This window comes from Bos taurus, chromosome 2 (assembly GCF_002263795.3).
Source record: "Bos taurus isolate L1 Dominette 01449 registration number 42190680 breed Hereford chromosome 2, ARS-UCD2.0, whole genome shotgun sequence".
NCBI classification, from domain to species: Eukaryota; Metazoa; Chordata; class Mammalia; order Artiodactyla; family Bovidae; genus Bos; species Bos taurus.
Window position 1 is genome coordinate 134,816,568 of NC_037329.1, and position 143,807 is coordinate 134,960,374.

Below are 143,807 nucleotides of genomic sequence, written 5' to 3' on the forward strand. Positions count from 1 at the left end.
ATGAGCGATAACTAGCAGCTGTTATCTTTCCTCACTCCATCCTCTCTGATGCAGCTGGAGTGATCGTCCTCATCTGCAAATCTGCCTTCATCTCCCGTGGAAAGTGCTTCCCACTAGACCCTTCACAGCCAGGACCCCACTAAGCACTCGCGTTAGCTGTCAACTGCTGTGTGACAAGTTATCCCAGAGGGTAGTGGCTTAAACCAATGAGAAACATCGATGATCTCACCCAGGTTCTGAGGGTTCATCTCAGCTGGGTGTTTCCAACTCTAGGTCTCTCTTGAAGCTGCAGTCACGGTGTCGGCTGGGGCGGTGGCCACTGGCAGGCTTGCATGGGGCTGAAGGATCCACGTCTCTGATGGCTCACGCACACGGCTGTTGGCCGGAGGCCTCAGCTGCTCACCACAGGGTCCTCCCCGAAGGGCTGCCTGAGATGACGGCAGGCTTCCCCGCAGGCAAGTGACCCCAGAGCAAAAGAGAAGCCACATGCCTTTCAGGAGCTAGCGTCAGGAGTGACCTGCCACCACTTCCGCCCTTTCCTTCAGGAATACACACCAACCCCAGTACAGTGTGGGAGAGAACTACACAGGGCAGGATACCGTTCTGTAGGTTGGCTCCCAAGCCACATCCTTCCCCAGCCCGCAACTCTCAGGCAAAGCTGCTGGAACGGGAACCGCTGCATTTCCTGGCACTGCCCTTGCCAAGCCTCTGCGTTTTCATACATGCTGTTCCCGCTGCCTGGAAATCTTTTCCTTCACATCTCAGCGTGGCCAAGACTCATGTTTCAAGACTCAGATAAGGACTTTCTTTCTAGAAAATTTCTCTTAATTCTCTTAAAAGATTCTTCTTAAAGAATCTGCCTGCAATGTGGGAGACCCAGTTTCAATCCCTGGGTCAGGAAGATCCCCTGGAGAAGGGAATGGCTACACATTCCAGTATTCTTGCCTGGAGAATTCCAAGGACAGAGGAGCCTGGCGGGTTATAGTCCATGGGGTCGCAAAGAGTCAGATAGGACTGAGCCACTAACGCTTCACTCCGCTTCACTTCGCTTCACTGTGTTCTAAGCCCTGGTACTAAATGCTTCCCATGTAGTAACCCATTTGGTCTCCTAACAGCTCCATGGTGTAGGTATTAACTTACAGATGGTGGAACTGAGGCTCAGAGAAAGTAACTTGTCCAAGGTCACCCAGCTGGTAAGAGGCAGAGTCCAAAGCTGACCCCAGCTGTCTGACTCTTAGCCATTATTAACGCAGTGCCGGCTCTCTCTGCTCGACGATAGACTCCAGGAGGGGTGGAATTTTGCCTGATTCGTCTCTGTGCTTCCAGGGCCTAGGACATCTCCTGGACCATAACTGAGAAGAAAGCGCTTAAGAAAGAGGAACAAAGGAAAGAAACGAAGGGAGGGAGGCGTCAGGCTCTGAGCTGCGTCTGATGGGTGAGGACTCAAGTCAGGAGGCTGAGCAGGCGGCCTGGGTCCACCTGGGTCCAGCTCACCCTCCTCCCAGGAGCCTGTGGGATTTCCAAGGCCCCGGGCTGTTCTCTGATCCCCTCCCCTGGTGGGAGAGGGAAAGCGCCCTGCCTCATCACACACGGCCCTGCAGACTTGCACAGGACTGGCTCTTCATTGTCATGTCTGCTCAGGCGCTTGTTCTATTAAAGAAATAATTTAATTAACTCCAAGAAACGCAATTAATTTTAATTGTTCATGATAATTCATTGTTTAATACCCTATTAATAATTATAAAAAAAATCCTAATGCCCAGTTGCTGTCCTATAAAAGGATAATTAAACACTCGTACGGGAGACACTTCATTTTCAAGGGCTTCAACAACATCATTTCAGCCTCTGGAGCACAGCTTCCTTGACTCAACCAGAACTGTACTCATGTGGAGGCTCCCAAAGGTGGTGACTTCTTCTTTCTTTAGATTTGTTTTACCTTGGAGAAGGACGGGGTGGCCCAGAAGCTGGCAAAGAGCTTTCCAGCAGGTGGAGAGCTGCTGCCTTGTGGTGGGGGCAGGGGAAACCTGAGGAGGTTTCTGAGTCTTCCTCTAAGCCAGGCAGGCCTGTCCTCATCTGCTCACACAGCACCTGTGTGACCTTGGATGGAAAGTTCGGTTAGGCAATTAGCACACGTTCGTGAGCAGGCAAAGTGATGCCCAGGTAAAGCTTACATTCTGGAAGCGAGGGTTAGACTATGGGTGGATGGGTGGATGGGTGGATGGATGGTCAGGTAAATGGATGAATGGACAGATGGATGATGGACGGATAGGCAGATGAATGGACTGATGGCTGGATGATGGATACATGGATGGGTGGATTAAGAAATAAATGATTAAGCAAATTCTGTGCTCTGAAGATGCGTAACTTGAGACTTGCAACGTAAGTTGTATTTGGGTCAAAATGAGGAGTGCAATCCAGGAGGCAGCATCTCAGATGCTCTGAGAGACGCTCCGAGAGACGCTCCGAGAGGCACTCTGATAAAGTATAACCAGGCAGACAGAGCAAGAATTAGCAGGGAGGAACGCTTATTAGCCAGACGGGCCACGAAAGGCTTTCTGAGGAGGTGGCTTTTGTCCTGAGATCTGTATTTTGACAGAGTCCGTCTTACAAGGATCTGTGGGAAATTATTCTAGGCAGAGGGAAGAGCAAATGCAAAGACCCTGAAATGGGGGTAAGCCTGCAGTTTTTGAGGGATATCAGGGTGGATGAAGTGGCGTGGACAGAGACAGGAGGAGGATGGTGGGTGACGAGGCGGGAGAGGGAGCTGGGGACGCGACTGCGCAAGACCTCGTAGGTCAGGGGTCAGCAAACCCCAGCCGGGGCCAAACCCAGCCCACTGGCTTTCTTGTAAATAAAGTTTTATTGGAACACCGCCACGTCTATCTATTCACCTGTGAACTGTGGCTGCTTTTGTGCTTTTTTTTCTTTTTGGCATGGTTTCAACAGAGACCATATGGTCCACAAAACCAGAAATATTTACTATCTGGTTCTTACAGAAAAGGTTGTCAACTCCTGTTGAAGGGATTTTATTCTAACTGCAGGGGAACCCTTGGAGGGTTCTAAGCAGGGAGTGTCATGGTCTAATTTCTATTTTTAAACCTTCGCTCTGGCAGCTGGGTGGAGAGAAGGCTGGAGGGGCGGCGGGCAGGCAGCCGCTAGAAGGGGCTTTGCGGCCTGGGCTCTGTTGATGGAGGGTCGCTCCATCAGAGGCCAGGCGGGGAGAGCAGGCCACCAGGAGCCCCGCCACCTTCCGGGGAGAGGAGACGGGAACTGCTGCAAGGGCTGGAGCTGGAGAAAGGGACTGAGCCAGGAGGTCTTCAGACGCTTCAGCTAAGCATCTTGATGGACTGAAATCCATCAGTCCCTACCCTGAAGCTGCCTCATGAGGCACTGATATGTGACATTTCCCCAGCTGGGGCTTGGCGTCCCCTTACTGACAGTGGGGAGGTTGGCCCAGATCTCCAGGGGCCCATTCAACTTGACTTTCCTGAGTGCCTTGGTCCACCTGGGAAGCTGAGTCTGGAGCAGTCATTCCAACCCTTGGTCCAATCATGCCTCCCACCGCCTCCCGCCTGCCATGGGAGCCGGAGGGCAGGGAGGAGCAGGCTGAGCAGGTGGGGCGGCCGGGCCAGAGCTGACCTCAGGGGACCAGGCTGACCTGGCCCAGCCGGGGTGGGGAGGGCGTGGCGGGAACAGGAGAGCTGTGGACTCGGGCCAGGGGCTCAGTGCAGTTTCCTGGAGTAAGGAGAGGAGGTGAGTGTTAGAGCTCCACCCGGACCTTTCAGCTCCAAAGACATCCCGGGAGCCATCCTTCATTCATTCTAGAACACCTGTTGAGACTCCTCCGTGGATACAGCAGCGAATAAAACATACAAAAATCCCTGCCCTCGCAGAACATTAAACTCCACAAAAAGACTTGGAACACCTATTATGTGCTAGGAGCTGGGTGCTACAGCAGTGCACAAAATAAAGCCCACTCACGGAGCTCCCACGCTCACGGAAAACCACTGCCCTCCATCAAGGTCCCCCGGGTAATGCCTGAGAGGGGGAACATGGCCCAGGGAGGCTCCTGGTCCCTCTTACCTGCGCTGAAGACCCTTGGGAGACACTTGGCCCCAGTATACAGGCTGAGAAACCAAGGCCAGTCCCCATCAGGGGCTTTATCAGGCTCACAGGGGCAAAGAGCAGAACTTGAGCCTGGGCCTCCGGGTGTCATTAATGTCCCCACTCCCTCTGTGTGGGGCGGCCAGCATCCGAGAGTCCAGGAGCCCCTGGTAGAGGGAAGTCTGTGAGTTTGGAACATTCCAAAAGGAGGTGAAGTCGCACCCCACCCCAAGCCTGCCCACCCAGCCAGGACGGCTGCCTCAGTGGTCAAAGGCGGCCCACCATTCATCCACAGGCGTCTGTCTCATGCTCCAGGGCCCTGGCTGGGGTGGAAATCGCGCCACATTTTCCAGGCCCTTGGGGAGACTGCTTGGGACTGGAGCCCACAGTGGCCTAAAGAGCCCCCAGAAAAGCTGGTGTTCAGGCTTCCTGTGTCCCCCACCCCCAAATGGAACCCTCTACCCCACCGCCCCAACAGAGCCTGCCCAGGGTGTCTGGAGAGCAGGCGAGAACTGAGGAAGGGGTTCGGGGAAGGGACAGTAGGGTGGCCTGGGCACACTCAGCTCAGGGCTGCCTGCTCTGGGGAGGCCAGCAGAGCCCTGCCTCCAGGGGTCTGGGCTGGCGGGAGCTTGCAGAGAGACGAAGCTGGGGGCTGGCCCAGGGCCTGTGTCTCGGACAGTCAGTCGTCGCGTGTGCACACCTGTGACGTCAGGTGAGGGAGCTGGGGCACACAGGCGGGGAGGGGCAGTGCCCTTAGTCAGCCAGAGAGGCGAGGCGGCAGAGAGACAGAGACACAGAGACGGGCACTGCGTCACGCACGTGCACACACACGCGCGTGCACACACACACACACGCGCGCACACACACACGCGCGCGTGCACACACACAGAGGCGGGGCGTCAGACAAAGAGACAGAGACACAGAGACGGGCTCTGCGTCACGCACGTGCAGATACACACATGTGCGTGCACACACACACAGACACACACACGCACACACACGTGGACACACACACACGTGCACACACACAGAGGCGGGGCGTCAGACAGAGAGACAGAGACACAGAGACGGGCGCTGCATCATGCACGTGCACACACACACGCGTGTGCACACACATAGAGGCGGGGCATCAGAGAGACAGAGACGGGTGCTGCGTCACGCGCACACACGCACACGCGTGTGCGTGCACACACAAACACACACAGAGACACACACACGCACACACCCACACACGCATGCAGACACACACACGGAGGTGGGGCGTCAGACACAGACACAGAGCAGGGTGCTGCATCACGTGCACACACGCACACCACACACGTGCACGCACACACAGGAACTCAAGCTCCCTGGAATCCTACCCGCATCCGTCCATCCCAGGCTCCAAGGGGAACGGCAGATTTGCCCTCTTGAGAAGGACCAGGGTGGAGGGTCCCCGGGGCTCTTCACCACGTCCCTGCCCTTAAAGTAAACGCAGATCCCGCTCCTCTCAACGCAGAGAGCCCGCCCCCTCCTGCCTCCTGCCTCCTCCACCTGCTGGTGGTGTCTGGACCGCGGGGAGGGAGCTGAGGGTGTGCGGGGCAGGGGCTGGCTCAGGGGGAGAAGGAATGACGCCCCATAGCCCCCAGGGCCTGAGTGTAGCCCACCCCCACCCTGCCCCAGAGGTCACGGGGTGGAAGCAGGGCTGAGCGAGTTGGGGGACACCGGGCCTGGCACCTCCTAAATGCCTACTGTGTGCCTGGCTCTGCTCCAAGGCACCATTTCCGAAGAAGTGAGTGAAGTCGCTCAGTCATGTCTGACTCTTTGCGACCCCATGGACTGTAGCCTACCAGGCTCCTCTGTCCATGGGATTTTCCAGGCAAGAGTACTGGAGTGGGTTGCCATTGCCTTCTCCATCGTCGAGAATCTCCTTAAAATCCCCCGGGTAGGCCTTCTTCCGTCGACGGGGGCCCCCTTCCGTCCTGGTGATCCTGCAGTTTTGTGCAGGACACAGGGGCAGTGGGGCGTCTGAGCCCTGAGGAGTCCCGGGGAGAGTGTCCTCTGCCGGGGGAGGGGGTGGGGGTGGGGGTGGGGGTGGGGTCAGGCACAGCCATCTCAGCAGGGGGCACCGGGCGACCCGCTGCCTTGGGAGACAATACAAGGGCAGCCATCTGCTCCTGCCGCCCCCAGTGGGAGCGCCAAGACAGGGCCCAGCATCTTTCTAATTTCCACAGAGAAGCCAGTACGGCGGCTGCATCTCCACCCTGAGCACTTAAATATACAATTTACTTGAAGGAATTACACACTGCCGGCTGCTTTTAAAATAGAGAAAAGACCCCCCGCAGAACTGTTTCCTTTCCCCCAGCGGCGTCTTCAGCAGAGAATCTGTCCAACCTTCTAATTGCGCCATCTGTGCGGGGGAGGGCCGGGCCTTCTCCCCTCACTCTCCCCGCCTTGTCGCTTTTAACTCCACATCCCCACCTGCAGGGCTCTTGCTGCGCGGCCCTCCCTCTCTGACCCCACAGCTGCCGGGGCCACGGCCGCGGACTTGGCTGGACGCCTGGGCCCTTGACTCTCCTCGTTTAACACACAGAGTGCTGGCCTCTCAGCCCCTGACTCTGGGGTCCGCAGGGTCTCTTTTGGTGGCTCAGATGGTAAAGAATCTGCCTGCAATGCAGGAGACCCGGTTCAATCCCTGGGTTGGGAAGATCCCCCAGAGAAGGCAATGGCAACCCACCCCAGTACTCTGGCCTGGGAAATCCATGGACAGAGGAGCCTGGTGGGCTACAGTCCATGGGATCCCAAAGAGTCGGGCACGAGTGAGCGACTAACACTTTCACTTTCAGTATCTCTTTTAAATTCTGCCCCTTGCAGAATGTTCTGGAAGCCAAGCCCAGGGACCTTTTGCTGCCCCATAAGCAAGAGGCTAGCGAGGCTCCAGAGACCCAGCTGCACTTTCTGCTCTCCAGGCTACCATCTGGACCTTGAGGACCAAAACAGGCCTGGGCTCTGAGCCAGGCCCCTCCCTTGCTGGCTGCGTGACACAGGGGGAGCTGCTCAACCTCTCTGAACTCGCGATTCCTCCATAAGAAAAACGAAATGCTCCATCTTCTTCTATTCGCCCAACCACCTTTCTTTCTTGGGGTTCCCTCCAAAGCAGACAAGGATTTGGGTGCAGGTCAGTTATGAAGGAGGTGATCCCAGGACACCACGTGCCCAGCACAGGAGTCAGAAGGGAGAGGAAGGGGGAAGGGAGGCCACGAAGGTGAGCACTGAGCACCTTCCCGGGAGAAACGGGCCCCATCCCCCTGGGGCCCTCTGAGAGACTGCACGGCACGGCTCAGGACTGCCGCCCCGTGCGGAACACTGACTCCCGGGTGAGGGCTGGCAGCGTACCTGGGGGTGTCTGCCCGCACCGTGGGGAGGCACAGCCCCACTCACCTCCCTGCGTGGCTAGCACAGCAGCGACCACACATCAGATGCTTCGCGAACAGGTGCTCAGCTGCCCCATTGCCCACCAAGCAAACAGCCTTGTTTAAAATTCTGATCTCATTAAAGTTAGGACAAACAGCAATGCCTGTGGCCTGTGAGCTTTAGGCCGGGCACTGCGCCCCAAGCCACTAGGCCACTCTCCCCACATGGGTCAGAGCCAAGGAAAGCTGAGACCAGGGTCATAGCCTCTGAGGAAGTGAATCTCCAACTTCTCCTCCCTTGGCTAGACTGGCTTTCTCTGCCCGACTGCCACCTGCCCTGGGGATTCTGCCCTCCCATCCCTAGTCTGATCAGCCTCTCCCATCGGGCCGCCTGCTGTGATGGCTGGTTCTCCCCGGGGGAAGCTCCACTTTTCCCACCTCCAGGCAAGCTGGCTCACAGCTGGGCCCCATCCCACTCCTGGTGACATGGGGACCTTGCATGACCTCCATCTGGGCAGGGAGGTGGTCAGCATCGCACTGACTCCTCACTCCCCTGCGTCTTCCTGTTTTCAATATTCACAGCCACCTCCCCTGGCCCGAGAGTTCCTGCCTGGAGTCTGAGCGTCTGTGGGCCAGCTCCTGACTCATGCAGTGTGGAAGAGGACCCAGCGAGAGCTGGACAGGCTGGCTCGAGCTGCTCTGAGCAGTGACTCACCCTTGCCATCTGCATCTAACAGATGGCCAGAGCTCTGCAGCCCCTGTTACCTGGACCCTCTGAGATGTCCGCACGCCTTGATCAAACCCTACAGGCCAGAGTGCAGACCCCCTGCGCTGACTGACAGAGGAAGGGGAAAGGTCACCCAAACATATCCTTACCGTTAGCTTCATGCCAGGCCCCACTGTGACCTCTGGGATTAGAGTGAACAAAACCGACCAAGTCTCAGGGAGCGAATGTGCTAAGGTCCGTGGAGGAAGAGGGTGTGGCATGAAGACAGGCGATAAACAAGCCGATGGATGGCTTCAGGGCTTGATGCACATTCTCTAGAGGGAAAGGGCCGGGCGATCTGACAGCGTGACCAGCTGGGGAGGGGACGTGAATGGCGAGGGGAGACATCTGAGGTTGTCATGCGAGGCCTCAGCCATGCAGGGGTTTGGGGACAGGCTGCTTGGGCAGAGGAAGAGGAAACAGCACAGCACGCGCAAAGGCCCTGGGTCCAGGGGCTCAGGGTGCGTGTGAGGGGAACTGGATGCTAACATGCAACTGCGGGGTCTCCATCTGGGATTAGGTTCAAAAACAATAGACAGCAGATGCCAAGCACGTCCACATCCTCAGACAAGGCATGAGCCACCCAAGCAGGGTTTACAAAGAAGGTGAGGAGAGCTGGCCCTGCAACCCTGTGCTCCCACCTCCAGCTCAGAAGGGGGTGGAAAGACCGAGAGGAGCTGGAGATGAGGAGGGCAGGGGGAACTGTTGGGATTCTGAGAGCTCCCCCCTACCAAGAGAAGGTGGGGTGCCCACCCTTCCCTCAAGCTCAGGGAGAGGGTCTTCAGCAAGAGGGTTTGATATGAGACCCCTGGGGGCTTGGATGGTAGGAGCACAACAGGGATGACTGATTTGGAAAACGCCAAGGCGACAGTGCCAGGGAGGGGGGAGGGCACCTAAAGCCTGGCGCTGGCCCAGCACCGAGCCCCTTGGGGGCTGAGTGGGCATCACGGCGGGCTGGGGGAGGGCCACCTAAAGCCTGGCGCTGGCCCAGCACGGAGCCCCTTGGGGGCCGACGTGGGCATCACGGTGGGCGGTGGGGGGCAGATCAGGAAGGTCCCTGGAGGAGCAAGGAGGTCCCTGCACAAAGCAGCTGGGACTACAGAGTAGGTGGACGACGGCGGGAATCCCAAGGACCAGCTGCAGGCGCAGGTGACCCAGTTAAGTGGGGCCATTTAGTCCTCGGTCCAGTCTGACTGGGTGTCCTTATTATAAGAGGAGACCGGGACACAGAGAGACGCCAGGCACGTGCAGAGCAGAGACCGGTGAGACACGAGGAGGTGCCCCTGCCAGGCAGGGAGGGCCTCGGACCCCAGCCCTGCCTGCACCTGGTCTGGGGCACCCAGCCTCCAGAACTGCCGAGCGAAGAAACTCCTGTTGTTTAAGCCCCCAGGCTGGATACTTTGTCAAGCAGCCCAAAAAAGCGAGTGTGTGTGTGCGTGTGTGTGTGCTCAGTCGTGTCTGATTCTGCAACCCCATGGACTGTAGCCCACAGGCTCCTCTGTCCATGGGACTCTCCAGGCAAGAATACTGGAGTGGGTTGCATGCCCTCCTCCAGAAAAAGTGGTTGCTGCTGCTGCTGCTAAGTCACTTCAGTCGTGTCCGACTCTGTGCGACCCCATAGATGGCAGCCCACCACGCTCCCCCATCCCTGGGATTCTCCAGGCAAGAACACTGGAGTGGGTTGCCATTTCCTTCTCCAATGCATGAAAGTGAAAAGTGAAAGTGAAGTCGCTCAGTCGGGTCCGACTCCTAGCGACCTCATGGACTGCAGCCCACCAGGCTCCTCCGTCCATGGGACTTTCCAGGCAAGAGTACTGGAGTGGGGCAAGTCCAAGGAAGGAGTAAGTGGGGGGGATGGGCAGGGGGCAAAGGTACCTAACCCTAACTGCTTTGCCAAGGTGGAGGCACAGGCCTGTGGAAGCTCCGCTGCCTTTGCAATAAAGCACATTCCTCAGCCTGACATTCAAGACCACCAGATCAGCTCCTACCACCCACCAACGCTCCTGAGCCACCTTCGCCCTTGACAGAACTGGCCGCCAGCCTTCTAACTCTTAGGTCCTCCTCTGCACCCTTGCGCGGGATGATCTCTTCCTCAAAAACCCTCCTTTGTCTAACTCCAACCCATCGTCTCAGGGCAAGTCCAACAGCAGCTCCTCCAGGAAGCCCTCCTGGGCTCTCCCCACCTCGGGCTTCTGCTAGTGTTGTGATCAGTTTCCTGAATGTCCTTCTCTACTGAACCGTGAGCTGAGACTGCGCGCTCCATGCCCACTTGCTCTCCGGGGTCTGACAGCGCGCCTGGAACTTGGATTAAAGGAAGGATGCATAGAGCCGCCCTCCCCAAAAGGCGTGCTTGGTGAGACAGAGCGTCTCTGGCGTCAGAGCCGGCAGGGGCTCCAGAGGCCGCCTGCTCCGACCTGCGTGTCAGCACCTGGGGAGCCGGGCCAAAGGAGGAGCCTGCTGCTCAAGGTCACAGGGCACAGACAGCCCCACGGGTCCCAGACCTCCCGCCTCCCGGCCCTCCTCCCTGCAGAGTCACCGTTTCTGCAGCCCCCTCCCAGCCCCCTTGACGAGCGGAGTTTAATTATTTACGACAGCGCTTTAGAGCTGCGGGTGAACCCACTGGAACGTATTTTGTAAAAGTAATGAAGGCTCCGTAATGTGAGACCTCGCTACAGTTCCCGTCACTAAATCTTGGCCCAGGAGTCGGGCAGACTACGTCGGCATTTTTTTTTCCCCTCCTTTCTCTCGGAGAATTACAGGGTTTGCAGATGAGGGGTGGTTGTGACACAAAGCGTATCCAAGGCATTTTTTCTCATTTGGGGGGAACGAAGCCGTGGAGCCAGAGGCTGACTCCCGACGGCGTGTCAGCTCCGGCCCCGCCCCAGGACGCGCCCCTCAGAGGTGTCGCAGGGTCCCCGGGGGGCAGCAGACACAGCGACACGGGACTGAGAGAGGGCAGGGTCTCTGTTCTGCCTCCCTGGGCCTCAGTTTCCCCATTTGAAAATCAGAGAGCTGCTATTTTTTTCCTAGAAGATTCCAGTCTTTTCCCTAAGCCACTAATGGGTTTATTACAAGATACCCACAGACTCTCAGGGACTCAAATGAGGCAAAGAAAGGCCGAGTGACTTCTCCAAAGTCAAAGCGCTGGAGAGCCACAAAGGCAGGATTTGAACCCAGGCCTTCGGGCTCCAGGAAACACGCCTTTAGCCACCACCCCACGAGCTTTGCGCTAACCGTTTCCAACAGGCCAGGGGCCGTGATGGGCTCCTCACACGTGGCGATGCCTCCTACCTCCCCAGTAATGACGAAGTGTTTTCGCATCCTCATTTATAGGCGAGAACCCTGAGGCTCACAGCAAGCCCAGACTTAGAAGCTGGGCTTCCCACACAATGGCAAGGCCTCGGGTCTCTCCACTGAGCTCTTCTGTTGCCCCTGGACTGTAAGACACATTTCCTGGGCTCCAGTAGCCACGGTCAACAACACTCAGCCTCCCACGGATACCCAAGAAAGAGAGGCATTGCCCCCAACCATCGCCTGCAAGGGCCGGGCGCAGACTGAGCAGGACCGGGCACGGGGTTTTGTTTATTTCTGGCTGTGCTGGGTCTTCACTGTAGCACGCAGACGCCTTGCTGAGGCATGCAGGGGTCCTTCTTTGTGGCCCGAGGGCTTCTCTCTAGTTGTGGTGCCCGGGTTCCAGAGCACGTAAGCACCTGGGCTTAGTGGCCCCAAAGAATGTGGGGTCTTAGTTCCCTGACCAGAGATCAAGTCCTACATTGAAAGGAGAATCCTTAACTGCTGGACCACCAGGGAAGTCCAGGGATGGCATTTGAGCCAGACTGAATTGGAAGCGAAATGGAAAACCAGGAGGAGTCACTGGGCAGTGAGGTGGGGAAGGTGGTGGAAACATTTAGATGGAGGGTGAGCTTGAAATATGCCAGCATTGGGGAGGAAGGTTGACAGAGCTTTAAGTGCTGTGATTTGGGATGGGAGGCTTAGGTGGTAAGACTGAGGGTCTGGACAGTGAGCCCTTCGTGGACAGGAGCCACCCATCTGTGAATCTTCAGAGCTTAAGACTTAGCAGGTGCTCAGGAAATGGATATGCGTGCACGCTAAGTGCTTCAGTCGCGTCTGACTCTTTGTGACCCCAGGGACTGTAGTCCGCCAGGCTCCTCTGTCTGTGGGATTCTCCAGGTAAGTGCAGTGGGTTTCCATGCCCCCCTCCAGGCATCACCCCTACCCAGGGATCGAACCCACGTCTCTTACGCCTCCTGCACTGGCAGGTGGGCTCTTTACCACTAGAGCCACCTGGGAAGCCTGAACGGATATGAGGGCAGTGAAGTGAGGTGACCTGGTCAGACCTTGTTCCGGCAGGATACAGTCCACAGTCACCAAGCGTCAGACATGCCTGAAGCGGCTCAGCGTGCACGCGTGCTACTACTGACACGCAGGCCATCTTGAGGGTGTCCCGTCACTTCTTTGGATTTCTTCTTTATCTCTATAATCAGACCCGTATCTCCCACAGAAAGGTCTATCAGGCAGCTACCTAAATACGTAATCCTGCTGCTGAGAGGCTTTCAAACCGCTTCAAAAGTCAATCCAATAAATGTACCCACAAGACATTTACCATGCCAGTGTTTAACTGAAAATGCCAGAAAATTCTGTGATCAGCTCATCTGAGCATCCTGCTGGTGTTTGGAGTCACACTCTGTTGCTTGGTTCAGGAGAGAAGAAGGTACTGGCTGCCCATTCTCTACAGAGAACTAACGAATCTGATCACACGGACCACAGCCTTGTCTAACTATGAAACCATGAGCCATGCCGTGTGGGGCTACCCAAGACGGACAGGTCATGGTGGAGAGATCTGACAAAACGTGGTCCGCTGGAGACGGGAATGGCAAACCACTTCAGTATTCTTGCCTTGAGAACCCATGAACAGTATGAAAAGGCAAAAAGATAGGACACTGAAAGATGAACTCCCCCGGTGGGTGGGTGCCCAATATGCTACTGGAGAAGACAGGATGAGATGGTGGGATGGCATCACCGACTCAATGGACATGAGCTTGAGCAAGCTCCGGAGCTGGTGATGGACAGGGAGGCCTGGCATCCATGGGGTCGCAGAGGTGGACACGACTGAGTGACTGAGCTCAACTAACTGAACTGCCCATTCTCTGCAGACTGCACAACTGCTCTCAAGGAAGGATGATGTGATCATTCATTCATTCAAAAAACATTTCTGAGGGTGTGCTGGCACCGTTCTGGGCCCTGGGGCTTCAGCTGTGAGCACAATTCGAAGTCCTGCATTTATGAAGCTTACATTCTAGCGGGGAGACAAACTCAAGTGTTGAACACAAAGAAGCGAGAGGAGGGTGGGGTGCGGGGTGAGAGGAGAGAGGGGTGCGGGGCTGCTGGGCGAGAGGAGAGAGGGGTATGGGGCTGCTGGGCGAGAGGAGAGAGGGGTGCGGGCGAGAGGAGAGAGGGGTGTGGGGCTGCTGGTTTCTCAGGTGGGCGGCGGGGGTCAGGGAAGCCTCTCTAGTGAGGTGGCACTTAGTTGAAGAAGCAAGGGGACGAGCTAGCAGATGTCTGGGGAAGATGCTCCAGGCAGAGGGAACAGCGGGGGTCAAAGGCCTGGGCCAGAGCACACCCGCAAAGTCGAGGGCCACCAGGGAGGCTACACCGGAGGCCAGGGCGGGAGGGGGCGAGGGGTCCACACACCCTCCAGCAGGGCTCAGAGAGACAGCGGGGCAGGGTGGGAGGGGGCGAGGGGTCCACGCGCCCTCCAGCAGGGCTCAGAGAGACAGCGGGGCAGGGCGGGAGGGGGCGAGGGGTCCACGCGCCCTCCAGCAGGGCTGAGAGAGACAGCGGGTACTGAGGCTTTTACTCTGAGTGAGAAGTGAGCCGACGGCCAGCTTTCAGCAGGGAGGCCTTTCCAAGCAGAGCACGTGACATTGTGTTTAACATGCCTTGGCCGCCGCGTGCATAGAGAACTACCTGTGTCCGGAGCAAAGCTGGAAATGCTCAGGCAGGCGGGGGTCCCACACCGGAACCCAGGGGAGAGAGGAAGGCCCGCCGTGGTAGCTACAGAGCGGGTGAGACGTGACTGTTTCTGGATGTGTTTTGAAAACAAAGACAAGAGGAAGATTATTTATTGCTACTCGGGCTCATCCAAGGTGAATCTGGGTTTCAAGGTCTTGGCCACCAGGCCAACAGTTTTGCTTCGAACTGCCCGTGGTTGACACTGACATTCTCCTTCTTCACCCTAATCCCCCAGAAGCCAGAAGAAAAGAGGCTTTTCACATTAAAACTATTAACCACCTCAGGGCGGGTGCAAGACCAGCTCTGCTGAGGCTGGTCTAAGATGCGCTGGGCAAAGCTTGGGGGAGTGAGCCTTTGCAGGGGGTCCAACCATTCCTGGAAAGTGAACTCACTGCCCCTGGCATGGCCAATAACCCCAGAACCACAACAGTGGCTATTCATGCCAGTGACTCCCCCCCTTAGACCAGCTGCAAAGACGTGTAATCATTCACCACCACCACAATCACAGCGACAACAGCAGCCAACATTCGCTGCACGCTTCCTGTGCGCCAGGCGCTGTGCCGAGCACTCGGCTTGCAGCAGCTCACACAACTCTGTCCGCCATAAGGCAGGTAATATTACAATCCCCATTTCACAGATAAGGGGGGTGAAGCTCAGAGATCCTGAGAATCAGCCTCAGGTCACACTGAGAGGGATAGAATGGGATAATTAAATAGTTCAGGAGTCCCACTAGGGGATTAAAGACAGAGTGGGAATTGTAAGGGGGTTTGGGAGCCTGCTCTAAGCTAGGAACTGCTGAAGAAAAGAAGCCGGTCACCTAGCGACAATCTGTACCACCTGAAGGAAGACCAGCTGCACCCAAGGTCCAGGCACACTCAAGCCACAAGACGGTGAACGCGGGGCCTGGATCTTGTTACGAGGTCAGGGAGTTAATGGTCCTTGAAAGTAGCCTTTCTGTATGTAGTCGAGACAGAAATACAGGTGAGAGGGGAAAAATCCAGGTAAAGGGGGACTTGATGCTGAAACCTGAGATTAGTCACCGTATTTTACTAAATGTTACTGCCCTTTCGCTAATACACATGACTTAAATAGCACTATGACAGTTCCAGTTTGACCCTTTAGGGTCAAAGGAGGAACTAATCTAAGACTTGACGTCTGCCTCAGGCTGAGGAAGAAGGTGGTCTTCTCCCCGCCTCACTTTTTCTTTGATTATGAAAATGTAGCCCTCCTTGTTCTCGGGGCTGCGCTCCCTTGCCTGCCCACTTGAATCTCTCACAAACTTCCTATGCTGAAAAACTCACTCTTCACCTCTTGGCCCCATGCTGAATTCTTTCTGCCGTGAGACAAAAGAACCTGAGCTTCGGTAAATTCTGGCACCAGGTGAGCAGCCTAAGGCAGGAGCTGGGGCTCAAGTCCTAGTCTGAGTTTTGGCTGGGTTTGAGTTCCAAACAAGCTGGGGTGCGGTTTCAGTACAGCTAGAAGATGACAGCAGCAGAGCCTGAACACAGGTCTCTCTAACTGCTCTCTCGGCCCTTACAGTTCCTCGCCCACTGGCTCTCAGTCCCCGAAGGCCCCTCCCAGAGCTCACCACCCAGACCCACTTCTCATCGTCACGTCATCATTAGCCCCTGGCACCTGGAGAAGACTCTTGAGAGTCCCTTGGACTGCAAGGAGATCCAACCAGTCCATCCTAAAGGAAATCAGTCCTGAATATTCATTGGAAGGCCTGATGCTGAAGCTGAAACTCCAATACTTTGGCCACCTGATGCAAAGAGCTGACTCATTGGAAAAGACCCTAATACTGGGAAAGATTGAAGGTGGGAGGAGAAGGGGACGACAGAGGATGAGATGGTTGGATGGCATCACCAACTCGATGGACATGGGTTTGAGCAAACTCCAGGACTTGGTGATGGACAGGGAGGCCTGGTGTGCTGCGGTCCATGGGGCCGCAGAGTCGGACACGACTGAGCGACTGAACCACCACCACCATCTCACCCTTCTCCTCTGAGGCGGGGCCAGCTCTCAACACTCCATCCATGTGCCCCCCTGACTCCCCCCAGCAAACTCCACCCATCAACCATTTCCTACCTACAGTGAGACCACCTTAACTCCAGGTAGGGGGGCGAGCAGGTTGGAAACAGGCTCTGTATTTGGAGATGAAAGCCAAGTTGGTTGCTTATTGCAAAGACAACAAACTAATACCTTACTAAGGCCGTCGGGGAACGTTTTTAATGAATATATAATTACTAAGGTGTTAGATAAAATGGCACGACCGTGGGGGATCTTTTTTCCTCCAACCTTGCTTAGCTGGCTTTCTTCCGATGGGCCAGGCACTTGACTAAGTCCATACTCACATAAGCCTTAGAGGACAGCCAGGGTTGATGGCTTGTCTGCAGCATTTTACAGATAAGGAGCTTGAAGCTCAGGAAGGTGAAGCCGCCTGCCCAGGGCAGCACAGTCAGGGGGCACGAGGCAGCACTGCCTGCACAGCCCATTCTCACAGGGGCGTTAAGCTGGTTGGGTGAGGGGGTGCGCCAGCAGGGAAAACATCACACCTGCAATTCTGTTCTGTTTACTTCCAACAAACCCATTCTTTTCTCCTAAATCACACAGTGAACTGCCCTTGTCAGAATCATCAAAGACCCAATTAACCCTGAGCACTGTGGCCCCTTCTTTGTAAACTTCCCCTAGACCCACAGATTTTCAGGCTGAGAATATTACAAAGCTGGTAGAAAACCAGCCCAGAAAGCAAGCAAGCATTTATTCTAGAGCGATACTGTGGGGAGGGGAGGCGGAGGAACTCACATGCATAAGAAAACCACCCACAGCCGCTAAATTCTGGCTGCCAAGCCTTTATTAGTGGTGATAAAAGGCGGCAAAACAGCACAGGGCTTTCCACTCCCCGGTGGAGGCTGCAGTCCCAGGAATTAGTCATGTTGTGACTGGTGGAGTTATGGAATTTATAATGGAGGCCCCAGAGAAATTAAACACGGATTACAGCCAACTCCCTCCCCCAGCCGACTGTCTCCAGCAGCGAGGGCACTGCTGGGCTATCCACTCCCTCCAGGAGCCTGGCTGCCGGCCAAGTGGCGACTCCGAGTTAGGGTTGGAGGAGATGGTCCTGGCTGCCCTGCCCACCCTTTATTGAATCCCGGGCGGCAAGGGCCAGGTCTGTCCTCTGTGTCCTGGGCAGCACCAAGCACCCAGCGGGGCTTCAGTGAAGGAACTGAGTGAATCTGTATCTTCACCCCACCAGTGTTCTTGTGTTAAGCATCGTTTTCTTCCCAGAGGGAGCTGAAAGTCAAGGGGTTGGCCACAGAACTGAGGGTCAGAAGAAGTGGCCTGAATTTAGGCAAAGGATTCCAATGAATTCTACCTTATTTAAGAAGAGTTTGGACCCACCTCTCACACTCTGACTTTAGGGCCACTTTAAAACTCCAAAGAGTCCCGAGAGTGGTTGTATATCAAGATCATAACACCTTACTGGAAAAGTTCATCAAAAGGACAGGATGAAAAAAGAAGTTTGCCTGCAGCACGGGAACTTTGGGGGTACGCTTTGTGACGCCTGTAACTGGTTGGTTGCTCTTAGAGTCATTGATCCCGGCTTTTTGTTACAGATGAATAACTCAGGCAGGAAATTAACCCTTAATGAGCACCTACTATGTGCCAAGCACGGTGTTAAGCCACTTCAGAAACATTCTTCAATCTAACAGAGTGTAGAAAAGGGCTCAGTACAAAGTGTGTGGCTAATAAATAGTCACTGAGTGAATAAGTAACTTAAAGCCCACATCAGCCCGGGGAGGTGGGGGCCATCATCCCCTCCCTACAGTGGAGGCCGCAGAACCTAAGAGGGGCTGTCCTTTGTCCCAGGGGACACAGCAGCCAAGTGGGGAACAGAGACGCAAGCTCAGGTCTGCCTGACTCTGACCAGAGCTCTAAGGAAAAGACAGCCATGGTTCCTCCTTTCTCAGCAGGGATTGGCTCTCTGAAGAGGAGACCATGAGGAGGTGGGAAGTGAGAGGCCAGGGAGCTGTCTGGCATTCGTGGTGCTGAAAAAGTCCCTGGAGCCAAGCCCGGGCATCTCAGTTGGTTCAGGGCACATCTTGTTCTCAACCTGAATTCACCTCCTTCACTCGCCTTGGAGATGACTCTCCCCAGGCCCCACACCGGGGGCTGCCTCTCCAGTCATCATCCAGGATCAGATCAGATCAGATCAGTTCAGTCGCTCAGTCATGTCCGACTCTTTGCGACCCCATGAATTGCAGCATGCCAGGCCTCCCTGTCCATCACCAACTCCCGGAGTTCACTCAGACTCACGTCCATCGAGTCAGTGATGCCATCCAGCCAACTCATCCTCTGTCGTCCCCTTCTCCTTCTGCCCCCAATTCCTTCCAGCATCAGGGTCTTTTCCAATGAATCAACTCTTTGCATGAGGTGGCCAAAGTACTGGAGTTTCAGCTTTAGCATCAGTCCTTCTAAAGAAATCCCAGGGCTGATCTCCTTCAGAATGGACTGGTTGGATCTCCTTGCAGTCCAAGAGACTCTCAAGAGTCTTCTCCAACACCACAGTTCAAAAGCATCAATTCTTCGGCACTCAGCCTTCTTCACAGTCCAACTCTCACATCCATACATGACCACAGGAAAAACCATAGCCTTGACTAGACGAACCTTTGTTGGCAAAGTAATGTCTCTGCTTTTCAATATGCTATCTAGGTTGGTCATAACTTTCCTTCCAAGGAGTAAGCGTCTTTTAATTTCATGGCTGAAGTCACCATCTGTGGTGATTTTGGAGCCCAGAAAAATAAAGTCTGACACTGTTTTCACTGTTTCCCCATCTATTTCCCATGAAGTGGTGGGACCAGGTGCCATGATCTTCGTTTTCTGAATGTTGAGCTTTAAGCCAACCTTTTCACTCTCCTCTTTCACTTTCATCAAGAGGCTTTTGAGTTCCTCTTCACTTTCTGCAATAAGGGTGGTGTCATCTGAGGTTATTGATATTTCTCCCGGCAATCTTGATTCCAGGTTGTGTTTCTTCCAGTCCAGCGTTTCTCATGATGTACTCTGCATAGAAGTTAAATAAACAGGGTGACAATATACAGCCTTGATGAACTCCTTTTCCTATTTGGAACCAGTCTGTTGTTCCATGGCCAGTTCTAACTGTTGCTTCCTGACCTGCATACAAATTTCTCAAGAGGCAGATCAGGTGGTCTGGTATTCCCATCTCTTTCAGAATTTTCCAGAGTTTATTGTGATCCACACAGTCGAAGGCTTTGGCATAGTCAATAAAGCAGAAATAGATGTTTTTCTGGAACTCTGTTGCTTTTTCCATGATCCAGCGGATGTTGACAATTTGATTTCTGGTTCCTCTGCCTTTTCTAAAACCAGCTTGAACATCAGGAAGTTCATGGTTCACATATCAGGATGCCACAGTTCATCCAGGATAAGCTTCTCTATAACTGACAACAACTAGACCTCAGACAGACAACAGGAAGATGGGTTTTGGCCCCCTAAACCTACAAGCCCAGATATTGTCAATACCAAATTCACACTCTAAAGCGTCCTGGACAGACAAAAACAGCTTATCCTAGAGTCTAATGGAATGCATGTTTCCATCATCTATAGTATTGCTCTGCTCAGGTCCCTGTCTGGGCCATTGTCTAGGCTCTTCCCAGAGCTCCAGCTCTTCAAGAGATGTCATGACCCTGCTTCCAATTCGGACAGGCCTCCCCATCACCCTCAGGATGAAGTCTTCACTCCTTGGTGTGACACTCAACGTCCTTCTAGAGCCGGCCCTACCCACCTCCACCTTCATTCCGCCCCACTCCCTACTGCTCTCGTTCTCCAGCCATTCCAAGTATTCCATCTGTTTAATCCCACACTGTATTGGTGCTGTTCATTGTTCAGTTGCTAAGTCATGTCCGACTCTTTGAGACCCCATAATCTGCAGCACACCAGGCTTCCCTGTCCTTCACCATCTCCTAGAGCTTGCTCAAACTCATGTCCGTTGAGTTGGTGATGCTATCCAATCATCTCATCCTCTGTCATCCCCTTCTCCTCCTGCCCTCAATCTTTCCCAGCATCAGGGTCTTTTCCAAGGAGTCAGTTCTTCACATCAGGTGGCCAAAGTATTGGAGTTTCAGCTTCAGCATCAGTCCTTTCAGTGAATATTCAGGGTGGATTTCCTTTAGGATGGACTGGTTTGATCTCCTTGGAGTCCAAGGGATTCTCAAGAGTCTTCTCCAACACCACAGTTCGAAGGTATCAATCCTTCGGTGCTCAGCCTTCTTTATGGTCCAACTCTCACATCCATACATGACCACAGGAGAAACCACAGCCTTGACTAGATGCACCTTGTCAGCAAAGCAATGTCGCTGCTTTTTAATACACTGTCTAGGTCTGTCATAGCTTTCCTTCCAAGGAGCAAGCGTCTTTTAATTTCATGGCTGCAGTCACCATCCACATGGATTGTGGAGCTCAAGAAATCTGACTGTTTCCACATTTTCCCCATCTATTGTCATGAAGTGATGGGACCGGATGCCACGATCTTCATTTTTTCAAAGTTGGGTTTTAAGCCAGCTTTTCCCTAGGTCAAAAGCAGCTGTGCTACTGGTAGCAGGGACAGGCATTCCACACAGAAGAGACAGCGTGTGCTAACTCCTACTCCTCTGGCGAAAGTCATCTCAAGCACCACTTCCTGTCACTCCCCATCACCAGCTTCTCTCCACCCCTGTGACACCTTTGTGTATAGAATGTGAATCTGGTCCAGCACTCAATTACCCTTTAATGCCTTCCCCTGGAAAGTAAAGGAGCATTTTTTTTGATGTTTTGTTATCTCCTACCTGCATGTGACCAAGTAAAAATGAACAGGAAAGCCAGGGTCTTTTTGCCTAAGGACTTGTTCAATATGGGTTGGTAAATACAGATATAATAATAGCTAACTTCTTTGGTCTGGCACTTTCTAAGTGTTTTACATGTGTCAACTCATCAAGACCATCTGGTAATCAGCAAAACCATGCTGAGGTACATGTCTTTATTGGGTCCATTTTTCAGATGGGAAAACTGAGGCACAGAAGGTTAAGTAACTTCCTTCAAGGCAACAGAGCTAGAAAGCAACGCAGCAACCACATCAATCCCGACAGCCCAGCTTCAGAGTCTGACGCCTTGTCCGCTTCATCACCTGCCTCTCTAGGGAAAGGGGGCCTAGAGGTGGGAGAGACACTGGACATCTCTTCTCAGGCCAGGAGGGTGTGTGCACATACGTGCTAAGGCACTGCAGTCCTGTCTGACCCTCTGCAACCCTATGGACTGTAGCCCGCCAGGCTCCTCTGTGCATGGGATCCTCCAGGCAAGAATGCTGGAGTGGGTTGCCATTTCCTTTCTCCAGGGGATCTACCCCACCCAAGGATTGAACTCGGGTCTCCTGCATCGTAGGCAGATTCTTCACCATCTGAGCCACCAGGAAGGTACTCAGTATTAACACTGTTTTCTGCATCAACAGAACCTGAAGGTTCTATCGGGGTTATCTCAGGGAACTCGGGCATCCGAAATCCCACCCAAACCCAAGTACATGGTGCCAAGCCCCATCAGACACTGGCAACACAAACTGGCACAACTGAACCCTCACAGCTGCGAATGGCCCCCCAGGGGCTCTTCCCTTTGTCCCCTCTGCCAGTCCCACCCAGCCCCTTCCCCAGTTGCCAAGACCCTGCCTCCCACTCCCCTGCACCTGGCTGCCCTGGCAGGCAGCCCCAGACCCCTCGTGAAGGATAAGCTTCCCCCAGCTCTGAGCAGCTGCCAGACCACGCCCGAGCCCGCAGGCATCTCCTGGGCACCACTCACTGCCCTACCAGGCCTGGTGTGGCCCTGCACAGCCCCACAGAGGTGCTATTTTTAATTTAATTGGAGAGTCGGAGGAGAGAGATGGTACCCAGCAAGGGAGTTTTAAAAGCTTTTGGGGTGGGGGGAGGGGAGAGAAAGCAAAGCAAAGTTCGTAATTATACACCAGGCAGCCAGATTTGATGCTTGAACAGAAAGGTTAAATGTTACATTCAGAATAAAATGAGAAAGAGAGTTCTGATGACAGTTGCCCAGAGCTACACAAGGAATAAAAAATACCCCTTGCCCAGCTCTTCTCCAGCAACCTCTTTTCTCTCGTACTCATTTCCGTGTTTTCCCCCTTCTGCCAAGAGTACACAAATAAACCGGTTTGGAGCACAAAGATTATTGCTTGATACGTCAACACCTTGATTTCAGTTCAAAAGCAGCTTTCACTCAAGCCTGGAAAAACCACACATCTTCATCTCTCAGGTCAAGGGATCCAACAAAGCCCAGAAAATTGGGAAGGTAGTCTGAAACTGTGGGTAACAACGCGGGCCCTGGTACGGATTGACATAGATGCAAATCCCTCTTCTGCCGAGGGACACATGCTGAAGTTGGTGAAACTGGCTGGATGACTCTTTCCTGTAGAGACAAATGGAACACTCTTTTCAACCTACCTTTTCCTGTAGGAACTGTGGGTGTGATACCAGGAACTGCTGCAGCTATTTTGTGATCACAAGGCAACAAACTCTAAGTGGAAAAGTCCTTGACTGTATAGATACACCACTGTTCCACTGGACAGCCTACTTGCTACCTGAGACCCGCCCCCCCCAAAAAAAAACCCCAATATGTTTTAGCCACTTATAGTCTAGTTTTCCTTCGGGAATGCTGACTCCATTCCTAACTGGCAATGCACCATCAGCCTGAGCATGTGCGTGAACCTGAGCAGGTGCTTAGCATCTCTGAAGTTCCGTGGGGTCAAATATCACTTACTTCATTCAGTGTGTGTGCAAGGTTTAAACACAATTCCCTTTGTAAAGCACTCACCAGTGCCTGACAAGGCACAGTGGCTGCCGTTGCTATTAATACTCCTGATTAATAGGAGAGAAACATCCACGTGTAAAATTTAAAGTAACAGATTTCAATGCACTTTCTCGTTTTCAACGTGACTTCTCACCCTTTGTTTTGGTTCATCCTCAACCCCAAACCTTGGAGAGGAGGACGTTTTACTCCTACTGTTCACCTGGTTGACTCAGGGAAGATGCAGAAGCCCAAGACAGCTTCATTACTGGCAGGGCCAGCCTGTTCCTCAAGTCTGACTCCGAGTCCATGGGGCATTTGAGGCCCCACTTGCCTCTGGGAACCACTGATGGCTCAGGTTCAGGGCTAAGGATGTGGATGAGAGAATGCGGTTCATGTGTCAAAGATGAGGTGAGTTTGACTCTGGTCTCCAAATACCCCTCCTATTCCTGGAACTCTTGAAGAGTCCCTTGGACAGCAGAGATCAAACCAGTCCATCCTAAAGGAAGTCAACCCTGAATACCTATTGGAAGGACTAATGCTGAAGCTGAAGCTCCAATACTTTGGCAGCCTGATTCACTGAACTCATTGGAAAAGACCCTGATGCTGGGAAAGATTGAAGGCGGGAGGAGAAGGGGATGACAGAGGATGAGATGGTTGGATGGCATCACCAACCCAATGGACATGAGTTTAAGCAAGCTCCTGGAGATAGTGAAGGACAAGGAAGCCTGACGCGCTGCAGTCCGTGTGGTCACCAAGAGTTGAACATGACTGAGCGACCAACAACAAATCCCTGGAACATCAGGGTTACCCGGTGTCAGTCCTCCACCCACTAAGCTTTTGGTTCTCTAATGTTAAGAGGCAGATGGGAAGGGAGCATTAGGGAACCAAAGTCTCCCTCCAGAAGCAGCCATACAACAGAGTGGCTAAGAGCCCAGATCTGATTTGAACCCCACTTCTGCTGTTTTCAAGGGGAAAAATTGTTTTTGTTGTTTTTCAGTCACTCAGTCGTGTCCGACTCTTTGCAACCCCATGGACTGCAGCACGCCAGGGTTCCCTGTCCTTCACTGTCTCCCGGAGTTTGCTCAAGCTCATGTCCGTCGAGTCGGTGATGCCATCCACCCATTTCGTCCTCTGTCGTCCCCTTCTCCTCCTGCCTTCAGTCTTACATAAACAGTAAGCTAGGACTCTTTCCTCTGTATTACTGGAATAAGCAAAAAGCTGCTGTAACCATCCGCAGATCTCAGTGGCTGAACATAGTGGGTTCTTCCTCGTGTCCCGGTGCCGTGCGGGTTGGTGGGCTTGGGGTGGAGACTCTGGTCCACTCATTTAGCCGCTGTGCTCTTGCAGCTCTTCCCCTCCCCCATCAGAGCCACTGCATCCCAAGGGCTCATAGAGCAATTTTAAGAACCAGGCCAGTACCTATGTGTGGTCACGCGGTCCTAACTACAAGGATGCCTGGTGGTGTGAGCTCACAGTGTGCTGAGGAGGGAGGGGGCAAGTCACCCACAGTCCCCAGAAACCTCCAGCTCAGTCCACCCCACTGAAAACAGGCATCCTGCCACACTCCAGATCACGTGACCTCATAATATTTAATTCGCTTCATTCATCAGCTCCTGAAATAGATTTCCCGACAGACACACCTCATTTTCCCGCGCTTCACTTCAGAATGCTTCACAAATACCTGCTTTTTTTTTAAACAAACTGAAGGTTTGTGGCAGCCCTGCCTTGGGCAGGTCTGTAGGTGGCCATTTCCCAGCAGTGTTTGCTCACTCTGGGCCACAGTCTGGCAGTTCTCACAACCTTCCAGAATTTTTCATCATTATTATTATCGTATTTGTAATGGTGATGTGTGCTCAGCGGTCTTTGATGTTACTACCACAATACGTTGAGGGCTTGGGTAAGAGCACGTGTTGGCAACAAAGCGGCTTTTTGGCCGTGTCAGCGCTCAGCTGCGGCGCGCGGTGCCTTCACCGTCAGGCAGGGGCTTCCGGTGCAGCGTGCAGGCTCAGCAGGCGTGCCACTCGGGCTCTAGTTGTGGCGTGTGGGCTTAGCAGCCCCGAGGAATGTGGATCTTTCCTGACTGGGGACTGAACCCACATCCCCTGCATTGTAAGGTGGACTGTAACCCCTGGACCGCTAGGGAAGCCCCAGCAGTAAAGTCTTTTTTAGGCTGAGCCACGTACGGACTTCCGGATGCAACGCTGCTGTGCTGGGCAGCCGCAGCGTGAGTGTGACTTGTACGTGCCCCGCCGCCGCTGCTCAGTCGCTCGGCCGCCTCCGACTCCTTGCGACCTCACAGACGGCAGCCCACAGGCTCCTCCGTCCCTGGGATTGTCCAGACAAGAACGTGGAGTGGGCTGCCAACACCTTCTCCAGGGGATCTTCCTGACCCAGGGATTGAACTCGGGTCTCCTATATTGCCGGTAGATTCTTTACCGTCTGAACCACCAGGGGAAGCCTTTTATACGCAGTGGGAAACCAAAACATTCAGAGGGCTGTGTCACGGCATTCGCTTTCTCAGAGCCAGCTGGAAGCAAGCCCTTGGCACCCCAGGCCTGCCTGTACCCATCACATGTGCCCCCACAGGAGACGCCAACCTCCTGGAACCAGAAACCTCACGTGTCTTTTCACCTTGAAGTCCACAGTGCCCAGCAGAATACCAGGCACGTGGCAGGTTCCCTGGTATTGACTGAATCAACACTAAACCAACAGGAACACCACTTCCGCAGAGCACCGGGACGTCCAGAAGGAGTGGGGAGGACGCGGCCATCAGAGAAGGGTGCGCCAGGCCCTCACCCACTGGGCTCCGGGGGAACCACCGCTCACAGGTCCCTGAAGCCCCCATGGGCAGCCCGGGCCCCACCCCGGCGCTCACGTGCTCACACTCCCTGCGTCCCCCCAGAGGGACTGCCCACCCTGCCCCATCCACGACCACAGAAGCCAGCACTTCCAAACAAGTTATTTATTTGCATACGGAAGACAAGACCTCGGCCAGGGGCCCAAGGGCAGGAAGGGTGCGCCAGGCCTCCCGCACCAACCCCCACTCACCTGGAAGGAGGGGGAGGTCTACAGACTTCAACTCTCCCATCCCACCCACCCTGTCCCCCCTCAAAAATAATTCTCCCTCGCTCCCATTCAAACCTACTCAATCAAAAGAATGGGACCGCCCAAGAGAAACGCCAGGAGAAAACAAGCAACTGTTAAGCGTGGAGATGGCAGCTGGCAGCTCCATCCCAGTGACAGACTAGCCCCCCCAAAGGGTTTCCAGGGTGACAACCTGTCCTCCAATGGGGTGAATCCCAGTCTTGAAACAAGATAAAACCCTAGAGCCTAAAACAATCTCCCATGACCTCTGCATTCCAAAGCCAGCCAAGCCCACCCCGGCCCAGCCTCTCGCTGGGATAAGCCCCCACGCCCTTCCGAGGCGGGGCCGGGCCACAGGAGCAGGCCAGCTGGCTACAGCCGGAACCTCTCGTCATACTCCTCCTTCGTCAGCCACTCAGACTTGTACGTCGACAGGTGAGCCACCACGGACGCTCCCAGCCAGACACTGAAATGCCTGTTGGAGCCCGCAAACACGGACGCCTTGGTGGGGAAGAAATGGCTGGCGAGCAGCTGGTAGAGGCGCATGGTGAAGCCGGGGTAGAGGGTGTTGCCCCCGCAGGGCGCCACGTGAGAGGCGAGCAGCGGGCGCAGGCTGGCCTCGCAGGCCTCGATGGAGTCCATGGCGGCCTGGGCGAGGCTGGGCCCCTGCAGGCCGAACACCTGGGGGCTGAAGAACATCTCGGGGGCCAGCCGCTGCATGGGGGTCAGCTCCACCGCGGTGCCGTCCGGCAGATGGTAGCTGTTGCGCTCGTCGGCGCCGTCCGGCAGGTTCTGGTAGAAGTCCAGCTCGTCCCCCAGGTTCTGCGGCACGTAGCACTTACGCATCTGGGTGCTGGCCACGGTGTCCAGCTGGAACAGGTTGTGGCGATTGTAGTCTTCCTTGAAGAGGCTCTTGAAGAGATAGACCGAGAGGTCCTGGCCCGCGAACTCCAGCGTCGTCGCCCCGGGCCGCAGCGGGCGGCCCAGGTGGAAGGGCTGCACGCGCGTCAGGCCACAGCCTGAGTCCACCACCACGCCCGTCAGCAGGCCGGACGAGTACAGCGACATCTCCAGCTGGTCGGCCAGGAGGACGGACGGCACGTTCAGCAACTCAAACAGGATCTGCAGGAGGGGAGCGGACAGACGCTCAGCGAGCTCCCCAGGACCGCGCGAGGCAGAGCGCAAGGCGGCACAGACGCGTGTCCTCCAGGGACCGGCCCGGCCCGTGCGGCTCACCCTGGGGGGACTCGGGAAGGGTCCTGGAGGATCAGGAAGAGCCAGGCTGGCCCTCGGGAGCTTGCCTGACGACGGCCTTTTGGAAGACCGTTCTGGTGGAGGGGCAGGGAGAGCCTGAGCGTGTGTGCGCAGGCGCCTGGCTGTGTGAGCAGCACAGCACAAGCCGGGGCAGGTCCAGGGCAGGAGGTGCAGCCTGAACTATTTCAGTTGTTTTCAATTTTTTTTTTTACTTTTTGGCCGTGCTGGGTCTCTGCTGCACAGGCTTTTCTCTAGCTGCGGCGATCGGGGCTACGCTGCGGTTGCAGGGTGCCTCTCGCTGTGACGGCCCCTCTGCCTGTGGGGCTTGGGCTCTCGGGGGCTCGGGCTCAGTGGTTGTGGCTCCCGGGCTCCAAGCACAGGCTCAGTAGCTGCGGGTCACAGGCTTGGCTGCTCCGCGGCACGTGGGACCTTCCTGGACCAGAGATCGAACCCATGTCTCCTGCACTGGCAGATGGATTCTTCACCACTGAGCCAGCAGGGAAGCCCCTGAAGCGTTCTTTTTAATAAGACAGAAGTGATGAGAGAAGAAAGCCGTGCAGCACACAGCCCACCGCCTCCTGAAAGGACGGCCAGCAGGAAGGGAAGGCGGGGCGGGGGGGGGGACGCTCACCTCCTGACATGGGAAGCCCGTTTTTTAAGATAAACACTTTCCAAACACCAAGACAAAGCTGGAATTCTGATCTTTAGAGCTTGGCAAGTCCCCTGGCTGATTTTTTCCCTGCCTGTCACCCCCCTAGTCTTTACAGAGCACCCCACCCCCTCCTCCCCAACTGCCCAGCCCAGGCTGCGTCCCCAGGGCTCTGACACCACAGATGCAGAAAGGCTTGAACGGCCCAGCTCTGTAGCCCCTGGAGCCTCTGGCCACCTAGCCGCCTTTGCAGGCCCACAGGCCCACCTGCTCCCCTCAGTGGGAGGGAGCTCCGTCCATTCCTATGCTCAGACTATTATCCCCTCACCATCCATTCCCCATACAGAAGCCAAGGTCCTCTTTTTCAAATAAAAATCAAATGTGACCCCCTCACCCTACTTAAAGCTCTCCAGGAGCTCCATATTCACTCAGAGCAGAGGTTGGCAAACATTTCCTATAAATGGTTCAGGGTATCAGATGTAGCAAATAAAAATACAAGATGTCCAATTAAATCTGAATTTTAGCTGGACAACAAATAGTGTTTCACTATATCCTATGACTTCCCGGGTGGCTCAGACGGTAAAGTGTCTGCCTACAACACAGGAGACCTGGCTTCGATCCCTGGGTCGGGAAGATCCCCTGGAGAAGGCAATGGCAGCCCACTCTAGTGCTCTTGCCTGGAAAATCCCATGGACGGAGGAGCCTGGTGGGCTACAGTCCATGGGGTCGCAAAGACTTGGACACAACTGAGAGACTTCCGTTTCCCTTCACTTTATATCCTATGCAACATGTGACTCGCTGGAACAGTGCTTGCTGTTGATGGGAAATCCCAGCCTACCATGCATTTCATCTAGCAGACCTGCAGCGGCGAGCCATGGCCTCGCTCCAGCTCCTCAGTCCTGCTGCTGCGGGGTGAGAGCAGCCACAGGTGACATGTAAGCGAGCGGCCGCGGGCATGTCTCAATAAACCTTTATTTATAAAGACAGACGGTAAGCCACACCTGACCAACTGGCTACAGTTTGCCAACCTTTGATTTAGAGTGAAGTCCAACCACATCCCACAGCCTACCAGACCGATGAGCTCCGGCCCCTGGCTTCCTGTTGCCACCCTCCCTAGCTTGCTGGGCTCCAGCCTCCCAGGGAAGGCCTCCCTGATCACATCAAAGGGGCTTCCCTGTTCCCCTCAGTCAGTTTCACCCCACTGCATCTTGGTTTTAGAACTGATTACTACCTGGAATTCTTGTTAACTTGCTCACCGTCAAGCATTCCTCCAGCACATAAGCTCTTTGAGGACCGGAAGGTGCTCTGTGAACATTTATGGAGCCCGTGAGCGCCCAGAGCCCCCTCCCCACCGCACCCTGTTCACAGAGCGCTGACCTGCTGTGCCTCCTGCCCAGGGGGCCTCTATGCGACCCCCTCGCCTAACACGAGTGCTGGGCACACACGCGGGGCACAGTCAGCATTCACAGTGCGAATGCTTCAGAGGGCGGAGCTCCCGTGCCCACGTGGGTCTGAACACAGTGTCAGGCCCGCTCCCTGGAGGGGCAGCCCAGAGAAGGCCTTACCTCCAGGGTTTTCTGACGGTCCACGGGCTCCTTCAGGGGGCTCTCTGTGATGATCACAGGGAAGTCCTCGTGCTCCAGCCGATGCTTCTCCAGGATGAACGACCAGATGTGCTCCACACCCTCCCAGTTGATGACGCGGCCCCGCTGCACGGGGTAGCTGAAGGTGTCAGGTCGGCAAATGTCGATGCCAAGACTCACACGCCGCCGAGCGTAGCTGGGGCCCGGGTTCTCCCGGCAGGGGATGTAGTTCACGACACTGGGTAAGACCAGCTGCGGCTCATTCCAGCCCGACAAGCCAGCCTTCAGAAAGGCAGAGCCATGGTCAATGATGATGGTTCTTGCAGACATGGTGGAGGCGGGGGGGAGGCCTGCTCACGGGCTCCGCAAGCAAGTTTGGCCACCTGTGGAGGAAGAGAACAGGGGTGACCATGCGCCCACTCTAGGCCGCCACTGGCTTCTCCACCCCACAGTCAAACCTCAGGCTCCTGTGAGTTCATCTGCTCACCTTTCCCGGCCTTTGAACAAGCTGCAACCTGCACCTGGACGGTTCTTTCCACACTCCCATTCTACGAAGTGCACCTAACAGGCCCCACCTGGAAGGCCAGCCGATCCACTTGCCCCCCTTCCAGCGGGCTTCTCCCCCTGCACTTGGCACGCTGTCCACACCACGTGGGCATCTCTGCTCCTGGGGGCCCTCTTGCATTCTGCAGACCTGAGAAGCTCGTCACAGAGGACGGGCCTGTGGACTTTGGCTGCCTGACTGAGGACACGCGGGAGACACAACTCCAGCTGCGGGGCCACCGCCCTCGGTAGTGACAGCGAGAACAGGAGCAGCAACAGGAATGACGACGATGATGTGGCGGCCACCCTGCAGTAGACTCTCTCTTGCCCGTCTAGTGCTGCGAGGCTGAGTGTCGGGTTGAGGGAGGCACGACAGTCGTGTGTCCATCAGAAACGATCAAGCGTCAGCAATTTCACAGGGTTTGGCCCAACAAACGGCCCCACTTCATCTTCACCACCATCTGTACTACTTCACTGTCACCACAGTCTACTTGGCAAGCGCCGCCGTGACACTCGTTGACGGCAGGGAAGCTGAGGCACACAGAGGTGGAAACGCGTTTCCCGAGGCCACACAACTAATAAAACCAGGGTGAGATGTAAACCCAAACCAAACTCCAAAGAACACAGCGAGCACCAGGCGAGGCTGATGAGAGGATACGGAGTTTGAGTGTGTGCTGAGAATCTAACAGACTATACAAGAGGCTGCGGGCCACACAGCTGACCATGACTGTGGTCAGCGCCCTCCTCTGTACAGTGAGGGCAATTACAAACACACGCATGCTGAGAAGGCAGGCGTGGTCACACCTGATTTTCAGACTTGACTATAAAAACTGTACTAGCCAAGGCTATGTGGGTTGGCCAAAGGATAATCACATAGCTCTAAAGGACAGGGTGGAGAGTCCACAAATAAATCCACACGAAAAATGCCACCGGACCTTCGACAAGGTGCAAAAACAATGACATAAGGAAGAAGAGTCTTCACAATAAACGGGAGGGAACAACTGCAGGTCCCACGCCAAAAAAGAATCTTGAATCCACACCTCATACTTTGTTCAAGATTAACTCAAAATAGACCATAAACCTAAACATCAAACCTGAACCTATACAAGTTTTGAAAGAAAACACAGCAGAAAAATCACTGTGATCTCCAAAGTTTTCTAAGATACAACACTAATAGCCTGATTCATAAAAGAGCAAATTGAGAGATGGGGCTTCATCCAACTTAAGAACTTTTGCTCTTCAAAAGGAACTATTAAGAGAATAACGCATACGAGGTACAGACTTGGAGAAAAAAGTTACAAACCACACACCTGATAAAGAGCTTTTATCCAAGAAATATAAAGGACTCACAAAACCCAATAACATGAAAATAACCCAATGTCTTGAATGGGTGAAAGATTTAAACACTTCACAAAAGACAATACAGGAATGGCAAATATACACGGGAGACGATGCTCAACATCGTTAGGAAGATGAAAACCAAAAGCACCATGATGCCGCTGCACACCTATGAGAACGGCTGAAGTCACAGGCCGACTACAGCAAGAGCTGACGAGGAGGCGGAGGACCAGAGCCCCGTGCACGCTGCCGGTGGGGGTGCAGGACTGTGCTGCCACCGCAGAAAGCAGCCTGGCAGCTTCTCAGAAAGTCAAACATGCATCGACCACACAGCCTAGCGTTTCTACTCCAAGGATTTACCCAAGGGAAACAAAAGCTTCTGTTTGCACAAAAACACATGTTCGTGTGTTTAGAACTTTCACTCATAATCACTCAAGTGTAGAAACAAGCTAAGTATCAACTGGAGAGGCACAGACACGTCTCCATCCAATGGACTCGCACTCAGCAAGAAAAAGGACTAAGTGATACACACAGTAACATGAATAATTCTCAAATGCATTGAGCTCAATGGAAGAGGTCAGACTCGGAAGATGCGTGCTGTAGGAGTTCCCGTTCATACAACGTTTCGGAAAAGGCAAAAGCATAAAGACAAAACAAACCTGTGGCTCTCAGCAGCCAGGGCTGGAGAAGGGCTGACCCCATGGGGCGTGGGGGTGATGTTCTACTCTGGCGGTGGGTACACAACTGCATGCATTTGTCCAAACCCTCACATCCATACAGTGAAGAGTGGCTTTTACTCTGAGTAAAAATGAAGGCGCAAACCCAGTGGATGTGGAGACAAACGAGAGATACATGAAATCCCCTTGCAGAATGCAAATCGTCACACACTCAGCAGACTTGCTACCAAGGATGCACGTGGGTGTCTAGCATGAGAGACCCCGGAGCAGCTCAGCCCGAGGCCACACCCCGGAGCCGCCACTCCACCAGCGGTGCGCCTGCCTCAGTTTCTGAGCTGCAGCTGGGTCGACCTGGCGCCACAGAGCATGGCAGCCACCACCTGGCCTGGCCAGCAGCCGCCCGCTCTCACCAGCCTTGGGCCTCTGGTTAGGCTTCCTCGAATGAGATCTGACAACAGATGGGGCAGAGCGAAGAGAAGGAGCGAGACGGAACCGAGGCACCAGTCTCCTCCCTTGCCTGCTGGGACCGAGAGTGATGGAGAAACGGGCATCCAGATGACTTCTGGGACGTAGGCTGTACCACCGACCTCTCTGCACCTCAAGAGCAGGGCAACTCGTAACCGCTTCCTTGCCCCTGGCATCTGGCACCAGGAGATGCAGGCAGGCTAATGTCCACTGTGACGCTTGATCGAGTTGCTCAGTTAGGGGCGTCCAGATGGGTGGCCCAGCTGCCCGGCCTGGGAACTTGAGGATGGGGAGCAAGGGGCCACCGTCCCCCTGGGCCGAGACTGCAGGAAGAAAGTCTGGATGGCTCCAAGGAGCCCATCCCCAGGACAGAGACTAAAATGTACACATTCAAAAGCACTTTACTGAATCACCTACTGTATAAAACAAACCCCTACTGAGCATTATGGATCCAAATCATTCTGATGTGGTTGCTACCCTCCCAGAGCTTACACTCTACTGAGAGAGACCATCAGCAAGCACCTGATCAATGCTTCACACCAGGTGGGATTAGCACAATAAAGAGAAAGAAAATCTGGTAAAAGCAACACGGAGTATAAGGGGCACAGAGGCTTGGCGTTATTCTAAACAGGGCCTCTTTATAGAGGGACAGCTGAGCAGAGAACTGAGTTCAGTGAGAGAACGAGGCATGCGGTCACCTGGGAAACCATTCCAAGCTAAGGGAACAGCAAGTGCAAAGGCCCTGAGGCAAAACCTGCCGGCTGTGAGCTAAGAGCATCCCCGAGGCCAGTGTAGGGGACGTGGCGGGCGAGGGGAAGGGATCTGAAGGTCTCAGATGGGCTTTCCAAGGCAAAAACTGATGGCTGTGATCTAAGAGCATCCCCGAGGCCAGTGTGGGGACGTGGCGGGCGAGGGGAAGGGAGCTGAAGGTCTCAGATGGGCTTTCCGGGGGTGCTGTGCTGTGCCTCGAGCCGAGAGGAGCCACTAAGGGTCTGAATTGGGGAATGAATATTATCTGACTTGAGTTATAAAAAGGACCACTGGGCTGATGTAAAGTACAGACCGTGAGAAGCAGGAGGCAGAAAGATGAGAAAGATGATGGCGGCGGCACCAAGCTGCTAACTCCCGAGGAGAGAGGTGCTCAGATTCTGAACGTATTTAAGAAAGATGAGTACGACACAGTGTGAGACAAGATGAGGAATAAAGTGCAATGCCAAGATTTTTACCCCAAAAAGCCAGAAGAATGACATATGCACTCACTAAGAGGAAGACTACGGAAAGAACAGGTTTCAGATAGGGAGGAAATCGGGAATTTTATTTTGGACATGATCTAAGTCTGAGATGCCTACCAGACACACACGAGGATGCCTTAAGGCAGAGTTTACAGTTACCTGAGCTGGAGCTGTACCTGAGAATCAGTGGATGGGTGCACGCATGCTCAGTCGCTCAGTCGTGTCTGACGCTTCGTGACCCCATGGACCGTAGCCCGCCAGGCTCCTCTGTCCAAGGATTCTCCAGGCAAGAATACTGGAGTGGGTTGATATTTCCTCCTCCAGGGGGTCTTCCCGACCCAGGGATCGAGCCAACTGGTGTCTCTGTGTCTCCTGCACTGGCAGGTGGACGCTCTACCACCAGCACCACCTGGGGAGCCCTAGTGAATGGGTGGAGCTGCAGATTCTGGGGATGGATGAGATCATGCAGGGACCCGGTGTAGAGGAAGACTGATGTCTGAGAGGCTCTAAGGTCTGGAGGCCGGGCCTTGAGAGGAACCAATGAGGAAGATGAGAAGCAGAGGCCATGAAGGTGAGCAGGAACCCAGAGGGGCCATCTCAAAGGCCAAGCAGAACAAATACTTCAAGAGAAGAGCTGCATGTGCTGAGAAATCAAGATGAAGACCAAGAAATACCGACTGGATGAAGCTATACAGAAGCCATCAGGCAAGAGAGTTTCACTGGAAAGGGGAGGAGAAAAGTCTGAGGCATGGGAGAGAGATTCTACAGAACGGAGCCTGCTCTGCGGAAACTCCAGCACTCTACAAAACAGAAAGCCACGCCAAGGGAGCGCTGAGAACTAAAGGACACGGCCACCAACACAGAGTACGTTTTCTGACCCTGGACACTGAGGAATGGGCTCCCGTCAGGAGCAGCAGTAACATCTCTGGTACCAGTCAAGACGCAGTAAGTGCACCACAGTCCTCTCTACTGTGGTAGATAACTAACAAGTTTGACAACACACAAAAAGCAGCTCCCTGGAGACTCTGAACAGCAAAAGGGAAACAAAACAGACTGAGGAGGAAAGTCACACCCAGAGAAGCAGCCCCTGGGGGGCGCGGCTGCTGTCTGTCTGCATCCTCTTTCCTCTTGCAGCACTGACTTGAGGCATATAAAGCATGTCCTTTGACCATAAAGCAATCAAAAGAAGTCAAAATCAGAATGACATCTGGAAAATCTCCATTTTTGTGAAAACAATGGTGCCTGGGTCAAAGACAAAATCAGAAAATATTTAAACTGAAAATCGAAGTAGAATCTAAAACTTCAGGAGATGCCGCTGAAACAGTACTCAGGGGTTTACAGCACTGTTGACGTTCAGGCGCTCAGTCGCGTCCGACTCTCTGACCCCACGGACTGCAGCCCGCCAGGCCTCCCTGTCCAGCACCAACTCCCGGACTTTACCCAAACTCAGGTCCACAGAGTCGGTGATGCCATCCAACCATCTCATCCTCTGTCGCCCCCTTCTCCTCCTGCCTTCAATCTTTCCCAGCATCAGGGTCTTTTCTAATGAATCGGATCTTCGTATCAGGTGGCCAAAGTATTGGAACTTCAGCTTCAACATCAGTCCTTCCAATGAATATTCAGGATTAGCTTCCTTTAGGATTGACTGTTTTGATCTCCCTGCAGTCCACAGGCCTCTCAAGAGTGTACTCCAGCACCATTTATAGCATTAAATGTTTATATTTGAAAACCAAAACCATGTTTCAAGTAAGCTTCCACCTTTAGAAGCTGGAAAAAGAAGAATGCGTTAAATTCAAAGCAAGCAGTGGATGGAAATGAACAAAATCAATAGGGAACCAATACAGAAAAGTCAATTAAACCATAAGCTGGGTCTTTGAAATGATTAATAAATTGATAAACCTCTAGTCAGACTGAGAAAGACGTAAGACACACGGGACTGCTGGCAGGAAGGAGGGGACATCACTTGGACACCACACACGTGAAAGTGACAAGAAGTGGTCATGAACGACTTTGCGACTATCAATCTGACAACACAGTTAAAGGAAGAAATTTCTTCAAAGACATAATCTGTTCAAGTTTACTCAAGAAGGAATATATAAACCGAACAGCACTGTGACTATGAAAGAGATTGGATTTTTAAAGAGATTGGGAGTTTAAAACCTCCCAATGAAGAGAACTCGAGACCAAATAGCTTCACTGGTAAATGCTACCAAAAATTTAAGCAAAGAAAAAATGATTCTAATTGTATACAACATCTTCCAGAAAGCCAAAGATGGGGTCCCATATCTCATGAGGGCAGTGTGACCTTGATGACCAAATCAAAGATACTGCAAAAAAAGAAAAACACAGACCAAAGTCTCTGATGAACAAAATTCTGAATAAAACATCAGCAAACTCAGCAATATATAAAAAGAGTAATTTGCTAATTTTTCTTTGGTCGCTAATTTGAGTCCGTATCCAACCCTTTGAGACCCCACGGGCTGTGGCCCGCCAGGCTCCTCTGTCCATGGGACTTCCCAGGCAAGACACTGCAGTGGGTTGCAATTTCCTTCTCCAGAGGATCTTCCCAACACTCATCAACTAAATGGGGCTTTTCCCAGAAATGTAAAGCTGGTTTAAGATTTTTTAATTAATATAATTCAACCTACTGACAGAAGAAAGAAGAAAAACTACATGACCATCTCAGTGGGTGCAGAAAGAAAAACTGGATAAAATTCAATATAAACTTATAATAAAAACTCTACTACTAGGGGATAAAAGAGAATCTTCTTAACCTAAAAAAAGGCATCTCCAAAAACAAAAAAACCCTACAAATAATATACTTAAGTTTTCCTCCTAAGATCAGGAGTAAGACAAGGAGGTCAATTCTCACCACTCAGTTAACTGAAGTTCCAGACAGTAGTGCTATAAGGCAAGGAAAGTATGAAATAAAGAGCATATAAACTGGAAAAGAATAAATAAAACTGTTCCTGTTTGCAGAAGAATCCCAAAGTACTTACAAAAAAGTTTCCTAGTAGTAATAACTGGGCTTGGACAACTCCCAGACATAACTTCAATATTTTAAACATCAATTGTATTTTATAAACTAGCAATTAACAGCTGGAAATCAAAATTTCTTACAATAACATCAAAAACTATAAAATACTTTGGTATAAATCTAACAAAACGTGTTATACTGAGTACAATATGCTAACAACCACAAACAGTGATGAAAGAAACCAAAGAAAACCTAAACAAACAAACAGATGCTGTGTTCATGGATTAGAAGAGTCAGTATCATTAAGATGTTAATTCTCCCTAAATCGATCTTTAGATTTAATCCCAATCAAAATCAAGCTTCCCTGGGGCTAAGACAGTGAAGAATCTGCCTGCAGTGCAGGAGACGTGGGTTCAGTCCCTGGGTCAGGGAGATCTCCTGGAGAAGGGAACGGCTACCCACTCCAGTATTCTGGCCTGGAGACTTCCATGCACAGAGAAACCTGGCGGGCTGCGGTCCATGCGGTCGCAAAGAGACGGGCACAACTTAGGGACTTTCGCTCACTCACTCAAAATGCCAGTAGGATTTTTGTTTTATATATCAACAAGATGACTCTAAAATTTATATAGGAAGACAAGGAAACTACAATAGTCAAAATACTTCTGAAAAAGAAGAACAAAGTTGGAAGACTTATACGATATGATTCCAAGACCTACTGTGTTGTCAGATTGATAGTCACAGAGTCGTTCATGACCACTTCTTGTCACTTTCACGTGTGGGCACTCAGATCAGTGAAAAACAACACCCAGGAACAGACTGGGACAAATACAGCCAATTGATTGTGACAAAGACGCAAGGACATTTCAGTGATGAAAGGTAGTCTATTCAACAAACGATGCTGGAAAAACTGAATCCCTCCAAGAGGTTTAAAAAAACCCTCAACCCATTCTTCACCTCTAATACAAACATTAACTCAGAGTGAATAATCTAAACCATAATTATAAAACAACAACAACAAAAAACCTGGAGACTTACAGGAGAAAACAAAAGAGAAAATCTCTATGACTTTATCTAAGAACATCTAAGTGTTCTCAGATACAACATCAAAAGCAGAACCCATAAAAGGAAACATGTGTATCCTAGACTTCATCAGAATTAAAAACTCCTGCTTTTTGAAAAACACTATTAATGAAAACTCAAAAGACAAGCCACAGGATGGTAGAAAATACAGTTTACCCTTGAATGATACAGAAACTCTGACCTGCACAGGTCCACTCACATGCAGGTTTTTTCAATAAATACGCATGACAATACTATGCTACCCACGGTTGAGTCCAAAGATGCAGAAAGGTGGATGGAGGGCCAACCGCAAAGCTACGTTCAGATTCTCAACTGAGCAGGGCTCGCTGTCTCTGACCTCCATGTTGTTCAAGGGTCAACTGCATTTGCAAGTCAAATTTCTGACATAGGACTTGTGTCCAGAATATAAAGAGCTATCGAAAGATCAATAATCAGAAAAGAGATGGAGCTGGCTCAAGGGGGTAGTGTAGGAAGACCCTGAGCTCACCCTCTCCCACAGGGCACACCAAACCTACAGTTGCATACGGGACAACTCCCTCTGAAAACTAGCTCAACCACTCCTCAACAAGAACGGATGAGAGAGGCAGAGACGCCGTCTCACCCAACGCCCCATCCCCGGCCCAGAGACCCACAGCTGGGGGATCTCACAAGTACGGCGCTTCTCTCTGAGAAGAGAGGGGTCTGTATCCCACACTGGGTACCCCAACCCTGGGACCTGCCCCGCAGACAGATGCCCCACCGCAGCTGGCTTTGAACACCAACAGAAAGCACATCCCAGATGGAGTGGAGACGCCACTCTTTTTTTTAACATGTTTTCCTTTTATTTGGGGGGTCAACGCTAAATGAGACATACATGTTTGCAAAAAGGATGTTGGGCTTCGCTGGGCTGAGAGGGCCGACAGAGACTCGTGGGGTGAGGAGGGGCCCCGAGGGGAGGCAGGGAAATGGTGCCAGCTGGAGCAGGGACCCAACTGTGAACCCGGAAGACGTCTCCCCAGAATAAAAGCAAGTCCCCGCTGTGTTCCAGGACAGGGAGGGAGATGCTGGAAGTAGGAGGGACAGGGTAAGTGTCTAGCCAGAGAATCCACTCTGAAAGGGCTCGCGGGCAGCCTCACATGCCTCAGAACCCTTGGCAAAGGCAGGGAGCATGCCGGTGCCTGGAGCACACACGAGAGCCTGACCGGCCAGCCGTGCAGCGTCTGCGGCAGGGACAGGGGCCCGCGGGGCTCTCCCCAGGATGCAGGCACCAGCCAGCCGCTTAGGTGGACGCCCTTTCTACCCCGCGAACCCCAGGGGGCAGGCCTCACCTCCATGCCACCCCCTGCCCCTGCTGAAGCCAGCAGGCATGCCCAGCCTCACACTCCCCCTCCCCCATGGCCCTGCTAAAGCTGGTGGGCACATTTAGCCCCAACAGGGGACATCCCCGAGCGCCTGGCTCTGGTGTGCAAGGGGGCTGGCATTTCCAGGCCTCATGGACCTGAAACAATCAAAGATACTTCTTGGCAGGATAGCACCTGCAGGGCACCGCACAGACTTCAGCCTGGAGCCCACTGCCAGGCTTCCTGTGGAAAGGCCTGGTTACGCCTGCAGCTTCAGCCAGAGGAGCAGGCTACAGGCACACCACACATCTAGAGGCCTTGGGTCTATTTTGAAAGAAGCAGGTGGGGAGACATGTGAACAAATGAATAGAGAAAGGTGTGTGTGTGTGTGTGTGCGCACACACACACACACACACACACACACACACGTGTGCAATGGAATAGTCCTCAACCGTGAAAAAGAATCAAAGTTTGCCATTTGTGATGGTACAGACAGACCTTGAGGGTACTATGCTAAGTGAAATAAGAGAGAGAAAGACAAACGCCGTATGCTTTCACTTATATGCGAAAGATACAAAAAATGAAAACTCACGCACACAGAACAGACTGGGGGCCGCCAGAGGGAGCAAAGTGGGCGAAGGGGGTGAGGGCTACAGCGTGGGTGACCACAGGCTGTACCGTCCAGCACAGTCAGGGCGGCCAGCAATGCGGTGCTCAGGTCTGAAAGTCGGTAAGAATAGACCTTAAAAGTCCTCATAACAAAAAAATGTTTTGTGACTTTGTGTGGTGACAGGTGGTAACCAGGGTTACTGTGGTGATCATTTGCAATGTATACAAATACCGAATCATTATGTTGTACACCTAAAGTTAATATAATAAGTCACGTATATGTCAATTCAGAAATAAAAAGATGACAGGAAGTAAATATTTTAAAACTGGGCCAAAGATGTGCACATGCCGTCAAAGAGGCTTTATAGATGGCGAGCGCCCAGAAAGATGCTAACATCACGATGGAAAGGCTCGCTGAAACCACACTGAGATGCCACTACACACGCACTAGGCGAAGATGAAATTTAAGCACAGAACCAACCACTACAAGGCGAGAGACGCTGAAGCTCGCGTGCTGCTGCTGGGAGGATCCAGAGGGCCAATCAGGGCAGGGGCTTGGACGCTGCTTACAGAGCCAAACATACACCACGCAGCCCAGCAATTCTCCTCTGAAGAGCAGTAGGAGCTGAGGTTCGCATTCAAGCCTTTATGCCAATTTAAAAATTGCTTTATACCAATGCAGATCACTAAGAACTGGAGCCACTGGTTCTTCACCAGTTCTTCAGCTGGGAATGGATGCACAAACTGCGGTACACTCATTCCATGTGTTCCGCTCGGTAATGCGAGGAAACTGACCCCGAAACAACGCCGTGACGGACTTCCAAAATCAGCCTGAGTGGAGGAGGCCGGGCCTACCTGCTGCCACCCGCACTGAACCTGGCATCGTGGGAAAGACACAGCTCCGAGGACAGAGGGCGGGTCAGCGGGCGCCAGGGCTGGGGTGGGGAAGCGCAGGCCACGAGGGGAAGGGGCACGCGCGGGCTGGGACCAGACCATACCTTGACGGCAGCAGCGGGCACGCACCTGCATGCGTGTGTCAAAATTCAGAGCTACACGTCAACAAGAGTGACTCTCACTGCACATCAATTTTTAAAAGCGCGTTTCGGGAACTCTGGGTAAAATGTGAACATGGTTATATTTTCGACGTTAAACTTCCTGCCCTTGATCACTATATTGTGGTTTTGAAAGAGAATATCCTTGATTTTAAGAATCTGTGAAGAGGTATTTACAGGTAGAATGTCATGCAATTTACTTTCAAATAGATCAGGGGAAAAAAGCATATATATATAGCAAAAGCCTCAAAGCAAATGTGGTAAAAAAAATGACTACTGAATATGGGTGAAGGGTGCATTCTGAGGTGCACTCAACTATTCTTACACCTCTAGGCATGAGCAGTTTCTAAGAATTAAAAGCTATGAGGGAGAAAGGATGAGAGGAGGGAGGTTAGTTTACACTGGAGACAGCCAGCAGACAAGCATCGTGAGTTCTACTATGAAAGGAAGCAAAGAAATACAGCAGATGTGAAGAGGTATGGGACCCCAGGAGGTCTGGGTTTTTTTAAGATGAGAAATAATACGCTAAGGGCTTATGCTGACTGGAATAATCCAGGGGAGGGAGAAAGGAGACTCTGCCATTAAGCTCGGGCCTGCTTCTCCACACCGTCCTGCGCCTCCTCCCCCGCAGCGCCGCTCTCCAGCCCCACTGACCTCTCCTGTCCTGTCCCGGGACCACAGCCTGTCCCTTCCTCCCGTGGGGTCCGGCATGTGCGTCCCTTTCTGTCTGAAAGCCCTGTCCCTGCTCTTCAGGAAACCATCCTTCCAGTCTCAGCTCAAGGGTCATCCCCCAGAGAAGGCGTCACGGGACCACTCCCGCTGCTCTCAGCCAGTTTCACGTTAGCTACTTCTATCATCTGCACAGCACTGAGCCGTAAGCCCTCACTCACCTTCCTGTCTAGCTATCTCCCTCTCAAGAAACAGGACTCTAGAGTCCAAGGTGGACGAGTTTTGGTCTTTGGCTTCCCCGTGGCCGTCGCATCGCCGGCATCTCTGTTAGATCCGTCTGGGCTGGATGAATCATTTCTTAGACGCACCAACTCACTGGCAGCGCCACTGTTCCACGTGGACTCGGCGCCACGCCCCTCAAAGAACAGCTCCTTCTGCGGGCTTCCGGTTCCCTGCCCGCTCAAGCCCCTTCACAGCTCCCACAGCCAGTAAGGAGGCTTCCCAGTGGTGCCAGAGGTAAAGAACCTGCCTGCCACGCAGGAGACGCAAGAGATGTGGGCTCCATCCCTGGGTTGGGAAGACCCCCTGGAGGAGGAAATGGCACCCCACTGCAGCATTCTTGCCTGGGAAATCCCACGGACAGAGGAGCCTGGCGGGCTAGTCCATGGGGTCGCAGAGTCGGACCCGACCGAGCACCCAAGCAGGCCCACAAGGGCAGCAAGATGAAGCCTGCGCTCACCCTCACCTGCAGAGCACCCCGGTCCCGGCCCCCGGCCGCCCTCCCCCCTCCTCTCCTCTCCACACACCTGACGCTGCAGCAGAGGCTGCTTTAAAACGCAGGCCCCTCCCGCGCCGCTTCTGTCTGCAGCTCTCTCCACCCCACCTCAGCCGTCTTTGAGATACCAATCAAACCTTCACTCCCAAAAGCAACTTCACACTAGACAACTTCCACCTGGCGGCTCAGGCCTCCACGGACCACACAACGCCCGCTGAGCACTCACTGCGCGGTGCTCCCACAGATTACCCCACTTAACCTGCACAGCCCCAGGACGAGGGCACAGCGCTCCAGTGCTCTCTCTGGCTTGTGGATGGAGCAGTGAAAGTTCAGAGAAGTGACGCAATCGGCTCCAGGACACCCTGGCTTCCGGGCAACCAGGACTCAAACCCACGCTTGTGGCTTTGCAGAGGCCCAGCCGTAACTACCCCCGTGATGAACGGCTGACCTCAGGTTAACCAGTTCTCCCAGCCTTAGTCTTCAGGTGAGAAAGCCTCCCTTCGTGTATGTTCGAAGGATCAGCAATATCGTCTGAAGGCAACGGGGTGGAAACCTGAACACACTGGCTTTTGTTAGACCTGCGGGGCCCCGACTGCGCCTGCCCCTGTTAACTGCCCGCCCGGGGTCTCCCCTCACCCCGGGCCATCCCCTCTCCCCGCCCCAGGGTCTGCAGCGTTTGCACACAGGGCCCTTGAGGGTTTGTCCGTCAGGGCTCCATCTGGGCCCTGTGAACTGCTCTGTGGTTTTAAACATTTCGCCAGGAGTCCTCCACTTGGCCCTTTCATCTATTGGGTTGGCAAAAAAACTTGTTCAAGTTTTTCCATAACATCCTACATAAAAAATCCAATCTCAGGGACTCTTATTTAAACAGCTTGGGGAGGTCAGGGGAGGGTCAGTGCCAGGGGGTGGATGCCATCATCCCAGTGCTCATCCATTCATGTACCCACAGTCCATCTCCAGGACCCTCTACTGCTGGAGAACACGGAGTGTGCTTCCCACAACCCAGGCACCCTGCCGGGCACGTGTGTCCTCATTTCAGAGCACAGCCCGTCTGTGAGGAGGCACTATCGCTGGCCTGTTTTATGCCTAAGGAAACGGAGCCACAGAAAACTCACCCTGTTTCCCACAGCTTTAGCTGTGTGGATTAGGAGCTGGATTAGGGTCTGAACCCACAGTCTCTGGCTCCCGAGTCCATGCCTCTCACCAGGCAGCCACCATGCTTCTCACCCTACAGCTGCTGTGTTCAGCACAGCACGAAGTCGTCCACATCCCACCCCATCATGAATGTGTTGGGATACAGGCAAAGGGCAACGAGGGATCCTAATCACCTGGCCATGGGTTAGGGAGAGCTACCTGGGTTCTCCAGTGGAACCACAACGACCCTTTAGAGGGAGGAAGACGCCACAGCCCTGCTGGCTCTGAAGATGGAGGAGGGGCCACAAGCCAAGGAGCGCAGGTAGCCTGCAGAAACCAAAAAAGGCAGAGACAGACCCTTCTCCAGAGCCTCCAAAGGAACACAGCCCTGACTTTAGCCCAGGGAGGCCCATTCTGTGCTCTGACCTCCAAAGAGTAAGGTACTGAATCTGTGCAATTTTAAGCATGACGTTTGCGGTCTCTTGTTATAGCGGCAGCCACAGGAAACTCAGATGCCAGAGCAGCTGACAGCCCTTTCCTGCTCAAAGCTGGCCAGGCCATCCGGGCTCTGCGGCAGGGTCCGAAGGCAGAGCCCACCCCAGCACCCTCCCCTGGCCCACCATGGCCGGCCCCCTAAGGCTCCGTCAGGCTTTGTCTGCCTATCAGGGGAAACCAGACATTTTATCTCGAGACCAGACATGGCCCAGCTTCCCTGCAAACCTGGAACCAAGCTGGGAGCACAGAAGCCAGGGTCCCTACACAACAGGCCGAGAGCATGGGCTCCCAAGTCAATCCCTGGGGGCGAGGTGCTGGCAAGCCCCCCTGCCAGAGGCAGAGGGGTGAGACTCATCACAAGAAGCCTAAGGACAAGGGTGAGACTGCCCTGGTGGTCCAGCGGTTAAGAACTCGCCTGCCAATGCCAGAGACAGGGGTTCGATCCATGGTTTGGGGAGACTCCACGTGCCACAGGTCAACTAAAGCCCCACGCCCCAAACACTGAAGCCCGTGTGCCTAGAGCCTGCGCCCTGCAACAGGAGAAGCCACTGCAGTGAGGACCCCACCCGCCACAACTCGAGAAGGCCCGCATGCGGCAATGAAGACCCAGTGCAGGCAAAAATACACAAATGAATGTTTTTTTCAAAGGTGGTGCTGATGCTTCCAAGGAGCATGTGGGTCCAAAGTGAAAGGGAAGTTGCCCAGTCGTGTCCGACTCTTTGCGACCCCATGGACTGTAGCCCACCAGGCTCCTCCACCCATGGGATTCTCCAGGCAAGAATACTGGAGTGGGTTGCCATTTCCTTCTCCAGGGGATATTCCCGACCCAGGGATCAAATTCGGGTCTTCCACGTTGCAGACAGAGGCTTTACCATCTGAGCTACCAGGGAAGCCCATGCGGGTCCAAGCTGAGCCTGTACTTGGAAAGGGTGGGGGCACAGGGCACAGTACAGAGACAGAAAGAGACATCAAATTTGCATGAGGGCAGACAGCGTTTTAATTACTCCTTTTCTTAACCTCATTGTGCCTTGAGGTATTTTAACATTACTCTCCCTGGCAGGAAGGATTGATTGATTGTCTCTTGGCATTCAGAAACCCTGATTAATGTAAAACTAACCAGTCGTTCTGAACTCTGGGGAATTAATCACTTAAATGTGGGAATTACTCAATAAACCGTTCAAACATGCAATAAACCAAGCCATTAAAAATTAATCGCTCGACATCCCAGCCGTGTAAACAGGGCTAATAAGATCCTGGAAGCTTAGGCTGAGGAGGAAAAGGAAGCAGCCAGGGGAGCAATGACTTTAACCAGCCGCCCCCAAGGACCAGAGTGGACACACCGATGCCCCAGCCACACAGCCCAGATCACTGGGTCGGGGGACGTCCACTTCCTGGGCCCTCCCGCCCTGGCCCTTGGACAAGGGCAGGCAGGCAGGCGAGAGAGAAAAGCAGCTCCTCCGGACCGTTACGAGGACGTGCTGGGGTTGGAGCTGCTGCCTGTCGCAAGCATTTACTGAGCACCTACTCCATGCCAGGCCTTGTGCTGGGGTTCGCAGATCTGAGCAGGGCTCTGCTGCGTGTTGCGTGCTGCAGATACCACATTTTTACAAATTGAAGGTCTGTGCCAATCCTGTTTCAAACAAGTCTATGGGTACAATTTTGCCGAGAGCATCTGCTCACTTCCTGTCTCCATGTCACGTCTTGATCGTTACTGTAATACTTCAAATGTTTTCATTACTGTTGTATTCGTCACGGTGATCTGTGATCAGTGATCGTTAATGTTATTACTGCAGAGAGATTATGACTCCTGGAACTTCCCTGGTGGTCCAGGGGCTCGTAAGGCTCCACGCTCCCACTGCTGGGGGCCCAGCGTCTCTGGTCAGGGAACTAGATCCCACACGCTGCAAGTAAGACCTAGCACAGCTACATACATCAGGTGATTTTTAAAAAAGATTATGACTCACTAAAGGCTCAGATTAGGGCTAGAATTTTTTCAAATGGCTGGGATCCAAAAGTCTACAAATAATAAATGCTGGAGAGGGTGTGGAGAAAAGGGAACCCTCTTACACTGTTGGTGGGAATGCCAACTAGTACAGCCACTATGGAGAACAGTGTGGAGATTCCCTAAAAAACTGGAAATAGAACTGCCTTATGATCCAGCAATCCCACTGCTGGGCATACACACTGAGGAAACCAGAAGGGAAAGAGACACGTGTACCCCAATGTTCATCGCAGCACTGTTTATAATAGCCAGGACATGGAAGCAACCTAGATGCCCATCAGCAGATGAATGGATAAGAAAACTGTGGTACATATACACAATGGAGTATTACTCAGCCCTTAAAAAGAATTCATTTGAATCAGTTCTAATGAGGTGGATGAAACTGGAGCCTATTATACAGAGTGAAGTAAGCCAGAAGGAAAAACACCAATACAGTATACTAACGCATATATATTGAATTTAGAAAGATGGTAACAATAACCCTGTGAACGAGACAGCAAAAGAGACAGTGATGTATAGAACAGTCTTATGGACTCTGTGGGAGAGGGAGAGGGTGGGAAGATTTGGGAGAATGGCATTGAAACATGTAAAATATCATGTAAGAAACGAGCTGCCAGTCCAGGTTCGATGCACGATACTGGACACTTGGGGCTAGTGCACTGGGACGGCCCAGAGGGATGGTATGGGGAGGGAGGAGGGAGGAGGGTTCAGGATGGGGAACACATGTATACCTGTGGCGGATTCATTTTGATATTTGGCAAAACTAATACAATTATGTACAGTTTAAAAATTAAATAAAATTTTAAAAAAATATCTGTAATTAATCTCTGTACATTGGCTTTTTAGACACAGCATTATTGCACACCTAATCTACTACACTATGAAATTAAAAAGTTTAAGTTAGTCACTCAGTCGTGTTCAACTCTGTGATCCCATGAGCTGTAGCCTGTCAGGCTCCTCTGTCCTGGATTTTTCCAGGTAAGAATACTGGAGTGGGTTGCCGATTCCTTCTCCAGGGGATCTTTCCAACCCAGGGATTGAATCCAGGTCTCCAGCATTGCAGGCAGATTCTTTACCATTTGAGCCCCAGGAAAGTCCTCACTAGAGTAGAGTATAAACATAACCTTTATATGCACTGGGAAACCAAAATATTTGTGTGACTCGCCGTACTGCAACACTGGCTTTATTGCCAAGGTCTGAAACCAAACCTGCCAATGCCTCTGAGGTCTGCCCGTACAGCCGTGAGCAAGGAGGCAGCGGGGCTGTCACGGGGCGGGGGTGCGGGGGGTGCGTGCGCGTGTGTGTTAGGAAACAGGGTGCGTGCGTGTGTGCGTGCGCGTGTGTGTTAGGAAACGTTTGTTTTCCAAAACATTGGCTATAATGGAAAATACAGCAAGGGAGAGCAGTAGGTATTTTGGGAGAAGAAAGTTCTTACTTTAGACAAGCTGATCAGAAAAGGTCTCTCTGAAAAGATGCCGCCTGCATGAGACCTGAAAGGTGGTGGCACAGGCCCCAAGTGCATAATGCAGAGGCTGGAAGGAAGTGACTGGAGTGTGGGCTTAGGGGGCAGCCAGGAGTAAGGGTGCAGAGGGCCTGAGGCCAGGAAACCACAGAAACCAGCTTCTGCCCGGGGGACGCTGCCATGGATGGCTCCTGAGAGGAGAATCTCGCTGGCCGCGGCAATGACACCAGAAGACGAGGCCAAGGCAGGAGCAGGAAGGCCTGCCGGAGGCCACCGAACCGTCGGGGGCAGCCAGCTGCTGCCTCCCCGGTGCCCGCGCCCCCTCCCTGATCGACAGCACCTGCTCTGGCTTCGGGCCTGCCTGCCCCTCTTCCCCCACAGAGGCTGGGACAGGGCTCACTCGGCTCTCAGCTCAGAGGCGTGTCCCAGCAGGCTTTTGTCCCAGCATTCTGACCACTTGTGATCAAGTGTGTCCCAGCACTTGTGATCTGGCTGAGGAGCCCCGTACGGCCCCCCACATGACTGTCAGGTCTGAAATGGCCACAGTACCGCCTGAGGACGGAGCAGAACCCTGAAGAAGGACAGAGCCAAGAAAGTCACGGAGAAACGGGACCAGTGTGACAGCAGTGGTTTCTGGGTCACACTGCTCCTGCAGCCAGACTCTCCTGAGGTTCCCAGTTCTTCCATCAGTCTCCTTGTCTGAAGCCAGCTTGGGCAGGTTGGATTCCTGACGGACACGGCGCCTCACGCTCTGCGTATGTTATTTCACCCAGGGCTTGCAGGTACTCTAAGCAGTAAGCACTGGAACCAACTTTCCAACTTACAGATAAGAAAAGCCAGGCTCAGCGCCCAGGGGCACACTGCTAGGATGTGGCAAAGGTGGAACGTGAGCCCAGGCGCTGCTGGTTTCAGAGCCCTCGCTCTGGGCGTCTGTGCTCATTCTCTATGTCTCTCTCCCTGTGTGTGTGAGGCAAAGAAGCTTCAGTCATCTCCAACTCTGCGACCCCATGGACTGCAACCTGCCAGAGCCCTCTGTCCATGGGATCCTCTAGGCAAGAATACTGGAGTGGGTTGCCAGGCCCTCTCCAGGGGAATCTTTCTGATCCAGGGATCAAACCCACGTCCCTGCGTTGGCAGGCGAGGTCCTTACCTATAGCACCGCCTGGGAAGCCCGTCTCTATATATATGTCTCTAAAAATGTCTCTCGGTGGGCTTAATGATTTAATTTTGGAACAACAGGTGCCTCATACAGGGCCCTCTCCCCTACCCACAGCCTCAGCAGCCTCATCGCTAACAGCATCTCTAACTATCTGAAGAACTCGCTCCTGCAGGGCCCTGAAGCGATATGGCATCTCTTCATGTCCCTGCAGCCCCTAGATAATGACAGACCCGGTCCTGCCGAGACGGGGATGCAACACCAGCCGCTGAACCGTGGCAAGCTGCCCTCTCCCGGATCCCGTCCTGCTGGGGCCACGGAAGGAAGTGGACGTGGACACTGACACTGAGGAGAAGCCACTCGGAGATGGCTGGGCGCCCTGTGGGGAGACAGCAGCCCGAGGAGAAGACGGCCAGGCACCGTCCACAGGAGACGGACAAAGGTCAATGCCGAGACTTCTCTCTGGGCCCCACATGGTTCAGTCACAGATCTGAAAACGACAAAAGTTTCCAGAAAATATAAAGTGCCCACAGTGGTAAAAGAACCAAAGTGGCCCAATGGGCTGTTCAACGAGCTGAGATGGCGACCAGAGGTTCCTTGACCGAAGCGCCGCAACCTCCGATGACTGTGGGCGAGTGCTGCCGGACTGACTACGCCCACGAGAAGATGTGGCACGCACACGCATTAGAACACTGCTCAGCCGTGAGAGAGCGTGAAGCACCGCCGTCTGCAGCAGCACAGATGCAGCAGGAGATCGGCGTCCTGAGCTGCGCGGAGTCCAAACACGACACAAACGAGCTCACCTACAAGTCAGAGACGGACTCCCAGACACGGAGAGCAGGTCTGCGGTGGCCAGGGGCAAGGGGCGCGCGGGGAGGAACGGGAGCTCGGGGCCAGCAGACGCGACTAGGACGCACAGACTGGACACGCAACAGGCCCGCCGCACAGCACAGGGGCACGTGCAACACCCGGCGAGAAGCCACGAGGGAAAGAGTGTGCATGTAGACACGCGTTCAGCTCCATCACTCTGCTATTCAGCGGGAAGCAACGCAACACTGTAAAGCAACTAAAACTCCAACTTTGAAAACTGATTAAACCAGCTTATAGAGTACCAGGAAAAAGGAAGGCTACCGAACCTACTACATGAGGCTGGTAAGGACTGAACGTCACAATGGAACAAAGACAGTATAATAAAGGAAATCACAGGCTCACCTCACTCATGGACAGGTAATTCCAAAGTAAAGGTTCAGCGAGCCAAGTGTGAGCCAACCGAGAACAGCCGGTGCACAGGCGCAGTGCTGCGGCGAGCAGGCGAGGCAGAGTCAGACAGCTGGGCTCCGATCCCAGCCCCCCACCCTGTGCTCGCTGCAGTAACTCCCTGAGCCCAGCTGACAGGGTCCCTGCCCTGGACCCCGCCTTTAACAGGCACATGCACACCCCCTCCATCACAGCCCCGCACAACGAAACCCCCAAGTCAGCACCCACATCCATGACTGACACTCTGGCCCCAGAAGACGCTCCGTGGCATCTCCTGCTCGACATCACCGAAACAGGGGACCACGCTGCTGCAACCAGAGGAACCCGGCTGTAAGCCGCAGCAGAACTGAGCGGCAGACGCAGTTCAGAAGGAGAAGGGATGGACCTGTCCACTCTCCCCCAGGGCTCACACAGCAGGGTCCCGCGGGGCCAAGGATGCTTCTGGGAGCTCCCACTTCCTGGTCGCTGTGAGTTTTAATGTGCAGGAGGCAAAAGGGATTCATGATTTTGCCGGATTAGAACAGTTTCCATAACAGCCTCATGAGGCACCTCAGGAACATTCTGAAACACTGGGACTTCCCTGGTGGCCAAATGGTAAAGAATCCCTGCCAATGCAGGGGCACAGGCTCGATCCCTGGTCCAGGAGGATTCCATGTGCCACAGGCAACTAAGCCGCACCCCACACACACTGAAGCCTGCGTGCCCCAGAGCCGTGCTCTGCAGAAGAGAAGCCGCCAACGAGGCACCGCGCACCACACCTACAGAGCAGCCCTGCTCGCGGCAACCAGAGAACGCCCGCGCGCAGCACTGTGCACCCAGCGCAGAAAAAACATACAGACAAAAGCAGCACTGAGAAAACCACAGGACCCACACGCTCACAGGCAGACCTCAGAGGCATTGTGGGCTCTGCTCCAAACCACCCCCAGAAGGTGAGTATCAGAATAAAGTGAGTCACACACATTTCTTGGTTTCCCAGTGCATTTAAAGTTACACTTTTATATGTGCACACTCCACTGCAGTCTATGAAGCATGCCACAGCATTATGCCTCAAAAAGTCGATGGATATAGCTTCATTAAAAATACTTTATGGCTAAAAAATGCTAACCATCACCAAAGATGTCAGTATGTCATAATCTTTTTGCAACTGTAACACCAAAGCTCCCTGATGACGGGTCACCATAATGAATATAATAATGACAAAAATGTTTGAAATATTGCAAACATTACCAAAATGACACGGAGTGACACCGAGAAAGCAGGTGCTGCTGGAAAAGGGCGTCGACAGACTTGCCTGATGCAGGATGGCCACATTCACTTTACAACACACACACACACACACACACACACACACACACAGGGTTAGGGTTCCTCTGGAGGTCCAGTGGTTAAGAACCCCCCGCCAGTGCAGGGACATACTTGATCCCTCGTCAGGAAGATTCACACACCTCCCAGCAACTAAACCCGTGAGCCCCAACTACGGAAGCCCGTGCCCTAGAGCGCGCTCCACAAGAGAAGCCCGCGCACACCGAGGAAGACCCAGCGCCGTCAAAGACGGATGAACATGTGATGAAAACCACAGCGCCTGCGAAGCACAAGAAAGCAAGGGAAGCCGAGCTCTAGACGCAATTCGGGTAAAAGCATGACACTGATTATTTATACCGGCAACTACATGGATATTGAACGCCAGAATTATATTTTCAAAGGGTAAATAAATTCAAGCTTTAAGTAAGTTTGAATGTAAACTTTTATTGATACATGTTTTGCTTTCTAACATCTGCAGATAATTTTACATTTTAGATGAAAAACCTTTCAAAAGGTGAAGAAATTCTTTTTTGCATTTATCACATAGTTGATTAAAGTTTTATTTTGTATACTCTGAACATAATTCTGCCCCATATTTTAATGTGTTATATCACTAGTATCAATACAACACAAACCATAGGAAAGTCTGAATCACTACAAAATTTACTTTATTAAATTGGAAGCAAGAAGACTAAGTTTTATGGAATACATGTATACATTATGAATTATGTATGACTGTGACTCATCCAAGTATCTCAGATTTATCAACAGAATATTGAAATGTGTACAAATAATTAAATTCTGTCGTCTTGGTATCTCACAGACTGGCACCTTGCAGGGTTTGATTGAGGTCTCTTCCTCAGACAGGAGGGTGGAATCTATTCAACAGTCTGTCAGCTTGTTTCAGCACTTTAAGTGTTCGTACTCGATATATGAGCGCCCACTCACACTCTTCCCCTGTTCTACAAATGCCAGAGTGGGCCTGATGGCGGTGGGGCGCTGAGCAGGTTAGTAGCCCTTCTGTGCCTGCCTTGTCTCACCTAAGAAAGGGATACTAAGTAGTGCCTGGCTCACAGAGTTGTTAGAGGGACTGAGTTAGTATTTATAAAGCACCTCTAACTCAGTCTGGCACAGAGATGGCCTTTATAGGTACTTTTAGACAGAGTGGGATTTAGCACAGAAGCACAGGAATTATTTCTCAAGACTGACAAATCCATTTGATCAAATTTAACATCTATTTATTTTTTCAAACTCAAACAAGAAATTGAAGAGAAGTTCCTTAACTAGATCAACTCTGTAGCGTTACAGAGTAAAACCTAAAGCAAATGCCATCCTTGGCTGAGAATCTTAGCCTCACTCCCTTTAAGATTAGAAACAAGGCAGGAAGTCAGGCGCCTGTTAGTGCTATTCCACACTGCACTGGAGGCCTGGCATTTTCAGCAGGACAAGGCAGAATAAAACACAAGATAATCGGAAGAAGAGAGGGAAAAAATATCACTTCACATTTCAGATAAACACGTCAGCATTTACAAAAAGAAATCTAACAGAATCTGAATAGTTTGGAATAAGAAACTTAAAACTCGTCAGCATTCTTCGACACTGGCAGTAGCCAACTAGAGACACAGCAGAAGATGGGACACTGTTCATATTATCAATCAGAATACAAACTAGGGCTTCCCTGGTGGCTCAGTGGCAAAGAATCCGCCTGCTAACGCAGGAGACACAGGTTCAGTCCCTGGACCGGGAAGATCCCGCGTGCCACAGAGCAGCTAAGCCCATGCCCCACGACGACTGGGCCAGCGCTCCAGAGCCCGGGAGCGCAAGTGCCAAGCCCAAGTGGCACGAGTACTGAAGCCCGTGCTCCGCACCGAGAGACGCCTCCGCAACGGGAGGTCTGCGTGCCACATCCACGCAGCAACAAAGACCCAGAAGAGCCAAAGATAAATGAATTACAAATACATATATAAACTATTCTGGAATTGACCCAGCTGCCCAAGACTTGAACAGGGCAAGTTTAAAACTATTAAATAACCAAAAAAATAAAAATAAAAAATTAACAGGAAACCCAAACATCAGGTTAACAGTATTAACATGTTAATTCCCCAAAGTAATCATAAAAGCTCAGTGCAATTTCAGTAACAATGACGGTGAGGTTTTTTTTAAGAATCTGATCAATTAATTCTAAAATTCACCTGGAAGAAAATGTCCTTTACGTGCTCAATCTCAAAAAGGAAGAACAAATCACCTGGGCTCCCAGGGATTAAGAGAGATTCCAGAGGTGTAGTAATAAAAACAGCTGTGATGCTCACACACAAAGCAGATGAACCAACAAAAGAGAAGAGAGTGCCCAGAAACAGAATCTTCTGGGTATGGAAAATCAAAGCATGATAAAGGCAGTTCCCGAAACCGAAGGAGGAGCGATGGGATGTGGGTGTTGGGGGCAGGGGGTGGCACCGATTGACAGTAAGGAAAAAAATAAAGCTGCGTGCTTGCCATACAGAAAACAGAGCAGAATCCAGATGCGTTACAGCCCTGAATTCCAAAAGTATAACTGTAAAGGAAGCTAAGGGAAGAGAGCATGGGGGAAACTTTTTGGCCTCAGAGTCGGGAAGGACTTCTAAAACCAGGACAGAAAAATGCGTGCATACACACACTTCCTAAGGCCGAGAGGAGAGAGGGAGGGAGAGGGAAGGACATAAAAATGATGGACTTCTATTCGGTGAAAGCACAGATGCATTTAACAGAAATCTATCAAAACAGGACAAGACACGGCAACATCTAACAGTGACAAGGAAGGGTCTCTTACAAACCAACAAGAAAAACGCCCCCAAAATGCGGAAACGGACAAACTGGATGAGGAGCCGATTCACCGAGGGGACCCGCAGATCAGCCACTGAACAGCCAGCGAGCACACAGAGGTGTTCAGCCACATGCTCACCCGAGGCACGCACAGGAAAGCAAGCAGACGCTTTGCACACACCAGGTTCACGAAACCAGAAAGTCACCAAGTGCCTGTGAGGATGCAGGGAGAGGCAGCTCCCCGCCCCGCCAGGACCCTCCGCAGAGCCACCTGGTGGAGCCTGAGGAATGTCAAGGGCACGCCGCCATGTCAGCTTTTCCCCTCCTGGGTCTACACCCGCTTCAGACCCACCACGGGGCTGCATAAGGATGCTCCTGCAGCCCTGCTCCAGGAGGCCCGCTGCTCAGGGAGCGCCTGAGGCACCGTGAAACGCGGGCTTGTCCAGGTCATATCCGCCGCACGGACATCTTTAAGATAAGGTGTCCATAGGTGCGTGGATTTATCTCTGGGCTTTCTATTTTGTGCCAGTGATCTATATTTCTGTCTTTGTGCCAGTACCATCAGAGAAGGCAATGGCACCCCACTCCAGTACTCTTGCCTGGAAAATCCCATGGACAGAGGAGCCTGGTGGGCTGCAGTCCATGGGGTTGCTAGAGTTAGACACAACTGAGCAACTTCACTTTCACTTTTCACTTTCATGCACTGGAGAAGGCAATGGCACCCCACTCCAGTGTTCTTGCCTGGAGAATCCCAGGGCTGGGGGAGCCTGGTGGGCTGCCGTCTATGGGGTCACACAGAGTTGGACACGACTGAAGCGACTTAGCAGTAGCAGCAGCCAGTACCATACTGTCTTGATGACTGTGGCTTTGTAGTAGAGCCTGCAGTCAGGCAGGTTGATTCCTCAAGTTCATTTCTTCTTTCTCAAGATTGCTTTGGCTAGTCGAGGTTTTTTGTATTTCCATACAAATTGTGAAATTATTTGTTATAGCTCTGTGAAAAATACCGTTGGAAGCTTGACAGGGATTGCGCTGATTCTATAGATTGCTTTGGGTAGTATACTCATTTTCACTATATTGATTCTTCCGATCCATGAACATGGTATATTTCTCCATCTATTAGTGTCCTCTTTGATTTCTTTCACCAGTGTTTTATAGTTTTCTATATATAGATCTTTAGTTTCTTTAGGTAGATTCCTAAGTATTTTATTCTTTTCGTTGCAATGGTGAATGGAATTGTTTCCTTAATTTCTCTATTTTCTCATTATTAGTGTATAGGAATGCAAGGGATTTCTGTGTGTTGATTTTATATCCACCTTATCTTTGACAAAGGAGGCAAGAATATACAGTGGAAAAAAGACAATCTCTTTAACAAGTGGTGCTGGGAAAACTGGTCAACCACTTGTAAAAGAATGAAACTAGAACACTTTCTAACACCATACACAAAAGCAAACTCAAAATGGATTAAAGATCTAAACCTAAGACCAGAAACTAGAAAACTCCTAGAGGAGAACATAGGCAAAACACTCTCCAACATACATCACAGCAGGATCCTCTATGATCCACCTCCCAGAATGTTAGAAATAAAAGCAAAAACAAACAAATGGGACCTAATTAACCTTAAAACCTTCTGCACATCAAAGGAAACTATTAGCAAGGTGAAAAGACAGCCTTCAGAATGGGAGAAAATAATAGCAAATGAAGCAACTGACAAACAACTAATCTCAAAAATATACAAGCAACTCCTGCAGCTCAATTCCAGAAAAATAAACGACCCAATCAAAAAATGGGCCAAAGAACTAAATAGACACTTCTCCAAAGAAGACATACAGATGGCTAACACACACATGAAAAGATGCTCAACATCTTTTCAAAATCAAAACCACAATGAGGTACCATTTCACGCCAGTCAGAATGGCTGCTATCCGAAAGTCTACAAGCAATAAATGATGGAGAGGGTGTGGAGAAAAAGGAACCCTCTTACACTGTTGGTGGGAATGCAAACTAGTACAGCCACTATGGAGAACAGTGTGGAGATTCCTCAAAAAGCTGGAAATAAACTGCCTTATGACCCAGCAATCCCACTGTTGGGCATACACACCGAGGAAACCAGAATTGAAAGAGACACGTGTACCCCAATGTTCATCGCAGTCTGTTTATAATAGCCAGGACATGGAAGCAACCTAGATGTCCATCAGCAGATGAATGGATAAGAAAGCAGTGGTACATATACACAATGGAGTATTACTCAGCCATTAAAAAGAATACATTTGAATCAGTTCTAATGAGGTGGATGAAACTGGAGCCTATTATACAGAGCAAAGTAAGTCAGAAAGAAAAACACCAATACAGTATACTAACGCAAATATATGGAATTTAGAAAGATGGTAACGATAACCCTGTATGCAAGACAGCAAAAGAGACACAGATATACAGAACAGTCTTTTGGACTCTGTGGGAGAGGGATGAGGGGGATGATTTGGGGGAATGACACTGAAACATGTATAATATCATATAAGAAACGAATCGCCAGTCCAGGTTCAATACAGGATGCTCAGGGCTGGTGCACTGGGATGACTTGGAGCGATGGTATGGGGAGGGAGGTGGGAGGGGGGTTCAGGATGGGGAACACGCATACGCCCACAGCGGATTCATGTTGATGTGTGGCAGAACCAATACAATATTGTAAAGTAAAAAACAAAATATTTTAATTTTTTTAAAAAAGAAAAGAAACTGAAAAAAATAAAAATAAAAAAATGAAAGTGTTGAATGGAAACAGTTAAATGAAACAAGCTCTTCAACAGCACAGTACCAGTGATGGAAGTTAACACAGAAGCCTACACGCTTCTTATCCACACACACACACACACCTCAGCACAGAAGGAAAAAAGGAAAAGCACGTGTGTTCCATGAGGAGGAAGAGGACCAGAGTCTGGGCATGAAAGACTGGCAGAGAGGGAGACCGGGGAGCTCCCCCGACAGGCGGTAGAACAGCACGAGCTGGCTTCACCCCGGGGGCGACAGGAGAAGCCTTTGTAATTGGTTTTGGCTTTTGGAAAGCCATGTGTCTCCACTTCCCTGGTAGAAACTAGGGCAGGACTCAGACGAACACACCCTAAAACCACAGCTCCCAGGAAGCCTCCGCGGGCCTTTCAAATCTGTTACTCTCAAGTTGCTGTTGCTGTGTCGCTAAGCTGTGTCCGACTACACGACTCATGGACTGCAGCAGGCTGGGTTTCCCTGGCCTTTACTGTCTCCCGGAGTTTGCTCAGATTCATGTCCACTGAGCTGGTGATGCCATACAACCATCTCATCCTCTGCTGCCCTCTTCTCCTTTTGCCTTCCACTTTCCTAGCACCAGGGTCTTTTCCGGTGAGCCAGCTGTTTGCATCCCTGGTGGCTCAGAGGGTAAAGCGTCTGCCTGTGATGCACAAGACCCAGGTTCGATCCCTGAGTCAGGAAGATCCCTTGAAGAAGGAAATGGCAACCCACTCCAGTATTCTTGCCTGGAGAATCCCATGGACAGAGGAGCCTGGTGGGCTACAGTCCAGTGGGTCACAAAGAGTCGGACAGGACTGAGCGACTACACACTTACACTTAGCCAAAGGATTGCAGTTTCAGTTCAGCTTCTCATCCCCTGCTGCCCTCTTCTCCTCCTGCCCTCAATCTTTCCCAGCATCAGGGTCTTATCCAATGAGTTGGCTCTTCGCATCAGGTGGCCAAAAGATTGTAACTTCAGCATCAGTCCTCCCAATGAACACACAGGACTGATTAGCTTTAGGATGGACTGGTTGGATCTCCTTGCAGTCCAAGGGACTCTCAAGAGTCTTCTCCAACACCACAGTTCAAAAGCATCAATTCTTTGGCATTCAGCCTTCTTTATGGTCTAACTCTCACATCTGTACGTGACTACTGGAAAAACTCCCTGTCGGTCTATATCTCTCAACTGTCCTTCCCTGCACTCAGCACAGGTCGGCTGTGAGTCTTTCTTTGAGATCCTGCAGCCCCTCCAGGATGCTGTCCCCCAGGCCCTGCATCCCAGCATCAAGAGGGCCCTCTGCCCTCCCAGACCCCACCCCAACTGTGCATCCTAACTGCACCTTCACTGCCCAGCTCCCCACAAGATGTCAGCTCCTTGGGGGGCCTCGTCTGTCCCCTGTGCCCCGGCTCCGGGCACCTTGAAAGTGGCGAATGTTTGCAGAGTGAAGTGGCAGCATTCTGCAGCACTCTCACCGCAGAGCCCAGGGCCAGAGGGAAGGCAGAGCCCAGGCTGGTGAGGCGGCTTAGCTGTGCCGCAGACTTCACAGGCTTACAACCTGATACAACCTCACCTCTGCCTTCCAGGCAGAGCTGGACTAATGAGCTAACTCAATGAGCTTCTCGGAGAGAACCCAGGTGCCCCTGGAGCAGCGCAGTGATAAGAGAGGACGAGGACGGTGAACTTACCCGGGGATTTGACTACATGAAAAACCATCATGGGGAGAGGGGTACTTCCTCCCTTGCCTCCATCCTCTCCACATTCAGACCCCATGGCATTCTAGCGTCTTCATTAATCCAGGTCCCACCTCATCTCTGAAGCCAACTCAAGATGTCTTGCTCCTCACCCCTCAGCCCTTTGTGCTGGTAATAAGACTGCCTTGGCTGGAGACCCACAACACGCTCGGCACTGTGGTACCAGCTTTATGTTCACTCAACCCTTGGACCACCAGAAAGCTGAGGGTCCACCTTCCCATTTCACAGATGAGTAAACTGAGGTTTGCAGAGATCGCAAACATCTAATAAGTGGAGGACACCACCAGAGCCATGCCCAGGCCCACAGGTTTCCAGAACCTTCTCTCAGGGATGTTCTACACTGTACTCCACAGGAGGAATGAGAAGAGGTCTGACTGTCCAGCAAGTCTGAGAAATGCTACACCCTTGCCCTGTGCCCTTGGAGAAACTGGCAGCCTCTCTGGCATACCGAGGGCTGAGAGCCTGTTTAAGGCAGCATTTCTCACACGTGTCACCACAGACCCTGCTTCCCAGGGTGCTCGTGTCTGCAGAACATGGCTTGGCAGACACCCATGTGGTCAGCTCCAGGAAGGATGGGGCCCAACTCTAAGCAGCCACAGCCTCATAGGAGAGACGGGGTTCCTAACATTACGACTGACGACCACGATGCAGGGAGAACCTATCACCGCGGGGCTCATCGGCCATCACCTCAAGTCCCCCAGCAGCCCGAGCGGGTGCCATCCTGCCTGTGAGGATGCAGACACGGAGGCTCTGGGGTGCTGGGGGCCCGGCCCTGGACCACCAGTCGGGCAGGAGGGATTTGTGTCTCCAACATGGTCTGGTGCGAGGCCTGCACTTTCTCCAGGAACCAAGTGCTTCCTAGTCACGGGGCTCCCAAACCGGGCTGGAAGCCTGTGGTGGGGAACGTGGGGCCCAGAGTGATGGCTGCTGCGCTGGGCCACCAGGGAGAGCCCCCGTGGCTGCACTCTGGAGAGGCAGAGCAGGGGGCGCCCGTCAGTGGCCAGGGTGGGCTCTGCCTTCCACCTTGGCCCTCGGGGCTGGCCTGGCCGCCCTGGAGTCCCAGAGATATTCCAACTCTGTCATCGTGGAAAGTCCCAGCCTGGAGGTCAAGAAGCCGACTCTAGGACCACAAGGTAACAGCCCAACAGGCTGCCGTCTCAACCTTCCCACTGGGTTCAGGCTGAGGCCAGAGCACACTATCGTATCACAGAGAGGGGTCCACCTGGAAGGGTTAGACAAGGACATCAATAAGAACTGTCTCACCACAAGTAAACTTTATTCCGAAAGCACACTGTCCGTGCCTGGAGCCAGCTGGGCCTGGGGGCTGAATCCCAGACCAGCCCCATGGTATCTGAGCCTGGAGATCGGAAAGTTCTCCAATCTCCTGCGCCAGGCTGCGTGCGTGCACGCGCATGCACACACACACACACACACACACACACACCCCTATCTCACACACACACACACAGCCCTAGCACACACACACACACACACAGCCCTATCACACACACAGCCCTAGCACACACACACACACACCCCCCATCATCTCACACACACACACCCCTATCACACACACACAGCCCTATCACACACACACACACACCCCATCATCTCGCACACACACACACCCCTATCACACACACACACACCCCCCATCATCACACACACACACCCCTATCACACACACACACCCCTATCTCACACACACAACCCCCTATCTCACACACACACACCCCTATCTCACACACACACACACACCCCATCTCACACACACCCCCATCACACACACACATACACACCCCTATCTCACACACACACACACAGCCCTATCACACACACACCCCTATCACACACACACCCCTATCACACACACACCCCTATCACACACACACACACAGCCCTATCAAACACACACACACCCCATCATCTCACACACACACACACCCCTATCACACACACACCCCTATCTCACACACACACAATCTCACAGACACACACACAGCCCTATCACACACACAGCCCTATCACACACACTGCCCTATCACACACACACACACCCCATCATCTCACACACACACACACCCCTATCTCACACACACACACCCCTATCTCACACACATACACCCCTATCACACACACACACACACACCCCATCTCACACACACACACCCCTATCACACACACACACACACACAGCCCTATCACACACACACACACACACACACCCCATCATCTCACACACACACACACCCCTACCACACACACACACACACACCCCTATCTCACACACACACACAGCCCTATCACACACACAGCCCTATCACACACACACACAGCCCTAACACACACACCCACACCCCATCTCACACACACACACACCCCTATCACACACACACACCTATCTCACACACACACCCCTATCACACACACACCCCTATCTCACACACACACCCCTATCTCACACACACACACCCCTATCACACACACACACCCCATCATCTCACACACACACACACCCCATCATCTCACACACACACACACCCCATCATCTCACACACACACACACCCCATCATCTCACACACACACACCCCCCTATCTCACACACATACACCCCTATCACACACACACACCCCATCTCACACACAAACACCCCTATCTCACACACACACACCCCTATCTCACACACACACACAGCCCTATCACACACACACCCCTATCACACTCACACACCCCCCATCATCTCACACACACACACACCCCTATCACACACACACACACCCCATCACACACACACACCCCCCATCACACACACACACCCCCTATCACACACACACACACCCCATCACACACACACACACCCCCATCACACACACACCCCCCTATCACACACACACACACCCCCCTATCACACACACACACACCCCCTATCTCACACACACACACCCCATCACACACACACACCCCTATCACACACACACACCCCTATCACACACACACACCCCCTATCTCACACACACACACACCCCTATCTCACACACACACACACACACACACACACAGCCCTATCACACACACCCACACCCCATCTCACACACACACACACCCCTATCACACACACACCCCTATCTCACACACACACCCCTATCACACACACACCCCTATCTCACACACACACACACCCCTATCACACACACACACACACAGCCCTATCACACACACACACCCCTACCAAGTCAAACGCCCCCAAAACTACCTCCCATTCCTCCTCTTCTCCTTCACCCTCAGGGAATCACACTGTGCCCAGCAGAGTGGGTCTGGCATGCTCAGCGGCCAGGGCAGCCGGGGGTCCACCAGGACCTGCTGCCTACCACTGACTTTAACGCCCCACAGAGGTGAGATGCCAGGGAAGAGCTGCACTCCCAGCAGACTCCACTGAACAGAGCGAACCGCCTGCTGGGTTCCCACTCACCAGCTCAGCTCTTAAAGGCCCCGAGGCACTCCTGGGGGGTGAGCCCTGATACGGAGAGGGTGGCACGGGCAGGAGGGGCTGCGCCACACCGTACCCCACGCCAGACTGCTTGGTGTGCAGTCGTGGACTCGCCCGAGCTCATCTCTAGTTGGAAAACAGTCACATGTGCAAATGTGCAAACCCACACCACCGTGAGCAAGTGTCGAGCACGCTCAGGGACGACAGTCACAGTGACCTGGGGGAGTCCTAGGACGGTGAGGTCGCTCCAAGGTCGTCAGGCCCATACCCTGTTTCTACACGTATCTAACCCCGAGTGACCCACGTGGGCCCCACACCCTGCTTCTCATTTCGGTTTTACAGCCTCGCTGAACGCGGCCCAAGGGAACCCGCTCCCCCAGCATTCTCCTGTGCGCGCCACTCCCTCTCAAACAGCATTCTTTTTTTATTCTCCTAAATCTTTCCTGGAGTAGCTTTAGCTTCCCTTTTAGTCCCAAGTAATGGAGGGAAGGGAAAACTAAAAATAGAAGGAAATTTACATGTGCCGAACACCTGTTAAATTTTACCACATTCTTATTTAATCCTCCCAAGAACCCTGCGAGGTGGTGAGGCTGTTTTTGGTAGAAGATAAAGGCTCAGGGAAGCCCAGGTTTGCATGGGATAAAGACTTCCTTTCCCAGCCTCTGCTGAAGCTAGATGTGGTCCCGAAACGGTCAGCGGGAGTGTAGGGTTAGGTGTCTATCCGCAACGTCGAGGGAGGGCCCCTAATGGGGGAAGTGTGCCTTCCTCTGTCCTTGCTCCCATCTGCCAGCTGGAGTCCCACGTCTTGGAACACGAGTATCTTGGAGAAGGAAATGACTACACTGCAGAAACAGAGGGAGACAGAGCTCGACACAGCGGGGCGCCACGCCAGCACAGACCCACCTCTAAACTACTTGAACTTAAGGGTGAATCAACTTCTGTGTTGCTGAAGCCTCTTATTGGGGGTTTTTCTGCATTAATCGTAAATGGATACAAGGACCCATGTATGAGGTCATCTTCTGCAGACCTTATCAACAGTCGGCCTACTGCTGCAGCCTTTAAAGGGTTAAAGGGAACTTCTGGTGTCACTGATCACCCTCTCCAACAAGAGCAGTTCTGCTTTTAAAGACACTTTCTCTGAGGGGGAAGAACTGGAATCTTTACATTACCCCCAACTTCCCCTCCAATGACAACCAGAGCTTCACAGAGGAATTTAGAAAATGTTACATTACTTCATATGGTAGGAAATAAGACATAATGGGGAAAAAAATTCACTGTAAAGAAAAAAGTAGAAAAAAATAAAACGCGATCAGGAAGGCCTATACACACTCGCAGCACTCCGAGCTTCCCAGCAGACAGAGCAAAAAGGGAAACACAGCCAACATGCGCTGGCCGCTGCTCAGTGCCCCTTCCCGGGCCTGAGGGCACTTCTCTGTGGAGCTTGGGGCGGGGGCCGGCACATTGCAATACGAGTCCTGCAGTTACAGCATCCAATCCTCCCATCCACCCTGAGTATTACTGTGAATTGCCATCCACAGTTTACAGCTAAAGAAATCCAGGCAGACTTAAGTAACTCTGCCCAAGGTCACCCATCTAGGAAATGTGAGAGCCAAGAATCCAATCCAGGAAATCAAGCGTCATAATCCAGGCTGTTAACCAAGGGGGTTGAGGTTAGGCTCACCTGGGTTCAAATCTCACTCAGTAACTGCTGCTGAGAGATCTGGGCGAGTGACTGCACCTCCCTGAGCTTCTCTATCCTCAGCTACCAGTGGAAATAATCTCAGAAACCAGCAAGAAAGCAGCAAGAAGAGAACACGAGGGGACTTTCCTGGCGCCTGGGGCCAAAACCAGAATGAGAGACAAGGAGGACCAAGAACCCTAAGAGTCAAAAGACAGCTGACAAGTAACTGCTGGAAACTGCGGCCAGACCACCCCTTCCCACCCCTGCCAGGATTCGCCAGGAGGCAGGATCAGTTCAGTTCAGTTCAGTCGCTCAGTCATGTCCGACACTTTGCGACCCCGTGAATCGCAGCACGCCAGGCCTCCCTGTCCATCACCAACTCCCGGAGTTCACTCAGACTCACATCCATCGAGTCAGTGATGCCATCCAGCCATCTCATCCTCTGTCGTCCCCTTCTCCTCCTGCCCCCAATCCCTCCCAGCATCAGAGTCTTTTCCAATGAGTCAACTCTTCGCATGAGGTGGCCAAAGTACTGGCTAAAAGCTAAAGCTAAAGCTAAAGTTTCAGCTTTAGCATCATTCCTTCCAAAGAAATCTCAGGGCTGATCTCCTTCAGAATGGACTGGTTGGATCTCCTTGCAGTCCAAGGGACTCTCAAGAGTCTTCTCCAACACCACAGTTCAAAAGCATCAATTCTTTGGTGCTCAGCCTTCTTCACAGTCCAACACTCACATCCATACATGACCACAGGAAAAACCATAGCCTTGACTAGACGGACCTTTGTTGGCAAAGTAATGTCTCTGCTTTTCAATATGCTATCTAGGTTGGTCATAACTTTTCTTCCAAGGAGTAAGCATCTTTTAATTTCAGGGCTGCAGGACAGGCAGCCCCAAACACCAACTCTCCTGACACATGCTGCGTCCAGAAGGGCAGCCTTACAGAGAGCAGTGTGCTGGCCATGGAGAGGTGACAGGCAAGGAGATGATGGTCACCGAGGTGTCAGGAGGTGCCGTCAGAGGGAGGGCATGCCAGAGCGCACAGAACCCACCAGGCAGGACAGGAGGCCGCGCCCACTGCAGCCTGCCCAGTCCAGCAGAGAGCAGGCCCTCCTCCCCCACCTCCTGGAGAAAGCCAGAAGAGTCTGGGGTGGGAGTGACATAGCTTTAGATGAGGCACAAGACCCACAGCTCTGAGACAGACTGGACTACAATTTAATAACTAGAAGGGCCAGAAAACAGCCAAACTTGCCTGAGGACATTAAGGCCCAAGAAGAGAACACAAAGGAATTCCATTAAGGGTGGGAAAATTCAAACCCATTTTTACCCACAAAGCATGAACACTTCTCGGTTAACTGGCTACATGGATAAACGAGCAGGAGGGTGGACAGTGCTCAAGAGAGAGGCCCCCATGAGCTCTGGGATGAGACAGGAGCCACTGTCCCCCACGTCAGCATAAAGGTGGTGGCGGGAAGAGCAGGGCCCTGCGGGAAGGACAGGGCGGGTCAAGTAGGGGCTCGGTGGAGACGGATGCGTGGGGCTTCCAGTCACCCATCTGAGGCCTGAAGGAAGAGAAAATACGCGTGTCCTCAGATCTCCGGCTCCGTGGGGTTTGCATCTGATGACGAGACACGCGGGGCTGGACTACCCTGGTGGTGCAGGGGCTTAGAACCCACCTGCACGGGCAGGGACACGGGTCCCCTCCCCAGGGGCCCACAGGCCGCGGAGCAGCGAAGCCCGTGCCCCACAACTGCTGAGCTCGCGAGCTGCAACCACTGAACCTCGCACTGCAGCTCCAGAAGCCCATGCGCCTGAAGCCCGCGTCCTTCAACAAGAGAAGCCACCGCCAAGAGGAGCCCGCACAGCACAGGGGAGCCCCTGCTCGCTGCAACTGGAGGAAGCCCACGTGCAGCAATGAAGACCCCGCACAGTCAAGAGAGACTTTTTTGAAAATGCATAAAAAATTTAAAAAAGAAAGATGAGGCTTTTTCCTGGGTCTTATGCGACCAGAAGACGCTTCCAGATATCTGAAAGCAAAGTCACAGGATCACATCATTTTCAAACAGTTCTTATAAATGGGGGGTGTTTCCACATTTGATCAAACCAGTCACAGGCCCGTGAAACCCAACTCTGTGCTTCCGTTTCCAATCTGTCACATCCTCTAGGAAGAGTTGGGCTTCCTTGGTGGCTCAGCTGGTAAAGAAACTGACTGCAATGCAGGAAACCTGGGTTTGATCCCTGGGTTGGGAAGATCCCCTGGAGCAGGGAAAGGCTACCCGCTCCACTATTCTGGCCTGGAGAATCCCATGGAGTCCATGGGGTCACAAAGAGTCAGGCACGACTGAGCGGCTTTCACTTTGACTAGGAAGAGTTAAAATGCATCTCCTAGGAAGGAGAGAGTTGGAATGACGGGGTTCAGGTGGGTGGCCCTGGGCAGGGACACTTGCCCACAGTAGGCACCTCTAAGTGCGTGGTTGGCCCTTCATTGAGCTCAGATTGAGGCAGCTGTCCTCAGTCGACTGAGCTGCTCTGATGCAGAGAAGTGGGGTCCCGAGGCGTGGGGCCTGGCTGCAGCCCAGCCACGGGAGGGCAGGGTTCCAACCCGAGGCAGCCGCGAGTCACGAACCTCACAGATGGCAGCGAGAAGGAGGCCGTGAACACGCCTCCTGTCTGCAGTTCGGAAGAACCAGCTTGGGGACGAGCTCTTTTTTTTTTCTCCCTCTCTTCCTCGTGTGATGTGTTTCTGACAGTAATCAGAGATCCATCCCCCTGGGAGCCAACAATAATGATTAATGGTGTTAAATATAGCCAGAGACTGCGGGGCAAAATTAGGTGCCATGCATAAAACATCACCCTCCTCGTCAAGCAGGCAGCTCAGCCGGGCTCCGGGGCCTGGTGCCGCAAGTCAGCGCCCTCCACCGGGCGCCCGATCCAGCCGGCCTCCTCGTCGCCTGCCCGCAGGAAGGAGTCTGCCAGGGGGCCTGGCTTTCCGTCTGTGCCCCTATGTGCCCCCGACGGACCTCAGGGACACCACAGCCCCTGAGGTGACCATGAATAAAGGAACTGCTGTGCATCTGAGACGAACACATGCGTGCTACTATATACATATATAAAACAGACACCCACCAAGGACTTGCTGTGTAGCACAGGGAACTGGGCTCGATGGTTTTTAATAACCTACAAGGGCAAGGTGGCCTCCCTGGTGGCTCCACTGGTAAGGAGTCCGCCTGCAATGCGGGGACCCGAGTTCAGTCCCTGGGTCAGAAGATCTCCTGGAGGAGGGCACGGCAACCCACTCCAGTATCCTTGCCTGGAGAATCCCATGGACAGAGGAGCCTGGCGGCTACAGTCTGTGAGGTCACAGAGTGGGACATGACTGAGCAATTAAACCGCCACCAGCACATAAGGGAAAAGGATCTGAAAAATAACAGATACACGCACACGAGTAACTGAATCACTGTGCTCTACGCCCGGAACGGACACAGCACTCTACATCCACTATGTGTCGTGTGCCAAGTCGCTCCCAGCAGGTTTGCCTCTCTGCAACCCTAGGGACTGTAGCCCGCCAGGCTCCTCTGTCCATGGGACTCTCCAGGCAAGGATACTGGAGTGGGTTGCCGTGCCCTCCTCCAGGGGGTCTTCCCACTCCAGGGATCAAAGCCACATCTCTACGTGTCCTGCCCTGGCAGGCGGGTTCTTTACCACCAGCACCACAAGGGAAGCCCCAAGTCAGCTGCACACCAATTTTTTAAAAAGGAACTGCTGTGGAGAATGGAAGGAGGGTGTGCTTGGGCCCCACACAGAGCTGAGTTCAAATCCCAGCTCTTCCACTTCCTAGCTGCATGGCCACAGGCACGTCACTTCCCACCTCTGAGCCTGAGTCCACTCATCTGTGAACAGGCCTGCTCACAGCCAATGGAGTGAGAGTCAGACACTCAAAAAAAAAAAGGTAAACCCCCTTCCTCCTGCTGCCATCCCCAAATAGCTGTGTGGCCTAGAGCAAACTGCTCACCCTCTCTGAACCCGTTTCTCCCCCACGAAATGGAGGTGGTGACGTCGACCTTCGGGGCGTGGAGAACACCTTTGCTGCCGCTCAGTCTCTCAGTCACACCCAACTTCCTGCAACCCCACGGCCTGCACGCCAGGCTTGTCTCTCCTTCACTAACGCCCGGAGTTCGCGCCCATGTCTCAGCACATCCCTCCACTGCGCTGTGGACGGCAGTGAGAGCCACCCGAGCACCAGGTGCTGTCCTGAGCTGACCCCCAGGACTCAGACACTGAGTCTCGCTCTCAGGGTCCCTCCTGACAGTCTAGTGGGCACACAGGCAAGAAATTAAACAGACCAAGTAACGACAAATTATAAAAGATTTTCTAAAGGAAAAGAAAACAGAAGCCAAAATAAACTGTAAGCGGGATTGGAAGGGGCTGTTCCGAGGAGGTGGCAGATGCGACGCGGCAGCCTTCCAGGGGCGCGGGAGGAGCTGTTTCCTTGCCGCAGTCACTCTCGGATCTCCCTGACCACATGCACAGCCCTCCCGTCCGCGTCGGGGGTCCTCTCGTTCCTGGGGCAGCCGGGGACGGCCACAGCCAGGCATCCCACGGAGACCAACGTGCTCCGCAGTCGTGACTGAGCATCACGTCCCGTGTGCGTGCTTGTCACTGGCAGCATGCGCTGCCTTCATTTTATGTACATCATTAAACACACACAAACACACCGTTAGAGGAGGAAGGAGGACAGAAATAGAGCTGAACTTCTGATTCTGCCTCCCACTCTCCGTGGTTCCTTTCACACCCTCCTGGGCATCCACAGAGCCCACTTGGCGACCACTGATCCGAGCCCAGAGATGCCCAAGGCAACCAGGAGGCCAGCGGGCAGACACCAGCTCCTGCAACATGGGCGCACCAGACAGGAGTCGTGGCAAGCACGCCAGCCCAACTCTCTCCCCACATGTCCCCTGACACTGGGCATCAGCTCTGGGTCTCCTTCTGTTCTGCACGTGGCTACTGAGGCCTGGTCCTGGGCGCCCCTCTCCAGCTTCCTACGTCCCCTGAACCCCCGTCTTCCCACAGGTCAGGGCCCCTCAGGGAGCACAAGCCCTGCCACCCCCTCCCACTGCCCCCCCAGGACCCGCACCCCCCTTCCTCACCTGGCCAATTCAGCAACCACCCCCAAAGCATCAGCCAAGGCAACCCCACGACATCCAACACAGAGCAAATGATACTCGTGTGGGGTCCACGGATGCGGTGCCCACGGCGGGCAGCGACCCTCCTGAGGGCTTGGGCCACTCCAGGCCCCACCTGTCCGCTCTGAGGGTTGAGGGCACTGGGCCTTGGCACACCTGCACCCTGAGGCCTCACTGGGAGGCTCTGAGCTGAGGGAGCAGCCCTCCTGAACCCCCACCTGTGTTCCGTCCTATAACTCCCCGTGGGACATGGAGCTCCTTAATGGTGGGGACGCTTCTTCTTTACCCCAGGTCTGTGGTGTGTGACCCAGCCCTGGCTCGGGTCATACCCTTGACAAATGTTTCTTAGACTTTGCTGTGACATGAAAGGAAAGCAAACACGGGCAGGTGAGGACCTTCATAACCAAAGAAGACCACGGAGAGCCAGAAACCACGGACAAATAGACAAACACTCCTGGGACTTCCCTGCTGGTTCATGGTTAAAACTCCACCTACCAATTCAGGGGGTACAGGTTCAATCCCTGTTCAGGGAGCTAACTTCCCACATGCCTTGCACACCCCCCCAAAAAAGCCAGAAAACAGAAATAATACTGTGACAAATTCAATAAAGACTTTAAAAAGGGCCCACATCAAAAAGTCTTAAATTAAAAAAACAATTTAAACAAAAGACAAGTTTTCCTAACTATACGACAATTCTAAAGTTTTGTATGGCAAAAGAAACCATAAACAGAGTTAACAGGAAATGCAGCATCTCTTGCAAAAGAACTGCTCCACAGAGGCCAAAAGAGGGTTAATACGTACGCTACACAGAGAGCTGACAAGTCGACAAGACAGGGACAAATGACCCTTCGGACAAATGAGCAAAGGATTCACACAGGCAAGTCACAGGCGTGCATCCAAATGGCCAAACGGATGAGAAGCAGCTCAGACCCACTGCTCGAGGGGGAAATGCAAATTAAAAGTAATGATAAGCTGTCACTTCACACCTCTCAACCTGGGCAAACTAACAAGCCCGATAACAAGGCTTACTGGCGGGATACGGGGAAAGACGAGTTTCCAGGTACTGGGTGAGAGTGCTGCAGCCTCTGGAGAAATGAAGCTACGAGAACTAGAAGTACAGAAACCCTGTGACCTAGTGACCCAACCCCTGGAACCGGCCCCAGACAAGCGAAACGGAAGGGTGTGCATGTGGTGGGTGGCCATCTTCATGCTGCTTACTGTGATAACAAACAGGAAATGAGCGACAATCGATGGGGGAACGGCCAGGGGGATTACAGGACATCCAGGCTCTGGAATGGTGTCCAGCTGCTAAAAAGAATGACCCAGAACTGCAGCTATTGGTACAGAGGATTTCCACAAAGGATGGTTGAATGAGTGATGATCTAGGAATGCTTTTGAGATGATGGGAATGTATGAAAGGATCTATATGAGATCACTAGTGTGGTTTCAGAGTGGGATCCTCCCTGATTATGTCACTGGTTAGCGTCAGTTGCTCAGTCGTGTCCGACCCTTTGCGACCCCATGGACTGTAGCCCACCAGGCTCCTCTGTTCATGGGATTCTCCAGGCAAGAACACTGGAGCGGGAAGCCACTCCCTTCTCTAGGCCACTGGTTAGGGGAATAAACAAAAGATTGGGGATAAACAAAGAGAGGAAAACTACACCAAGACTTACAATGCAGTATTTGTGCATTTACATAAAACTGCCTATGAAAAGAATTTACTTCTGTGTGCAAAGAAACCCCACGTTTGCGCCCCTCCCCCCTTCAGTCCTCGCAACTTCCTGCTCACTTTCATCCCCCACTTCCTTCACTCTTCCTCTCGGGTCATACAATCCAGACAAGAAAAGCAAGAAGATTCCAAATAAGAAGTAATACCTCATCGATCTGGCCCCCTTAACTCTCCAGAACACAGGCTGCTTTGTACAAAGCAAAACGAGATCTAACAGCCAAAAAGGATTATATGTTCTTCTCCCGAGGAAAGTGCTTTGAGCTAATTACTCTTATTTCATACAATTTTAATAAGCCTATCAAACCCACTGTGGCAGACATGCCTAAAAGCGACCCCAGGGATCCACTCCATGGCATAATCCGCTCCCCTGACAGGTAGGCTTGCTTCTAACCAACAGACCATCACAAAGCTGGTGTGATATCACACCCATGACTGTGCCGCATTACATCACTGTCTCAGCAGGCTGAGGGATGCCCCCCACCCGCCCCGATGGCCTGGAAGAAGCAAGGTGCCAGGCTGCAAACGGCCCGTGGAGAGGCCACGAGGCCAGGCCTGTGGGAGCTGCGGGGCCCTGGGGGTGCCCACAGGCCTGGAGGGCAGCCCTGGCCAGCAGCCAGGAAGAACTTACATCCTTGGTCATCCAACCACAGGGCACTGATTTCTGCCAAAATCCAAACTAGTTTTGAAAAGATTCTTCCCTGATCAAGCCTTCAAATGAGAACACAGCCCAGCCCACTCCACTGTAGCCTCATCAGACCCTGAGCAGAAGGCCCAGCTAAGCCATGCCTGGGCTCCTGGCCCACAGAAACTATGCAAAAACGCGTGCTGTTTCCCACCTCTAAATCTTGTTATTTGTTATGATGAGGTAAGCGAGAAGTAAAGCGCTTATCAAATTAAGAAATAAAAGGGTGAACTGACGGTGAGCCAATATCTGTAAGAAAAGGCCATCGGGATGAAGAACAGCACCCCCATCATAGTGGAGGGTTGCTACCTAAGACCCAGGGCACCAGGAAGGAGAGCGAGGATGAAAGGAAAAGTGAGCCTTACATCAGCTGTAAGAGCAACAGCCTATCGGATGGACGCTCTTCCCATCAAGTGGAACGGAAGGGACCATCCGAATCCTCTCTGCAAGAGTCAAGCGGCCTCCCTGGTGGCTCAGTGGTAAAGAACCTGCCTGCCAGTGCAGGGGACTGAGTCTGACCCCTGATTCGCAAGACCCCACGTGCTGGGGAGCAACGAAGCCCATGGGCCTCAACTACTGAGCCTGTGCTCTGGAGCCCGACGCTGCAACCACGGAGCCCACGGCCCTGGAGCTGGTGCTCTGCGGGGGAAGACACCTCGAGAAGAGCACGCACGCAACCAGGGAGCAGCCCCCACGAGCCCGAATCAGGGAAAGTCCGAGCAGCAAGGAAGACTCAGCACAGCCGGAAATAAATACAGTGTTTAAAAAAATAAAGTCTATGCCTCAAAAAAAAAAGCATCGACAGCACACCGCAGCACGAATCCTTTCCAGGGAAGATGGCTCGGCAGGCACGAAGAGGCGCCCGCACCCGCCAAGCGCACCCACCAGGCACACCCACACACCCGCCAAGCACACCCACACCCCCACACACCCACTAAGCACACCCACACACCCAAGCGCACCCACACACCCACCAAGCACACCCGCACACCCGCCAAGCACACCCACACACCCACACACCCGCCAAGCGCACCCACACACCCACCAAGCACACCCGCACACCCGCCAAGCACACCCACACACCCACACACCCGCCAAGCACACCCACACACCCGCCAAGCGCACCCACACACCCACCAAGCGCACCCGCCAAGCGCACCCACACACCCACCAAGCACACCCGCCAAGCGCCAGGGCTGCTTCCATCTCACAGATGACACAGCAGAGGTTCCACAGTCATACGCCCTATCCTGTGTCTCCTCTAAGCCGCAGCCCTCACTCTCAGCAACCACGCTGCCTCCCTGGACTCAGTGTCCTCCATGTGTGAAATGGGGAGAGGCGAGGGGCTCGCCTCCTGAGGAGCAGACGGGCTGATGCACAGACAGCGTTTGGAGGAGCACCTGCAAAGCGCTGAGCTCTCTTTCCCACTGTTACGGTTCAGTCGCTCAGTCGTGTCCGACTCTCTGCAAGCCCGTGGACTGCAGCACGTCAGGCCTCCCTGTCCTTCACTATCTCCTGGCGTTTGCTCAAACTCCTGTCCATCGAGTCGGTGACGCATCCAACCATCTCGTCCTCTGCCGCTCCCTTCTCCTCCCGCCTTCAATCCTTCCCAGCATCAGGGTCTTTTCCGACGAGTGGGCTCTATGCATCAGGTGGCCAAAGCACTGGAGCTTCAGCTTCAGCATCAGTCCTTCCAATGAATATTCAGGACTCATTTCCTTTAGGATGGACTGACTGGATCTCCCTGCAGTCCAAGGGACTCTCAAGAGTCTTCTCCACCTCCACAGTTCACTCAGCCTCCTTGACGGTCCAAATCTGATATCCGCACGTGACTACTGGAAAAACCACGGCTTTGAATATATGGACCTTCCAAACAACGAGGACAAAAGAACAAAAGTTCAACTTCTGAACTCTGGGAGAAACGGGGTAACGTAAATCACTCCTCCAAGCTTATGGCCCTTTTCTTCACACACAGGGCTCAAGGAGACTAGCCTTCTACCTACAAGGAACGTAAGGGAAAGGCCATCCTCCCACATCGGAGACCAGACCACGGAGGCTGGGAATGGTTGAACCACCTGTCCAGTCCGCACACCACAAGGCAGGATGGAAGACGGGCGCCTGTTTAGATCTAGAGGGCAACAGAGGACCCACCCCAGAAACCCTTAAGTTCTAAGTTATTAACAGTTCAAAGGCTTTCAGCCAACTGGCTAAGACTCCCCTTTTTACCAGCTCAGGCTAAGAGCTACTGCTCATTGCAGAATTCCAGGCTAGTGGAACCCAAGAAACACATACCCCAAGAAAACAGAACTTCTTTTTCTTAAAATGGAAACGAACACTTACATGGGCTTCCCCAGTGACTCAGTGGTAAAGAATCCACCTGCCAATGCAGGAGACACAGAAGACCTGGGTTCGATCCCTGGGTCAGGAAGACCTCCTGGAGGAGGGCATGGTAACCCACTCCAATATTCTTGCAGGGAAAAGCCCATGGACAGAGGAGTCTGGTGGGCTGCAGTTCAAGGGGTCGCAAAGAGTCGGACGAGACTGAAGCGATGGAGCACACACGCACAAACACTCCCGTGCGGAGGAGGCCTGGAGGCAGCACCCCTCACACCACAGCCACGTGGGTCTGGACCCCCTCCACCTCTTGAGAGCGCGAGGACTCAGCTCCAGGGCACGCCAGGGAGCCGCAGTCACGGAGGACACAGAGCACCAGCGGCCAGTGGGACGGGGCGCCTCTCGCTCTGCTCCCGGCCAGCCCAGCCCAGGACACAGGCGTCGGGCAGCAGTGCTTCAGCCAACAGACACCACACAGAACAGACCAGGCTGCCTCGCACACGCGCAGAGCCAAGCCGTGGCGCTGCCAACCCTTCATCCAGCGTTCAGTGCCACGTTGTCTATAAACACGGACTCACTGTGCTGCACACCTGAGACCAACATGACACCGCGCATCAATGATGCTTCAATAAAAAGTTAAAAAATCACCACCACCACCTTCAGAGAGCCCGCGCGTGATATGACAGAGACCCAGCCGGGACCCCAGGAAGCACTAGAGCCCGGAGGTCACCCTCGGCTCTGGGCACCCCCATTCCCCACACAGGATGGGGGGCGGGCCTGGGACTCTTTGTGACCCCCATGGGCTCCTTTGTCTGTGGAGTTTTCCAGGCAAGAATTCTGGAGCGGGCTGCCTGCCTGCCCTCCTTCAGGGGATCTTCCGGACCCAGGGATCAAGCCCAAGTCTCCTGTGTCTCCTGCGTTGGCAGGCGGGTTCTTAACCAGCTGAGCTGCCAGGGATTCCCCCCCACCACACAGACCCAGAGTCAGATAAAGGCTTTGAAATGGGAAATCCATAGACCACTTCACTGCTCGAGGCTTACAACACACATCCCTGCACAGACGCACGTCTACAAAGAAGCTGAAAGGATGTTCACAACAGAACTGTGTACAGAGGAGGACAGGGAACAGGGCCACGTGCCCCAGGAGCGGAAGACTGGCGAAGCCCACACATGCAGACCCCAGAATCCTATGCAGTCAGCCCCAGGAGCAGAAGACTGGTGAAGCCCACACATCCAGACCCCAGAATCCTATGCAGTCAGGAGAGATGCTTCGTGACCATCATTTCTTCCCATAAAGAAGTATTTAATATTTTAGGTTAAAGCGTGAGTTTTACGCTTTATTAAAAGCCTAAAACTCTTATGAATATTATCATCCCCTTCCTGTCAAACAGAATACAGAGGAAGAGGTTGCCGAGGCCGTGGACAGAGGCGTTACCCACCGATCTGCGGGGGGTGAGATTAAAGGCGTCTTCCCTCTCAGCGCTCATCTGCGTGTTTTCTTACTGTGCAGACAGTGCTTTGTACAGTTTAACAAAAAGGAGATGAAATAAGTAACTTAGCTTTTAAGACCCGGGAGCACTCTCACCCACGTTCTCTTTTGTAATCCTCAAAACCAGGAGCAGACGTGAGGGCTTCCACCGCTGGCCCCCGACCGCCAAATCCGACCCGAGCCGTCAACGCGGTCTGCAGTATTTCTTGCTGTTTTCTTCCTCTCTGTTCTTCTAAGCCCTTCTCCTCCGGCAGGGGCCCTGCCTGAGGTGTCTGGGGACCCAGGAACGGGCCTTAGGGGGGGCAGGCACGCGCCCACTGGGTCATACACCAAAGCAGGCATGTTTAGGAAGCACATTTTCCTGGAGACGACACGGAGAAGGTTTTGTTCTTATGTCTGGGGGGTTGGGGGCGTGCTGCGCGGCTTGAGGGATCTCAGCTCCCTGACCAGGCGCTGAATCTGGGCCCAGCAGTAAAACTCGCAGAGTCCAACGGCACTGGACAGCCAGGGAAGTCCCAGTATTCCAAAGATGCCGTGGCCCCCGGAACGTATGGCCCTGTGCCGGGCCCTCCAGAGCACCCTTCTTCCAGCTCCTCTCGCTCCGTCAGGCCCCTTCCCTGGCCAGTTCCCCAGAGCCCCCCTTCTTCCTGTGTTTCCCATGACCTGTCCTCTGCCCTACGGTCCCACCTGCCAGATCTGTGTCCTGAAAGACTGCCAGACTCTCATCTTGGGGCTCTCTGACATATCAAAGAAAGTTGCGTGTCCTCCGAGGGCGAGTCACCCACTCATCTTGGGGCTCTCAGACAAATCAAAGAAAGTTGCGTGTCCTCCTAGGGCGAGTCACACACACTGAACTCCGTGATGGCTCTAGGAGGCCTGCACCCTCCTGAGGCCCACCCGTGGGCGGGCTCTGTAGCAGGCTGAATAGTGTCCCTCCCAAATCTCATGTCCTCCAGAACTTCAGAATACCACCTTGTTTGGAAATACAGTAAGCCCCCTACATACGAACCTTCGAGCTGCAAACTTTCAAAGGTTCAAACACGCACTGGCAGGTCCAGTCACGCAGTCGTTAGCACTTCACGTGTCTGGCGCACACGGCCGCTGGCGCCGTCGTGCGCGTCAGTGTACAGAGCACAGCAGCGCAGCGTCTTTACCTCAAGCCCAGCACGTGCGGAAGCAATGGCGATGCAGCTGGTGCTGTTGTTTAGTCACTCGGTCACGTCCAGCTCTTCTGCAGTCCCAGGGACTGTAGCCCGCCAGGCTCCTCTGTCCTCATTTCCCAGGAAGAATACCGGGATGGGCTGCCATTTTCTTCTCTAGGGGATCTTTCCAACCCAGGAATCGAACCCAAGTCTCCTGCTCTGACAAGTGGATCCCTTACCACTGAGCCACCTGGGAAGCTGACGCAACTGGCAGTACTGTACTTTTCAAGGCACTGCACTGTAAGATTAAACACGTTTCATTTTCGTGTTAGTTTTTTAATACTTGTGTGAAAAGTATTATAGACCCATTACAAACTACCACACAATTGCACTCATCTCACACACTAGTAAAGTCATGCTCAAAATTCTCCAAGCCAGGCTTCAGCAATACGTGAACTGTGAACTTCCAGATGTTCAAGCTGGTTTTAGAAAAGGCAGAGGAACCAGAGATCAAATTGCCAACATCCGCTGGATCATGGGAAAAAGCAAGAGAGTTCCAGAAAAACATCTATTTCTGCTTTATTGACTATGTCAAAGCCTTTGACTGTGTGGATCACAATCAACTTTGGAAAATTCTTCAAGAGATGGGAATACCAGACCACCTGACCTGCCTCTTGAGAAACCTATATGCAGGTCAGTAGGCAACAGTTAGAACTAGACATTGAACGACAGACTGCTTCCAAATAGGAAAAGGAGTATGTCAAGGCTGTATACTGTCACCCTGCTAATTTAACTTATATGCAGAGTACATCATGAGAAACACTGGGCTGGACGAAGCACAAGCCGGAATAAAGATTGCCAGGAAGAAATATCAATAACCTCAGATATGCAGATGACACCACCACCCTTATGGCAGAAAGTGAAGAGGAACTAAAAAGCCTCTTGATGAAAATGAAAGAGGAGAGTGAAAAAATTGGCTTAAAGCTCAACATTCAGAAAACAAAGATCATGGCATCTGGTCCCATCATTTCATGGGAAATAGATGGGAAAACAGGGGAAACAGTGTCAGACTTTATTTTGGGGGGCTCCAAAATCACTGCAGATGGCAACTGCAGCCATGAAATTAAAAGACGCTTACTCCTTGGAAGGAAAGTTATGAAAGCTGAAACTCTAGTACTTTGGCCACCTCATGCGAAGAGCTGACTCACTGGAAAAGACTCTGATGCTGGGAGGGATTGGGGGCAGGAGGAGAAGGGGACGACAGAGGATGAGATTGCTGGATGGCATCACTGACTCGATGGACATGAGTTTGAGTGTACTCCGGGAGTTGGTGATGGACAGGGAGGCCTGGCACGCTGCGATTCATGGGGTCGCAAAGAGTCGGACACGACTGAGCGACTGAACTGAACTGAGACAGTATATTGAAAAGCAGAGACATTACTTTGCCAACAAAGGTCCGTCTAGTCAAGGCTATGGTTTTTCCTGTGGTCAGGTATGGATGTGAGAGTTGGACTGTGAAGAAAGCTGAGCACTGAAGAACTGATGCTTTTGAACTGTGGTGTTGGAGAAGACTCTTGAGAGTCCCTTGGACTGCAAGGAGATCCAACCAGTCCATCCTAAAGAATATCAGTCCTGGGTGTTCATTGGAAGGACTGATGCTAAAGCTGAAACTCCAGTACTTTGGCCACCTCATGCGAAGAGTTGACTCATTGGAAAAGACTCTGATGCTGGGAGGGATTGGGGGCAGGAGGAGAAGGGGACGACAGAGGATGAGATGGCTGGATGGCATCACTGACTCGATGGACGTGAGTCTGAGTGAACTCCGGGAGTTGGTGATGGACAGGGAGGCCTGGCGTGCTGTGATTCACGGGGTCGTGAAGAGTCAGACACGACTGAGCGACTGCACTGAACAGTTTCCCTGGTGGTCAGATGGTAAAGAGCCCGCCTGCGATGCAGGAGATCTGGGTTCAATCCCTGGGTCAGGAAGATCCCCTGGAGGAGGGCATGGCAACTCACTCCGGTATTCTCACCTGGAGAATCCCATGGACAGAGGAGACTGGCAGGCTAAGGTCCATGGGGTCGCAAAGAGTCAGACACAACTGGGCGACTAACACTTTCACTTTTCCGAATCTGCACGTGCAGGCCAGAGTCCCCCGGACACTCCCCGTGGCTGCCTCTCTGTCGGAGCCTCAGGGTGCCCCCTCGCCCCCCAACCCCCCTGCCTCCAGTGTTCCTGCTTCATGCCGATTCCATCCACCCAGGTTCTGAACCCAGCACCCTCTACCACAATGCATGCCCTCCCCTCCCACATCCTATTAATAAAACAAAGTAAAAATTAAATTACTTCTAACACACCCCCCCAGTCTGCTTTCAAGAGGGCCGGATGGTTTGAAATTCTAATTTGCTTTCCAAGGTCTTAAAATAATTTCACAAGAGCCGCAACGCCACCGCCCCCACCCCGCCCGCATCACACAGCAGGCTCAGACAGCAGGGCTACCAGGCGACACATCAGAACTGTGAGCGGGGAGGACAGTGTCTGGACCACGGGAGGGCTGGGAGCAGCTCCCTGCCCCCCAGGTCCCAGGGGCCGTCTCGGGCAGGACCCCGCCCTCTCTGTACCGCAGTCTCCCGTCTGTAAGGCGACACGGGAGGCGTTCCAAGTCTGCTCAGGCTAAGGTCCCTTCCTGGCTGCTGCCAGTCACGAATTCAGAGCCGCTGGCCCGGTCTGGACTTCTGGACTGCGATGAGAGTCCTTGGGGCTCATCCAGGTGCAGTCCCCCTCCCCGGGCACGTGGAAGAAACGTCCCAGTCCTGGGCGGGGCCGAGTCCAGTTCTGGCCTGTGACGTGAGCAGGAGTGGTCCCTCCTGGGCAAAGGCACTGAGCCATCTCCACCCGATGCCCCCTTAGCAGTGACCATGGAGGCCCTGGGGCTTCCCAGGGGGCACGGTGGGGAAGACCACCCCCCTGCAGTGCCAGAGACAGAAGAGACACAGGTTCCATCCCTGGGTTGGGAAGATCCCCCAGAGAAGGGCATGGCAGTTCAGGATTCTTGCCTGGAGAATCCCATGGACAGAGGAGCCTGGTGGGCTACAGTCCACGGGGCCACAGAGTGTCAGACACGACTGAGTGAGCAGACAATAACAACAGAAGCACCACGCTGAGATGGTGGAACCAAGGTCCACCCTGGGTCTCGGTTACGAAGCGGGAGGGAGCCATCCTGGAGAGCCACCCGATTCACCTCAGACTTGGAACAGGCAAAAGCCAGGTCTGACTGTTTCCACCACTGAGGCTGCAGGACATATTTATCAGAGCAGCACAGCCTGGCCTCACCGGACTAACACAGGTACTATTTCTGATCTGATAATGAGGAATCTGGGCAGAAAGTAAAGGGGCCTGCATGAATTCACACACCAACAGCAGCCAAATCCAGTGAGCAGAGACTTGCCGGTGGTTCAGTGGTTAAGACTCCACACTGCCTATGCAGAGGGCTAGGGCCTGATCCCTGCGCAATGTGCCCAGAAGATTTTAATTTTTTTTAATTAAAAAAAAAAGCAGACAGTGAGACCAAGACTGAACGAGCAAGGGGGTGAGTGGTGTGGGTCTCAGACTGCCTCTAACGCGAGCCAAGGGCAAGGCACAGGGCAGAGGGCAGAGACAGCCTCCCAGCGAGGTCCACCCCGACTGGACGTTACAGGGATGAACCGGGGCAGAGGAAGGACAGATCTGAGAGGGAATCGGCAGGTGCAAACACCCAGAGGAGAAATCAGACACAGAGCCGTGACTCTCGAGCGTGGCTGGCGTCTCAGGGGCGGCAGGGAAACGAGGGCTGCAGAGGCAGACACAGGAGCCCCGAGGTGGAGGGGCGACCAGAGGCTTTCCCAGGTCGTGCCTGGAAAACCAGGGCGAGGCGGCCTGCAGCCGTGTCTGTCCTGACCCGGGAGGGCCTGCCATCGGTCCGCCTGTTGTCTCCCCGTCGGCCGCTCAGCTCTGGCACTTCTGCAGCCCGCAGGCGTGTCAGTCAGCGACGGGGAGGGTGGGCTCCTGGGACCCACCGCCGCCGGCTACTGGGTTCAACCACAGACACTCCACCTGAGGGTGGTCGGACCCATGTGAGCCCAGGCAGAGCGGGAAAGGCCTCAGATCTCCAGCCATCTCCCTTCCTGTGCAGAGAAGCGGGCACAGAGAGGGGAAGGAACCTGCCTAGAGCCTCCAGCAAGTCCGCGGCGCGGCGTCGTGACTGGCCCCAGCTGTTCCTTCACTACTCCACTTCTTAGATCCTGGGGTCCTGGGATTTACGAGTCACCAGAAACTGGCCCTTTGCTGATTCAGCAGCGGGCCGACAACACACCTTCCACTTACTGGCTGTTAGTTCTGGCCTAATACGCAAGGAGGAGGGGTAAGATGACCCAGGATCTCAGGGGCAAATGCTGAGCTCGGACGCCTTCACGGGTCCCGGCAGAACAGGCCCTGCACTCTGCCAGCCCCGGGCTCCTCCCCACCCGCACTCCCCAGGAGCCTGCAAGACACCCTGGGGTGTGGCCCGAGAGTGCTTCAGCCTCGCAGCCCCTCTGCGCCGTGAGGCCCTGTGCACCGAGACCAGGAGAATCTCAAGGCCTGGTGCCCGGGAACCACTCCCTGTTCACCCCGGAAGGGATGCTGGCTGCTGGCAGAATGCATGCTATTGGATAAACACGAATCTCAGAACACAGCAACTCCCAACTGTCCCCAAGCCTGAGCCTGCCTCCCACTCAGCTCTCAGAGCAGCCAACGGGCACGTCCGCACACGCCGCCAGCCTTCACAGCACAGACACGACGAGGGCAGAAAAGGTAAGAGGAAAGGGCCCCGGCCCAGATGGCAGGTTCGAACACACCGTCCACCACTCTGCTGCCCTCGTGCAGTCGGGGCAGACATCACTAATCAATCACGGACTCTGCCCTACTGAGCACAGCCTGGACCCCACCACAGCCCATTCCTGTCAGCAGCAGCCATCTATCAGAGCTGGCGCACGAGAGGAAAGCCACTCCCCACACCTGCCATCGCGGCCATGGGTCTCAGACACGAGGGCTGCCTTTCACCTCTGGGCGTACATTTGTCTGATGTCGTGAGTGAAAGATTGAGGACACAGCTAGAAGGGGAAGGAAGCGTGCCTGGGAAGAGGGATTGTAAGTGGCACCCTGCTGAGCAAGAGCTGCCAGGCGCAAGGAAGCAGTGGGCGGGGAAGCCGGCGTCTGCGTGCTGTGAACCCAGGTAGCGCTCTGAGAGGCCACGAGGCTCCTCGAGAGCCAGGACACGGAGCTCAGACTTCCTCAAGGGTCTGGCGGGGTGCAACATGTATATTATTTGCATTTTTCAGTTCCTCTGCTGTGGTCAGGTTATTGGCTTAGAAAAAGGGAGGGAAAATGTGAAAAGCAAGGTCACCCTAAGGACTGGTGCTAGAACCAGGCTTACTTAAAACCCTCACAAGTGCACCAGGCAAAAGAATGTGCACGAGATTGCCCAGACTGCCAAGGCTGCAGATGGTGCCGCCTGCCTGTGAGGGGAAACGAGGCCATCAGGCCGTGTGGCAGGGAGGAGGAAGCAGCGGGCGGTGGCAGGGAAGCCAGGAGGCCCGGAACAGGAGCAAGGCAAGCTCAGGACCAACACAGAAGCTCCTGCAGCCACTCCAGGGACCGAGCCTCCAAGACTCACTGGCCCCAGGGGCTGACACAGAATCGGTTCAACGCCATCATCGTCTAGGTCCACAGCAGCGGCTCCCAAAGAGGACAGTTCTTTGCGGAGCTGGTGGAAAAAGCAAGGTGAAGGCTGCTTGGGCAGGTCGCAACCCCAGGGCCTTCTGCTGCTCTCATCACGGGTTTCTGTCCACGGCTCCCTGTGGCCCTCAGGGATGGGTCATTGGTCTTGGTCAGGCAGAAGAGGCAAAAGGTACAAACCCATCCCTGTCACTTCCTGCCTGTGTGACCTCGGCCAGTGACCCCACCACCTGCCCCTCGGCAGCTCCGCAGTAGAGACAACGGCTGCTCCCAGCACTGAGGACGAGGCGAGGTGCCCTGCGCTCCACAGACACTCCGGGGCCTCTGTCGTCAGTCTGTACAAGACCTCCCACACTTCTCTTCTCCAGCCCTGAGAGAGTAACAGCAGTCACGCGGAGCCCCGTCGTCTCTCAGACACGCTGCTCTCCTATCACCGTGCCCTTCTGCCTGCAGGGACCTTCCTTCACCCCACCTTACACTCCCAGGTAGCTTCTCTGCTTCCAGTCCTTTCACTGAGGGATGCCTCCTCCAGGAAGCCCCTCTGACTCTTCCAGGTGGACCAGTTGCTTCCCCACTCTCCGAGGATACCCCTTCTAGCTCTAAGACCCCCTCTCCACCCCATGCTGGCTTTACTAGCCTTTGTCTGTCCACCCCACCAGACAGAGACATCTAGGGCAGGTGAGGGTTAGGAAGGAGGGAGGTCGGGAGAAAGCCCAGGGAGCTCCGAGAGAAAAGCACTCCCACCTAAACAGGGTGTGTAGCCAAGTCAGCCCAAGGCCCGGACAGCATTCTCTTTGGGGACTGAAGGGGCTGTGGGTGTTCGCTGTCCGCAGTCACAGGTGACCCTGCGAAGTGCTGCAGCCTTCTGGAGGTCCACCCTGGTCCTACAACGGGTGCCCTTGAACGTCACCTCTGGGCACACCTGAGCTTTCCGCTGATGGCGCACACCTGGCCAGCTATCCGGCTGGCCTCTGGCACCCCCATCCGATTCTCTCTACAAAACCTCCTGCCTGCCCAGCCTGCTGCTGATTTAAGAAACTTTTTGGCTACCCCCACCCCAAGAGGCCCCTCTCTTTCCTTCACGTCCATAGAGTTAACTGAGGCTCTGGAAGCCCATCAGTGGGGTGGGCAGGGTGCAGCCTCTATAGGCCCCTCCCAGGACCCCCATTCCTGCCCCTACTCCGTGGGACACCTTGGGCCCCAGACTTCCGGCCTGATGTCAGCCCTGGGTCTCTACCTGTTAGGTGAACTCGGGCCAAACACTGCCCCATCTGACCTCAGTGTCTCTCCAGGTAGGTTGAGAGAGTCAGAGTTAATTCTGCTCTGATCTCACAGTTCAGTTCAGTCGTTTAGTCGTGTCCAACTCTTTGCAACCCCATGAATCGCAGCATGCCAGGCCTCCTTGTCTATCACCAACTCCCGGAGTTCACTCAGACTCATGTCCATCAAGTCAGTGATGCCATCCAGCCATCTCATCCTCTGTTATCCCCTTCTCCTCCTGCCCCCAATCCCTCCCAGCATCAGTCTTTTCCAATGAGTCAACTCTTCTCATGAGGTGGCCAAAGTACTGGAGTTTCAGCTTTAGCATCATTCCTTCCAAAGGACTGATCTCCTTTAGAATGGACTGGTTGGTCTCCTTGCAGTCCAAGGGACTCTCAGGAGTATTCTCCAACACCACAGTTCAAAAGCATCAATTCTTCTGATCTCACAAGTCCCTTCCAAAGAGCCATCGGGACCACCCTCCCTGAAGCCCAGGGAGGAAGCACTTCCCAGGAACCCCTAGACTTCTCTCTCCTCACTCCCAGGCTCCAGGGCTGAGGCTCCCACATATGAATCAGATTTTTTTTAAATGAAGGCTAGAGGCTGTGTCCAAGGAGAAGGCAGAGCCTGACAAGGCAGGTGCATCCCGCTAGGTGAGAGGGGACACCTGTCACCAGAGGCCGGATGAAGATCCTGGCACGACCCTCCTGGGGGTTGCGCCTCAGCCTCCTTCCGGCTGCCCTGGCAATCAACTGCCACCATCACCACTCAGCCTGGCGCTCCCAAGCATGCTAAGCTGCTTCAACCGTGTCCGACTCTTTGCAGCCCTCCGGGCTGTGGCCCGCCAGGCTCTTCTGTCCATGGGATTCTCCAGGCACAAATACTAGAGTGGGTATCCATGTCCTTCCCCAGGGGATCGTCCCGTCCCAGGGACCGAGCCCGCGTCTGTTACATCTACCTGTACTGGCAAGCGGGTTCTTTACCACGAGCACCCCCCCAGCTGCTGTCAAAGCAGGGAGAGCTCTGACGTCACCCCTCTTGCTGACTGCACTCCAGGACCCTTGGCCCTGTCTGCTCCTCAGCACGCGCTTGCCTCGGGATCTTTGCACTTGCTGCTCCTCTGCTGGAGCCCCCTGCCCCCTCCCCCCACCCCCGACAGCTGCACGGCCTGCTCTCTGACCTCTGGAGCCTGCTCTCTGACCTCTGGAGTCTCTACTCGGACGGCACCCTTTCAGTGGGTCTTTCTTGGCCCCTGGGGAGTTAAAACCGGAAGCTTCCTGAAATACTCTCCAGAATCCCAGTCCCACTCCCTGCTCTATCTTTCCCATACCGCTCTAAACGAGCAGGGGTGCTTGTCTGTCTGACATTCACTGAGTACCCACCAGGTGCCAGGAGCTGTGTCTGGCCCTGAAGACGTAACAGTAGACCAGGCAGCCCACACCCCCGCCTCGGCACACTTCTGAGCCAGTAATAAACCAAGATGCCCAGTGTGGCTGAAACCAAGGGCACCGCAGCTGCTCAGCTGGCAGAAGAGTGTCCCCACTTCCCAAAGGGGGAACTGTATGACCAGGACCAATACGGGAAGCCGTTATTTGTAAGGCTGCTGAGCTTTTGGTCATAAAAGCCCCCTACTGCCCCACCCCCCGCACTGGAGCCAAATGAGCCCAGACTGGGGACTCAGAGAATTCCAGACTTTAACTCCCGATCTGCTGTCTGCAGTCTGCACGTCAGATTGTGGCTGTCTGTGAAAAGGAATGAAGAGACACCTCTGGGGTCCTCGTGAGAACGGACCCCCATTTCTGACTACTGCCAACGTGCCAGGCATCGCGCAGACAGGACTGCACCATACCCTCTTCATCACCCTACAGAGGCGGCATCACTACCCAGAGAAGGGAAGCTTAGAAACCCCGTCAGTCCCCCAGAAACCAGCATGGGCCACGCACTGGGCTAGCGGCACCCTGCATCGTCACTCAGCTTAATCTCTCACTACGCCTGTGAGAGAGATCCTCCTCCTATCTCCATTTTACAGATAGGGAAAGCCGGGCACGGAGAGGTTGAGAACGGCACCCAAAGTCACACAGCCGAGAGGAGAGCAGACTGAGCCCCTGCGGCACCGTCTCTTTCTCCTCCAAGACCACTCCCCACACGATGCAAACCGGGACGGACGCTGGCAGTCTAGAAAGCTCATCCCAGGTACACTGCCGCAGGACCTCCAGGCACAAATACACACGCGTGCGTGAGTGGGCTGAGCTACCCCTTCACTCGGCCGTTTCTGAGACAGCCAGCCCTCATTCCCGCCTGAGAGAGTGCTCTCCACGCGCTCCCACTGCCCTGCCATCGTTAAGTTCTCTCCTTTCAGTGAGGGCTCAGAGAGGTGCGGCCACGTGCCTGAGCTCACACCGCAAGCTGCCGTGGGCAGTGACCCCCAGCCCAGTGCTCTCCTGACCTCACGGGGCGCCAGCAGGCACCCAGCTGGTGGCGAGAAGCTGCCTGAACGAGGAAGTCTGCTTTTCCGACACGCATAAAGCAGGCCCCTAATCCTTGTTATTAATGTAAATAATACTCTGGCAGAGAAAGCAAGCTCCCTGCCTCCCAAGGGGCTTCAGGGGATTACGTCTACAGTGTCCGCTGCAGCAAGGACAATAACCGGTTGACTCTTATTAAAACTCCAATAATGCGGTGTGATTGCGGCTTTGATAAGCGCACTGCCGCGCGCGGGGGTCAACCGCGCTAGGAAAATGTAATTAGACTAATAAATTCCGGGCAATCCTTTTGTGCTTTTTTCTCTCTCTTTGCTCCAAGGAGGAGCCACGTACCAGACCTCATTACCCACGTGGAGGCCCCACGGTGGACGCTGCTGCTAAGGGAAGTAGACCACAGACGGCCTGGGCCTGAGAGGAGGAAACCCCTCGGCCCCGGGCGCGCCGGCCGAATGGCGGAGGCTCCAGGGAGCCGGGGGTGCGTGAGGGGGGCTGGACTTAGTACAGGACCTGGTGTGGCACCTCGAGATCTGAGAGAGCAGCTGACGGGAGTCACAGGGGAGACAGATGCCAGGGGAGGCTCAGCCTCACTCAAGCCCCCGGGCCGCCCCGGCCTTGAACTGCGGAGCACCAGCCCCCACCTGGGGCAGGCCACACTTACAGGAGTCCGTATTTAGGAGACCCCCCCACACCTCCTAACACCCGACTTTTCAAAGTTCAGCCAATGTGGCTAGAGCACTTGTTCGGAAAACACGAATCTTCCAGGGCAATCCCTGTGTTGGGGGACAATTTGAGCATCGTGCAGATTTTCCATTTGCTTCCACGGGATTTCACCCACAAGGAGCAGCAGGCAGACAAGACAGCTGCCCTGCGGAGCCAGGTGGGAAGACAGACACACACACCTCACTGGGCCAGGGGCCACCCACGCTGGGGCCACAAGCCTCCCTCCCGTCGCTTCCCAGGCCCGCTCGCCTCCCCACTCTCTCCCTTCTCCGTTTTGTTTTTCTCTCCATCCTCTTGCCTTTTCCTTTCCGCACCTGCTTTCCTTCCTTCCTTGTGCACGCTGGGCGGCAGGCGTGCGAACTGCACGGGTGGCCAGCAGGCAGGATGGCACACACGCCCACGAGCAAACGCCAGGTCTCCTTCAAGACGGAGCGCCACGCTTGGCAGTCTAACATTCATGCATTTCTTAACCTGAACCGTGGACAGAGCACGGCTGCCACCACATTCGACTCCTACTTTTCACGTGCTTGAATGCTGTGCTCTTAACCCCATCTTCCCATAAGCTCGCGGCTTTTACTGTGTGATTTCAGGCAGCACGATGGTATCGAGGCGCTCAGAAGGGTCTGTTACAGAAAAGGGGTGGCTCTTCTCATGCACCAACCATCCTGTGAGGCAAGAGCAGCGATGGGGACCACGTGCCCGTCACACAGGCGGGGACGTGCCGCCAGGGTGGGCCGAGACTCACCAATGACGTCACGCTGGCCGCACTCCTGGGTTTTCACGGTGGCTGCTCACCTGTTCTGCGTCCAGTGACGGCAGGAGAGCCAGGTGAGAACGGGCTTCAGAGTTAAGTCCCAGCTCTACTGCCTAGCTCTGTACCCCGAGCAAGCTGTAACAAGCTCCCCATGGCTCAGTTTTCTGAGCTATATGATGGGAGCAGCTCAGAGTGGTCGTGACAATTATAAAGTTAATCAACACAGCAGACCCTGACTCTTTCACGCTGTTGCTTAGCTCAGTGCCTGGGGCACTGCCACCCCCCCAAAACGCTGGCCACGTCCACCATCAGGCCCCCGTGACCTCCAGCAGCAGCTGAAAGACGGAAGCCGGGGATGGGGATGGAAGATGGGATGCCAGGCTGGCAAGTGCAGGCTCTTGGTGCCCAACCCAGATTCAATCTCAGCTCTCCCTTCCTCTTCTGTGGCCCCAGATGGGTATCTGGGCTCAGCCTCAATGTGTTCATCCACACGGGGTAAAAATTAAAGACTCCTCATTGAGCAGCTGAGGATTCATGGACTCCCCCATGTGAGTTGCTCGAACAGGGGGCCCAGCCCATGAAACCCATGACCCCCACCCGGCATCCCCATCTGCCATCACCCTTGACTCACATGCTGTGCTCCTCTGCCCCGGACTCGGCCCCACCACCCTGCGGGCCCAGGGAGGGCTGTGCTGGGCTGGAGTCCCTTAACCCCTCACCCATCCGTGCCCTGAGGATGCCGGCACACAGGCCAAGAGAAGACCAACACAGCCAACCATTGGGGGGCCGGCCACGCGCCGAAAGGCAGCTCCTCCCTGACCCTCCCAGGACACCCCAGCAGCCTGGGCCCAGGGGGGGACAGGAGAGCAGAGCTTGAGCCCCGGCCGTCAGCAGGGGCGCTACACTTTACACGCACCCACGCACTTCACGGCGAGCGACAGGGAGGCCCGGCATGCTGCAGTCACGGGGTCGCAAAGCGTCGGACACGACTGGGCGACTGAATGACAGCAACGCATTTCAGCTTCATGACCGCCCAGTCAACAAGGTAATACACTCCCACTTCACAGACGGGGAAACTGAGGCTCAGAGAGGCTCACAAAGGTAGGAAGCTGCGCCGCTGGGGTCTGAGCCAGGTCCGCGGCCACAGTCTTTGTTCCCATCACACCCCCCGCCCCCCACCACCTAGCTGGCAGGTCCGGCCACGTGGCCAGCTCATCCTCTATCCCCTCACCCCCCTCCTGTTAAAGAGAAGCAATGCCAGACCCACCTACATCTCCAGATTACTCAAGAAGCAAGAGGGCAACGTTCTCTGAGATCAGGAAAGGAGACCTGGAAGAAGGGGAACCTGCCCGACCTCCCCCACCCCTGGCCAGAGCTGCAGGAGCCCAGCTCGGACCCCAGCGCCTCCACGTCCATTCCCCGGTGACCAGACCCCAGGGCAGTATGGCAGCGGCATCCGGCCTCTGCTCGGGCACTTCCAGGGCAAGAGCCCACCACGCCCAAGGCAGTCTACTCCAACTGTAGGTATCTCGAGCTGCTGGAAGCCTCGGACCCAAGAATTCGTCGGGCCCAGAGGACAGCCCTATTGGGCTGCGGGGACAAACTCCATCGTTCTCCCTGAGCACAGTCTTCACACGCCCCTGCCTCCCCACAGCTCTTTCTGGGCCAAATATTTTACTGCCTTCAGCCTCCCCTACAGGGACGAAAAGGATAATGAAGAAGATAAAGGTAATTTCAGCGACTAACATTTAACGAACATAAAATGGGCATTATTCTACATCAAGAATCAGCAAACTCTGGCCCGTGGGCAGAATCCGCCTGCCTGCCTGTTTTTATATGTACGGCTTGTGAGCCAAGAATGGGTTTTGCATGTTTAAACGATTAGGGGGAGGGGGAATCAGAAAAGAGGACTCACTGGTGACACATGGCAACTATAAGAAATTCAAATTCCAGTGCCTATAAAAATAAAGTTTTATTGGAACACAGCCCTGCCCATCATTTACATATTGGCTACAGCTGCTTCAAGTTACTATGGCAGAGTTGAGGAGTTTGGCAGAGGCTCCAAGGCCCCAAAAGGCTCAAATGTTTACTATCTGGAACCTTTACAGGAACAGTTTGCAGGTTCTTATTCCAGACGCTTTACATGTACCATCTCAGTCCTCAGCACAACCCACGAGGAGCCGACTGCTACGACCTTCACTTCACAGACAAAGGAGCAGAGGCTCAATCACCCAGCTGCCAATCCCACTGCCTCATGGTGGTGGAATGCAGACTGGAGCCCAGACAACCTGACACGTGTCTGCGTCTCACCCACTCCCCTCGTCCTGTCGGACTCAGGGCTGACGTCTACCACGTGCCACAGGCCATGGCGCCGTCCCACTCCCCTGCCTATCGGCCCTCCTGGCTTTCGCTGTGCCTCACGGGAATGACCAGAGGGCCTGGTCAGCTCATCGGCCACTGTGACCCCAAAATCCTCTCCTAATCCTCATGGCTCTTTGTGATCTTTCCCAAGCCCACCCTTAAATGGGACTATAAACCCACTGCTCTCTGGATACTAAAAAAAAAAATCGATCCACAAGCACCCTCCAGTCTAGGGACAGCAGCAAATATGATAAAGTCAGTAGCTCTCGCCAGAGGTCTCTAAAACTTTATGAGAGCCAATAAATCTTGCTCTCGGGCTGCCCACTGGCTTCAAATAAACCCGTCCTGCCCACGATCTCCCAGAAGCAGAAAGCAGAAGTCCCTGGGACTGCTGTCCAGGTTATGGAAATCTCAAGGCCTCCCTCCCCACTCCTCGCTCTCCGTGAATATACATGAGGGGAGACGCCAGCATGCTCTGTTGCCATGGAAACTAGGCTAGGCTACATCTGCATTAGGAAGGATTAAAGACAGACGTTAGAGGCGGAAGTACTCCAGAGGGAGGTCCAGACACACGGGTCCCTAATCTGAGATTAAAGTTTCTCAACGAGGTTTCTGCCCCATTATTAACTCTGAGCTTAGATGCACATTATAAACCACAGAGCTCATCCATAAACACAAATCAGTGTATCTGGAAGGCAAATATTTGATTTTTATTTATATGCATATTAAATAGAGCCGTATCTCAGCTGGCTAGAAGAAACCCAGACAAAAAGCGCAGGCACTGCCAGCCAGCAACCACAGGCCAGCGTCAGACCATGGAGCCGCTACTATCAGCTTCCACAGAATTTCTAATTAAGTTGCTGACAGTCAAAAGTTGAAATATTTTTCCAGCACAATTCTGAGTTCTGCCTGTTTTGGAAAAGAACCTAGCGATTGGGCGGTAGCCACCCCAGGCAGCAGCAGCCGGCCGGCGCTGACGAGGGGCCGTCCCTGCAGGCAGCACCCGCGTGCCAGGCCCCACTGTCCCCAGTACCCTCTTCACACCTCGTCTCTCCTGGAGGGTCCCCGCAGGCTCCTGAATCTGTGACATCCCACCCGAGGACCCGCACCCCCGCTTCACTGGTGGAAACACCGAGACCGACAGGGGAAAACGGCGTGCCTAAAACGCAGCAGCAGATTCGTGACAAAGCTGGTCCCCAACACGCAGGCCGGGCTCAGCTCAGACCCATCAGGAAGGAGGGCCAAGGCGCTGGGCTAGTACCTGTCAGCTGCAAACGTGTCTAAGGTGAAAAGCAGACTTTTCTGCTGACTCCAATCTTGCCAGCTTCACTCCATCTCTTTGCAGGGAGCAGGGAAGGAGGATGGAAAGCGCTGCAGAGACAGGGAGAATGTCTCCTCAGACCCTCCCCAACCCCCGTCTCCCACCACCCCTGCCGGCCCACGGCTGCGCCCAATGCTGTCTAGGACTCCGAGGAAGAAAAGGCTGGGGCCGCAGCCCAGGACAGGCGGGCAGGCAGCCCCCAACTTCCCAGCTGACGACTGCAGCTCAGATGAGCAGAGAACATCAGCTGGGCCGGGCTCAAACCCCTCTCTGGTATTTGCTCGCCGTGTGGCCTTGGCAAGGTCACCTAACCTCTCTGAGCCCGTCTCTTCACCTGCACACAGGAGTAGCAGCAGCACTCCTGGGCTGTCTTGCTGTGCAGGCCAGACAAAGCCACACCAAAGCACCTGGCAGAGTGGCAGGCACACAGTCAGGGTCACGTCTGACCCTTGACAACCCCGTAGCCTAACAGCCCGCCAGGCCCTTCTGTCCATGGGATTCTCCAGTCAGGAACACGAGAGTGGGTAGCCTTCCCCTCCTACAGGGGATCTCCCCGGCCCAGGGGTCAAACCTGGGGCTCCCGCATTGCAGGCGGGCTCTTCACTGTCTGAGCCCCCAGGGCCCCCATAAACCAGTGTACCTCACAGCCTCTCAAAATCTGCTCCCACGCCGGCCAGCCAGTCACCCCCCGGCGCCTGCTGATCAGTTCCACCCTCCACCTGCAGCTCCAGCCACGCTCCCCGCTCCCCACCAGCGGGTGACTCACCAGCTGGCCTCGCCTGCACTAAACCCAGCAGGCACGTCCTCACCTCTGTGACTCAACCCAAGCGGTGAGCCTGGCTCAGAACACCGTTCCCCACACTCGCCCTGCAACTCAAGACCACCCAGATCCAGGGTTCCACAACCTCCCCGAGACCCTCAAACCTCTGTCCACCCTGACCTCTGCTCCTTCATTCACCCGGAGGAATTTGGTCCTGTTCTCTAATATTCTGTAAGGCACCACCCTGTGCCTTTAGCATCTCGAAGGATGCGGCTCACACATCTTTTGAGTTCCTCTGAGGGGACATCAGGTGTTTATAATGGCCACACACCCAGCACCTCTTCTTTTGACACCAGCACCCCAAATTCCTGTCCTGGACTGATCCTACATTCCAAAACCCAGTCTTGGCAGGACTACCGATCACAAAGTTCCGAATGCCCCCAAGCCCGGACTGGTCAAAGCCTCTCAGTTAGATCCATGTCTCCCAGGACGTGGAACTCCATCCTGCACGGTCCTCGGAAGCTGGGGCTGCCCACCCTGGTGGTGCAGGTGGCAAAGAACCAGCTGCCAACGCAGGAGACTCAGAGACGTGGCTTCAACCCCCGGGTCGGGCAGACCCCCTGGCACAGGAAACGGCAGCCCACTCCAGTGTTCCTGCCTGGAGAATCCCATGGACAGAGCCTGGCGGGCTACAGTCCACGGGGTCGAAAGTGTCGGACACGACTGCGCACACACAGTGCCCATCCCAGTGGGTCCCAGAGGCTCTGAACAGGTCTTGCCAAGAGACCGCCTCCCTAGAGTTACCTGAGCTCCTGGCCTTTTAAAGGCAGTCCTTCAGTTCAACCTGATCCCATAAACTTGCTTCTGGTCAATCCCTTTTCTGCTGAAGTTGGCAGAAAAGAGCCCTCCCTGATTCGCTAGAACCCCCACCACTTACGTGCTCCCACATGCTTCCCAGAGCCCAGCCCACAGACGCCCATCAAGAGAGGCTCATGGGCACCACTTCCGCGCAGCCACAGAGGCCAAAACCCTCACGCTTTCGAGAAAAAGCCAGGATTTCAATAGCTTAAGTAACACAGCTTAATTTCCCCCATGTCAGCAAAATAAAATCCAAGTGCACCGAGAAAAAGTGGAGCGGTACCTCCTGCTCGAAAAAAATAAAAGGGAACAACAAGACGTTACTGAGCAGATTACACATAAAGCAGGTATTTCTGCAGATGTCAAAAATAAAACCTGAGGACCTAAGTAGGACAAACACAGCATGCGTAGATTTTCAGCGTTGGCTGAGAATGCAGCGAGACCAAAAGACGAGGCTGTCCAGCACGAGAGCAGCACTGGGGCCTGGGCAGACAGGCAGCCAACCCGCCCCCCAGAGCCCAGAGGAGGCCTGACGCAAGGGAAGGCCACTCAGAGCCAGCCGGCGGCTGAGAGGGGAGGGGAGAGATGCCCAAAGAGAGTGCGCTCAGAACCACCGTGGCCCAGGCAGCCAGGACCCTCCCCGTCTCCTCCGCACCACGGCAACCACCTCTGCCCGTCTCCTCTGCCACTGCATCGCCCCACAGCCTTCCCCAGCAGCGCACGTCAGGTTGTACTCCTCTGCCCGAACGCCCCCACCAGCACCCCCCACGCTCATCTTTCCGACCTCACCTCCGCCCACCCCCACCATGGGTCCTCCAGCTGGCTCCGCACGGCCCGACCACGGGGCCGTTGCACACACTGTTCCCTCTGCAGGAAGCCTCCTCCCCATCACGTCCTCACGGTTACTGCTGGCTCCCCTCAGGTCTCTAACCCACCCCCCTGCCTCTCTAGCTAAGATCTACTCTCTCCCATCCCAGGGCCCTCCTTCCTAACTCATCTTCCTCCACGACTCTCCCATTCTGAAATGGAATTATCCATCCACTTATGGTTTGTCTCCCCCAGCTGGAACAGAGGCTCCATGGGGGCAGCAACCTTGTTCTGTTCAGGACTGAATCCCTAACACCAAGGACAATGCTTGGGCCACAGACGGTACCCATAAACAAGGGCTGAGTGAACGAACGGAGTCCCTGAAGAAAAACCAGAGTATATCCAGGAAGGTTCACACGGCAGGATGATCAGAGGCCTGGCCCTGGGAACTGCCTGGGTTCCAGCCCCATCACCTCCCGTCCGCGCGCCCCTGGGTCAGCACACCATCTCTGGCTCCAGCTCCTCATCCGTAAACTGGGGATGATAACAGCCTCCACCACAGCGGGCCGGGAGGATGAAACGCGTTACTATACAAGGCGAAGTGGATGGTGCCTGATGAGCCGTGAGTGTCCAAGGTTATGATTTTTGTTTTTATGTGACTGCTCTTCAAATGTCAGCCGGGTGGCAGAATCCTCAGGAGGTCCTCACTAAGGGGGCCTCTGGGAAGAAGGGGGGAGACAGCAGGGGAGCTCCAGACGTGGGGACGGGAGGCCCCAGCGCAAGCCAGGCGCTGCCACTGACGCGCCGTGCAGCTCTGGGAGACACGCAGCTCCTCCGCCCAACAGCCAGGGCCGAGCGCCACGCCCACGGGGCTGCCGCGGGGCTCCAACCCGGACCAGCCGTGTGCGCACGGAGGGCGGGGCAGTGAAACACGGCGCCCGCCCCAGTCACGACTCTGCACGCACAGCAGCCACGAGGCCAGAAAGCCAGAGTGCAGGCGACGACGCTCCCAGCACACGCCACGACCCCCGGCTCCTTGTGGAGGTGTCGGCTGTGCTTTCAAAACCTCAATTACAAGGGCAGGCAGTGTCACGGCTCCTCACATTTCGGTCACAATATCAGGCAAGAGCTGACGGTTACGCAGAGGAATTACAGTAATTACTCCTCGGGAGGGCTGGCTGTATGAACTTCGGCTGACCTAAAACCTGGGGTGAGATTTAACCACCTGGGAGTTGGGGTAGAAACACACAGGGGAACCTCTGCCTCGCATCAGGGTCCCGGGGAAATGACGCCGCTGTCATAATGAACTCACAGCTCCTGTCAGGCCAAGCGACGGGAAAGAAAAGAACCCAGATGTCACATCAGATCAGCGGGCCCTGCCCGCCTGTGGTCGCCACGAGGCAGACGCTGTCCTCAGAGACCTCACCTTCCAGGGCAGTGGAGACAGGACATTTCCACATGCTACAGGCAAAGCGAGGAGGCTGAAGTCAGCGTCACGGGCCCAGGGCTCAGGACAGGCCCCGGAGGCAACACCGAAGCTGAGCCCTAAAGGATCATGAGGAGCCAGCCATGGAGGAGGTCTGGGCATTCCCCTTCCCGTCCCTGGGCCTTAGTTTCTTAGCCTGTCGAATGGGTGTAATTAGCATGCCTCCTTCCTGGGGTTATGACGAGGGTGTGCTGAGTGTACAGGCGTGAAACACTGAGCTCGGGTCTGGTCCTCAGGGTTCACGGAGAGGCTGTGGTCTGAGGCCAGGAGGGGGCTGTCGCTTGATGAAGTGTGAGCCCCTCCCCTGTGCCAGACCCAGGCAGCCCCCAAGATGCGGCGGTGACCTGGAGGAGACACACGCCCCGGCCCCAGGGGCCAGTGTAGGAGGAATGCCACCCAGCACAACTCCAGCAGCACCCTGGGTCACAGTCCCTGCCCGCAAGCCTCCGGCTCACCCCACCTCGCCTCCTACACTGGGTCCCAACGGCACCCCTCCCCCGCAACCACCACCCAGCTGCCCACTGGGACCTGTGTCCTGATCCCTGAATCAAGGTCCTGAGCAGCTGTGACAAACACAGAGCCCGGGGCCGCGCCCCACGGGAGAGCTTCTGCAGGTCTGAGCAAGACCCGGATGCCAGAGGACCACACGCAAACCTGTCTGCCCGTCACCCGCCCAGCCCTGAGTCCCCAGGGCCTGGCACTCAGTGGTGCTCAGCGCAGAAGACACACACTACCGACCGGTTCAAAGCCTCCTTCCTTCCCTCCAAAGGCCCAGAGGGCAGTCACCACACGAGACCCAAGGGGTGGCCGGCTGTGCCTGGCCCCTGGGGTTAGTGGAAGGGAAGGGAAGGTCAGGCGACCTGGGCACAGAAATGCCTGCTTCTGAGCCGCAGTTCCTCATCCTGAGGATGGGAGACGTGACTCCAAGGTTCAGAGAACTCCAGGCTCAGAGGATTTTGATCTCAGACAGCTTCTAATCCAGTCCCTCACACACCTGAGAGGAGTCCGCTCTGACCCACCTGGACAATGGCCATCAGCCCCCTGCTTGCATAACCCCCAGTGACGGGGCCACACCGCCTCATGAGAAAGCCCACCACACAGGCAGACTGGTCCGCTGATGGGAAGTTCTCGGGGGCAAACCACTCCAGTACTCTTGCCTGGAAAATCCCATGGACGGAGGAGCCTGGTAGACTATAGTCCACAGGGTCGCAAAGAGTCAGACACGACTGAGCGACTTCATTATTATCATTCTCGCTTCACAAGCCAGTCCTGCCCTTTGACTCCGCAGACTGAAGCTGCTCCTCATTTCATCCAACTGCAGGGAAGTCACGGGAGACCTGCTAGGGTTGGAAGGCCAGCTAAGCGTGGCAGGCTCAGGGGGAGCACCTGGGGTCCAAGCCCCGGACCACCACTCAGCAGAGGTGTGACCCTGGCCAAGTGAGCCCTCCAAGTGACAGCTTCCCGGTAAAATGGGGGAAATAACAGTGTGCCCATTATTACATCAGGTCGGGGTGTGTGTGAGAGAGAGTGTGTGTACACACTCAGTCACTCAGTCGTGGCCGACTCTGTGACCTCATGGACTGCAGCTGCCAGGCTCCTCTGTCCATGAGATTTTTTCAGGCAAGAATACTGGAGTGGATTGCCATTTCCTCCTCCAGGATGTCTTCCTGACCCAGGGATCAAACTGCTGTCTCCTACGTCTCCTGCTTTCCAATCGGATTCTTTACCACTGAGCCACACAAGGTTGCCGGCAGCCTAGCTCAGAAGCATCCCCGGAATTCTGCAATGACAAGGGGGCACTGGAAGCAGGCAGATCCCAGGGCCTTGAAAGCTGGGCAAAGGGGGTGGATCTGTCCCCAGCACAGCCCTGAAGGCCTCTGTCTGTTTCACTCATGGAGAGGGGACTGGCCCGACAAGTCACAAATAAACGGCCGTGCCCTAGATGGGACCAGGGTCTGGCAGTCCCGGTGCCTGCAGCTCACGGCACCCGGCAGACTCTAACATTCTGTGCCCACCCAGCCCCCAGCGCCTGGACAGGGTCCCGGAATCAAGCACAGCTCGGGCTGAGGGCAGGGGCTCGGAGCAGCACAGAAGCAGGGCCCTCTCTGCAGGAGGCTAAGTGGGAGCCAGCCCGGAGATGCTGTGGGCCTATTAACACATGGGTTTCTGCATGAACTCCCACAGGGAGCCAGGCGGGCAGAATCAGAGGAATGAGGGCCTGGAGACAAGCAGAGTTTTTTTAAAGAAATATTCAGCCATTAAAACACCAGCTCTGGGGCCAGGCTTGGGCTGCATACTAAGTGGGGCTGGTGGATTGTCAGCAGAGCCTGGGTGGGGAGAGGAAGAGGAGGCTGGAAGGGACCTAGGCATCAGGAGGAGGGTCCACAGAGGGGTGCCCCAGGAGGCTGGGCCACTGTGGTCAGGAGCTGCCCCTGGCCAGGGGCACCCAGACTCAAACAGGCCCGCCTGTGGAAACCCTGTAATGTCCCTGGCCACAGCAACCAGAGCGGCAGGAAGAAGCAGCATGCCAAGGGGAAGAACGCGCCCACATTTCAGGCTAACTGCACGTGAGCCGCCGGCCCCGCCCCAGACTCTCATTACTGAAGGCCACGCACGGACCAGGGAGTGCCAACATCTGGGGCCAGGTGAGTCTCTGCCGTGGGGAAGGGCACCCTGTGCGGTGTGATGGGTTTATTAGCATCCCTGGCCTCTACCCAGCAGACGTCAGTAGCACCCCTGCCATCCTCCCGGTCCTTCCGTCTGACAACCCCAAGTTCTGACAACCAAAGTCCCCTGAAGGGCAAAAAAAAAACATGGTAAAGACTACTAGGCTAGAGAGATAAAAGCCATTAAACAACAAGCCTGATCTCACTGTCCCCGTTTCAAACCGTCCCTGGCACCATCGCCCTCGGCATGGACCCCAAGCTCCGTGGCTTGACATTCAAGGCTCTGCCCCATCAATGCTCACCATCCCCTGCCCCACGTCTGACCCTCCAGCAGCAACACAGCACAGGTCATCCCGCCCAGAAGCCTTCCTTGCTCCTGGCCTGCCATCCTCCCGGTACTCCCGTCTGCTCCTGGCCTGCTGTCCTCTCGGTCCTCCCGTCTGCTCCTGGCCTGCCGTCCTCCCGGTCCTCCCGTCTGCTCCTGGCCTGCCGTCCTCCCGGTCCTCCCGTCTGCCTGCCTTCTGCCAGTTCGTGTTTAGAGTCCACGCAGATGTTACCCCCTCCAGGAAGCCTTCCCTGCTACTCCCCACCCCGAGGAAGTTGCACACTCTCTGTGCTCCCACGCCCCGTATCACACTCCATCGTATCTAACTCCAACTAAGCACTCTGTAGGCAGGACCATGTTGCGGTCACCTGCTTGCCCAGGCCAGCCTTCACCCTCAGGGAACTTTCAACAGAATGAGTGGCTCAGACAGCAAAGAATCTGCCTGCAGTTCAGGAGACCCAGGTTCGATCCTTGGGTTGGGAAGATCCCCTGGAGAAGAGCATAGCAACCCACTCAAGTATTCTTGCCTGGAGAATCCCATAGACAGAGAAGCCTGGCGGGCTATAGTCCATAGGGTTGCAAAGAGTCGGGCACGACTGAGCAACTAATACTTTCTCTGTCTCCTACTGAAAGGGGACTCACTCTTTCCTTTGGTCAAGAAGGGAAATCCAGGGCGGCTTCCGTGGCGGCTCAGAGGTAAAGAGCCCACCTGCCAGTGCAGGAGACGCAGGTTCGATCCCTGATCCAGAAAGATGCCATATGCCGCAGAGCAACCAAGCCCGTGACTCCCAACCACTGATCCTGTGCCCTAGAGTCCTGCTCCACAGCGAGAGAAACCCCTGCAGAGAGCAGGCCGGGCACCGCAGCTGCAGAGTGGCCCCTGCTCTCCACAACAGAGCGACAGACACCCGGCACAGCCAAAGATAAACAAACAATTAAAAAAAAAAGAGAGAAATCCAGAGCTCAAGAGGATCCCCGATAAACTCGATCAGGACCAGACTCTCAGGGAAAGACAGAGGGGCCTCGGGGAGGGACAGAAGGGCCGCAGACCACGGCCGGCCATCTGAGCTAGGGGCCAACCAGACGCTGTGAGCACACCGAGGGCCCTGGCACGCCAGCGAGCTCTGCCGCCAGCTTCCGAGGCCTCAGCCAGCTCCACGCCTCGTGGCTCTGCTTCCGTCCTTTGCTACTGGATCTGGGACACATCGCCAAAACTCACCGTCATTGTGATAGAAAGTACGAGAGAAGTCACTGTCTCATTAACCCTGCTGACGGCCCTGGGAGCTTACGCTCCGACTCCGCGAGCAGGAAGCCACGGCTCAGACTCACCAGGCCCTCCGCTGGTAAACCACAGAGCTCTGCCTCAACTAGGGTTTCCTGCCGCGGACACCCACCACCCCCTACACCTCTCAGATGGAAGCCCCCAGCCTTCTGTTCTTTTGGGCAGGGGTGGCGGGCAGAAGGGAAAACAGGAATAAGATGAAGGAACACCGAGCTCTAAGCATTCCAGCACCCAAGGCCTGGGCGTGAGCCCAGAAACCCTGGAGAGGGCCTCCCACTAACGAGAAACTGGGACGAAAAGATGAAATCGGACCCTTAAAAAAGCCTCTCCAAGCCTGCGGGGGATTCACTGTGCCCTCTGAACCATCCTTTCCAGAGGGGACTCACCAGACTCTCCTTCCACGCGAGAGGCCCCAGGGAAGGGAGGTGGGGGGGCACCGGGAGGGGCTTGGAGTGGCCAGACTCCAGGCCGGGGGCTCCCACCGCCGAGCCGGACCTTCCCGCAGGTTGAGGTGGGAGAACCACGGGGGCAGGAACATGCAGTGTGACCGAGGGAACCCGGAGGCTCCCCTGCCCACCCCCACCCCTCACCCACGCCACCCACTTCTGGTGGTCTCAGCGCTGCTGTGACCTGTAACCTTCCATGCCTGGGTTGGCTTGTTCACCACCCGTCTCCCCCCTCACTATTTTAGATGCCCTGAGACCCCTCTGGATGGGGTCAGCACAATGGAAGTTCATTCTAAGACCTAAACCCCACCGTCATTCAAAGCTCACAGGCACCGGTGCCTTTTCCCAGCGCCCACCCCATCACAGGGTCTTTCATGCCCCAGTGGGGTACCAGGGAAAGTCCTAGACCCTCACTCCAGCCCCAAAAGCCTCCCCTCCCCAGAGGCGCCCTAGTGTGGCTCGGAAGGGGAACCAAGGGATCAGAGACCCGCTCCTGCCGGGAGTCTCTCTCCCGCATGCTCACGCTGACCTTTCCCGTCCCAGAGATGGAGACCGAGTCCCTGGTCCACACAGCAGATCACAGAAGCCGGCTACCGCGGAGCCGGAAGCCCCTGCAAGGCCGATTCTCCCCTCCACAGCCGCCAGCAGCCCAAAGGAACAAGTTGCAGGAACACCCAGGCTGAGGCCTGGCAGGGCGGGGGCGAGGGGGGGGGTGGCCACCCAGGGAGAAAGCGTCCCTGAGGACAGGCCCTACCTCAGGGCTCAGCTCCTCACATCAGCATCGGTCCCTCCATCCCCAGGGACTCCAGACACTCCAACTAAAAGGTCCCCCTCAAAGTGCCTGGCAGGGAAAGGGGCCCAGCACCAGAGTTAGCTGTCCGGAGGGGAGCCGGGGCCCCGGGAGGGCGGAATCCCGACGGCTCCTGGCCCCGGGTGTCAGCCAAGGAGAGAGAGTGTGGCCGGCTGTGGGCCCAGGCATGTGCCCCGAGTTTACAGGGCCTGAGACAGAGGTGCAGGCGAGTTTGTGCTTGACCGCGAGGTGGGCATGGAAGGCCAGGGAGGAACGGACAGTGACCACAGAGAGACCTCCAGCCAAGCAGGCCAGGGGCTGTGTGTCTTCAGGTCTCAGGCCCAAGCCCTGCCTCTGGGGGTCTGGACCCTGGGAACCACCCTCTCTGGGGTCGGGTAAATTATCTCCACTGTCAGTGCTGTTTGAATCCTTTTCAGCAAGAATCCCCATCTCCCCAGCTCACCCCAGCCACCAGGAACCCGAGTTTGCCCCCAAAGTACAGTCTTGCCCTCAGGATGAAGGAAGGGGGCTGGACTTCAGGAGCCCCTGGCATCCCGGTGACCTCAGAGGAGTCCCTCGGCCACCTCAAACCTTCCCATCCAAGACAAAAGATATCACCTCCAGCCCCACATGTGGAGGGCATACAATAAGCCAAGCACCAGAACAAAGCCGTATATTGTAAGAGAACAAGGCTGGGCCCACATTCTCAAACACCTTTATTCTCCGTGTTCCTCTGGGACGGACTCTTGGTAATTAATCGTCCCATTTCAGAGATGAAGCTATGGAAGCCCAGGGGTGTTATACTGCTGGTCACACAGCGTCTACTAGCAGGACTCTGGCCGAAAAAGGCTGCTGCCTCTGACCAGGAGCCTGCCTCAGGCCCCAGAGGAGGACGGAGCGAAGCAGAGGAAGCAGAAGCGTGCACTAAGTGCGTGCATTAAGCGCCTGCAGCGTGCATTCAGGATCATGCTGAAATGCCACGGCCCCCAAGCTTCCAGTGCAAAGGACGCTCGTCTTCCTCCCTCTGCAGTGAAGGGGGCCCACGCAGCCCAGCCCCCCACAGGGATCTGGGTCACTGCGATAAGGACATCTGCAACCTTATTTAAAAGTCACTACCGCACAATTAGAGGCACTTACCCCCTCAGAGCCATCCTTCTCCTCCGATCGGTTTTATAGCCAGTAATAACTCTTATAAATTCCTCAACAGATGGAAATTTTATTTGACTAATCATGGCCGTTGACTTGCTGGGGTGCAGTGGCTCGGGGCTCAGGCTGGCAGGGTGCCAGCTGAGGTGATTGTCAAGGGGCTGGGCGAAGAGCCCAGAAGCCAAGGCCACCCTGTGGGTCCACTCCCCAGAGGAAAGCCCCAAGACAGTGTTGGGAAGTGCCAGGCACTGAGAAGCAGTGGGCAGCTGCGCTCTGCCTTTTCTGGGTCCAGAGGTGACTCTGGGCAGGGTGCTGAGACCTTGTCCACCCCTCTAGGCTCTATCTCTGGACACATGGGAGCTGGTGCCAGGGAGAAACTGGAACACCCAGGCTTAAACCCCCAACTAAACCAGCATTTTGGCTGCACTGCCCCATGCACACCTACCCCATGCCAAAGGCCGCATGGGCATCATCCCGTTCAGTCCTGCCAACAATTCTGTAGATGCGTGTGAACATTCCCATTTCACAGATTTCCAAACAGATGCCAGAGCACTGCGACAGCCACGAAGCTGAGTGCCACCTCCATCTCAGGGACGTGAAGGCTGGTGCCCCTCCCCCCAACTCACACGGGCCAAGCAATCCTTCTAAGACCCACACTGAATCCCATCGCTGCTACAAAAAAAAAAAAAAACACCCCATGAAACTCCCAGTAATTCCTCAGCACCCTCCAGACAAAGTCAAAGTCCATTAGCCTGGCCTTCACAATGGAACTGATTAGAGGTATCTATCCAAGAAATATGAAAACATATCACACAGAAAATCTTGTCCATTTGACAATATGTATGGCAAATTACTCATAACAGCCCTAAATTGGAAATATCAACAGGAAATGGATAAACAATCTTATGATCTATATGTACAATGGATATCCCTTTCCAACCGACAGGAGGGAAAAAGCACACCGCAATTTGAACAGAGCAAGTTTCATGTAAACAATTATCAACTATAACAGCAGACTGCATTAACAAGGCCTAGCTAGAGAGAAGTAAAGAGAACTTTAGAGAACAGTGCCAAGGAAAAACCCCCAAGGCCTAACACAGACCCTGATGGACACAGCCTCCACCACCACGACGTGGATCGAACAAGGCCCCCGAGAGCACCCCTCCCCCGGGATGAGAGCCCGCCCAAAGAGGAGCCCCCTAGACTGCAGGAGAACCCCTACGGAAGAATGCCCACACACTCCCCCCAGCACGGGCACCCGGACCTCACTGAGGGGCACGCCTGTGGCTCGTGCGGAAAGCACCGCATACCTGCGTAACTTGCTAGAAATCCAGCCTGGGGGACTCACCGGAAGTCTGCCGTGAGGAACGCCACACGGGAGGCTCACACGAGGCGTCTCACCAGAATCACCCCACGACAAAACCGCCCTTAAAGGGATGCGGCGTGTTCCGGCTACTACACCACGGCTGCAGAGACCCTGCACGGGAGACGCCGCGCACGCGCACTGGAGACGCCGCACGTGCTCAGGAGCCCGCGCAGAACGGGGGGGGGGGGGCGGGGCGGGGCGGGGCGGGGGGGGGCGGGGCGGGGGGGGCGGGGCGGGGGGGGCGGGGCGGGGCGGGGCGGGGCGGGGCGGGGCGGGGGGCGGGGCGGGGCGGGGCGGGGCGGGGCGAGCGGCTCTCCGGCGCTCTCTACAGGCTGAAGCTGAGCTTGCCTTGTGGCCGGGGCTGGGGGGGAGGAATTTAAAGGGCCCAGCTTTACTTTCAGTCCGCAGGCAAGAAGGGTGAGTTTATCCAGCATATCCATTTCTTTGATGACTCAGCTTCCACGTGAGCCCTTCTCACGTGGAACTGCACCCCTGTATGACAACACAACTCTTTATTTCTACCTAAGAAGACACAGCTATCCTTCTTACAAGCAAAGTTCTCACCCTCTCCATAAAATGAAACCAACAGCCCCACAGTCGTAAGACTGTATTTGCTGCTGATGCTGCTGCTAAGTCGCTTCAGTCGTGTCTGACTCTGTGTGACCCCATAGACGGCAGCCCACCAGGCTCCTCTGTCCCCGGGATTCTCCAGGCAAGAATACTGGAGTAGGTTGCCATTTCCTTCTCCAATGCATGAAAGTGAAAAGTGAAAGTGACGTCGCTCAAGACTGTACTTCAGTTCAGTCACGCAGTCGTGTCTGACTCTTTGCGACCCCATGAATCGCAGCTCGCCAGGCCTCCCTGTCCATCACCAACTCTTGGAGTTCACCCAGACTCACGTCCATCGAGTCAGTGATGCCATCCAGCCATCTCATCCTCTGTCGTCCCCTTCTCGTCCTGCCACCAATTACCCCTCAAATTCAGTCACAGTTCCACAGAATATTGTTGCCTAAAGACTATACTTTAAAGCTAGCTTCCAAAAACTTGCATGCGAAATAAAACTGGAAAGGGGAGAAAACGAAACAGTTGCAAAGTGCGCTTATTCCACATATTCATTCAGAAACTGCATAAATAACCTCGGGGTGGGTCCATGGACCAAACAGGTTCACCGTGAGTCAGACGGGAGCCAAGACTCTATTACCCATCATAAGCCCCCACTTTGACGTATGGCCCACAGTGGCACTGCAGGTCCCTGGGAATTAGTGTGAATTCAGAGCCTGTGCCTAGTAATTCAAGAACCATGTGGGCATTTCCTGTGCCCCAATGCACAGCCACCCTGGCAAATGGCTGCCAGTCCCTGTGGGGCAGATTTGGAGGAACAGTTACAGCAAGTACTCGCAGCAATGATGCAGGCTCCTTCTTCCACAGGACCTGGCCTCCAGAGGGCTTCTGGGCCTGGGCAGCAACATGGATCCGGAATCTGCAGGTTTCATGTAATACATCCAGCCCAACATGCCTGTCTCCCCAAGCCCTTCAATGCCCTCTTCCACATCACACCCCCACTAACTGTACTACTGAGTCCAGATTTCAGTGAGTCAACCAGGTGAACTGTCAGAGCCAGCCTCCAGTGCACATGCTAACAATCAAACCCAGAATCTCTAGTCAGGGCACCCACAGCAATGAATTCAGCCCAGCACGGTGCGATGCTCTGCCCTTTTGGGTCAAAAACTCTTATAATAAACTCCCACACACGTTTCCCACATTTCTGCCGATATGTATTAGCAAAGTGTGGCAATTCTTTTGCATTTTCCCTCATAGGTCACCAATCACCAAGGAATGGACTGAGATTTGACCCTTAAAGTCTAGTGACAAGAGAGGGTGGTTATGGTGAATCTTAAGGAAAACAGGCATCCCCTTTCAGGGTACCTGCCTCCAGTGAGGTTATTACCCGGTTTTTAAGCAGAGGAAGAACAGCCTCCTCAGACACTGGAAGGAAACCTCCCACCACTCATACGGGATGCTCACCGCCACTTGGAAGTTTCAGACCATCAGTTTCATCTGGGTCCCACAAATGTCCCCATCCCACGTTTCAGGACCCCCTTCTTTCCCAATTAATGCCCTAATTTCCACATGAGCAATTTGTCAAGATGTGAATTCAATTGTGGTTATAATTCAGCAACCAGCACAATTAAATTTTTTATTTGATTTTCAGCAATATCAGCCCTGGGGCTGCAAGAAATAAGAACTTCTGTAAAGGGCTGTCATGGGAACTCTCTGGTTTTCACACCACATGAGAAGAGGGAGTTAATGGACCTGAGCTTGTTGTTTTCTCTGTGTAAGTACTCGAGCCCTCCAACGAATCCACCCCACCCCACAGTCCTTACAGCCATCACTACTGCCCTAACAGTCAAGGGCAGTATCACTCAGGCTCCCGAGGGATGTAGCGCTTTATCTCAACCCACCACGCGTAATATCTCCATTAATTGTATGGCCACTACACGCTTTGGGTTACCAGCATTCCATTTCCTATTAGCAAGGACTCATGCTCAAGCCCAAAGACACGAGGAAACTAATCCATAAATCTCATATTTACAGGTCAATCTCCTGTTATCTCTCCTGAAACCAATTCTATATTGGTTTGGGTCCAACTGAGAAAAAGAAATCACACAGTAATTTTAACAGGGAACGTTTCAAATGAAGAATTATTCAACTGTAGCAGGGGACTGAACCAACAAACAAGGGCTAATAGAAAGAACTACAGTTAATGTAAGAACAGCAGCTGTAAGAAACGGCACAACCCACAGAGCTGCGATTGAGCCTCAGAGCATCCACCACTCACCACTCAGATACAGTCCCCAAGGAAGAGCCTCTCAGGGCCTTGGCAAATGTCCAGAGAGAGCCCCCAGGACTGAGGAGGAGCCCTAAAGAAAGATCCCCCCAAAACCATGGCCGATACAGAGCCCCCGGGGAGCACCCTGATCTCGGGGCTAATATGGAGCAGAGAGTCGCCCAAAAAACAAACCTCCCACCAGGCTGAGACAGAACCCTAAATGGTGGAGAGCCCCAGCCCAAAGAAGACCTCCCACCCAGAGCTGAGACACAGCCCCCAAGTAAGAGCCCCCTCCTAAACCTTAAGTAAAACCCCCAGAAAAAGCCCCTGGGCAGAGCCCCCCAAAGCAGTGCCCACACACACCCCCAGCGCGGGCACCCGGGCCTCACCAAGGGGCACGCCTGTGGCTCGGGCAGAAAGCTGGTCCGTGCCGCACACCTATGTAACTTGCTAGAAATCCAGCCTGGGGGACTCACCGGAAGTCCACTCTGAGGGATGGCACACGGGCTGCTCACAGGCGTCTCACCAGAGTCACCCCACTACAAAACCACACTTAAAGGGATGCTGGGTGTCAGCTGCTACACCACGGCGGCAAAGACCGGGCGGGAAACACCACGCACGCGCACGGCAGACGCCGCACGTGCTCAGGGACCCGCACGCACGCACGCATGAAGCCAGGGGGCGGGGTGAGGCGGGGGCGGGGCCAGCCAGGGGGCGGGGCGAGCGGCCGTGCGCCTCTCCAGCGCCCCCTACTGGCTGAAGCTGAGCTTGCTGTGTGGCCGGGGTCGGGAGTGGGGTGGGGTGCGGGGGGGGGTAGATTTAAAGGGCCCAGCTTCACTTTCCGTCCGCAGGCAAGAAGGGTGAGTTTAGAACTACAGAGCAATGGTGAATAGCCAGCAAGCAGTGAAATATCACCCAGCAATGAAAAAGACGGAACTACTAATACAAGGATTAATCTTCTAGGTATTATGTGGGGTGAAGGAAACCAGATAGAAAACGGAACATTCTGTATGCTCCTATTTATATTAAGTTCAAATACAGGCAAGCTAATCTACAATGACAGAAATTTTAAAAACAGGATAGAGACATTTTACTGAAAAGGGGCACGATGGAGCTTTCTGGGGTAATGAAAATATTCTCTGTTGTGATTGGGGTGGTGGTAACACAGCCATTTACATTTGTGGAAAACCTTCATATAGAACCGTCAGTATCTGTGCATTTAACTGAAGATAAACTACAACTCAAATTTTAAAAATTCAGTTCAGTTCAGTTGCTCAGTCGTGTCCGACTCTTTGCGAGTAGCCCCCCCCCCCCAATTTTTGGCTTCAAATTCAGTCACTGTGCACTGCTTGTGCACAGTAGGTAAACATGTTTGCATAAATAAACGTGTGCTCCAGTGTTCTTGCCTGGAGAATCCCAGGGACAGAGGAGCCTGGTGGGCTGCCGTCTGTGGGGTCACACAGAGTCAGGCACGACTGAAGTGACCTAGCAGCAGCACGGATCTTATTCTCATATCTAATTTGACAATCCCCCCAAATGATTAAGCTACTGGTCTGCCTTTCTGGGCTCCCATATCCCTTAGCTCTTAGCTCAGTCATAGCTTGTACTGTGCTGATGTTCACTGCAGAAGGGCCAGATGGACTATCAGAGGGACCAGCATGTTGTGAGCGCTCTGTGCTTCCCTCTGTTTCCAACAGATGCCTCACAGCCTGTGCGGTCGTTACTGCTAGCAACCCCATCTTGCAGATGAGGAAACTGAGGTGCAGTTTGTCCACACTCTTAACCACTTTGTCTTGAGTCAGACTGTCAGAAGTTCGTATCCCAGCTCCCCCAACTTGCTAACTGTGAGTGATGGGCCAGACAACTGGTTACTCTGAGCCTTATCCTTCTCTTCTCTGAAATGGGGATGATATTTGCCCCCTTGGGTTGTCATAAGGTACAAGTGGTTTATCCACATAGGCTATTTATCACAGTGTCCATTTGCGGACACATGTTCACCATGAATAAACAATTCATCGATTCTAAGACCTACATGTTTTCACATACTTAAAAACAGCTTGTGTCTTGCAGTCCATGGCATCTCACAATCTCCTTGGACAACGGCTGTGCTGACACAGTCGTCACAGCCTGTGCAGGAGGAAACCCGATCGAAAGGGTTCGTATTGCCGTCACTTCCACGTCTATGTAAGTATCAAATAGCTCTTTCCATAAGAATAAAAAAATACAGTGAGCTGAGAAAGCATCATGTCATACTTCAGTTGGCAGTCACTTTTCTTTCTTGGTGGTACATAAATTAATGGTGTATCTTACAGTTGATGGTTTCTCAGATTTGATGAAATGCAGTACAGTGTTATCATCACAGGCCTGTCTGTCTTCCCCCAGAAGATGATTAGATTATTGTTCCCTATTCTTCTTGCTTCCCTATTAGAAAGTTAGACATCTGTGCCTTTGTCCTGTGACTTTGCAGTGCCTCCCACTAAGCAGAAAAGGAAATCCCCCCGCCCCATCAGTGCAGTTTGGCCATGTAACTTGCCCCAGAATTTGAGAAGCAGGTCAGTGCACCAATTTCAGCATGAAGGCTTAGAGGATACTGTATATTTATGCCCAGTCATGGAAGCAGAACTAAGTAGCCACTGTTAGAGGAGATGGAGACAAGGGAAGCCATACTGGACCCAACCTGCAGCCTGAAGCAGAGCCATTCCAGCCGACCCAACCACTGTGAGCAAGAGGAATAATTGCTTAGAGTTATAAGCCACTGAGATTGGGGGGACTATTTGTTACACGGCATTAACATAGCAGCAATAGCTAGTATACTCTCTACACCATGAGCGCTTTGAGGGCAAGGCCCAGAGTCCATTTACGTCTGTGTCTCCAGTATCCAAACTGGTACTTGGACAAAGCGGGTGCAGAGGGTATTCAGAGAGATATCAGAGGTGGGAAACGGCCAGGTCTGGAGTTAAGCAGATCTAGATTCAAATCTCAGCTCTGCGACTTAGAAGATGGGTGACCTTGGCAGAGCAGTCTAGAGTTCCTAAGTCTCAGTTTCCTCATCTATAGCATGGAGCCTCATACCCCAGGTGCAATGAGAAGGGAAGCTAAGGGTGTACAGGGGTTTCACTCAGTACCCTGTAGCAGCAGGCTCTCCAGATGCACACCAGTTCCCTCTCTTTGTGATCAAGTACATAACTGAGACCCTTGTAACCCATTTCTACATTCTAGAACCTTCCAGAACACTCTCAGATGTTCCTGGTACATGGCAGGCAGGATCTGGCTAGGAGGAGACATCCCTGAGATGGATGGTCTGGCAGAAGCCAAGAGAGACAGTTTCCAAGCTGATCCCAGCAGTCCCCCAGGGACCCTTTTGCTGCTGCTAAGTCACTTCAGTCGTGTCTGACTCTGTGTGACCCCATATACGGCAGCCCACCAGGCTCCCCCGTCCCTGGGATTCTCCAGGCAAGAACACTGGAGTGGGGTGCCATTTCCTTCTCCAATGCATGAAAGTGAAAAGTGAAAGTGAAGTCGCTCAGTCGTGTCTGACCCTCAGTGACCCCATGGACTGCAGCCTACCAGGCTCCTCTGCCCATGGGATTTTCCAGGCAGGAGTACTGGAGTGGGGTGCCATTGCCTTCTCTGAGGGACCCTTTTAACTGATTCTATTTCCAGCCTACCTGATACCTAGCTGCCCGTGTTAATGCCAGACTCAAACCTGGCAGACTCTGTATCCCCCAGAATTGTCTTCTCCAGTTATTCCCTGTGGAAACACAAAGGTAGATAAGCCGGGGGTGACAGGGTGGCCCATCCGGCCCAGGCAGGGGCAAAGGCGGGTCAGCTCTCCTGGCAGTCGGTCGACCAGCCCAAGGGGGCTATGCACACAGGAGGCCTCTGGACCAGGGCATCCCAGGACACCCACCAGAGGCTCCACCCTGGGGGAGAGTGCTCAGCAAGGAGGCTGGATTCCAGGCCTGAGTCTGGCACAGCCTGCTGTGTGACCTGAGGCAGGCTCCTTAACCTCTCTGTGCCTCCATTACGCTTGTCTCTACAATGAGTAATATCTAGGCATTTTCCATGGTTCAGGTTACAGCCCCATCTAAGAAGCTGGGGGAAGCCATGGACAGCCTCCCAAGAATAATGCATCTAACTTCAGTTGTCCAGGACCTGGGAGCAGACGACCCAAGGGAGCCATCTGGTGGGTACTGAGAGCCCTGGGCTCCCTGGAATGTTGAAACCGGAGGCCCAGGGGCTTACCTCCCACTCAGACCCTCTTTGATATCTCTCTACCAAGAAGCCTCATGAGGGCCAGGGAAACAAAGCCCAGTGGGCCTTCCTCCTGGGCCTCTTTCTTGGTCGCCTCAGAGATACCGTGGTTCCTGGCCTCTCCATTCCTGCTCGTTAATTGTCTCTTTGTTGCCATGGTTTTTCTGAGCCTTCCACAGACAGTAGGCCCAGAAACAAGCAGTGAATCAGATCATCAGCTGCTCTTGGGCTGAAGGGTCTTCAGAGGTGACCTACACACACACACACACACACACACACACACGTGCACACACGTGCACACACACGCATGCACACGCACATATACACATGTGCGTGCATGCAAGTGTACATGTGTGCGTGTGCATGCACATACACACATGCTTGCTTGTGTTTGCACCTGTGCACATCCACATATACCATTACACATGTGCACACACATGTATACCTGTGTGCACAAACAGGCACCCAGACACTATTCCTGTGCTCAGCCCTACACCCCCCTGCACATGCCCTGACTGCTCTCCCTCCCAGAGGCCCAGGGACCGCCACCACCACCGTCACATCTTCCGCTCGCCCCCCACACCCCCTAGTCCCGCCATTTCCTTTCTGGCAAAGCCTTCGGTGCTCACCGAGGTCACGAAGCTTCAGGGAACACAAATGGTGAACACTGGCCATCTGGGAACCACAGGATCGTCAACCCTGTCACGCCCTTGCTATGTGACCTCAGAGCTGTCAATGATCTGCTTTACGCTCTCGCTGATTTACGTTTCACACAGCCTTCAGCACGCATCATGTACCATGCAAAGTGCTCACCTGAATTTCATCCTCACAACCAACCTGCAAGGCAGATAGCATTATCCCCGAGTGTTATGTACCCACTGCTGTGTACCAAGTTACTCCACAACTTTGCAGTTTAAAATGACAAACACTGATTATCTCCCGTAGCTTCAGAGGGTCAGGAATCTGGGAGTGGCTTAGCTGGATGGCTCTGGGTCTCCCATGAGGCTACAGGCAGGCTGTCAGCCAGGGCTGCTGTCCCATCACAAAGTCCAACGGGGGTCAGGGAATCCACTTCCAGGCTCATCCACATGGCCATTGGGAGGTCTCAGCTCCTCCCCACGTGGGCCTTTTCATATGCTGCCTGAGTGGTCTCAGGACAAGGCAGCTGGCTTCCCCCAGAGCGAGTGGGAGGGAGAGACAGAAACTCAAGATAGAGTCTCAGCATCTTTGATAACCTAGTCTCCTAACTTTGGAAGTGGATACCATCCCTTTAGACATGTTCTGTTGGTCACACAGACCAAATCTGGGACAATGTGGAGGATACTGAAAAAGGGTGTAAATAGCAGAAGGTGGGGTTCAGTGGAGGCCATCTTGGAGCCTGGCTATCACACCCCATTTTGCAGATGGAAAAACTGAGACTTGGAGAGATTAAGTGACTCGCCCAAGGTAACACAACCAGCATGTGATGAAGCAGAGATTTGAATGCAAGACTGTCTACCTCCAATATCTATACCCTTAACTGCGTATCTTCTCCTCTATCTGACCTCAATGTCCCCACATATCAGAGACATTAGAGGAAGAAGTTAAACTGGATAGTCTTTAAGGTCGTGATCCGCCTGTTGTAAAAGTTCAAAGGCTTAATTAACAAGGAACAGAGTGAGACCTGAACCTCAGTCTCCTGATTTCTAACCATCAGGCTCTTGTCTACTTCAGTGTAACAGCCCTCATCCCCAGGGAGCCTCTCTTCTGTGTAAAATTGGCTGGAGCAGTCTCAAACCAGCTCTGGGTCTCAACTACCTCCTCTGGAGAATGGGAGCAAGAGAAGGCCTAGATGACAAGCTCCGGGGATGGTGCCAACCCATGAGGTCAGCGACAACGATGGTGATGAAAATGATGCTGATGCTGGCGATGAAGACCGTGGAGAGGAAGCAGCGGTAATGACGGTCGTGATGATATGAGGGTGATAAGCAGTATGTACTTCGAGCACTTCCTACCATGCTAGGAACTTACATTTCATCTTCACAACCTTTGTCGTTCAAAATGCGGTCCATGGGCCAGCAGCATGAGCAGCACTTGAACACTTACCGGAAATTCAAAGGTTGCCTCACTTGCCCACTCCAGGGGGTCAGCGTGCACAGCCGAAGTTGAGGAGTGCTTGAACCTCTCAGAATTAAGAGCCGACACAATCATCCAGAAGGGGACATACCATTCTTGTCCCTACTTTGCAGATAAGAAAACTGAGACCTGGAAAATCTCCCAGCCAACAAGGGGTGGTTAGTCGCTCAGTCGTGTCCGACTCTTTGCGACCCCATGGACTGCAGCCCGCCAGGCTCCTCTGTCCATGCAGATTCTCCAGGCAAGAGTCCCGGAGTGGGGTGCCGTGCCCTCCTCCAGGGCATCTTCCCAGCCCAGGGATCAAACCCCAGTCTCCCACATTGCAGGCGATTCTTTACCATCTGAGCCGCCAGGGGAGCCCAACAAAGGGTAGAGCCAGACTACAGGTCTTGATCCTCACCCCAGACCTCTCCCACTTCGACCCCAGGACCAAAGACTGTGTCTGTCCTGGGCGAGCTGAGGTTAGGTTACAGCCAGAGGAGGCCTAGCCCTGAAAGCCTCAGGTCCGGTCCTGGCGTCTCCTCCATCGGTCTGCCTCTTGCTGGCTCAGAGCCCCTCCGCCTGGCAGGGCCGCCAGCAGGTAGACGAGAGGCAAGGAGGCCGCCTGCTAACCAGTGACCTTGTTCCAAATTACTCCGGGGGGAAGGACGTTCGGAATCAAGAAAGAGCACTCAGCACAACAGCGCACAAACATTTCTGAAAGAGGGGGGGAAATTAAGTCTTTGAAATAACATTAATCATGATAATGCTTTTGTTGGTTCCTTCCCTTGGTGTTTGCTGGGTGTTCTTTCCCAGGGCAGGTTTAACCCTTGCCAGCCCAGGCTCCCACAGAGCCCAGGGCTCCATCCTCTTCCCACCTTGGCCAAGAAACTCACCTGCGCCCTGAAGCCCAGCGTGCTCTTCTCCCGCCTCTCACCAGCCTTCCTAGGACCAGGTGTCCCTCCGAGGCAAGGTCAACATTCAAGGGCCAGGCAGGTGAATAAATGAAGGAAGTGGGCTGTGATTAGGACTTGAGTGTCCAGCTCATCCCGGGTTTTGCCTCGTTTTAAAACTGAAAGACTAGAGTCCCAGGACCCCCCTCCATCCTAAGCAAATCACGAAGGGCTGTTGTTGCCGTCTAATCGCCAGGCAGCTGCGACGGGCGCGCCAAAGCACAGGCGAGAGGAGCTACCCCACGTCTGAGGTCGGGGGGGCGGCCGAGAGGAGATACCCAGCATCCGAGGTCAGGGGTGACGAGAGGAGATACCCCACCCCCCGTAAGCCTGAGGCCAGGGCTGGTGGCCGGGAGGAGCAACCCCACGCCGGAGGCCAGGGGCGGTGGTCGGGAGGACCAACCCCATGCCGTGGCTGCGTGGGCACAGGAGGGCCTAGAGGAACTATCCCACGTTGAAGGTCAGGAAGGGCGGCGGTTAGGAGATAACCCTCATCCAAGGTAAGAAGCAGCAGCTGTGCTTGACTGGAGCAGCGGTGAAGAAATACCCCACGCCCAAGGTAAGAGAAACCCAAGTAAGACGATAGGTGTTGCAAGAGGGCATCAGAGGGCAGACACAATGAAACCATACTCACAGAAAACTAGTCAATCTAATCACACTAGGACCACAGCCTTGTCTAACTCAATGAAACTAAGCCATGCCTGTGGGGCAACCCAAGACGGGCGGGTCATGGTGGAGAGATCTGACAGAATGTGGCCAACTGGAGAAGGGAATGGCAAACCACTTCAGTATTCTTGCCTTGAGAACCCCATGAACAGTATGAAAAGGCAAAATGATAGGATACTGAAAGAGAAACTCCCCAGGTCAGTAGGTGCCCAATATGCTACTGGAGATCAGTGGAGAAATAACTCCAGAAAGAATGAAGGGATGGAGCCAAAGCAAAAAGAATACCCAGCTGTGGATGTGACTGGTGATAAAAGCAAGGTCTGATGCTGTAAAGAGCAATATTGCGTAGGAACCTGGAATGTTAGGTCCATGAATCAAGGCAAATTGGAAGTGGTCAAACAGGAGATGGCAAGAGTGAATGTCAACATTCTAGGAATCAGCGAACTAAAATGGACTGGAATGGGTGAATTTAACTCAGATGACCTTTATATCTACTATTGTGGGCAGGAATCCCTTAGAAGAAATGGAGTAGCCATCAGGGTCAACAAAAGAGTCCGAAATGCAGTACTTGGATGCAGTCTCAAAAATGACAGAATGATCTCTGTTCGTTTCCAAGGCAAACCATTCAATATCACGGTAATCCAAGTCTCTGACCCAACCAGTAATGCTGAAGAAGCTGAAATTGAACGGTTCTATGAAGACCTATAAGGCCTTCTAGAACTAACACCCAAAAAAGATGTCCTTTTCATTATAGGGGACTGGAATGCAAAAGTAGGAAGTCAAGAAACACCTGGAGTAACAGGCAAATTTGGCCTTGGAATACACAATGAAGCAGGGCAAAGGCTAATAGAGTTTTGCCAAGAAAATGCACTGGTCATAGCAAACACCCTCTTCCAACAACACAAGAGAAGACTCTATACATGGACATCACCAGATGGTCAACACCGAAATCAGATTGATTATATTCTTTGCAGCCAAAGATGGAGAAGCTCTATACAGTCAACAAAAACAAGACCAGGAGCTGACTGTGGCTCAGACCATGAACTCCTTATTGCCAAATTCAGACTTAAATTGAAGAAAGTAGGGAAAACCACTAGACCATTCAGGTATGACCTAAATCAAATCCCTTATGATTATACAGTGGAAGTGAGAAATAGATTTAAGGGCCTAGGTCTGATAGATAGAGTGCCTGATGAGCTATGCAATGAGGTTCGTGACATTGTACAGGAGACAGGGATCAAGACCATCCCCATGGAAAAGAAATGCAAAAAAGCAAAATGGCTGTCTGGGGAGGCTTTACACATAGCTGTGAAAAGAAGAGAAGCGAAAAGCAAAGGAGAAAAGGAAAGATATTCCCATTTGAATGCAGCGTTCCAAAGAATAGCAAGAAGAGATAAGAAAGCCTTCTTTAGCGATCAATGCAAAGAAATAGAGGAAAACAACAGAATGAGAAAGACTAGAGATTCTTCAAGAAAATCAGAGATACAAATGGAACATTTCATGCAAAGATGGGCTCGATAAAGGACAGAAATGGTATGGACCTAACAGAAGCAGAAGATATTAAGAAGAGATGGCAAGAATACACAGAAGAACTGTACAAAAAAGGTCTTCATGACCCAGATAATCACGATGGTGTGATCACTCACCTAGAGCCAGACATCCTGGAATGTGAAGTCAAGTGGGCCTTAGAAAGCATCACTACGAACAAAGCTAGTGGAAGTGATAGAATTCCAGTTGAGCTATTCCAAATCCTGAAAGATGATGCTGTGAAAGTGCCACACTCAATATGCCAGCAAATTTGGAAAACTCAGCAGTGGCCACAGAACTGGAAAAGGTCAGTTTTCATTCCAATCCCAAAGAAAGGCAATGCCAAAGAATGCTCCAACTACCGCACAATTACGCTCATCTCACATGCTAGTAAAGTAATGCTTAAAATTCTCCAAGCCAGGCTTCAGCAATATGTGAACCGTGAACTTCCTGATGTTCAAGCTGGTTTTAGAAAAGGCAGAGGAACCAGAGATCAAATTGCCAACATCCGCTGGATCATGGAAAAAGCAAGAGAGTTCCAGAAAAACATCTATTTCTGCTTTATTGACTATGCCAAAGCCTTTGACTGTGTGGATCACAATAAACTCTGGAAAATTCTGAAAGAGATGGGAATACCAGACCACCTGATCTGCCTCTTGAGAAATTTGTATGCAGGTCAGGAAGCAACAGTTCGAACTGGACATGGAACAACAGACTGGTTCCAAATAGGAAAAGGAGTTCGTCAAGGCTGTATATTGTCACCCTGTTTATTTAACTTATATGCAGAGTACATCATGAGAAACGCTGGACTGGAAGAAACACAAGCTGGAATCAAGATTGCCGGAAGAAATATCAATAACCTCAGATATGCAGATGACACCACCCTTATGGCAGAAAGTGAAGAGGAACTCAAAAGCCTCTTGATGAAAGTGAAAGTGGAGAGAGAAAAAGTTGGCTTAAAGCTCAACATTCAGAAAACGAAGATCATGGCATCCGGTCCCATCACTTCATGGAAAATAGATGTGGAAACAGTGTCAGACTTTATTTTTCTGGGCTCCAAAATCACTACAGATGGTGACTTCAGCCATGAAATTAAAAGACTGTTGGGGGCCAGAGTGAGGTACTCCGCCCATGGCAAAGGTCATGAGGAAGGAGGCTCGACATACGCAAAGGCGGGATCGAGCCTCAGGAGTCCCCCTGGAAATCCCCGAGCGTCTACCCCCATAACCAGAGCCTGCCTACTTTACTACTTTGTGCTCTTACCTACACCTCTGACTTTACGGGGGGCTGTCCCCCACCACCTCTTTCGGAGAAGGAGTTAACCTAGAGCTCCAGTTAATAATAATTCCTGGGCGTGATAAGAGTGTTTTAACCTACAAACTCCTCTGAAGGTTCTCTAGCCTGCCTGACAGGCTCGTCCAGCCACATGTGATTGCTCACAGCCTCCCAACCGTGAGAGGCACAAGATGCTTTAAACCCTCTAAAAACAGGTTCTTTAGAGAAGTTAGAAAACTATTAGTATAAGTATAATGGGCTGATTAGAAATTGTGTTGGTGAAGGGTTTTTCATTTGTTGAGCCAATGTTTGTTGCTAAGTCTCCACATCCCCTGCCCTTACACACATTAATGAATATATAGAAGGAATAAGTATTAACCTTTGATATTAATCACGTTAGACCTTAGGCTAAGTAAATTCTTTCCTTAACTAAAACCCACTACACCCTCACCCTGTAGGAATGTAACTTTTTGCGTGGCGTCTGTTTTGAGAATAATCAGCCCTGGAGAAATAAGTGTCCTGATTGACTGACCGCTGTCACAAGGAGAGGGTCATAAATTGTCAGCAGGCCCCCCTGGCAAGAAGATGATGTAACACCCCTAAGACCTCTGTATACATTTGTGTGAAGCACCTGACTTTGATAAAAGTCAGGACTGCTGTCCCCACGTGACTTTTGTATACCATCTCAGTGTATAAAAGTAGACCATGGAAAATAAAGAATTGGGATCAGTTTCTCGAAATACTGGTCTCCCCATGTCGCTCTCTCTCTCACTCTGGCTGAGTCTCCATCTGCAGCGCGGAACCCACCATGCTTACTAATTATGCCTGGGCTTCTAAGATCCGACCGGGGAGGCCTCAGTGTCTCCTCTCCTTCGGGAGAACGGACGGACGCCTGCGGCCTATGTAAGTGGTACAAACTCCTTGTCTTGAAGTTTTATTGGTCTCCCGCGTAAACCAAGCTACTCAGCCTCTTTTCTCCACTGAATTTTCCTACTGAGCTATCCTTATTCTATTACTCTTTATATCTTTAATTAATATCTAACTGAAGCTATTGTATCCTGATCCTCGCCTATGCCGTCTCTCCTTGGAATACCCTGGATCAGCCGGGGCTGGTCCCCGGCAAAAGACGGTTACTCCTTAGAAAGAAAGTTATGACCAACCTAGATAGCATATTCAAAAGTAGAGACATTACTTTGCCAACAAAGGTTCGTCTAGTCCAGGCTATGGTTTTTCCTGTGGTCATGTATGGATGTGAGAGTTGGACTGTGAAGAAGGCTGAGCGCCAAAGAATTGATGCTTTTGAACTGTGGTATTGGAGAAGACTCTTGAGAGTCCCTTGGACTGCAAGGAGATCCAACCAGTCCATTCTGAAGGAGATCAGCCCTGGGATTTCTTTGGAAGGAATGATGCTGAAGCTGAAACTCCAGTACTTTGGCCACCTCATGCGAAGAGTTGACTCATTGGAAAAGACTCTGATGCTGGGAGGGATTGGGGGCAAGAGGAGAAGGGGACAACAGAGGATGAGATGGCTGGATGGCATCACTGACTCGATGGACGTGAGTCTGAGTGAACTCCGGGAGTTGGTGATGGACAGGGAGGCCTGGAGTGCTGGGATTCATGGGGTCGCAAAGAGTCAGACACAACTGAGCGACTGATCTGATCTGATCATGTCCGAATCTTTATGACCCCATGGACTGTAGCCCACCAGGCTCCTCTGTCCATGGGATTTTCCAATGAAGAATACTGGAGTGGGTTGCCATTTCCTCCTCCAGGGGATCTTTCCAACTCAGGGATCAAACCCGCATCTCCTGCACTGCAGGCGGATTCCTTACCACTCCGGCTAGGAACCCCGGCCACAAAGCACAGTCACCCTAGCTGGGACTGTTGTAGCAGGAGAAAACCATCCTGTCCGAGGAAGCAGCTGCTGTCCACCCTGGGCTGACGCTCCACCATGGTGGTTTGGACTGAATTGTGTCCCCTGAGTTGAAGTAGTAGCCCCTAGTGTGACTGTTTTGGAAGTAGGGCCTTTAAGGAGGTAACTAACTAAGACTGAACGACGTCTTCAGTGTGGGTCCTGATCCTCTTGGACTGGTGTGATTGCAAGAAGGAGCACACCCCAGAGATGCCCGTTACAGAGGAAAGGCCACGTGGGGAATCAGGGAGCCACTGTCTGCAAGAGAAACCAGCCCTGCCAGCGCCCTGACCTGGGACTGCCAGCCTCCAGACCTGTGAGCAAATGGGTTGTGTAAGCCACCCAGTCCATGGAATTTGGTTTTGGCAGCCCTAAGCAGGCTAATACCCCTGGGGGAAAAAAATCACAATAAGAAAAGGCAATATTGACACAGCCCTCCCTGAGTTCCAGACACTATTCTAAATCTCCACGTGCACTGACTTATCTAGTCCTCACAATGACCCTGTACAGTAAGTGCTATCATCATCCCCATTTTACAGATAAGGAAACTGAGGCACAGAGTGTAAGTAACTTCCCCCAAAGACTCACAGCTGGAAAAGGTCAGCAATGGGACTCAAACTCCTTCTGACTCAGGGCGAAGCTTGGCCCTTTGCCACTAAGTTATTCTGGGAGTAGGAGCCCATGTTGCCCTACCGTTCATTTTTCCAAGGGAAGTTGAAAAATTGCCTGATTCGTAAATGCTGGTTGTTAATTAAGAAAAAACAGTATTTATGGAGATGAACAAAAGAAACCCGTGTCTAAGTCTCAGCTGCCAGCTTTTAGTTGCCGTTCTTTGAGAATTTCCACAAATCAGAATTCAAGTTGTGTCCAGTGCCACCACCCACACGGTGAGCGCTGGTTTCCAGTATGAGCGCGAGTCTCACAACTCTGGACACCACCCACACGGTGAGCGCTGCTTTCCAGTATGAGCGAGAGTCTCACAAGTCTGGAGTTGACAGACTTAAAAAACCATTGGAGTTTTTTAAGTCTGTCAGAGACCACTGGAGTCCAGTGGGAATTCAGAGAGTATGGCGATGAAGCCCTCATTTCACAAATGAGACTACCATGCTCAGAGACGTTCAGAGTGTCACTGAGGGCACGCAGCGGGGTGACGTCGGGGTCAGTGAGGACTGCTCACTGGGTCCCCGCCACATCAAGCCCAGAGAGATCTGTGCAGCCTCTCTTCATTGCCTGTTTCCTACGTCCCCACATTTGGCTTTCTTCATCTGTCTGTCCACCCGTCCATCCATCTCTCCATCCATCCATCCAGCTGCTCATCTGTCCACTCTGCCAGCCAGTCAGCCTTGTTCCAGGCTTGCCCTGACTGTGAGCATCTTGAAGTCACAGGCTTTGCCCTGCCTTGGTATTTCCAGCTATTATGCAGCACAGCGTTCAGCACACTCTTCTCCAGCTTAACCCCTACCTGGCTGCAATCCTTGGAAAGGTGATTCACCTCTCCAAGCCTCAGTTTCTCCATCTATAAAAATGGGGCCATGACAGGACCTGCTCTGCAGAGCCATGAGGAGAAGGCAGCGACGTGGGCGCGTGGTAAGTACGCGGTAACCCAACTGTGATCATCGGCTGTCCTGCGGGGCGGGAGCCCATGTTTCTCAGGGCCCTTCCAGCTCCTTGCTGCTGGTCTGTGCTCTCTGAGGATGCCACAGAGCAGGTGGGGAGCTTTGCTGCAGGAGAAGGAGTCGAGGGCAGAGAACTGCAGTGAATGGAGGAGGAGCACAGGCCAGGGCTGTAGAAGGCTGACTGGAGAGTTGACGTTCCAGAAGACAAAGAGGGACAAAGGTCAGCCCGGTCGCAAGGGATGCCAGACCGGTGAGAGGTGTGGATGCCTGGAGGGGAGCAGAGGACGCAGCCTCAGACCCCGCCCGGAGCCGGAGCCGCACGTGCTTTGGAGGCGGACCCGCGCCTCCGCCCCCGCCCGGCGCTGCTTCCAGAACCACGTGAGGCTGCACTGGTTTCCCATCATCAACCTCCGAGAAGAATCGACTCTGATAGCTGAACTTCTGCTCCATTGTTGTTATTGTTTTTAATTATACTTCTTTTACTTTTTGTAGCTCAGGAGCCAAATTGGATCCAACCAACCTGAAATTCATTAGTGGCATAACGCGGCGATGGAGAAAACTGGGCCATCCGCTCTTGGGCTGCTGGGAAAAGGAGGCAAGAAGCCGGGTCTCGGGCCAGAGGCCAGAGGGGACGCAGGGTCCTGGGTGATCACCTCTCAGCTCCTCTGCCTCTGACACTCCCCTTCCCTGGGCATATATGCATCTTCCCACAACTGCTGATAAGCACCCACTAGGCACCAGGCCCCAGCTGGGCATTAGAGACATTGCTGTGAACTAGGCGGTCAGGGTTCTTGGCTTAGGAGTGTGCAGTCCAACCTAGTCATCAAGACTCAGATTCTAGAGGAAAAAAATAAGCGACTGACCACTCCTAGTTGTTTTCTCCAGACCTTCTATCAGCCTGAGATTTAGTGCGAGATTATGTTGTTGTTAAGTCGCTTCAGTCGTGTCCGACTCTGTGCGACCCCATATACGGAAGCCCACCAGGCTCCCCCATCCCTGGGATTCTCCAGGCAAGAACACTGGAGTGGGTTGCTGTTTCCTTCTCCAATGCATTAAAGTGAAAAGTGAAAGTGAAGTCGCTCAGTCATGTCCGACTCTAGCAACCCCATGGACTGCAGCCTTCCAGGCTCCTCCGTCCATGGGATTTTCTAGGCAAAAGTACTGGAGTGGGGTGCCATTGCCTTCTCCGAGTGCGAGATTATACTGAGGCCTTAATTACATCTTATCAAAAGAATAAAAGATGCCTCCTGTAGCCTTCGCTGGGGCAGGCACTTGATACAGATCATCTCATGTGATTGTTAGGGTGTTACTAGCACACCCACTTCACAGATGGAAAACTGAGGTGCAGAGAGTGAGGAACCACGGGAGGCTTGCTTCCAGTGAGGAGATGACCAACGCGGGCCTTACACCCAGGTCTCAGTGATCCTGTTCTTATAACTATCAGGTGCTCTGACTCTCCTGGATCCATGCTCCCAGAGCAGACCCACACGTGATCCCAGAATGCCCATGACTGGAAGTGAGTGGTCGAGGGCCAAGATGCGGGGACACCAAGGGGGGTGGTGGGCATGGGCCCGGCCTCGGCCTTGAGGGAGCGGTGCCCCGCCTCGCCCGCCTCACCCACCTGGACGTGGAGACACGTAGCTGGCCCGGCGGCAGCCTCTCCTCCTCCCTTCTTCTCTGTCCTGTCACTGATGGGGAAAGACACTTTCTCCTCCACAGAACCGAGACTGCAGGAAAGCCGATGTCTGGGACCTTCGGCTCCCGTTTCAGGGCACAGACAGCATTAAGAACCCACAAGGGGCTTCAGGCTCCCCATCCCCCCATCCCCAGGAAGCCCGGGAGTCCTGGGGGCAGTGGGAGCTTTTTTCCGAGACTAGATTTCTCTCTACCTCTTTGTACCCTCCCTTTTCCATTGATTCAGTGCATTTTTACTCAAGGCAAGGCAGTGAGCAGGCCAGCCCCTCCCAGTGCCCCAAGCTGGGAGAGCCCCTCAGGGCAGCCAAGCCCCGTATGACTCAGGGCTCCCCTTCCTGCTGCCAAGAACTCCCCCGTCAACCATCAGCGGTGTGTCAGGGTGCCCACCCCACTGCTGGGTTCAGCACGTTCTTCCTAAGGACACCAGGCTCCCGGCGGCCCGGCTCCCTCCCCTTCCCCCCTCAGCTGGCACGCAGGGGCATCCCAGGGGCACCAGGCCACTCCCCGGGAGGGAGGTTCCCAGGAAGGGAAGGCCACCTGCTTCATTTCCTATCACCCTGAGCTTCATTTCCCAGCCGCCATTTCCCATTTTCCTTTCAGCTAGAGTCAACTTGGAATTCGAAATATAACAGCCTCAGTAAATATGGTCTGTACAAGATGACCTTTAAAAGGAATGTGGTGTTGGGACAAAAATATATACAGACATTAAACTGCGAACAGCCGGTGTCTTTGAGAAGGGGGAAGGTTACCAATGACTTTCACCTTCTATATTAATTTTTTACTATAAGCAAACATTACTTTTCTAATCAGCAAAATGAAATAAAGCAGTCTCAAAAACACAAGCCAGAAACTCCTGGTTCAGTCTTCGTTTGACAATCAAATCTAGAACAGGGGTCAGTAAACCAAGGCAGGGGGGCCAATCCAACCCGCCACGTGTTTTATAAATAAAGTTTTATTGGAACACAGCCACACCTATTCATTTACATATTGTCTACAGGCTCTTTGGCCACCTGATGCAAAGAGCTGACTCCTTGGAAAAGACCCTGATGCTGGGAGGGATTGAAGGCGGGAGGAGAAGGGGACGAGAGGATGAGATGGCTGGATGGCATCACCGACTCGATGGACATCAGTTTGAGTAAACTCTGGGAGTTGGTGATGGACAGGGCGGCCTGGCGTGTGCAGTCCATGGGGTCACAAAGAGTTGGACACGACTGAGCGATGGAACAACACAGCCCCTTTAGCCCTACAACCGTAGAGCTGAGTAATTTTTACAGAAATTGTGTGGCCCACCAAAAGGAAAACATTTACTATTTGGCCCTTGGAGAAAACGTTGACCAAACTCTGGTCTAGAAGAACATAACTTTGTGAAGAAAATATTAGTCTGTGCCCAGTGTCAAGGCAAGATTACCAACACTCATGGGCTGGTGACCTGGGTGTTACAGAATCCTGTGTCATTCGGGATTCAGAGGCCACCCAACCCATCCCCCACGTCCGTCCCCCATAGATGAGGTCTCCTCTGCTCTGACCCATCACCCAGGGAAAGCAATGCCACAGCTACCCTCTGACGAGGGAGGTCCTTCCTTAAGTCTAACTAAAGTCTGGCTCCCACAGTCCTGCCTTGGGACTCAGACCCTTGGCCCACCCCATCACTTTGTTGGGTCTCCCATTGTTACTGACCAAGGCTTGGACCCTCCTCAATGCCCCACCAAAAAACAAGATCTCAACCATGAGAAGGGGAGGTGGCATCACCCCACTTCTGCGCTCCCTGGGCTCCAGGACCTGGCAGCGTACACAGGCAGGGGCTGACCGATAGGGTCGGCCACACCAGCATCAGGAGGGAACTGATGGCTTTGAAAGCAATTGTTACTTCTGGAAGAACGATTACCTTCGCATCGCATAAACACCCATCCAGACCCGTTCCGCAGGGGTAAATGAAAGTACGAGAGCATCTGGGCTGATTTATCTCCGCCAGAGGAAGCCGGAGAAATTCATTCCCCCTCTAAACGATCTGCTTCTGGTCCTAAATATTCAGTAATTTCCTAGCTGGGAAATTATTTCCTCCACTTCCCCGTGGCAGACGGTTTTCATTCTTACGCCTGACGCCATTGAGGTATTAAGGGGCACACTTTACAGCAGGCTCTGGGCTGCAACCCCTAACCCAGCTCAGGCAGACCTAGCAGCTCGTCAGGACCACAGAGGCCTTTGGAGCAGCGTCAGGGCAACCCTGCCCCATTCCTGAGCCAGGCCTGCGGTGACGGTCCCAGCCCAGGCCACTCAGCGCCCAGCAGATGGGCTGAAGAGGATCTGATCAGAGCTCTGAGCCCCTGAACTGTCGGCTTGTCTGTCTTCCCCACTAGGGGGTGATTCTGACGGCAGAGATGTCTCGCATTTACTTCTCTGTCCCCTCTGTATCCCCGTGTGTCTGTGACGTAGAAGGTGGTCACTATTTATTGAATGGGTGAACGGATGGATGAATGAGCAAATGAACAGGGAAGGAACGGAAGGTTCGATGAATGGCACCTTCAGCATCACTGACTTGACTCCTTAGGGTAAAGACTGTGATTTATTTCTCACTCTGTCTCAGCGCCTGAAACATTACTGGCGGCCCATAAATGTTCATTGAATTCACGTCTCAGAGAATGAATCAGGGTCGCTTCCCTAACTAATCTTGAGGGCTGGGCTTCCTGACCCAACCAAGATCGGAAGCTCCTCGACGGGGACTCTGACCATTGAGTAACCCCCAGCTGCTCCAGGTCCGTGAGGAGGGAGAGAGGCAGGATGCTGGAGTCTGCTCTGCGGGCCCGGCCAGGGAGGGAATTGGCATCCGTCGGCAGAGGAAGGGAAACCAGTCAGGGTTCCCCAGGGGACTCGTGGAGCTTCGGGCTTAGAACATGTGCATCAAGAGGAAACGGATGTGGCCAGAGAAGAGGGATCCAATCACGAGAGATGCTTCCAGAAGCCCCAGGGTGGTCAGGGGTCTGAGTGTGCCTGGAAGGATGGAAATGGGCCAAGAAAGGGAAAATGGAGAGAGAGAAGCAGAAAGAAGCGGACAAAAACAGAAGATTGAGATGGAGAGAGAAGAGAGGGGGACAGAACCAAAGAAGGAAGAGAAGAGGCCAAAGACGTGAGAGAGAGGGGGGCTTCAGACCCCCCACGTGGGGCACGCCCCAGGGGAAGACCTGCCGTCACCTTCCCTGGGGGCAGAGGCATGGACTAGACAGCGTCAAGATGCCTGTCACCTGAAAGCTGAGCCAAGGTCTGCCGACAGCAAATAGAACCCAGAAGACGGTTCGACTCCCTTCTCGGCCAGGTTTGGGAGAATCTACCCCGAGGGGGCACTGGGCGCTTCCTCCATCACCCCATAACCAGCCCCGACCTCACTGCTGGCCCCAGGCTCCGCGCCGTCATTTTGCCAGCCGTGAGTATGAGCAAAGGGACGCGCAGATGCCAGGTGCCTCTGGGCCACTTTGGGTGGCATCAGCGCCATGAACTCAGACTTGAGCTTCACGAGGGCAGGGATGTCTGTCTATTTCGCTCACAGCTGTATACCCCAGGGTCTATAACAGTGTCATGGTAGGTGCCAAATACGCGTCTACTGAATACGGCTGAATGGACGAACAGACCCGCTCACAGCACCAGAGCCAGGAGAAGCCATCTCAGTAGCGCTCAGAAGAGGGTCCTGGGATGCCTGGGCCTTGAGTCTGGGGTGCTCCTTCTGGGAGCTCAGCCCAGGTTCTCCCCCAGAGCCCCAGTGCCCGGCTTCGCCTCTCCCGTCTCAGACGCTCTAACAGGACGCAGCGGCTAGTTCTTCACCTCCCCAAGCCTGCTGAGCCCAGTGGGCCTCCACTCCTGACCACACCCTGGAATCACCTAGAGAACTGTTGGAATTATTAGCTCCACCCAAGATCAATCAAGTCAATTTCTCCGAGTAGGACAACAGTTTAAAACCTTCACCAGCGACTGATTCCAAAATGCAGCCAGACACATATCCAGACAAAACTGTGATTCAAAACGACACGTGTACCCCTGTGTTCATAGCAGCGGTATTCACGACAGCCAAGACGCGGAGACGGCCGAAATGCCGCTGACGGAGCGCAGACGCGGACGTGGCGCGTGACAGTGCAGTGCTGCTCAGCCACGAGAATGAGCGAAATAACGCTATTATTGCAGCAACATGGACGCAACCAGAGATTATCGTGCCGAGTGAAGAAGCACAAGACAAACGCTGCACGATGTCGCTCTCTGTGGAGCCTGAAAGGCGACACGGATGAATCTATCTATGAAACAGACGCACAGACAGACTTGTTGCCAAGTACAGGGCCCTGGGAGACGGGTGCAGTGGGGGCAGGGATCAGCAGATGCAGACTATTATACATGACGTGGATAAATGGCAAGGTCCTACCGTACGGCACAGGAAGCTGTGTTCAACACCTTATGGTAAACTACAGTTGAAAAGAATATGAAAGAGTGTGTATGTAGATACATGTATAACTGAGTCACTTTTCTGTACAGAATAAATTAACACAACATTGTAAATCAACTATCAGATCAGTTCAGTCGCTCAGTCGTGTCCGACTCTTTGCGACCCCATGGAGCGCAGCACGCCAGGCCTCCCTGTCCATCACCAACTCCCGGAGTTCACTCAGACTCACGTCCATTGAGTCGGTGATGCCATCCAGTCATCTCATCCTCTGTCGTCCCCTTCTCCTCCTGCCCCCAATCCCTCCCAGCATCAGAGTCTTTTCCAGTGAGTGAACTCTTCGCATGAGGTGGCCAAAGTACTGGAGTTTCAGCTTTAGCATCATTCCTTCCAAAGAAACCCCAGGGCTGATCTCCTTCAGAATGGACTGGTTGGATCTCCTTGCAGTCCAAGGGACTCTCAAGAGTCTTCCCCAACACCACAGTTCAAAAGCATCAATTCTCTGGCACTCAGCCTTCTTCACAGTCCAACTCTCACATCCATACATGACCACAGGAAAAACCATAGCCTTGACTAGACGGACCTTTGTTGGCAAAGTAATGCCTCTGCTTTTGAATATGCTATCTAGGTTGGTCATAACTTTCCTTCCAAGGAGTAAGCGCCTTTTAATTTCATGGCTGCAGTCACCATCTGCAGTGATTTTGGAGCCCAGAAAAATAAAGTCTGACACTGTTTCCACTCTTTCCCCATCTATTTCGCATGAAGTGGTGGGACCAGATACCACAATCTTCGTTTTCTAAATGTTGAGCTTTAAGCCAACTTTTTCACTCTCCACTTTCACTTTCATCAAGAGGCTTTTGAGTTCCTCTTCACTTTCTGCCATAAGGGTGGTGTCATCTGCATATCTGAGGTTATTGATATTTCTCCCAGCAATCTTGATTCCAGCTTGTGTTTCTTCCAGTCCAGCATTTCTCATGATGTACTCTGCATATAAGTTAAATAAACAGGGTGACAATATACAGCCTTGACGAACTCCTTTTCCTATTTGGAACCAGTCTGTTGTTCCATGTCCAGTTCGAACTGTTGTTTCCTGACCTGCATACAGATTTCTCAAGAGGCAGATCAGATGTTCTGGTATTCCCATCTCCTTCAGAATTTTCCAGAGTTTATTGTGATCCACACAGTCAAAGGCTTTGGCATAGTCAATAAAGCAGAAATAGATGTTTTTCTGGAACTCTCTTGCTTTTTCCATGATCCAGCGGATGTTGGCAATTTGATCTCTGGTTCCTCTGCCTTTTCTAAAACCAGCTTGAACATCGGGAAGTTCACGGTTCAGCTATACTTCAGTTTTTAAAAAATTAAAGTAATTTGAAGCCTAAGAAAAGATATTCAGTTCAGTTCAGTCGCTCAGTCATCTACGACTCTTTGCGACCCCATGAACCACAGCACGCCAGGCCTTCCTATCCATCACCAACTCCCGGAGTTCACCCAAACCCACGTCCATTGAGTCGGTGATGCCATCCAACCATCTTATTCTCTGTCGTGCCCTTCTCCTTCCGCCCTCAATATTTCCCAGCATCAGGGTCTTTTCCAATGACTCAGCTCTTTGCATCAGGTGGACAAAGTATTGGAGTTTAAGCTTCAACATCAGTTCTTCCAGTGAACACCCAGGACTGATCTCCTTTAGGATGGACTGGTTGGATCTCCTTGCAGTCCAAGGGACTCTCAACAGTCTTCTCCAACACCACAGTTCAAAAGCATCAATTCTTTGGTGCTCAGCTTTCTTCACAGTCCAACTCTCACATCCATACATGACCACTGGAAAAACCATAGCCTTGACTAGACGGACCTTTGTTGACAAAGTAATGCCTCTGCTTTTTAATATGCTATCTAAGTTGGTCATAACCTTCCTTCCAAGAAAAGCTATACTTCAACAAAAAATAAATTTTTAATAATAAATAAATGAAATGCAGCCAGAGTTAACCCTCAATACGAGGGTTAGGAGAATATGTTGCCTCACAGATTTAAGGACGATGACCCTTTCCCTAAGCAACATAACCCTCCAAAAGAAAAGGAGGGAACGAGAGGGTAACAGGTAGGAAGGCTGCTGCTGCTAAGTCGCTCCAGTCATGTCTGACTCTGTGTGACCCCACAGACGGCCCCATCCCCGTCCCTGGGATTCTCCAGGCAAGAACACTGGAGTGGGTTGCCTTTTCCTTCTCCAATGCATTAAAGTGAAAAATTAAAGTGAAGCCACTCAGTTATGTCCAACTCTTCGCGACTCCTCCATCCATGGGAGTTTCCAGGCGAGAGTACTAGAGTGGGGTGGCCATTGCCTTCTCCAGGTAGGAAGGCTAGGGATCTCCAGATGAAGGAAATAGGCTGCAAGTGTCAGACACTTTTTATCTCTCTCCTAAGCGGCAGGAGGAGACAAACTACAAGTCAGACGTTTGGCTTCCCTGGTGGCTCAGCTGGTAAAGAATCCCCTGTAATGCGGGAGACCCCAGTTCGATTCCTGGGTTGGGAAGATCCCCTGGAGAAGGGAAAGCCTACCCACTCCAGTATCCTGGCCTGGAGAATTCCATGGACTGTATAGTCCATAAGGTCGTAAGAGTCGGACACGACTGGGTGACTTTAAATGTAAATGCAAAATGTAAGAGTCGACTTAGTATCTACGCTCTAGAACAGAAGCTTTCACAGTGTGGTCCCTGGGATCAGCAACCCCAGTGTCATCTGGGAACTTGTTAGAAATGCAAACGCTTGCACCCCAGACCTGCCCAATCTGCAGCTCTGAAGGGGGCCCAGCAGCGTGTGCTTTGAGAAGCCCTCCAGATGATGCAAGTGAGAGCCGTGCTCTAGAGCAGGGGTCTCAACCTCCGGGATCAGTGCCTGACGCTCCGCGGCGGAGCTGAGGTAATAGGAACAGAAATTACATGCACGATGAACGTTCTGCGCTGAGTCGTCCCGCAACCACCCCCACCACGCACAGAAAAATCGTCTTCCACAAAACCAGTCCCTGGTGCCAGAAAGGTGGGAACCACTGCTTGGAGTCCAGAAGCATTTCTCCAAAACTCCTCTGGGGAGAAAAATCCCTCACAGTGTCTCCATCAAGGCTGGATCTCCCGGGAAAACCAGGCGGCCAGGGGCCTGAGGACAAGGAAGGATTGTTTCTGGGGCACCAACAGTTCCAGGAATCAATGCTTTGGGAGGATGGATTTCCTGGAGTGGTCGTCCGGGACATCCTGAGTAACTGCCTTCTTCGGTGATTAACACTCCTGCAATCACAATTCCTCGAGATTGTGGCTCCAATGATCCTTAAATATCAGTGCTCCTGGGGCATTAACTTTCTGGGGTATCAGCAATCCAATATCAAGAGTTGGAGACCAGCAAGAGGGAGCATCAATCTCCCGAGATGGAATTCCAATCCCCCTTGAGTAGGCGGTCTGGCAGTGCCCATTTATTTCCAGGCTGTTTCTCTCTGTGTCCTGTGGGAGGCCCTTCCTTCCCATCCCATTTGCCAAACAGGTCCTGTTCCCTGGCTTTCTCCTCCAGCCCCAGAGACTTGAAGGAGAGGGCAATGGGGATTCTGCAGGTTCCAAAAAATGTTTCCTCCTTTGTCCCCCAAGTTGTTGATGGGCTCCTAATGGGATAGAGGGGGGTTGAGTGGCTACCTGGTGAAACTGCAAGACTCCTCCTCAGTCCACCGTCTTAACGACGCTCCAATCAGAATGTTGGTTTCTCTGGGGCATGTCCATCCAGCTCTGGGTGGGGACAGGGAAGGTGAAGCCTCAGATTCTGGAACCGTGGCTCTGCAGGGCAAGGTTTGTACCCGGCTGGACCCATCAGAAGAGGCAGAAGATGGAGAGGCAAGGAGCAGAGGCCTGCGGCCTGGAGATGGGTTAGCCCCCCGCCCGCTGGGGAGGAGCCAGAGGTTTCAGCGGGAGAGAGGGCTCCCGGGGTCACCCCCTGAGTGCTGGCCCTAGAGGCTGGAAACTTCTGGCCCTGGCAGCATCCTAAATGCTATGTGACCCTGGAAGCTCTCCTCTTCTCCAGGGTTCAGTGACCACATCTTTCAAAGGACAGAATGAGCCTGGATCGTTTCTGAGGCCCCTTCCAGGCTTCCAGTCTAGTCCAATCCATCCAGTCCAGCTGTCGGCCTTCATTCAGCAAAAGTAACATGACCATCTGAAAGATGGAACAATTGAGGCTCAAAAAGGTGATGCGGCTTGCCCAAGGTCGTGTGAGGAGTCAAGGACAAAGGGGAGAGCCAAGGCCTGGCCCTTGCCCTCTAAAAAAGGACAGTCTCCTCTGGGGCGGGAGGCTTCTGAGGCTTAAATCTCAGCTCTCCCTTTACAGCTGTGTGACCCTGGATAAGTGACTTCCCTTCTCTGACCCTCAGTTTTCTGAAGACCTCTCAGAGGAGTCTCACATGAAGACAAAATGAAACAGTGACCATAAACACTCTTACAACCCTAACTTTGGGCCATGTCCCGTGCTAGGAATTTACACGGACGGACTCATTTGTATCTTGGCCTGTCGTTCAGTTGCTAAGTCGTGTCTGACTCTGCAACCGCAGGGACTGCAACACGCCAGGCTTCCCTGTTCTTCACTATCTCCTGGCATTTGCTCAAACTCATGTCTATCGAGTCAGTGATGCCATCCAACCATCTCATCCTCTGTTGTCCCCTTCTCCTCCTGCCTTCAATCTTTCCCAGCATCAGGATCTTTTCCAGGGAGTCGGCTCTTCACATCAGGTGACCAAAGTATTGGAGCTTCAGCTTCAGCATCAGTCCTTCCAATGAATATTCAGGGTTGATTTCCTTTAGGATCTACTGGTTTGATCTCCTTGCTGTCCAGGGACTCTCAAGAGTCTTCTCCAGCACCACGATTTGAAAGCGTCAGTTCTTCATCACTTAGTCCTCCTTACGGTCCGACTCCCACGTTCGTACGTGACCACTGGAGAAACGACAAGTTTTGACTACATAGACCTCGAGGCACATACTGCTGCTGTAGCTCAGAGTTCACAGAGAGGAAGTGGGCTCAGCAAAATCAAATTCCTTCATCCAAAGACACTGACTTTCTAGCGGCAGAACCGGGGTTCCACAAGATCCACGCACCGAGCCACCCGGAAGACCCTTGGGGTTGGACCCACGTTACGTGGTTTAGCATCATTTGCATCACTTGATTTTCTTCTCAACGACAAGGGTCTCCCCTCTGTGGCAAATGAACCAACGAAAGTCAGCTGAGCAGGAGAAACTTCTTGGGGGCCGCGGGGGGCGGATGGGGAGCATCAGCCTCGCTTCTCTGCAACCTGCAAGACAAGAGCCCTGGCGGTTCCACTGGTGAATGAGACCTCCTCTTTCATCACAGCTGGGAGGACAGTGAGCCAGCAGCCACGAGGGTCCCGGGCGGCGACCTTCTCGTGTGCTACTATGTCCAGTACCAGGCCCGGCGCAGGCTCCCATCTCTGCAGGTGCGAGCTCGCAGCCTGACAGCGGCCCTTGCACAGACTCACAACCTCCACCCCAACAAACCTGGATGGAGAGCCAGCCCTTCCAGGGGAACGCGGCCACCACTGGCATGGTGACAGAGGAATGCACCCAGTAGCCCCTGGAGCCCATCCAGCCCTGAGACTTCAAACCAGACACTCAGGGGAACAGCCCTGGGCTCTGGGGAAATCCCGGGCAGTGGTCAGGCACCCGCAGCCACAGCTGGGGACAGGGACTGGAAGCGGCCAGCAGGCGAGATCATGGAGCCCTCTGGTCTAAGAAGGGAAATCTGAGCCCTGCCTGCAGATAGACAAAGAAAGTGTCCCCCGCCCCTGGCCAGAGGTGCGCGGCAGCCCCAGAGTCGGCTGGGGCGAGATAAGGTTATTAATTCCCCAGTCTAGCCCTGTTCGGTTGTTCCATCCTTAATTGCAATCAAGCGGGCTGGAGGCTGCGGGAAGGATGGGAGGGGCCTGGAGCTGAGGCAGCGGGGACGCAACAGGCAGCAGGGCATCTCAGGGACACCCCCGACCCTTGGGGCAGGAGGCTGCCGAGGTGGGGGGCGTCACCCCTGCTGGGTTGGGTCCCCACTATGCATAGGAACCCAGCGTGTGTAGACGAAGGGGGCTCCAGTCCCAGCCCTGACCCCCGGGCAAGCTCCCCCACCAGCCTGCGCCTCTTTGTCTTCATCCAAACAGGGATCATAAAAACCCACCTCAAACAGTTATCGAGAGATCAAATGAGAGAATCCATATGGAGCACGTGTCGCGGTGGTAAAGAATCCACCTGCCAACGCGGGAGATGATGGTTCGATTCCTGGGTTGGGAAGGTCCCCTGGAGAAGGACATGGAAACCCACTCCAGCATCCTTGCCTGGGAAATTCCATGGACAGAGGAGCCTGGCAGGCTACAGTCTGCCACGGGGTTGCAAAGAGTCAGACACGACTGAGAGACTGAGCATGCACACAAGCGGGGGACACAGCCCTGCCTTGTGCCCTGGGTCAGTGAAGGTAAGCCTGCGGTATTTCTGAGTCAAAAACAACATGAAAGCACTGTTTTTTAAATAACCACCTCCACAAAATGCTCATTTGAAGGCTCTGAAGGGAGGCTGGTGCCTTTAAGATAGAAATCGATCCAGCCCTCGGCCAGGCCAAGGAAGATCAATCCTTGGGCACGTTAGGAGCAGGATTGATGGGGGCCTGGGAGGTGTGATGGATGGAGGCCGTGGGGACCAGGCCCCGACCCCAGTCAGGCCCCACGGGCTACTCCTTGCAGTGGGGCTCGGGGGGCACCCACAGGACCCTCAGGCCTGAGCCGTGACTCCGGGGCCTTTTCCCAAAGGAGCAGCTGGGAGCTAAAGCCCCTGCACACACACACACACACACACACACACACACACACTCTGAGTAGTGCCCACATCCCAGGGACAACTGCAAGTCGGGGGATGGATGGCAGCTCGCAAACTCCATTCAGTTGTACTGCTGTTCACTGAGCACCCACCGCGAGCCGGGCCCTGGAGCCAGGAACGTGAGTGCCATCATCCCTGCCCTCCCGAGGGTTCAGGGCCCAGCTTGGAAACAGATCTGCAGGAGGGAATCCGTGCTCAGGCAACGCTGACTGGGAGAGCCCAGGAGCTGCAGGAGCCCCCAGGAGAGCGCGTGCCCAGGCTAGTAGGCAGGCAGGAGGCCAGCCCCCTGCTGAGCCCTAGAGGTGAGTGTTAGGGAGAGGAGGAAAGGCTTGTGGTCAGGGGCACAGCATGAGACAGCGTCAGGGGCGTGTGGGCTGGCAGAAACCACCCCGCGGGAGGCCAGGGGGAGGGGTCAAGGGATTCTCGGGGGTGCTGATTCTCTGAGATCCTCAAGACCTGCACTTCCTTCCATCACTCGAAAGTTCCTCTCTACTAAATTGGCCATGTGACCTTGGGCTGGCCATGACCCCACTCGGGACCTCGTGCTATAAAATGCCATTGTTGGGACCTCTTGCCTTTAAGGACTCATGTGTATGTGCATGCTAAGTTGCTTCAGTCGTGTCCAACTCTTTGCGACCCCATGGACTTAGCCTGCCAGGCTCCTCTGTCCGTGGGATTCACCAGGCAAGAAGACTGGAGTGGGTTGCCATTTCCTCCTCCAGGGATCTTCCCATCCCAGGGATGGAACCCGTGTCTCTCAGTTCTCCCGCAGTGACAGATGGGTTCTTAACCACTAGCACCACCTGGGGAGCCCCCTATAAGGGCTCATCCAGAGCTAAATGGTGCAAAGAGAACCACTTCCAAGTCAGAGTCCTGGCTCCTGGGCCGTGAGATCTCAGGCAAGCGTCCCAAACTCTCCAGGCTTCATTTTCTTACGCAGGACAGAGTTAATAACCCCCCAGCCACAAATGGGCACAAATAAGACCACTTATGCGCAGCAGCCAGCATGTCCTGGGCACACAGAGGCTTCTTCCCACCTCTGTGGGGTTGGTTGTCTGTGTGGCTTCCTGGCAAGGAGCTGGCCTTCGTCCAGCCCAGATGGGCTCTGGTGGGGCTGGAGGAACTGGGTCTGCAGCAAAGGACAGAGCGGCAGAGAGGCACGCAGGCCCTGGCTGTTTGTTCAGGCATTCCGTTTGGAATGAATCTCCTTTCATCCCTGCAAGTGAAGTCTCCACGCTGGGCAGCTCGTCCGAGGTGAGTGTCTGCCGTGACTCGGGTACCCATTTATCACGCGGGCGTTTGATGGAATATTCCTCCTGGAGGAATTGCATTCCCAGACACTCCTCACGCTCCGCCAGGGTCTTTGAAACTTAACAGCAGGTTCTTTAAAGGGACCGGAGAGGCCCGCTGCATCCCAATTTGCAGCTTTTGAACACGTCAACATTAATAGAGGTCACTGTTTCGGAGGCCGCAGGGCCCTTCCCAGGAATAAATCAGCAACTGGCGCCCCCGGCTGGCCGATCCATTCAGCTTGCGTTTCCTTTTCAATTGTGCCCTGGTGCCCGGGGTTGGAGGGGTGGGGAAGCAGGCATGTCTGCACCTGCTTTGCTGGGCTTTGCGGGGAGAACCTTGTCAGAAAGATGCCTTAAGAGGTCATCTGTCATCCTGTCCCTTCGGCCACTTTCGGGCAGGACGGCAGGATTTCAGTGTAGGATGACAGAGAACACCATGGAGGGATTCTGGGAGCTGGGCGCTGGGCACAGGGCTCAGGTTTCCTCTGGGGAAACCGAGGCCCAGGGACCGTACGGGTCTTGCCTGAAGCCCCACAGCCATTCAGGGACTTGGCTGAGCCTCAAAGTCCAGCTCAACCCAATCCAAAGTCTGACCTTAACCATCTACCAGGCTGCCTGTCAGAAGGGCTTTGGGGTCAGAAAGTGGAGGAAATGAGATTTCCTGACCTGTAGACCCACTGGCTATGATCCCCAGTGATCCTATTTCATTTCAGTATGGTCTTCCCCTTCCTCCAGAGCAGAAGCAGGAGGCTGCTGCCCATCTGACCACCGGCCACCTTCCCTGACCCCGCCTCCCAGAGGAAAGCTCCAGGAGGAAGTCTGAAGGCAGCCTGGAAGCTGGGCTTTGCAAGCAGTCAGTCCTGGTTTCCACCCCTGCTCGGCTGTGCCCTAACTGTGTGGCTTTGGGCAAGTGCCTTGACTTCTCTGAGCCTCAGTTTGAAACATACCCTCAGCCTTGGTTTGAAAACACGGCCCCTCCAGAAGGGCCCCTGCCAGTCACGGGACGGGGGTCTAGGGTCTGTGGACCATCACCCACACTGCCCCCAGGCCCCTCTAACTCTTCTCCCAGCACGTCACTGTCTGCGGTAATTCAGGCAGAGAACAGCCTACCCCCGGGATGGTCCTGCCGCGTTCCAAGCTCTGAACCCACGCTCGGATGTACATTTCATGCTTCTGTCATTTCTGTTACTGATTGCTTTATCAATAGTGCTGCTTGTGTGAGGCCCGTGATGTATCTGCTCTGCCCCTACCTCCCTGGGTGGCCCTGGGCAAGTCATTTATCCTCCTGGATCGCAGAGCACAGAAGCTGGGAGGGGGGGACCTGGGAGACCATCAATCCAGGTCTTTCATTGTATCAATAAGAATCGTAGCAACAGCCCGAACCACCTAAGAAGCCGGGAGGAGACCAGTGCACTGGCACCCCTGCAGCCCTGCCTGCCAGCCCACAGCCAGCCCCAGCCGCCAACCAACCACACGAGTCATGCCACCCTGCACCCCGGCCCAGGCTAGCCCATCACCACACGAGTGACCCAGGCAAAAGCAGTGACGATCTCAGTGTTTCTCTGGGACTCTCCAGTTTTAGGGGCTTCCTTCACAGCTCAGTTGGTAAAGAATCCGCCTGCAATGCAGGAGACCCCGGTTCGATTCCTTGGTTGGGAAGATCTGCTGGAGAAGGAATAGGCTACCCACTCCAGTATTCTTGGGCTTCCCCGTGGCTCAGCTGGTAAAGAATCCACCTGCAGTGTGGGAGACCTGGGTTCGATCCCTGGGTCAGGAAGATCCCCTTGAGAAGGGAAAGGCTACCCACTCCAGTATCCTGGCCTGGAAAATTCCATGGACGGTATAGTTCATGGGTTCGCAAAGAGTCGGACACTATACTGAGTGACTTTCACTCACTCTGGTTTTAGCACGGAAAAGTCTCACCTCCCATTAACATGCCCCCTCTCCCACCCCTAGACACCTTACCAAAAGCAGATGGAGCAGAAAAACTAACCCATTGACTCACAGAGTCAAAAGAAGCAGCAAGCAATTTTTGTTTTAAACCTTCAAGTTTAAGAGTGTTTTGTTATGTAGCCAATGGATAACTGAAACATGTGCCAAGCACCTGAGTTGGCCTTCAGTATAAGCGATAGCCTTCACACAGTCCTTCTAAGACAGTTTTATTACCCAGTACATGAAGAACACGAGGCTCAGACACATCAAGGGATACTTCAAGGTTCGGCATTCAGAGAGCGGCGGAGCTGGCGCTGAAACCTCAGTCTAACTCCAGCAGCTTAGCCACAGTTGTCATCACAAAAGCCCTGCGTGTTATTACTGCCATTTAGCAAACAGGAAGGATAGCTGAGACAGGTGTGACTTCCCCGAGGCCACACAGCAAGTTTGTGCTACAGCTGCATCCTCTGATACCCAAAGTTTACCAGTATAAACGTCTGTATCAGTCATCTCAATCAGTTCAGTCGCTCAGTCGGGTCCGACTCTGTGACCCCATGGACTGCAGCACACCGGGCCTCCCTGTCCATCACCAACTCCCAGAGCTTACTCAAACTCATGTCCATTGAGTCGGTGATGCCATCCAACCATCTCAACCTCTGTCGTCCCCTTCTCCTGCCTTCAGTCTTTCCCAGCATCAGGGTCTTTTCCAATGAGTCAGTTCTTCACATCAGGTGGCCAAAGTACCGGAGTTTCAGCTTCAACATCAGTCCTTCCAATGAATATTCAGGACTGATTTCCTTTAGGATGGACTGGTTAGATCTCCTTGCAGTCCAAGGGACTCTCAAGAGTCTTCCAACACCAGTCATCTAGGTCATAGCAAAGCTGTGTAACAGCCATAAAAACTCAGTGGCTTAAAACAAGGATTTATTTAGCTCATGAGTCTGTGGGTCAGTTGAGAGGCTCTGATTTGGGCTGGGCTCCTGTGTCTGGGGTTTAGTTGGCTGGTGGTTAATCAACCGGGGCAACTCAGCTCCTCTCCACGTGTCTCTCACCCTCCATCAGGCTAGCCTGGGTATGTTCTCATGACAGAGCAAAATGCAAAGGCAAGCAAGTGGAAATGTACCAGACCCCGCCTTGCAACTGGTGCGGCGTGGCTCCGGCCGCGTTCTCCCTGGTCCCAGTGGTCACAGGGCTAGACCAGGCGCTAGGGGTGGGGAGCTGGACTCTGCCTGCTGAGCAAGATCAGCTGCAGGATCTTATTGCAAAGGACAGAGGCACAAGGAGGTTGGTAATACAGTCGATTTATCTCAGTAGAGTTTTTACCACGTGCCAAGCGGTGTGCCGCATCTTGTATACTTGCTGTTTATTTCTTGAACCTTTCCTGTCGCTGAATTAGGTACTATTAATATTATTAACCCCCATAATCCAGTTAGGGAAACTGAGTCCCAGGTCATACAGAAAGTAAGTGGCAGAGTCAGAATTCACGGCCAGGACTGTTTCACCCTTAATGCCTGAATCACATCAGCTCACCCAACGTCCTGCCGCCGCTCAGCCCTGACAGTCCAGAGGGCTGAAGGCTGGGCTCTCTGAAGGCTCCCTCTGGAGTTAGGAGACCGTTTCTTCCCAGCCAGAAGTTTCTGCTGATGCGGCGGCAAGTTCTCCTCACAGAGATGAAAGCCCTCTGCCGGGCGAGGCAGCTCTGCTGACAAAGGACGGGCCTCCTTTGGAGCTGGCCCTCCGGGCGGGGTGCCGGTGGGAGCCACGGCGGACGGCGGGGGGCTGCAGAGTGCAGCTGGTACTGGGCATGCAGACCGGGGCCGGGAGCCCACGGGCTCTACCTGCCTCGGGGGCCCAGGGCAGCACGTGTTCTGGAGACAGAGGCCGCCTGGCTACTGAGGCGCTAGAGGTGATCTCCGCCCCGGCTTCCGGTGCGACCGGGAAACTGCGGCTCAGAGACTTAGGGACGCACAGCACAGCCAGACGGAGGCCAGCTAGACCCCAGGCCCTGCCCCTGCCTGGCGTGGCCCAGTTCACCCCTGCGCCACTGCGGGGCTCCCTGTGGGCTCCCCCTGAAACAGGGCCTCACGCGGCGGGGTCTTCACATCCCCAGGGCAGTCACGTCTCAGGGCATTCGGAGCCTGCTGACCTATTTCTGTGTCTTTTCCTCAAGGAGATTCAGGGAACATGGGCTCATCGGCAAACACCATTCATCCCGTCCGCTGCTCCAGGAGCTCGGCTCACCGAGGCAGATAACGCCCTTATCTCAGCCTGGAGAGCGGGGTGGGGGAGGCCCGGAGTAGAGCCCCGCTCTGACGATAAGGGTTTGGAAGCACCAGCCTCCGCAGCGGTGAGCAAACACAGCCCCAGGGGCACGCGTGGCGTTTGCAAGGGGAACTCGACAACATGGAGCCCCTAGCAGCGCAGAGGACACGGGGACACACTCCCCTGGGTGCTTCGCCGTGGTCTCCATAGCTGACAGACCTGGTGGCCATGGCCGTGCCTCCACGGTCTTGCGTCTGCCCCCGACCCCCGGGTGACCTTGAGCCTGTCGGGGGCCTCCCTGGGTCTCCTCCCCATCTCCTCTAGGAGGTTGTGGATAAAAGTAGAGGCTGTCAAAGGGGATTTCTTGGGACCCATGGAATGGTCTCAGAGGCACTTCGAAGGTGCGTGCTAAGTCACTTGAGTCGTGTCCGACCTTTTGGGACCCCATGGGCTGTAGCCCGCCAGGTTCCTCCTTCCATGGGGTTCTCCAGGCAGCAACACTGGAGGGGGTCGCCATGCCCTCCTCCAGGGGATTGTCCCGACCCAGGGATGGAACCGCGTCTCTTACGTCTCCTGCCCTGGCAGGCAGGCTCTTTACCACTGGCCATTTCGAAGGTCGAAGGTACGGGAGAGAAAACGGAGCTCTGGCCCTGACCTCCAGCTGCCCCTAGACCAGACTCCTTTCATCTGCTCGATGTGCTGCGAGTCATGTAAGATGTCATTCCAACAAAGGACTTCACTCCTTTCAAGGAACCTTGAAAGCCTGGACTAGGGCGTCACGAAGGCCCTCTGGGAGTCTCGGGGGCTGAGGGTGGGGCGCAGGGGGCGGTGGGGAGAGGGGATGGGGCTGCCTGATGGGGGAGGGGTGTCGGGGCTGAGAGCGGACACAGCCCCACCCTCCGACTTCCCCGTCCCCAGCTTTCTCACCTCCTCCCACCAGGGCCTCCCTCCCCACCCCCCGCCCCCGCCCCGAACAGTCTGTTACCACCTCCCATTAGGTGTCTGGCCCCAGTGACAGGGCATGCAGACAAGGCAGGAGAACAGGGCGGGCAAGCCAGCAGCAGGAGCAGGGTCTCTGACTGCCCGGCCCAGCCCCACTCCATCCAGTGTGACCCGGGGCATCTGACTTCACCCTGCTGAGGCTCCACCTCCTCCCCACTGTGGGGGGAAGAGTATACAGCCTCCCACATAGAATTGCGAGGTTCAGATCATCTGCACAGTGCTTAACACAGGGCCCAGAACAGAACAGGTGGGCATTCAGAAAGACCCAGTGCAACAGAAGCCTAGCTGAGTTTGTTAACTGCAGACCATTGTCAGAGCGGGGTACGCCCGAGTCCCCGTGGGTTCAGGGAGAGGACCTGGAATGAACAGGCAGAGATGCTGGTGCTGCACGCCCCCCGTGGAGCTCCACAGGTCCACTCCCCCACCCCCAAGTCCCACCCCTTCTCCAGCCACCACTCCAGCAGCCTCACCCAGGGGGCACTTCATGGCACCCAGGGTACCAACCTCCCACTTCTGGCCCCTCTTCTGAAGCTGCAGCGGGACCCACAAACACGACCAACCATGTAGGGGAGCCCAAACCCCTGGGGATGGGAGCCAGTGGGGAGATGTTTCCCTCTGTCAAGCGTTTCCCAAGTTCCCCCAGAAGGTTCCAGCAGCAAAACCCTGGCCCCCAGTGTGCCAGAAGCCCACCTGATGACGCTCGCCTCCATCTGTACTCTGCTCCCCTGGCCCCAGGGATTAGACCCCAAACAAACTGCCTCACCCAGCGTCGTCTCAGAGCCTGATTGCTGGGCGGGGGCCCAAGCTGAGACAGATGCTCCAGGAGACGAGTCTCTGCAGTGATGAGTCCGTGGGTGCTGTTTGGAAGGCTTTTGGGGAGTCTGCTTGGGTGACCCCAGGGCCCACCTCCAGCTACCTTGTGGCTGCAGGAGGTTGGGATCTGAGCTGGGAGCCCCAGCAGAGTGTCTTCCCCCAGCGATGTTCCTGGAGAGTGTCACTGTCCCTGTGGGCAATATTTCACAGGCCTGGAGGAGGGAGGGAAGAAAGGTTGGAGGCAAGCGGTCGTTAGGCCTCAGGAAGAGACAAGAGGACCCACGCCCTCACCCCCAGCGGCCCATACTCACCAGGAGTACGAGGAAGCTCGTGGAGGATTCCTGCAAAACCCTGAGCCAACTTCCTCAGGAGGCACCACAGCATCAGAAGTACCAGGGCCCCAGCCCTAGTGTGAAAGGGGCAGGGAAAGAGAAGGCGGAAGAGCCGTGGGCACTCAAGGTAGACAGGCCAGTCGAGCCCCAGGCTGTGCTGTGTGGCTTCAGGCAGGTGGGCTACCTCTCTGAGCCTCCCCCACCCCCCGCATTGGGGTGGTGTTGTTCAGTCGCTCAGTCGTGTCCGACTCTTTGTGACTCCATGGACTGTAGCATGCCAGGCTTCCCTGTCCTTCAGCATCTCCCGGAATTTGCTCAAACTCATGTCCATTGAATCAGTGATGCCATCCAGCCATCTCATCCTCTGTCGTCCCCTTCTCCTCCTGCCTTCAATCTTTCCCAGCATAAGGGTCTTTTCCCACAAGCAGGCTCCTCACATCAGGTGGCCAAAGTATTGGAGTTCCAGCTTCAACATCAGTCCTTCCAGTGAACACCCAGGACTGATCTCCTTTAGGATGGACTGGTTGGATCTCCTTACTGTCCAGGGACTGTCAAGAGTCTTCTCCAACACCACAGTTCAAAAGCATCAATTCTTTGGTGCTCAGCTTTCTTTATGGTCCAACTCTCACATTCATACATGACCACTGGAAAAACCATAGGCTTGACTAGACGGACCTTTGCCAGCAAAGTGATGTCTCTTGTTTTTTAATATGCTATGGAGGTTTGTCATGGCTTTTCTTCTAAGGAGCAAGCGTCTTTTAATTTCGTGACTGCAGTCACCGTCCACAGTGATTTTTGGAGCCAAGAAAATAAAGTCTGCCACATCTCCACTGGGCTGTAGTGAGGATGAAATGAAGCTAAGGGTGTGAAGGGCTAGGATGGTGCCAAGGGCATGGAAAGTCAAGGATTTGGCTAAGGTCATGCGCGGACTTCGTACATTTCGATCTCAACAGTCAGGGAAGCACCGCTATAGCCCTTCTCTAAATGTGAATCCTAGACGCGGAGGGCACAAGGGATTGTCCCAAACCACACAGCTGCTGGCAGGCAGAGCTGCAGTTTCCGCTGGACTCTGTGATTACAGAGCCCGTCAGCTGACAGCCGAAGCAGATGTATCCCTGCCACCGTCCCTTCTCGCTCATGTGGTCCGTTTGAAAGAACCCCCTCAGGAAGTTCCGACGACAGCTGGACCATGTGGACGCCTCAGATGACGGCACACAGGTTCCTCAGCGTGGCACTCGCAGAGCCTGCCCTTCCCCGCAATGGTCCTTAGTCCCACAGTATCCCCGACCCTGGCTCTGTCCCCTCGAGGGCCTGGTCGGGTCTAGAACCCCAGGGCAGGGACCAGCCCTCCTACTCACATTCCTGATGGAGTGGAAAGAGCTTACGCCAGTTGGGGTTCAACCCCAAGCTGCCCCCTAGCTGGCTGTGTGACCCGAGGTGAGCGACTCCACGTCTCTGAGCCTCAGTGCCCACAGCTGTAAAAGGTGACTTGTAACACAGGGCTAATGTGAGGTCCACTGAGACAGCATATAAATATATAGAGAGTACACAGCAGGTACTCAGAACTCCACCCCCGGCTTGGACAGGACTGAATGTGGGATCCGAGGAGGCTGGGTCTCCCAGGCCCACCACGCAAGGATCTGGCCTCCAAGGCTCTTGTGCAAAATGCATTCACTGCTGGAAGCCTCGAGAGGCAGGGATCCAGGGCTCCCCTGGCAGAGCTGAGGTCAAGGCTGGGGGGCCCGAGGCTTGGTCACCACAGAGGACACCAGTTCGTGTACCTGCCACCAGAGAGCTCAGCCCTGCCCGGGGAAGGGCTGGTCGTACGAGCAGGAGGCGGAGGAGGGGGCCTGACCCTGAACCTCCTTCCCCTCCTTGATGGCCCTGAGCTCCCAAACCACCAACAGCCCCTCCCAGTCCCTGCTGGTCACGGAAGGAATGACTGGGAGCAGGAAGTTTGAAGTTGAACTGCTTGGGTTCAAAGCCCTGTCCTATTTCCAGCTATGTGATCTTGGGTATAAAAAATCCATAGTCTGAACCTGTTTCTTCAACAACCAAAGTTGGTTTTAAGACAGATTAGTGAGCTAATGGGACGTGGTGCTAGTGGTAAAGAACCTGCCTGCCAATGCAGGAGACAGACGGAAGAAGGGCGAGTTCGATCCCCTGGAGGAGGGCATGGCAGCCCACTCCAGTATCCTTGCCTGGGGAACCCCATGGACAGAGGAGCCTGGAGGGCTGCAGTCCATGGGGTCGCAGAGGGTCAGACGCGACTGAGCGGCTGAGCCTGCACGATAAGGAATACATGTAAATCAGTTGGAATAGGGTCTGGCACATAGTAAGTGCTCAATAAATATTAGCTGGTTTTTCGTTTGTTTGGCTTTGTTTGGCTGCCCCACGGCTTGTGGATCTCAGTTTCCCAGCCAGAGATCAAATTCAGCCCCTTAGCATTAAGACCACAGAGTGCTAACTGCTGAACCACAAGAGAATTCCCAATATTAGCTGTTCTTATTTGGGGTTCTAGCCGAGATTACCCCAGAATCCTCCTTCATGTACCAGCATCTCTGCCCCACCCCACACCTTGTCTAGGCAACTGCGCTGTCTTGGCTTCTGACCTAAGGCAGAAGATGGGGGAGAAAGCAGAAAGGTCTAAGAGCACGGATCCCGCCCCAGGCCAGCTCAGGAATCCCTGGGCTGAGCACAAGGGTATCTGAGAGAGCAAGGAGATGGTAGAGTCTGGTGGAAACCCTATAAAGGCTCGGGAGTCTAAGGCAAGGAGGACCCACCTGCCACCGCCCAAGTCCCTGCGTCAACACAGAAAGCGCAGAGGAGATCTCTGCCTGCGGGTCCAGCAGAGGGTCTGAGCTTGCTGCCATTAGGGCCTCACGTCCAGAAGGAGAATATCCCCTGACACAGACAGGGAGAGGAACCCGGGGGACAGGCCGTGATTGAAGGCATCAGGAACAAACACTCACACAGGACTGAGAGAATCCCAAGGAGGGAAGGAGGCAGCGGGGAGTAGGGAGCCTGAGCCACAGAGATCACGTTTGTGTCCCTGGTCAGAATGGAATGTTGAAATAGAAATTAAGCTCCGGTTTAGAGCAAAAGAGACAGCTGCATCGTTTTTGCACGTTGCAATCAGTACACGAGCAACTGAGAATACAGGCTTACGAGGGCTC

The 143,807-nt window shown here is 53.8% G+C and overlaps 1 protein-coding gene across 2 annotated transcripts; it reads right to left on the reverse strand.

Moving 5' to 3' along the window:
* Positions 1 to 26,083: 26,083 nt before the first annotated feature.
* On the reverse strand, positions 26,084 to 106,358 carry ACTL8 (actin like 8). Of its 2 annotated transcripts, none has more exons than XM_015460724.3 (3): positions 106,170 to 106,358; positions 29,689 to 30,089; positions 26,084 to 27,342 (listed from the first exon to the last, which is right to left on the reverse strand). In XM_015460724.3, the coding sequence occupies exons 2-3, from the start codon at positions 30,034 to 30,036 to the stop codon at positions 26,593 to 26,595; spliced, it is 1,098 nt and encodes a 365-aa protein (XP_015316210.1). In that variant the 5' UTR covers positions 30,037 to 30,089; positions 106,170 to 106,358; the 3' UTR covers positions 26,084 to 26,592. The 2 variants fall into 2 exon arrangements, with proteins under 2 accessions (XP_015316210.1, XP_059736063.1); XM_059880080.1 differs by lacking the exon at positions 106,170 to 106,358 and adding an exon at positions 102,846 to 102,985.
* Positions 106,359 to 143,807: the final 37,449 nt, after the last annotated feature.

Excerpts from the sequence above, each read along its gene's own strand:
- ACTL8 (XM_015460724.3), bottom strand. The coding sequence starts at position 30,036 with ATGTCTGCAAGAACCATCATCATTGACCATGGCTCTGCCTTTCTGAAG. Across the intron at positions 27,343-29,688 it reads ACCGTCAGAAAACCCTGGAG|ATCCTGTTTGAGTTGCTGAA; the intron begins GTAAGGCCTTCT and ends CCCCTCCTGCAG.